Here is a 144,179-nt window from a genome sequence, read left to right on the forward strand (position 1 = left end):
GGTTGTCTTCTCTTTCGCATCGAGTTGTCTTGTCTTTTCTTGGGTTTTCAGGACTTAAGTTATATGATGTTTTTTACTGTCGTCTCGTGTTGTGCGGCGCTGGCGGAGCCGCTCCGGCTTGCGTTCGGGGTGGATGTCACATCTGCCCCGTTCTGTACGCTTTCTCGTGTTTTGTTTCACCTCCGGCCTGCTCATGCGTCGCCTGAGCTGTCCTGGTCCTTGATCAGGGACCTTGATCAGGCTCTTATCTTCTCCTCAATTTGTGGTAGCCCCTTTGGTTCAGGTTTCTGCTCTTTGGTACTGGTGGTAGGTTTGTACGTTTGCAGTCTTTCTCTGTCCTACTGGCGACGGTCAAGATGGTTGCTTTCCAGAGGGGTCCTTGGGTTATTGATGCTTGATTGATTCGGCCGGGGGTACGTCCTGTGTTGTCCGGTTGCGCTTTTTTGCCGTTACCTGCGTACCGTGTCTGGGGATGCGCTTTGGGTTGATCCAGTTCCCCTCATTCCCTGTTTCAGAGCTCGGGTCTTCCATGTCGTCCGCAGAGTTTTTGAGTCTTCCAGCCTGCGGTCTAGCCTTGCGCCCGTGCTGTTCGGACGTTTGCAGCTTTCGCTGCATTGTTGGTGACGTCTAGGGCTCATTTCGGGCGCAAGGATTTGAGGGTCACACAGGTTCTTGGCCGCTCGTTCTGTATGCGCGTGTCTACTCCTGTGCGTTTTTGTTGCCTTGGGTTGCAGGTTGCAGCCTGTTGTCTCGGCTTCGCGTTGCGGAGTTTGTGGCGGCTGCCTCCCGGGTCAGCCCTTTCTTTTCCTTCTCTTTGGGTATGAAGCTCCAGAGAGCCGGAGGGGCTCCCCACAGAAAACCAGCGTTGAATGTAATGAAACGCCATTTTCTGGGTGAGCCCTGGAGGCTCCCTGGCAAGCCTCCCTCCCACTGGTTGGCGTTTTTTTCGAGTTGGTTGAAGCTTAGCTTTCGAACTGATGCTAGGCAATGGCGCAGTGAGGTCCGGGGCTCCCCCCTCCCCCTCTGAGGGCGGGGAGGGTTATGTGGACGATCGGCGCGGCAGTAAAGTGTGATGTTTGCTTGTTTCCTTGGAATTGTAGGGAGTTTCTACCTCTCTGTTCGGTTTTTTGTTTTAGTTTTTTACCATGTGGGAGTTGTTTTGTTATGCCTACCTTTCTGGGTGCCTAACCCCGGTCGATGGCAGATAAGGAAAACCCCAACCACAAGGGGGTTTTCCAGGGCCATTGTTCCCTGAAACCTCTCTGAAGGGGCCAGGTTCTGGCGCTGGTCCCTGGTAGGTCTGAACTCCTTAGCTAATGTCCCGATCTAATATAACATACATTAGCCCGATTAGCTCCAGGGAGCCTCCGGGGCTCACCCAGAAAATGGTGTTTCATTACATTCAACACTGGTTTTATTCCTTTTATATTCCCTGCAGCTACACAAATAACTGTCATCAGGGTATATTTAAATAGTTTTCTCTTTTTTTTTTGCTTTTTCATTGATTTAATAACATAATGAATCTTTTACCACTAATTTCAGGATTTACAAAGCAGTATTCATGCAAAAGTATTTGAAGACTTGGTGAAATTTGTTAGAAATTCTGGCGAGGAGAGTTGCACCATAAATGCTTCGACTAGAGGTGGTAAATCAGTGGAAGGCCAGAGAGATATACCTACAGCATGCTTAGTAACGGGTGTAAACATGCCAGACCACGATGCAGTGTTTAGCAGTTTAGTTGGCCTTCTGGTTGAAGGGGTTACACCACACATTGCACAGCTTCGAAGTAGAGAATGCACCACTCTTAGGCGAGGATGGTCCATTTCTGTTCGTGTAGGTCTTTCAGTTTGTGAGACACTAAAAGAGTAATTAAGTTATGAGTTGTTATAAATCGCTATCGCTTAAGCTTAATTTATTTAACTCTGGAAAGTGAAGACATGTTTTGGCTATTACAGAGGTGCCATTCATAAGATGATCACACAGCTGATGGGTCAGAATGACTTGGTAGATCTTGATTTTGAAGATGAAATGATGAAAGTACCATCCATTAAGAGGACTCAGGTTAATATGGTTGTATTAACTTCATGGTATCAGCTAAGATAATAGTTATTACTACTCATCTTGTTAAGGTAATTTTCTTTTTGCACAATTCCCAATACTGTATTCGTATATACTGTATTGGGCATCTTCGTAGTTTTTTTTAGAATAAAATGTATATTATTTCTTTGAGAGCGCCTTTGTGGCTCTCTAATGCTATAGTCACTGAGATAGTGAACGTCCCCTACACAGTTACTTCAGTCTTAGGAGTTCTGTTGGCCTACCAGGAACCCCGAGCCCGAACCTATCGGGCTCCGCCCCATGGGTATTATGGTTGGTTCCCAGGGTTGGGGGGAGCCTGAGGAGGGGCCATGGGTACCCTTCTACCCTTCCATTATAACATCAAGCAGTGATGACTTCTCTGGGGAACACTCTCTGGCACGTTTTTTCTGCATACCACTAGGACCTGCTTGTGGCTCACTGCTTGTTTTTCTCACTAAAAACCTGTCTAGTGACACTTGTTTTTCCCCACTTTGTAACACTTGTCTGAAGTGAGACATCACATTGTCATTAAAAAGGTTAACACAACGGCCTACTACAGCTTGCTCTGGGTGAATTAATAACTTTTCAACATTCTCAAGTGTTTGTGCTCTTTGTTTCATGATTGTTGATATGCCTTTTGCCACTTTAGCACTCATAATGTCCTTTTTCTTAGCAATTACGGTGCATATCGTTGACATAGATTTATTGTACTGCCTAGCTAGTTCAACAACCCATGTACCATTTACATGTTTACGAATGGTCTCTCTTGTTTTTCCTCTATGGTCATTCTCACATGTGTTTTCTTGGCTTGAACCTTACCACAGGCTTTCTTGGGACCCATGGCAAGATATATAATAATAACTTTTATGTTTAAATACCCCAAAATCCGAAAAACTTTGAAATGTATGCTGTTACGGCCCTCTCGGGACGCAACGGGGTCCTTACTCTGATGTTGTTAGAGGAAGTTATATCCGACCCCAAGCCAGCAGTGGCTTTCAAGGGATGTGATCCGTGACGCAAGTAACTTAAAGGGGAAGGGAAATAAAGGCAAAAACTTAATATAATATAATGTCCGTCACCAATAAATAATATATAAAAAGGTTACACAGGGGGAGGGGTATTAACACTATACAAGGGGATTAATCCACGATCGTTGTCTTCTGCTGGAGACGCTGGTGCCAAAACTCTCTGTGCTGAGTCCTTGGTGCTTCTTCGTGGCCTCACAACGAATCCTTCTGAGAATGCTGAGCCTACCCTGGCCACAGGTCAGCCAAAACACAGGTCCACTGGGGGCACCGCCGTGGAGGCCGTCAACCACACGTCCAGCTGGTCTGCTGGCAGGTTCTGAGCCAACAAGGCTGGTCCGGCCACTCCACGAACGATATAAGGGGTACGCCCTAGACAGGAGCCTCGTGTGACACCACAAATCACTCCCCTGTCTTCAGTACCCCAGTGGATGATCGTCTCCAACAGTCGGTCCCGGGTAAATCCTTTTACTGCCACTCCACTGGCAGGCTAACACACCACAGTGTTCTTCCGGGGGGACGACTTCACAACAGCTGCAGCAAGGTTCAAGGTATGGAGACTGGCTGCCTCGGGTAGACTGACTCCACGTCCATCACAGCAGTCCCAGGTCGGCTCTGTAAGCAGACACGTCATCAATAACTGGGACACTAAAACACCTCACTTACAGGCTCAGACACAAACGCCCGACACATCCACTTCATAGATGGCGTTATAGTCTGGGCACCACCTCACCAGAGGTCAGCAGCGGCGGTGTGGAGCGCTGAACAGGACTGGAAACTGGCCCTTGTGGCCGGTATTCGCCGTCCTCACCTGGTGTCGTCGTCCGTTTGGCGGGGGTTTCGAGAGCTGACCCACAGATGGCGTGGTCGTTACTGCTCCGGGCTCGGACGCTGAATCCGGGTTCGTAACATATGCATGTCATTTATAGACAAAAATATAACATTTACATGCAAAAATATGTCAGTTGGACATGAAAATGTAGCATTTACACAATATTGCATGGACACTCAGAGTATGACATTTACACAAAGTATGGTATTTTGCACAAATATATCAAAATGCTTATGCATTTAGACAATCAAAAATGCGCTTTCACTAAAATTACATAATTTCACAAACATAATTTTCACAAAATACCCACACATTGTCTCATAAACCAAAACACACTTACACCATGAAGATCTATTTTATCAGATTACAGAGCTTACACAAAATACACAATTTTCACACACAAATACAGTTGCACCAGTTCCACTTCAACAAATTAAAAACACAACTTGCATAAATGCACTATTATCACAAAAATTATTATAAAACATGGACAATTATTACACAGTTTGTGTAATTATTTTACATCTTTGCACAATTATTACAAGAAAACTTGCTATATAATTACTCAACTTGCACAATGACAATCAATACACAAAGGTATAAATGAACAATTCGTCCATATGCAATTACACAACATGCGCAATTAATACACAACTTATACAAATATTACACATCTTTCATAATTATTACACAACTTGTACAAATGCATATCTAGCACAAATACTTACAATACATAACTACCCCAAATATGAAAATACACAACTAGCATAAATACACGATTTACACAAATACAATTGCGACATTTACACAACTTGCTGAAAAAAATAATCAATACACAACTTACCAAAATATGAACAATACATAACTAGCACATATTCATTAAATACACAACTAAGCAATTTCCGCAAATACACATACAAAAACATATACAATTAATACATACAACTTGCACAAAACAATACACAATTTATAGAAATATAATCAATACATGATTGCAATAATCATACAACTTATGCAAAATACATAATCTGCACAATTAATACACAAGTATATTAATTGTGCTATATATGTACAAACCACAACCAACTAGGTCAAACAATACACAATTTGCATGATATTTTACTGGGTATATTTAGGACATTAATTATAATATGCTGAGTTTAACCAACTCCCCAAAAGTCAGAATTTCACATATAAAAATGGTGCATATGACTTCCGATGAGCTCAATATATAACACATTCTTTTTCCATTAAGATATCAACATTATTAGTGCTAAACTATTCATCTAACATATGCCCACTGTTTTTATGTCTTATTAATACCTTCCTTGTTACATTCTCTCCAATCAGACCACCATATTTATGTATTTATTCAAACCATCTAACAGACTTATTTGTTCTAGCCTTAGATATGTTAGGGCAGGTGGGGTTAGGTGAAGTCAGTATTTTCTATGATAATTTTAGACAAATTTGCTATATCTTATCAAAATGCATCCTGTTAAAACTTAAATTCATCTAAATCTATCAAAAATATACTTATACTACGCAAATTTGACTAAATTCAACCTAGCTAAACTAACTAAATATGAGCATCCCATATCCTCACATACAAGCCTATGTCGCCTCTGTCCATACATTATATGAGTCTGCCATATAGCTCGAACCCCAAATAGGAAAATTTACACTATTTCATAAACATACTAGTTCATTACCCTAAGATATTATATATGACCTTCCATACACAACCTCACCTATCCTGACTTGGCATAATCAAACCTAGATTTAGTTCAAGTTGGTGAAATTTAAGCTATGCCACTTTAATTCGACATAATTTATGACAATTTCCACCAAATATACCCAAATGTTGCGTAGCATAGCACTGCCAAAGCCCATTTTCGCCTATTCCATACTACCCTACACGACCTCATCTAACCTGACCTAGCATATCCAAACCTAGATTTAGTTAAAGTTGATGAAATTTAAGCTATTCCCACCTACATTTGACCTAATTTAAGGCAAATTTCCACCAAATATCCCCAAATGTTGTGTATCATAGCATCGCCAAAGCCCATTTTTACCTACATTTTCTCCTATTCCATCCTACCCTACACAACCTCACCTAACCTATCCTACCATATCCAAACCTGGATTTCGTTAAAGTCTGCGAAATTTAAGCTATCCCACCTAAATTCGACCTAATTTAAGGCAATTCCAACCAATATATCCAAATGTTGTGTATCACAGCACTGCCTAAGCCCATTTTTACCTACATTTTCTCCTATTCCATCCTACCCTACGCAACCTTACCTAACCTATCCTAGCATATCCAAACCTAGATTTGGCTAAAGTCGGCGAAATTTAAGTTATCCCATATAAATTTGACCTAATTTAAGACAATTTCCACCAAATATACCCAAAAATGTTTTGGAACATAGCACGGCCAAAGCTCATTTTAGCTGAGTTTTCACCTATTCCAACCTGCCCTAGACAACCCTACCAGCCTCTCCTGGCATATCCAAAGTCAGATTTGGTTATAGCTGGCAAAATTTATGCCTTTCCAACCTAAATTTTACCTAATTTAAGCCAATTTCCACCGAATATACCCAAATGTTTTGTATCTTAGCATGGCCAAAGTTCATTTTAGCTGAGTTTTCACCTATTCCAACCTGCCCTAGACAACCCTACCAGCCTCTCCTGGCATATCCAAAGTCAGATTTGATTATAGTTGGCAAAATTTATGCCTTTCCCACCTAAATTTTACCTAATTTATGCCAATTTCCACCGAATATACCCAAATGTTTTGTATCTTAGCATGGTCAAAGTTCATTTCACCCAAGTTTTTCACCTATTCCATCTTACCTTACACAGCCATACCTAACCTGACCTAGCATATCCCAAGCTAGATTTGATTAGAGTTCGTGAAATTTATGCTTACTCACCTAAATTCAACCTAATTTAAGACAATTTCTACCCAATATACCCAAAATGTTTTGTTACATAGCTCAGCCAAAGACCATTTTAGCCGAGTTATCACATATTCCAACCTACCCTACATAGCCTTACCTATCCCTGACCTCGCAGATTTGATTAAAGTTGGGGAAATTTAAGCTATCGCCATCAAATTTGAGACAATTTCCACCAAATATGCCTAAATGTTGTGTATCATAGCACAGCCAAAACCTATTTTATCCACATTTTCACCCATTCCAACTAAACCTGGACCCAACCTCTGATGCGACATATACTCAGAGAAGTGATGTTTTTTGGATATGAACCTAAATGCCCGTGCCTAACCTGCAAGAGTCTTGGAGCTTTGTTGAATATTTTATCTATTTTTCTTCGAAAACTGAAGTTTTGGATATGAACCTATCCGCACTATGCCTAACCTGCTAGGTTTTTGTTGAACATCGTAACCATATTCATAGAAAAGTGATGTTTTTGATATGGACCTAACAGCCCCTCTCCTTTAAAACTTGGAACTGTGTTCAATATTGTAGATATAGTGTTGGGTAGGTGTTTTGTTTTTACACATCAACCCAACTGTCCTGGACCTAACCTCCCTGCATCTAACTTCAAATTTATCGTAAATATGGAAGGAACGTGTTGTTTGTGCATCAACCCAACCGTCCTTGACCTAACCTCTGATACACGAATCTTGGTTCAATATTGCATCATACTTGTAGCATATTTTTTCCACATAATTCAACCATCCTCAACCTAACCTCTATTACCTGGGGGGAGGGAGGTTAATGGAAAATATGATAATAATGGGAATTTTCTCTACATCAGTTCAACTTAACCATCCTTAACCTAACCTTAGTTAGAAAGGGATATAACTCACCAAAACTATTTAATTACCATTTACCCAATTTTCCTTATCCTAACCTATAACTAGAGGGTTTAGACCCCCCTTTACCTCGAAATTATAGTATAGGGTAAAATTAGGGAATGTTAGGTTTATATGTGAAAATATATTCCTACCTTAAATATGTAGTATAATTTCGAGGTAAAGGGGGGTCTAAACCCTATAGTTATAGGTTAGGATAAGGAAAATTGGGTAAATGGTAATTAAATAGTTTTGGTGAGTTATATCCCTTTCTAACTAAGGTTAGGTTAAGGATGGTTAAGTTGAACTGATGTAGAGAAAATTCCCATTATTATCATATTTTCCATTAACCTCCCTCCGCCAGGTAATATAAGAGGTTAGGTTGAGGATGGTTGAATTATGTGGAAAAAATATGCTACGAGTATGATGCAATGTTGAACCAAGATCCGTGTATCAGAGGTTAGGTCCAGGGAGGTTGGGTTGATGCATAAACAACACCTTCTTCCCATAAATACAATAAATTTGAAGTTAGATAAAGGGAGGTTAGGCCCAGGACGGCTGGGTTGATGCACAAATAACACGGTCCTTCCATATTTATGATAAATTTGAAGTTTGATAAATGGAGGTTAGGTCAAGGACGGTTGGGTTGATGCACAAACAACACGTTCCTTCCATATTTACAATAAATTTGAAGTTAGATGCAGGGAGGTTAGGTCCAGGACAGTTGGGTTGATGTGTAAAAACAAAACACATACCCAACACTATATCTACAATATTGAACACAGTTCCAAGTTTTAAAGGAGAGGGGCTGTTAGGTCCATATCCAAAACATCACTTTTCTATGAATATGGTTACGATGTTCAACAAAAAACCTAGCAGGTTAGGCACAGTGCGGATAGGTTCATATCCAAAACTTCAGTTTTCGAAGAAAAATAGATAAAATATTCAACAAAGCTCCAAGACTCTTGCAGGTTAGGCATGGGCATTTAGGTTCATATCCAAAAAACATCACTTCTCTGAGTATATGTCGCATCAGAGGTTGGGTCCAGGTTTAGTTGGAATGGGTGAAAATGTGGATAAAATAGGTTTTGGCTGTGCTATGATACACAACATTTAGGCATATTTGGTGGAAATTGTCTCAAATTTGATGGCGATAGCTTAAATTTCCCCAACTTTAATCAAATCTGCGAGGTCAGGGATAGGTAAGGCTATGTAGGGTAGGTTGGAATATGTGATAACTCGGCTAAAATGGTCTTTGGCTGAGCTATGTAACAAAACATTTTGGGTATATTGGGTAGAAATTGTCTTAAATTAGGTTGAATTTAGGTGAGTAAGCATAAATTTCACGAACTCTAATCAAATCTAGCTTGGGATATGCTAGGTCAGGTTAGGTAAGGCTGTGTAAGGTAAGATGGAATAGGTGAAAAACTTGGGTGAAATGAACTTTGACCATGCTAAGATACAAAACATTTGGGTATATTCGGTGGAAATTGGCATAAATTAAGTAAAATTTAGGTGGGAAAGGCATGAATTTTGCCAACTTTAATCAAATCTGACTTTGGATATGCCAGGAGAGGCTGGGTAGGGTTGTCTAGGGCAGGTTGGAATAGGTGAAAACTCAGCTAAAATGAACTTTGGCCATGCTAAGATACAAAACATTTGGGTATATTCGGTGGAAATTGTCCACCACCACAACACCAACACTGTGGTCTGCTGTGGTGGTGTTGAGGTGTTGTGGTGGTGTTGTGGTGTTGTGATAGTGTCGTGGTGGTGTTGTGGTGGTGGTGGTGTTGTGTTGGTGTTGTGGTAGTGTTGTGTTGGTGTTGTGGTAGTGTTTTTGGTGGTGTTGTGGTGGTGTTGAGGTGGTAGTGTTGCGATGCTGGAATTGTGGTGGTGTTGTGGTGGTGTTGTGTTGGTGGTGTTGTAGTGATGTTGTGGTAGTGGTGTTGTGGTGGTGTTGTGGTGTTGTAGTGGTGTTGTCGTGTTGCAGTGGTGCTGTGGTGGTGGTGTTGTGGTGTTTTGGTGGTGTTGTGGTGATGTTGTGGTGGTGTTGTTGTGGTGGTGTTGTGATGTTGTGGTGGTGTTGTGGTGGTGTTGTGGTGGTATTGTGGTAGTGTTCTGGTGGTGTTCTGGTGGTGTTGTGGTGGTGGTGTTGTGGTGGTGTTGTGGTAGTGTTGTGGTGGTGTTGTGGTGGTGGTGTTGTGGCGGTGTTGTGTTGGTGTTGTGGTGGTGGTGTTGTGGTGGTGTTGTGGTGGTGGTGTTGTGTTGGTGGTGTGTTGGTGTTGTGGTGGTGTTGTGATGGTGTTGTTGTGGTGGTGGTGTTGTGGTGGTGTTGTGGTGGTGTTGTGGTGGTGTTGTGGTGGTGTTGTGGTGGTGTTGTGGTGGTGGTGTTGTGGCGGTGTTGTGTTGGTGTTGTGGTGGTGTTGTTGTGGTGGTGTTGTTGTGGTGGTGTTGTGATGGTGTTGTGGTGGTGGTGGTGTTGTGTTGGTGTTGTGGTGGTGTTGTGTTGGTGTTGTGGTAGTGTTTTGGTGGTGTTGTGGTGGTGGTGTTGTGGCGGTGTTGTGTTGGTGTTGTGGTGGTGTTGTTGTGGTGGTGTTGTGATGGTGTTGTGGTGGTGGTGGTGTTGTGTTGGTGTTGTGGTGGTGTTGTGGTGGTGGTGGTGTTGTGTTGGTGTTGTGGTAGTGTTTTGGTGGTGTTGTTGTGGTGGTGTTGTGATGGTGTTGTGGTAGTGTTTTGGTGGTGTTGTTGTGGTGGTGTTGTGATGGTGTTGTGGTGGTGGTGGTGTTGTGTTGGTGTTGTGGTAGTGTTTTGGTGGTGTTGTGGTGGTGTTGTGATGGTGTTGTGGTGGTGGTGGTGTTGTGTTGGTGTTGTGGTAGTGTTTTGGTGGTGTTGTTGTGGTGGTGTTGTGATGGTGTTGTGGTGGTGTTTTGGTGGTGTTGTGGTGGTGGTGTTGTGGCGGTGTTGTGTTGGTGTTGTGGTGGTGGTGTTGTGGCGGTGTTGTGTTGGTGTTGTGGTGGTGGTGTTGTGGCGGTGTTGTGTTGGTGTTGTGGTGGTGGTGTTGTGGTGGTGTTGTGTTGGTGTTGTGGTAGTGTTTTGGTGGTGTTGTGGTGGTGGTGTTGTGGCGGTGTTGTGTTGGTGTTGTGGTGGTGTTGTTGTGGTGGTGTTGTGGCGGTGTTGTGTTGGTGTTGTGGTAGTGTTTTGGTGGTGTTGTGGTGGTGGTGTTGTGGCGGTGTTGTGTTGGTGTTGTGGTGGTGGTGTTGTGGCGGTGTTGTGTTGGTGTTGTGGTGGTGGTGTTGTGGTAGTGTTTTGGTGGTGTTGTGGTGGTGGTGTTGTGGCGGTGTTGTGTTGGTGTTGTGGTGGTGTTGTTGTGGTGGTGTTGTGGTGGTGTTGTGGTGGTGTTGTGGTGATGTTGTGGTGGTGTTGTGGTAGTGGTGTTGTGGTGATGTTGTGGTGGTGTTGTGGTGGTGGTGTTGTGGTGGTGTTGTGGTGGTGTTGTAGTGGTGTTGTCGTGTTGCAGTGGTGCTGTGGTGGTGTTGTGGTGTTTTGGTGGTGTTATGGTGTTGTGGTGGTGTTGTGGTTGTGTTGTGGTGTTGTGGTGTTCTGGTGGTATTGCTGTGGTGTTGTGGTGGTGGTGTTGTGGTGTTGTGGTGGTGGTGTGGTGGTGTTGTGGTGGTGTTGTAGTGGTGTTGTGGTAATGTTGTGGTGTTGTGGTAGTGCTGTGGTGGTGTTGAGGTGTTGTGGTGATGTTGTGGTGGTGTTGTGGTGGGGTTGTGGTAATGTTGTGGTGGTGTTGTGGTGATGTTGTGGTGGTGTTGTGGTTGTGTTGTTGTGGTGTTGTGGTGGTGTTGTGGTGATGTTGTGGTGGTGTTGTGGTGGTGGTGTTGTGGTGGTGTTGTGGTGGTGTTGTGGTGGTGTTGTGGTGGTGTTGTGGTGGTGTTGTGGTGGTGTCGTGGTGGTGTCGTGGTAGTGTTGGGGGTGTGTTGTGGAGGTGTTGTGGTGGTGTTGTGGTAGTGTTGGGGGTGTGTTGTGGTGGTGTTGTGGTGGTGTTGTGGTGGTGTTGTGGTGGTGTTGTGGTGGTGTTGTGGTAGTGTTGGGGGTGTGTTGTGGTGGTGTTGTGGTGGTGTCGTGGTGGTGTCGTGGTAGTGTTGGGGGTGTGTTGTGGTGGTGTTGTGGTGGTGTTGTGGTAGTGTTGGGGGTGTGTTGTGGTGGTGTTGTGGTGGTGTTGTGGTGGTGTTGTGGTGGTGTTGTGGTGGTGTTGTGGTGGTGTCGTGGTGGTGTCGTGGTAGTGTTGGGGGTGTGTTGTGGTGGTGTTGTGGTGGTGTTGTGGTAGTGTTGGGGGTGTGTTGTGGTGGTGTCGTGGTGGTGTCGTGGTAGTGTTGGGGGTGTGTTGTGGTGGTGTTGTGGTGGTGTTGTGGTAGTGTTGGGGGTGTGTTGTGGTGGTGTCGTGTTGGTGTCGTGGTAGTGCTGGGGTGTGTTGTGGTGGTGTTGTGGTAGTGTTGGGGGTGTGTTGTGGTGGTGTTGTGGTGGTGTCGTGGTAGTGTCGTGGTAGTGTTGTGGTGGTGTTGTGGTGGTGATGTTTTTACATTCATGTAAAGCGACTATAAGAATCACAGTGTTGCGGGCCTTATCATGTCAAATTTTAAGTTTAAGTAAGGAGTTTACTTCTCCCCGCTGGTTTAGATCATTCTAGTTGCCCACTGTTATGTTAAGAGGAAACCTTACTGCATAATGACTAACCTGTTTCTCTACTTCCATGCCGTCTTGTTCTGTTAGAATTCATTGTGAACATTTTTCTTTTTTTTCTAGTCATTCCCAGTAAGTGTTATGTCTGTATCATGTCACCGTGAGTGTGACCGTCCTCAGGATGCAGCCTGGAACAGCTGTGATTCCCAGCTACCTATTTCACGCTTAGTAAACATGGGCAAGGATTAGTTTCAGCAGATGCCTGATTGATTCCATCCGGCGCCGCGGGCTGAACGCGGGTCCGCCCTCTGGGTGGTGACCCAACTCCCTCGTGCGCGCTCTCTATGGACAAAATATTATGTTCCCTCCGTGCCACTATTAGTAAATATTCATGCAATATGTTTACAAAATGCACCAACAGCTCATTTCTGCGTCATTTTGCCCTCCACACAATGGGGGAGACTTCATAACAGGTGGGTTATTTCACGTTGTGTTTACGTAAACGAGAACACTGTTGATTCCTCGAGAAACATTTAGGAAAACTGAATATCAGAACTGAGGCTTTTGTTAACGGTATCGGTCATAACACAACCTTGGGTGACTTCAGAGCAGAGCAGGATTACTTTCAGGCCCCGAGGCAGCAGCAGCTGGAGGCAACAGACTCCCTCAGAACGTGGTCAAGGTAAGGACAGTCTTCCAGTGTGTACAAGCTTTATTCACCCGTTTTGTCTTAATATTGATATTAAATATATCTCGGATGCAATCGTTTTAAACAAATCTCTATTAAAACGGTAGCTCATTTGTGAATTTTTGTTTGCTTGGGCACTAAATTTTGGTGGGAATAATAATTATAAAATTCGTGTAGTCTTCGCATTGCCATATTTTTGGTGAAATAGTTGAGACGCTCAGTTGAATGACGCTAATGTCTGGCATCCGGGTTGTCATCGGCCGGTGTAGTGTTCAAAATCATTCTACAAGAGGTCAAGAGGTCACATCGACAGCTCTGCTATTTAATTTTTCTAAAGGTTCTTAGTTTGTTTTTTTATGCACGTCATTTGGAATAAAAACCAATAGTCAAACTCCATGACTAGCTGAATGTTACACAGCAGGTAGGAGCAGCAGTCAAGAAAGGTAGCCGCAAACCCTTGGAATAATCAAGGCCACCTTTGACTTGACTAGAGAAAGTCTAACACCGGGCAACAAATCATTCCAGAGCCAAGTCAACTCGTCTATCAGGAACGGTTGAGGGCCACAGAGCTAACACTGCAAACCAGGCGTGACAAGCGGACCTCATTGAAATTTTTAAATTACTGAACAATTTTGAGGATGTTGAGATGGAAAATTTCTTCAGAAGGTCAGATGTAACAAACAAGGAACAACGGGTTTAAGCTCAACAAGCCACAATGTAGAACTGAGAACAGGAGATGCTTTTTCAAACACAAGGTTATTATGCCCAAGGAACCGCCTACCCGCCGAAGCCGTAAATGCCAAGACTTGAATTTCAAAATAAAACTGGAATAGATTATAAAGGCAAATGGGGGTGGGGGACCTTCGACAAGCCGCCGGCTTCCTGTCCTCGTCGAGGGAACTAGTGTTAGTGGCCCTCGGGTAAATTCAGGTACAGGAAAGTTCATCGATAATTGATCAGGTCAACATAATAGCTTGATCCTCTCATTTAGGACGAATGACTGAACATTTTCCCCGCCACCCCCCCCCCCCCCCCCCAAAAAAAATAAAGTGTGAGGTGAGAGACTGCGGGCAAGCAAGGCATCAACAAGTACCACGAGAAGGAAGCCTAAACCAAAGCGGTTCAAACACATTTGCTTCCAAACATGGACTTAAAATCTCATATTTTCCATCGAAGACTGACAGTCTGTTCACAAATATTGATAAAATGTGCAAACATCGACATTCAATACACATTAAAACGTTCACATTTTAACAATCGTTTCTTGGTGAAAATATTCTGGTGCCTCATTAAGGCCGATATAGTATATCGTAGTTCCGATAAATAGCGAGATCTTACTCAGAGTATATGTCGGTAACTCTTTGGTGAAGCTCCTTCTTGAACTTAAAACATTGCTGCAGTAACTTTGTGTATCAGCCTAACCTTGAGGCGTCTCGTGGAGGGAGAGCAAGGCTGGAAAGTGGCCAAGGTTATTCTCTACAAGTCGACTCCTCGCAGTTAACAAATGGCCATATATTACGTGCTATATAGTCGTCATTAATTACTAATATATCGCACTTGGAAGGGATCAGGTTAAGGATTAGGGATAGGACAGGGGAAGGAATGGTTCCCAACCACTTGGATGGTCGGGGGGATTGATGTCCCCCCTTCCCCTGGAGTGTCACCTTGTGATGACGGGAGGGGAGGGGGGGGGGCACACGTGCGACTCCCTGAGGGCTTGGGAGAGTTGCCTGGGCACCCCTCCGGGCGCTGAACATGCGAACTGGCACTAACGTGTCTATTCGAGTCAAAACTAACTCCCCACAGGAAGGGTCGCCCGTGATGGGCTGGTTGTGTGTCGAGGCTTAGGCAAGAGGCTAGGCAAGAAGTCTTCCTATTAATGTGGGAGAATTACGATGCAGTTGGAATTATCCTACTGCATTATCCTAGTGAGAATTATGTTTCATCCTCTGGTTGAAACTTGGAGAAGGAACGACAGACATTACTTATGAGGTGAAATTCAGGCACTCACGAGGGAAACAGTGTGAAGACGGGTGGGCTGCCCACCGGTACCTGGCCCCAGGCACCACTCGTGCATAAAATAGTCCCTGTGCCCTCCCTACCCAAGGTCGCGGTTTGTGTGTGCGACTGTTGTGTTTACACGACCACTGTATAGTGCCCTTACACTACGTGTGAAAACTGTATAACCATAGTGCCCTGAAGGTGTCTATATGTGCATGTGTGTGTAAGGTAGAGTGCGGGTAGAAGACATAACACCCAAGAACACATGAGATGAGCCGCAGCCAATAAATGGTGGTAACCAGACGTCAGAAGAGACAACCACAAGTGAGCACGGCAAGTGTGCCCGAGCACCATAACACCCCCCCCCCCCACCAAGCATGGGTTCGGTTCCCCACATGTGACCCTCCAACAGTAATGATATAGGTGACCCTACACCTAGGATGACGAGGGCTACAAACAAGTCAAAGTCAGGGGAAGTATGAGACGGAACAGCGGGAAGAGACGGGATGAACAACATCAGCAGCGGCATCATCATCATCATCATCATCATCATCATCATCATCATCATCAACAACAACAAGTCAAAGATGGTGGGTGGCACACCCTAATCTTTCCTGCAACGGAACTGACAGCAGCAGAGAAGTACAAATGGATTATTGAGGCCGCCCGCGCCCACAGAGCGGTGTATTGCACAGTGAGCAGATGTGTCGGTGGCAGTGTCAGTGCACGGGTGCACGGGGACAGTGCCCAAGCTGCAGTTCTTCACAGAGACCAGACTTGAGTATCACGGTAAGAATATTAAATTGTTGGAAGCTTCCCTACAGACAAGACAAACTAAAATTATAATCTAGAACTAAAGTATTCATGCAAAAGTGGACTTTCTTGATGACCTTGAAGAGACTGTTTGGGTCGAGCGCAACACTGGACCCGGCGGACTGCCCAAAAATCAAGCAATCGCTCTGTGGAAGGGAGAACTGCCCCCAGTCATTAAAATACCAGGCATGAGGGCGTGCAAGGTGGAAAGGTATATTGGCAGCCCGTCCTTATGTGGCAACTGTCAACGGTGGGATCACAGAACGTGGCAATGTGATCGTCCAATTAAGTGTGGGTGTTGCAGTGGCTCACAACACCAAACAGTGTCTGCTTAAGCTTAAACAGGGTGGGGGGGGGTGGCACTGTAATACCTAAATGTGTCTGTTATAAAAAATGGTGGGCTTGCTATGGGGAATCAAGACAGTTATCAAATATGGGAGAGCTAAAAGGCCCGGCCCCCAAATAAAACTATAAGCAGTGCTGAAAACTTGGATACACAACAAGGTCAGTCTAGGGAATGATTAAGATCTCCTACACAGGAAGAACGATACTCTTATAATTCATGTACTTATTTATTAACCCCTTAACAGCCCCCCATATACATTCACACCAATAACAATAATAATAATAACTTTACCACACTACCTTACGTTAAAAGCCTTGGTCCACATAAGCAGGATACAAGGTTTTACACTTAACACAAGCTAGGGTAAAGCTCAACTATTGAATTACTTGAAGTTAGAGTCAGCTTAGGGTAGGGGGACCACGTGGTTCCAATGGAACCCCCTTTAGAATAACTAGTAATATAACCTCTAAAAACACCTACTACACACAAAATATACTACTCTACACATAGAACATGAGTATGCCAGAGATTGAATAATGTACTCAGTATATACTTATCTTGAACAAGACACAGAAATAAGGAAACGAAGAGGAAGGGGAGGAGGTTCCTTTCACCACAGCCAGCAACCAGAGAAGGCCGCTTCAGCCCAGATCAGCCTCCCGCATTCGTGTGGTGCCGGGAAGAGCCTAATTGATCGTGCAGCTAAGCACATTAAAAATCTTCCCCTATGCAACGTATTGTTACTTTACAAATGATTAAAGTATTAGTAAACATAGTTGGAGCCTATGTTATTATTTAATAATCAACCCCCAGCTCAGTCTTTAAATGCTCTTTGAGAAACAAGAATAGTCTTACGTCTGGCAGGGAAGATACAAACAAAGACACATCGAGTTGCATTTTGCTACTCTAACGTAGCTTATTTAGTTCAATTTTGACCTCTGGTTTCCACTGAAGAACCCAGGGTCGTAACAGTGTCAATTGCAAGCAGCCCCACCATGCCTGGAACACATATTGCAGCGTGAGGCCTGATTGGCAGCGTTCGAGAAGACCACTGAGTCAAACCCCAGATGGACCAGTGAACAGGGGCGGGAATGGCTCCGTAAACAGTACTACCGCAAGCCAGGGTCCAGCCCTGAGCCCAGCCCAGGGTCCAACCTAGAGCCCAGCCCAGGGTCCAACCTACAATAGACCGACAACATCCTGAGGTAGATGTTGGGTGACCCACCACCCCCCCACTAAGGCCCAACCAGTGCCCCTCCCTCTCACAAACCCAACCACCTCTATCTTACTCAGTAATCCCCAACTTTACCTCACTACCTCTCTAATCCCTCCTAGTCACCCAGGTCTCCTGCCTCCCAGCCGACCCTCCCTCCTACCTAACCAACCACTTCCCCTCCTCACCCACCAACCAACAATTTACTGGATCCAGACAACACAATCCCGCCCGATATGGAAGCAATGATTACCCGCATGATAAGAAATCCCCCACTCATTCAAGAATTAATGAACAAGCACAATATACTTGAGCGTGCCCTGTGTACAATTCAGAAGAAGCGGGAGACTATACTCCAAATTCTGCAGGACCAGAGACCGTCTTGGGAGAGTCTAGCAAGTTGCAACTTGGTGCATAGTGATGCAACACGTGGAGCCAAGACACATAACAGCAGACACAGTGATACCATTACCTCAGTAAACATATCAACCTTAATAAACACATCAACACCAGTGAACACAATACCACTGACCACTGGCACCAATACACACAGTAACACCAGCACATATAACACCACCAGTGCACACACACTCACCAGCAACACCACATACAACACCACCAGTGCACACACTCTCACCAGCAACACCACATACAACACCACCAGTGCACACACACTCACCAGCAACACCACCAGTGCACACATACTCACCAGCAACATCACCTACAACACCACCAGTGCACACACTCTCACCTGCAACACCACATACAACACCACCAGTGCACACACTCTCACCAGCAACATCACCTACAACACCACCAGTGCACACACTCTCACCTGCAACACCACATACAACACCACCAGTGCACACACTCTCACCAGCAACACCACATACAACACCACCAGTGCACACACTCTCACCAGCAACATCACCTACAACACCACCAGTGCACACACTCTCACCAGCAACACCACCTACAACACCACCAGTGCACACACTCTCACCAGCAACACCACCTACAACACCACCAGTGCACACACTCTCACCTGCAACACCACCTACAACACCACCAGTGCACACACTCTCACCAGCAACACCACCTACAACACCACCAGTGCACACACTCTCACCTGCAACACCACCTACAACACCACCAGTGCACACACTCTCACCTGCAACACCACCTACAACACCACCAGTGCACACACTCTCACCAGCAACACCACCTACAACACCACCAGTGCACACACTCTCACCTGCAACACCACCTACAACACCACCAGTGCACACACTCTCACCAGCAACACCACCTACAACACCACCAGTGCACACACTCTCACCAGCAACACCACCTACAACACCACCAGTGCACACACTCTCACCAGCAACACCACCTACAACACCACCAGTGCACACACACTCACCAGCAACACCACCTACAACACCACCAGTACACACACTCTCACCAGCAACACCACATACAACACCACCAGTGCACACACTCTCACCAGCAACACCACCTACAACACCACCAGTACACACACTCTCACCAGCAACACCACCTACGACACCACCAGTGCACACACTCTCACCTGCAACACCACCAGTGCACACACTCTCACCAGCAACACCACCTACAACACCACCACTGCACACACTCTCACCAGCAACACCACCTACAACACCACCAGTGCACACACTCTCACCAGCAACGCCACATACAACACCACCAGTACACACACTCTCACCAGCAACACCACCTACAACACCACCAGTGCACACACTCTCACCAGCAACACCACCTACAACACCACCAGTGCACACACTCTCACCTGCAACACCACCTACAACACCACCAGTGCACACACTCTCACCAGCAACACCACATACAACACCACCAGTGCACACACTCTCACCAGCAACACCACATACAACACCACCAGTGCACACACTCTCACCAGCAACAACACCGCACACAGCACATCTGATGACCAACACCTCCACGATGGATAACCACGGTGAAGAACGTCTCACTATCCTACAATGGAACTGCAGTGGAATTCGCGATAGACTTAATGACATCATACAATACGTTCGTGAACACCAAACTGATGTCATAGTGCTACAAGAGACATTGGTGGGTGATGACTTCAACCCAAGGTTTAGCGGTTATCACAAGTTCTCCCTGCTCTCTGGGGAAAGAAAACGGGGTCTCATCACTTTTGTAAATAACAACATTCCCGCACAGATTATTGATGACCTGCACATGGGGGATGAGTTTGAATCACTGGGAGTAACCCTTTACTTAAACAATAATGCCCTACATATAATCAACCTATATGTGCCACAGAGTAAACTTGACCTTGACACACTGCCTGAGTTTGTTAATGAAGAACCTACCCTGCTGGTTGGTGACCTGAATGCCAGACACCCACACTTTGGTGCCAACTGTCATCAGCCCAATGTTAATGGACGGAAACTGTCACTCTTTGTCAGGGGAAGTGAAAACCTTAGAGTCCTGGGTGATGAACAGCCAACTCACCTCAGAGGAGGAAGATTAGACTATACTCTCCTGTTGAATGCACAGGACACAGACTATGCACAATATATGTACTAGCATCTATGTAGTGACCACTGGGCACTGACTGTCACTGTTGACATGAGCAAGAGACAAATAAAAGAAAAAGGTTATCACTCGGAGCAGATAACACTTCATGAACAGGATGAGTGACTAGTTCACGGAATACCAAATCCCAGAAGACATTGATACATTTGTTGATGACCTTAATAACGAAATTGAACACTGCCTTAGAGTTCCGCGCCGTACGACTGGGCGCAGTAACCCTCAGAAAAAAAAATGGTATGAGAACGATTACATAAAGATGCTCAATGCAAATGTAAGGAGCATGAGTAGAGAGTAGCAGAGACATCCCACTGACAGCAACGAAACGCTGTTTAAAACTGTGTGTCAAGTAGCCAGGGAAGAGAAGATTAAAGAGTGGGAAAGACAATGGCTTCACCTCACTAGCTCCACTGGAAGAGAAACATCTGCGAGACAAGTGTGGGCAAAAATTCAGATAGCTAAGGGGGGCAGAACCCGGCCTGCGGCTCACAAAGATCCCCAGGGTAAGGCTGAGGAACTAATCCACAAGTGAAATGATGCGGCATCCTCCTCCTCCCTCCCTGCAGCAGTAAGCAGGACACAGCTCCTGCAACATAATGACAGAAGAATTAGGATAATAAGAGCCCAGTCTAGTGATGACGAGTATTGCCAACCAATCACAGCCCAGGAAGTAAGGAGGGGGGGGGGTGCTATCAAAAAGGGTAAAAGTACAGCACCTGGTGAAGATGGGGTCACCTACGACATACTCAATCCAATGTGTGAGGTGTCTTTGAATCCACTACTTCATCTGTTTAACAAATTATTCCTAAGTGGGGTGAGTGGGGTGTTGTCCACATAATGGAAACATGCAATAATTGATCCCATACCGAAGCCCAATGACCCTGGCAATTACATATCTGTCAGTCTCGTGTTATGCACTTGCAAGATGCTTGAAAGGATCATCCTAAACCGACTGTTGCACACAATAGACAGACTAGGGGAGGGGTCAATGGATTTGTGAGAGGATGGAGCACAGCAAATTATATAGTAATTACTTGGCTAGTGACACAGCTAGGTACTCTGTATTTGTTGACATCAAAAGAGCCTTCGACAAAGCACAAGGGATTGCGATCCTGGACGAGCTTGCATGCATGGGTGTCAAGGGGAGACTCTTGAAATGGGTTGAAGACTACCTCACAGGGAGGAAAGCCAAGGTTTGCTTCAATGGAGCAGTCTCCAGAACAATAATATGGAACTCGGGACCCCCAAGGAGGGGTCTTAAGCCTCACACTATTTAATATTCTTATGAACGCCATTGCAAATATTGAATTTCCGGAAGGAACACAACAAGTGAGATATGCAGATGATGTCCTAATACAAGCTCCCACCTTGGGGGAAATTAAACAGTCCATTTAGTTCCTTGGAAGGAAATGTATTGAGCTCAGTTTCACTCTCTCCACAAACAAGACGAAGGCATACTCTCATCACAAGCGGGAAGAAAATGAAGAACTACAAATTAATAATGAAACACTTGAATGGGTTGACCACTATTGGTACCTTGGTGTCACTGTCAGCTCTAACAAGGGGAGGTAAGAGGAGCTCAATCAACTCATAGGAACATGCAAAAGTCGACTCAGGGCACTGAAGGCTATGACCTGGAATGGGCATGGAGCCTCTATTGCCGCGCTTAAAATTATGTACACAGCCTATGTGTGCTCCGTCATAAACTATGCCGCACCAGTTCTGTGCACCTACTCCCAAAGCGATATGAAAAGGCTTGAAAGCATACAAAATGAAGTCATGACAATCATTCTTGGAATCCAAAGAACTAACAAAACATTTTAGCTACGAGAGGAGTTGTCCCTCCCCAGTGTTAAAAGCAGAATTAAGGAACTGAATGCTAAGTCTGCAATTAAGATGAAGCAAAAAATGGCATCACAGATCAGTCTGCTACCTGGAAGAACTTCACCTGCTTGAGGAAGCCCGTGAGCTGCTGCCTGTAGAGAGGTTACCTCCCTGGGAGGATGACTCATGCAGGATTATCATCAATGAGATGACAACGAAAAAGTCCAACATGATACCACAAGAAATGAGACACAAGTATCTTGAGGATATTTATAATGAAGCCGGAAATGATTTAGATCAAATCTACACTGAAAGGTCATTTAACCCTGTCAGTGGCAGGGCTGGTGCAGCAGTCACCATCATTACGAATAATGCCTTTCAATACGAAAATGAAGGAATATTACGTATTGAGAACTATGCTTCTTCAACGCAAGCGGAGTTAACTGTCAATTTTATGGCGTTTAGAGTCCTTGGACGAAACACAAATGGTGCAGTGATCTGCACTGATTCAAAAGCAGTGCTACAAAGTCTTTGTAAAAATCAGGCAGAAAATCCTTCGATAGTCGCTGAAATCAAGAGAACTGTGAGAGTACTAACCAACCAGGGAAGAGTCGTAAAATTTCTGTTGATCCCCGCCAGTGTTGGAATCTGTGGAAATGAACGAGCAGATGTGCTGGCTGCTGAAGGCCCTGAAGGAGACCATATTGAATATATCATACCCAAGACTCTCCTACAAATTAGAGGTATCATCAGGCAACATCACCGTGACAAGGTAACTGAGGAAAGGAGGATAGAAGCACAAATTAGTGAATCTGTACGCTGGTACAACATGGCAATCCCATTTACTATGGACGTAGAAGAGGTGGCCGCAGGAGAGAATCAGTAATAGTGAGGAATCCGTCTTGGATACAGATATCCATGGAGATTCGGAATGGAAACAACAGTTGAGTAGCGGAGTTGCAGAATCTGTGGTGAGCGTGATGGACACCGCCTTGACCACTGCATGAGAGAATGTGAATATCTTAGAAATATGTGTAGAATAATAAACCCCACATTGTCTGTCTTAGGAAAACACTATTTGTCAAATATAGATGTCGGAAAACCCAACACCATTTACTAATATTAAATACAATATGCAGATAATATTGCTGCTGTTGTATACACAAGTTAACACATAGAAAATGTAGCTTGTAGTGGAATTTTCAGTCAATAGAAAACAGGATATTATTGCCACATAGTGCTATAAATTCACCAGCTATTCTGTTGGGTACTATTGTTACTACAGTAGTCTCTGGACTTATAACATCATAAAAACATCTCATTTGAATTAACATAATTATCAGTATAAAAAAGAGTAAATGTGACCCTTCTACCACATATTGACATATGGACAAAGAGAGGCAGGGGTGTCAGTGATGAGGGAGGTCAGCCATTGTTTAAGACCATAGTCGCTGGAGCAAATTCAGCTCCTATAAAATTCTCCTTTGGACGAAGTGTTATGGAGATCAAATTAGTGCTTCTTCCATCATCAACACGCAGTCAACATCTAAACAAGGGAAGTGTCTTACCGAAACCCATTTATCTAATCATTTCTGGCCAGTTAATGTTAGGTAGTTATAGGGCGAACCGGTTAGCACAAGAAACAGCGTCTAAATACAGATAATTAATCCTTGGTCCTTATCTTATATAATATACAGTATTTCATCTGATATAGCTGTCATATATTAGGATTCCGGTTTTATAGCTAGTGCCCTTTTGACAGGAACATAGAAGAGGAAACAAGAATCTTGGTGCATCAGTTACTGGGTGTTGGAAGCTAGCCTCGCACGAGGATTATTTAGTATCTACATCCTAGTTATACCTGGTAGACTAGGCCTACCATACAATAAGATAAGGCACCTCTAAAATTTACTTACTAATATATGTAGTTTAATACTGTAGTTTGATTGACTGCATATATATAAAGTTAATATAAACTCCCCCTAATGTGCAAAAATCGAGTTGTGCGAATATTGCAGAAATACAGTCCGCTAATCATCATACAAATTGCTATCGAAATATATAAATTAACGTATATATAAATTCATATAAATCAAATATATATAAATCTTACGAGTCGGTTCCTACATTATATGGTCCTTTGAACCAAGATATAACAGAACCGGTTCGAATCTCCCAAATTATAAGGTCATTCGAACCTAGATGATCTAGAGAGCTAGTTATCATCAAACTGAATAAACTAGTGTAATAAATTAGTGAACAATATAGTGCCAGTCGAGAACGGCGGCGGTGACCCGTCATCTGCTCACGACCCCCAGCCCGACCCCCAGTCCGACCCCCAGCCCTACCCCCAGCCCGACCCCCAGCCCTACCCCCAGCCCGACCCCCAGCACGACCCCCAGCCCGACCCCCAGCCCTACCCCCAGCCCGACCCCCAGCCCTACCCCCAGCCCGACCCCCAGCCCTAGCCCCAGCCCGACCCCCAGCCCGACCCCCAGCCCGACCCCCAGCCCGACCCCAGCCCTACCCCCAGCCCGACCCCCAGCCCGACCCCCAGCCCGACCCCCAGCCCGACCCCCAGCCCGATCCCCAGCCCAGCCTCATCGCCGGTTTCATGGTCATTCACTAATTTAGTGGAGTGTTATTCCATGAAGTGACAGCGCTTATTTTAAAGCCAGCCAAATTAGTGACTGGGCCCTCGCATGATTATCCACGAATTTTGTGGTGTTAATTTTGCGAGGTTACTAATAAGATTTAATACTTTTAGATAATATTAGAAGTTTCATAAAGGCTATTAAGAGACTATCATTAATAATTGTGTACATAATTAATCTTAAATAGAGAATTATTTCATATATATATATATATATATATATATATATATATATATATATATATATATATATATATATATATATATATATATATATATATATATATGTATATATATATATATATATATATATATATATATACATATATATATATATATATATATATATATATATATATATATATATATATATATATATATATATATATATATGTATATATATATATATATATATATATACATATATATATATATATATATATATATATATATATATATATATATATATATATATATATATATATATATATATATATATATATTATTAAATATGACCGAAAAAGTAAGATTAATAATTCTAACACGAATTTTCTCAATCTTTCGTACATTTCTTTTCACTGTTGGAGGTAATTCAAAAATCAATTCTCCAAAATTCATTTTTATTTCTAGTCTGACGCGACACTTGAGCGCGTTTTGTAAAACTTATTACATTTTCAAAGACTTTAGTTAACACATACACAACTGAATAGAACTTACACATCTCCGATTTTGTTTATATCTACATTTGAGTGAGGTGGATGGGGTGAGGTGGTATTTAATAAGGTATTAATTTCATCAACACAAGCCAGAACATGAAACAATGGGTATTGAATAGAAGTGATTGTAGAAAGCCTATTGGTCCATATTTCTTGATGCTTCTATATTGGAGCGGAGTCTTGAGGTGGGTAGAATATAGTTGTGCATTAATTGGCTGTTGATTGCTGGTGTTGACTTCTTGATGTGTAATGCCTCGCAAACGTCAAGCCGCCTGACGTTTGCGAGGCATTACACATCAAGAAGTCAACACCAGCAATCAACAGCCAATTAATGCACAACTATATTCTACCCACCTCAAGACTCCGCTCCAATATAGAAGCATCAAGAAATATGGACCAATAGGCTTTCTACAATCACTTCTATTCAGTACCCATTGTTTCATGTTCTGGCTTGTGTTGATGAAATTAATACCTTATTAAATACCACCTCACCCCATCCACCTCACTCAAATGTAGATATAAACAAAATCGGAGATGTGTAAGTTCTATTCAGTTGTGTATGTGTTAACTAAAGTCTTTGAAAATGTAATAAGTTTTACGAAACGCGCTCAAGTGTCGCGTCAGACTAGAAATAAAAATGAATTTTGGAGAATTGATTTTTGAATTACCTCCAACAGTGAAAAGAAATGTACGAAAGATTGAGAAAATTCGTGTTAGAATTATTAATCTTACTTTTTCGGTCATATTTAATAATATATGTCTACAGGAAAGACTGCTACCAAAATATACTAATATATATATATATGTATATATATATATATATATATATATATATATATATATATATATATATATATATATATATATATATATATATATATATATATATATGACTGAAAACTCACACCCCAGAAGTGACTTGAACCCATACTCCCAGGAGCTACGCAACTGGTAACTACAAGACGCCTTAATCCGCTTGACCATCACGACCGGACATAAGGAAGTGATAGCCAAAGCTATTTGAACCACTTCCCCGCCGGCACTCGGATGGGGTGGTTCCGGCGGGGAAGTGGTTCAAATAGCTTTGGCTATCACTTACTTATGTCCGGACGTGATGGTCAAGCGGATTAAGGCGTCCTGTAGTTACCAGTTGCGTTGCTCCCTGGGAGTATGGGTTCGAGTCACTTCTGGGGTGTGAGTTTTCAGTCGCATATAGTCCTGGGGATCATTCAGGCTTGTTCACATATACATATATATATATATATATATATATATATATATATATATATATATATATATATATATATATATATATATATATATATATATATATATATATATATATATATATATATATATATATATATTGCACAAGTGTTCTCAATACAATATTTGCTAATTGCCAACTCACAACAGGGTAGGATATACATTGACTAGTGTTTATTGATAACCTAGTCCCCTATTACCATTGACTAGTTGAACTATTTATTGTTCATCCTAGTTCCATTTATTACCATAGTCTAGTTGTACTATATTGAACAGCCTAGCGCTATTAATGAATGGTGCAGACTCTATTTTGGGTGTAATTGTTACCAGCTCGAGTTGAGTTGTGTATATATAATAATTTACTTTTGATCATTACACCTTTGAGTGATTAATTAGTGTCTATACCATCCTAGGGTGATAATTGAGGAGCTAACCTAAAGGTACTTCCAGTGACACTGGTTTATTACTCAAATCATTAGTGTGTATGTATATATATGTATATAATATGTATTAATTTTAAGTGCTAACCTCTAGAAGAGGTAGGATTATCGCCTAGTGAGGGCAGAATTTTACCCTAGGCTACCATCAGTACTTGTTCAGTATTATGAGCAGCCCAAGTACAAGTCCCACAAGGCTTCACCAACTAGCCAGTATGGATAATGCAGGGAGAATGAAAAGAACCCTTGCAGGTCTTAAAGGTCACTTAACAAGACAGATCAAGAAATGTGAAGATTTGTCACAACAATCACCAGTAGATTATGCTGACCTGGAAATCTATTATCAAGCAGCTGCAGGTAAATTTGAACAAATCAAATGCCAAATAGCAACATATGTGGCTGAACTTGCCAACACTAATTTATCAGAAACAGAAATAGACGACATTATGGTTGATCTAGCGAGTTATGAAGATCACACTCAGGCCACATTACAGCCTTATGTCAAATTGATTGCCCAGAACAAGGCAGCAACAACAACAACAGTTGCATCTAATACGAGTCAAGCAGAAGCTCGACTCCCTCCAATTAATTTACCCACTTTCTCAGGAAAAGACGAGGAAGATTGGGACGAAAATTTGGAACAAATTCGTAGACCTTGTAGACTCAAAACAATCTTTACCTAAGAGTAGTAAATTCTCTTATATTCAAGGCCAATTATCAGGTGAGGCTAAAACAGTAGTATCCCATCTGAGATTAACTAATGACGGCTATGATCTGGCAGTACAACTCCTCAAGAATAATTATGCTGATCCAGAAGTAAGAACATCACATTTAGTTCATGAGCTGTTGCATTTACCCCCACCGGAGGCTTCAGCAGATTCACTCCAAGTCTTCAAGCTGGAGGTAGAATCAATGATCAATGCCCTCAGTCTGACAGCCGATACTAACGGGGCTGAGTGGGTCTTGAAAATAATTGTCCAGGAGAAAATACCTAGGGACATATTGAGACAAATGAGTGCTCATTACAATAAAAGTATCTTATCCATGAAAGAAATATCTGAGGGTTTACGTTCAGTAGTTCATCAATTACGAACACATGACAAATTAAAACCACCAAGTAAACCCTCAGAAACCAATAATAGTAAACCACAGAGTACCAAAGGTACTCCAAATCAATCTAGACAATATAATTCAACACCAAAGTGGAACAGTGGCAGTGTGGGCGTATATGCAGTGGGATCCTCCAAGCCTATAGTTACCGTGTCACCCAAGAACGTGACACCAAATGGTACTGGAAGCTATGGAACATGTTTGTTCTGCCAAGAGAAACATTCAATGTACCACTGCCCTAGTTTTCCTGATAGTGACGCCTGTGATGAGCGACTCAAAGATTTGCAACATTGCACGAGGTGCTTCAGGAAACATAACATCATCGACTGAGACCCAATTATACACCTGTAATAGGTGTAACAAAGGTCAGCACCATGCAGCATTGTGCAGAGACACCAAAACAATGTCTCCAAACCCCCAAGGTGGAAGATAGCATTCCCACCTCAGTACAGTACTGCAAGGTGCAACAAACAATTAGTGTCTAATCGGCAAAGTCTACAGGTAATACGACTTTGCCTACTGCCCAAATTACCATCCAGAATAAGAGGGCCAAGGTCCATACCCGTGGGTTGTTTGACCAAGGGTCCCAGAGAACATATGTCACTAAAAAGTTGGCAGATGAACTACAATTAAAGCCTGTAGCCCAGACGACAATCAACATCTCAGGGTTTATAACAGATGCAGGACCTCAAGTCTACCAGGTGGTACAACCATCAGTACGTTTAGGCAGGTACGTCTGTCAAGTACAAGCCATTGGGGTGGACAAAATTCCAGCAGACCTACAAGTTCAAGGTCTGAGAGCAACAGCCAAATTCCTGAGAAATAGAGGAATTAAATTGGCAGATAATATTAAGTCTGATCACCTCACCGACTTCGGTATCCTTGTAGGTACAGACTATTACCATCGATTCATTGGTAGCCCTACTAAATATCAGGGCATAACCATGTTAAATTCTGCAGGAGGCAAATTACTCTCAGGCCCAATATTAAGCCTGAGGAGACCTATGCCTGCAGATAAACAATACCAGTTGAAATCTAAATTTGTCAGCTGATAATATTTCTCCAGTAGCATTATTTTAAGGAGATTACAGCTGACTATAGCAACAGAGGTTGATGTTAATATCATCATTTAAAGCTAAAGATGAGTTCATGAGGCTTCAGTGGCAAATCAATGAACAGTAGCCTAAACAATTACAAGTCACTGCGACCAATGTCACTGAACCCACTGCAGTCTCAGAACCATACTTGACTTTAATGATGGACTATTCAATCCTCTGAATCAACTAACTAAATTTAACCACAATTTGTGAGCCAAATAAACTCCAGCAAATCAGCACAAGGGCGCTTGACTGACTATATAAATCCAACAACTGATTTTGATACATTTATTATTTAATCAAGATGAATTCCATGGGCCTCAGTGTTTATATATCAGTGACCAGTTACCTGAACAAGCTTCAAGTTATATCTGATGTCACTGATCTCACTGCAGTCCCTGAATCATACTTGACTGTAGTACTTGATCACATTCAGTCTTCTGGGTTAAATAATATGTATTTAGGCTATAATTTTAGCCTCCCAAAGAGTTAACAAGGAAATGAAATTACATTAGACTTCTAACCCCCGCAACTCTCGTACGGGACATCCGTCCTGTACGAACAGACGTACAAATGTGTGATTAATAACTACTAACATCAAATTAATATAAAAATTCGAATGGCAAGTATCGGTGTTCGTTTGTTCTAAATAGGACTTCGACCCATGATCAGCCATGGGGAATTATGTTCGAAAACCTGACACCATTTACTAATATTAAATACAATATGCAGATAATATTTCTGCTGTTGTATACACAAGTTAACCCATAGAAAATGTAGCTTGTAGTGGAATTTTCTGTCAACAGAAAATGGGATATCATTGCCACATAGTGCTATAAATTCACCAGCTATTCTGTTGGGAATTATTGTTAATACAATAGTCTTTGGACTTATAACATCATAAAAAAAACATCTCATTTGAATTAACTTAATTATCAATATCAAAATAGAGTAAATGTGACCCTTCTACCACATATTGACATCTGGACAAAGAGAGCCAGGGGTGTCAGTGGCGAGGGAGGTCAGCCATTGTTTAAGACCATAGTCGCTGGAGCAAATTGAGCTCCTATACCAACAAAGAAGATGAAACAAGAATTAATCTTGGTACATCAGTTACTTGCGTGTTGGAAGCTAGCCTCGCACGAGGATTATTTAGTGTCTTCATTATAGTTATACCTGGTGGACTAGGCCTACCATACAATAAGATAAGGCACCTCCAAACTTTATTTTCTAATATATGTAGTTTAATACTGTAGTTTGATTGACTGCATATATATAAATTTAATATAAACTCCCCTAATGTGCAAGAATTGAGTTGTGCGAATATTGCAGAAATACAGTCCGCTAATCATCATGCTATCGAAATATGTAAATTAACGTGAATATAAATTCTATATAAATTCATATAAATCAAATAAATATAAATCTCACGAGTCAGTTCCCACAAAAAGATACTGTTCTTAAAAGATTCCCATATTTTGAACCCACAAGATAACATAAGATTTTAAGGGTTGACGAATGTTAATCTTCTTGTTTGAAGAGCTGTTCACTTGAGACAATTAATTTAAGCAAGTCCCAGCTGTGTCTGGTTACAAGTGACAGGATGAACAACCCAGCGGGTTTTCTTCCTATTGGGGAGTGTTGTACATGCTGCTATGGCAGTGTGTCCACTCAGAGGATGAGTGGCGCTGCCCAATAAACTCGCCCCACGAGGCAAAATTTAAAAATTTAACCGCACTGAGGACGACGCACCTCTCCTACACTGGCCAGCGCTCAGCCGCCTGAGCTGACCTGGTAGGTACTATCTCTTGGCTCAGATCCAAACTTTTGAAATTGATGGTATATGTAAACCGAACTGACTTCTCTACCACAGGCTCGTGGAGCGGGCGACCAGACCCACCTGATCTTACGACTATATACCACTTAAGATTAGGGTAGATATTAAGGTTCTGTAGCCTACCATAGCCCACACACACACACATCAAGTTTGGCGTGCTTGATATCACGCCAAACCTGCCTCCTAAAGAATAAGATCGGCGGCGTATGCGAGGCTGGCTAACATCAGAACTGCCTTCAAAAACCTGGGTAAGGAATACTTCAGAACTTTGTATACCACATATGTGAGGCCAATCCTGGAGCATACCCCAGGCATGGCATTCTCCATGCCCCAGCATGGAGCCCGCACCTTGTCAAGCAGAAGACAAAGCTGGAAAATGTTCAGAGGTATGCCACTAGGCTTGTCCCAGAACTAAGAGGCATGAGTTACGAGGAAAGGCTGCAGGAACTGCACCTCACGTCGCTGGAAAACAGAAGAGTAAGGGGAGACATGATCGCCATGTACAAAATTCTCAGGGGACTTGATAGAGTAGACAAGGATGGAATTTTTAACACGGCGGTACATACACATGGGGACACAGATGGACACTGAGTACCCAAATGAGCCACAGAGACATTAGAAAGAGCTTTTTCAGTGTCAGAGTAGTTAGTAAATGGAATGCACTAGGAAGTGATGTGGTGGAGGCTGACTCCATACACAGTTTCAAATGTATATATGATAGAGCTCGAGAAGCTCAGGAATCTGTACACGAGTTGATTGACGGTTGAGAGGCGGGACCAAAGAGCCAGAGCTCAGCCCTTGCAAGCACAACTAGGTGAGTACACCCACACATAGGCTCTGCCCTGCAAACACAAACCGAAACTGTCTCTATTTTCAGCTTGTTACAACTTGTAATAAAGTTGTCACATCTTGGCTTAACGTGTTTATGACGTATTAGAACGTTGTTACAACTTGCTATATTGGTTGTTATAACTGGTTAGGAGGTGTTAAAACTTGTTCGAACGTTGTACCAACGTCGTAGTTTCGGTGTGTGTTTGGCGGGTGTAGCCCCTGCTACATTGGCCTAGACCAGGGCTCACCTTTTACTATCCTGGTTGACCCTGTCCATTCCCTTCGCACTTCCGTGGCAGGATGGATCCCCAAGCCCCTAGTGGAGACCACCTCGCCACCTGCAGTGACTCAGTCTTTAGTCGACACTGCACCTTTTACCCCCCCTCCCCCCTCCCCTCTCCTTACTGGGGAAAAATGGCGCTATCAGCGCACTCAAATGCACATGACCCCTTCCAACTTTATGTTCCAGGATTTGTTTGGTCTTGGTATATGGCCTATGTATTTTGATCTTTGTCACGATGAACATGTGTGTCCTGAATTACACATCCATAAGTACTTATATAGTTGACTCTGAATGTTGCTTTTAACCCTACCCGAACTGGCACATGTGTAGTTGAAGCTCCTTCTTAAGAGGCGGCCGCCTGGCTACGTTCTCGTGCTTTGGCGAGACCCTATAGTTTGGGTCTCTAAAATTGCCTGGTTAAATGCCAGCATTGGCACAGTTATTCTCCCGCACCATGTTGCGACTGGTGATAGGGTCCTCAAAGACTGTCACGAGGATATTATATATAAGAACATAAGAGAACAATCAAAATAACGTGGCTGAAAAATGTTGACCAAACCACACACTAGAAATTGAAGAGGTCGTTGTGGTGGTCGTCAAAATCAGAATCAGGTCGTCAGAATTGTCATAATCACTCTTGATGGTAGGACCCTTCCATCCTCTGCAATTCTTGTTGGTGTCTGATGCTCTGTTCAAGAATACATCCTCTCTCCTCGCCTCTGCAATAGGTGTTGGAAATTTGGACATGGTCCCTTAAAGTGTGTTCGTGAGATGTCCCTGTGCCCTTTCTGTGGAGACCTTGACCACTCTGACAGTGCTCCTCTTCTCAAGCTTGCTGCGTCAACTGTACTGAGACAATGCCTTCTCCCATACATCAATGTACTATAGATGTGAAGAAGTCATTCTCGACTTAAAACATTGTGATTGTATACCATTTCTCGAGGCAAGACTTCAGGTTTGCAGTCTTGCGTCTTGGTCCCGACATGACTTGTGTTGGTGATTGACAGCAGTGTTTTGCATCGTACTTCTCTTCCCTGCTGTTATTCCCTTTCTCAGTTCTGCAACCGTTTCCAGGCCTTAGACCTCGACACCTCCACCAGTTTCCTAGTCTTCTGCTTCTCCACCTTCTGAAGCCGAGTGTCTTCCTCATGGTGCACCACCTGGTGCTTCCTCCCTTCCTTCAGTCTTCTCCTGCCCATCGCCCAAGTGTCACTTCTTCACCTCTTCCCTCTTAGCTATTCACTGTGTCCTTTACTTTTCGACCCCATGTTTCCTCTGCTCCCTCCCTCAGTATTCTGGCCTTCCACGAGAACTGCACTCACCTAGTTGTACTAACCTAGTTGTGCTTGCGGGGGCTGAGCTTTGGCTCTTTGGTCCAGCCTCTCTCCTCTCAGTCAACCGCACAGGGACTGTTCGTCTTGGCTGAAGTTCATCCGCCTTGGTAATACCTAAAGCTCTGCTCTTCTTACCCAATAAACTGAACAGGGCGGGATTTATAAGCGAGTAAAGGGGTAATTGCCAAAGGGATCCACCCCCATACTTCCTTTAAAAAAATTTAAAACTTTTGGAATTAGTTTAATTTTTTATTTTTTTGTAAAGTGTGCGGGGTGGTGTCAGAAAATAGAAAGACAATGCTCGCGCCAAAATGGCATCAGAGTTTTGGTGTTTTGCCCGTGGGTATGGGAGTATTTCATGGAAGAAATTTGTTACTTGTTCGATTTTATGCCGTTCTCTGGAGTTCAATTTAACTTCTTAAACTCGTGGGGTGGGCAACCAGGCCCCCGAGTCTGACTGTGATGGAAGGTCGGGCTCTGTAGCCCCCGCTACATTGGGCCCAGACCAAGTTGCTTCTCTGACTCTCAAGACTGAATCTCTCTCTGCTCCCGTACTATATCTGTGGCAGGGTTGACCCCCAGGTCCCCAATGGTGACCATCACAACTCCTGGAGTGGCTCCATCTCTCTTAATAATAATTGTGCCTTTTACCCCCCCCCCCCTCTCTTACTGGGGGTGCTCGGTGCCGTCACTTCCATACGCGCATGATTTCTTCCCGATCTAATGCATTCCAAGATTTGTTTGGTCCTTATACGTGGACTATGTATTCTGATCTGTCATGTTGATTCTACATGTCCTGATGATTTATTCATGATTTTGATGATTTGGTGAATACCTTTGTCACTTTTAACCCCACATGTACTGGTACACGTGTTGTTGCAGACCCTTCTCAGGAAGCGGCTGATCGCTTGGCTTCGTTGTCCTGCATTGGGGAGACCCCTGTTCGGTTCTCCAAAAATACCCTGGCTAAATGCCTGCATTGGCAAAGTTATTCTCTCGTACCATGTTGCGACTGGTGACAGGGAACTGAAAGACTGCCACGAGGATATTAAATATATCCTTGAGGCCCGAGGCCATTCTGTCCTGCAGATAGAAACGTTCAGTCGACCCCCTCGTGGTCGTCGTCGTCGTCAGCCTCTTCACGTTGGGAAGATCACTTTTGATAGTAAGTCCCTTTCATCTTTCGTCATTCTTGCTGGTGCCAAATACTCCGTTCAGGAGTACATCCCCTCTCCTCGACTCTGCTGGAGATTTGGGCATGGTCCCTTCAGGTGCAAAACTGAGGTCTCTCTGCCCCTTGTGTGGAGACTCGGGTGTAAGTTTTTATTATTATTATTATTATTATTATTATTATTATTATTATTATTATTATTATTATTTTCTACCACAGACGTGGCCACACATTTGCAGTGCTAATCAGCATATATACATTTTCTTCTGTCCTCCATGGACAGGGTGAGAGATTTGTTAAACATATAGTTCAGGGATTTATTGAACAATCAACCACAGACGGTGATTGTAGTGCTTTTAAAATGCAAGGCTAAGCTACATACGTAAATACATAGATACACAGATTTATGTATGCTACATAAAGTGTTCGATGTGTCTTTTACATAGTGTCAATAATGTGCATTTATAAAGGTGAAAAGTAATTCTGATCAGCTTCCACATATACTTTATACACATACATTCACACACACATATACATATATATACATAGATACATACATATATGTATATACATGCACATACATTTGTCTCTTTTACTCTGACAGGGTGAGATAGCTGATAGAGAAACTAGTGTGCAATTAAGAACTTAACCACTGAAGGTGATTAAGATGCTTTTACAAGCTCAGGTTATACAGTTACATCACATACATACATTGTATAATTGATACATTACATGGTCAATCTTGGGTACAAGTCCAATATATCATCAAGTGTTCCAATACTCATGTAGTAGTTACAGAGTTCAGCATACCTCAGCCCAGGAGGGCGAAAGTCAGTCAGTATGGGACATTCTACAATATAATGTTCAAGAGAGTGCATGTTTTCTCTTTAACAAAGTTCACACATTGTGTACTCGACATTTGGGGTTTGAGAAAGCTGCCAGAGAAGTCTATATCCCAGAGCGAAGTGCTCTTCTTCCCAGGCTCTCTGCATCAATTGCGGTGATGTCCACCCTGCCTTCTCCCGCGCATGTGTGCTCTAAAAATTTGAGAAAGCCATCCTCAATTTGAAACATCGCGATAGTTTATCTTTTCCTGAGGCGAGACGCCAAGTACGCCGTCTTCCCTCTTTCTCTGGCATTTCTAGTGTGATGCGTTCCACTTCTCCTCGCTCTCTCTCCCGATTTCTCAGTTTCACAACCGTTTCCCCCGGACACCTCCACCACTATCTCACCTGCTCCTTTGCGTTCTGGGCCCGGTCTCTGTCTGGTGTTTCCTTCCTTCCTAGTCTTCCTTGTCTCCTGTGTGCCCTCTTTCCCTTCTCGGCCCTCCCCTCTGTCTTTTGGCTCCCCACACAACCTGTCCGTCCAGGCCGTTGTCTATCCTCCTCCTCCCAGCGTTCATCATGTTGACTGTTCTCCCCTTTTTCTCCTGTTGAGACTGTAGCCTAGTGCATTGCTGATGGTACGCCTTTATCTCTACGGCAGAAACTTAAGGCTGGCTCCTTTCCTTTCTCCCCGGCGGGTAAGAAGGCTTCAGTACATTCCTCATCTTCCGACTTCGATACTATCCCTGTATCCCCTCCCATTTCAGCGGAGTCGCTTGTGGAGTCGACCAAGGGAACTATGGAAGTTCCCTTGGTCCTTGATTTCTGGGAAGCTGCTCCAGTACACAATCCTATTTTTGTTTCTTTCTCTTCCTGATCTTAAACAGCTGTTGAACTCCTTACCAGCGCCCGTTCTCCTTTTTGGTGATTTTGACTGTCGGTATACCCTCTGGGACGATGCTCTGACAAACACCCGAGGCCGCCATCTCGAACCATTTGTCCTCTCTTCTTCTCTATCCCTTCTGAATTCTGGTAAACCCACTCATGTGGACTCCTGCACTCGCACCCTTTCCTGTCTAGATCTTTCTCTCAGCTCGTCTTCTCTTTATTTAGACTTCATCTGGTGGGTTCTTGATGACCTCCATAACAGTGACCATTTCCCCATCCTTTTCACCTTCTTCTCTTCACCTTCCCCTCTCCTTCCTGAGGCAGTTTTCCAAGGCTAACTGGAACCTCTTTATCGTACGTGCTAATCTTTTTGACCTCTCTGATCTGCCATTCCTCGAGCCATCCTCATTTTTCATGACACCGTTTTTTACGCTGCCCTCTGCTCTATTCCTCGTTCTACCTCCCGGAGCACGCGAAAGTGTGTTGGTGGAAGACTGAGCTCGGGCTGTCCGCTGTAAGCGTGCAGCCTGGAAGAAACACCTTTGCCGACGGACACCAGATTTTTATATTTCGGAAGGCGAGTGTGGTGAGAGTTGGAAATGTTATGTCTCCGCCATTACGACCGACACTCCTCTGTCCCAGATCTGGAAGATATTCCGTAAGGTTGCGGGTAAGACTGTTCCAGATGTCTCGCCAGTCATTCACCTCCATGTTTCTCTTGTGGCGGATCCAGTATCGGTCTTGATCGAACTGGGTTCCCACGTTTCGACTGTTAACTTCGGTTCTCAACTTCCTCCATCTTTCCTTACTCATAAGCCTATTCTTGAATCTTGTTGCTTAGATTTTTGCACACGTCTCCAGCTTTCCTATAATGATCCCTTCTCTCAGAACTCCAGTCTGCCATAGCCCTCTACGGTTCTACGACGGCGGGCTCAGAAGACATTTATTATGAGATGCTTCGCCATCTCCCTCCATGTACGTTTCAGTATTTACTGAATATGTATAACCGTATCTCAGAGTCGTCGTCAGTCCCTGGGGACTGGCTTCAGACGATTGTTCTTCCTATTCGGAAACCAGGTTCTCTATGGTCATCCCCTAAAGACTTCTGGCCAGTTGCTCTAACGTCTTGCGTCTGCAAACTTTTGAACGTTTTGTCAATGTCCGTCTGATGTGGTTCTTGGAACATCATCACCACCACCTCTCCCCTTCTCAATTTGGCCTTCATAAGTGTCTCAGCAAGACTGATGAGCTCGTGAACTTGGAGGTCTATATTCGTGCAGCCTTTGCTGCGAAGACCTCCGTTGTTGCTGTCCTTTTTGACCTGGAAAAGGCTTAAGACACCACCTGGCAATACCATATTCTGTTCCAACTCCGTTCTTTTGGCCTTCGTGGTAATCTCTCTCTCTTCCTAAAAAGCTTCCTCTCTAGTTGTTCCTTTAGAGTGAGGCTTGGTATCACTACTCTGCCTCTTTTCAGCAATACGAAGATGTACCCCAAGGTAGTGTTCTAAGCATTACTCTTTTTCCTGGTTGATCTGAATGGTCTTCTTTCCTCCCTTCCTTCTTGCATTTTCGTAGCTCTCTATGTAGACGATTTTACCCTCTGCTGTCGTGGTGATTACCCGCCTTTCCTCCAACAGCGGCTTCAACTTGCGAGTGATGCCGTGTCGTCCTGGGCCACCAATTATGGCTTCAAATTCTCTACAACTCAGACTTGTGCTATGACTTTACACGGAAGCAGGTCGTTCTTCGTCCCCTTTTGTCGCTTTATGGTAATCCTCTTTGTCTGCTAAACTTCTGGAGTTATTCTTTGACACTCGTTTGTCTTGGTCGCCCCATACTTCTTACCTCCGAGGTGAATGCTCTAAGGTCCTTAACTTACTAAAGATCTTGTTCAATACTTCCTGCGGAAATGATAGGCCGGCGCACACTCCTCTTTACATTGCTCTCGTGCTGTCTAAACTCGATTACATTTGTCCTGCTTACTCGTCTGCTTCTCCTTCTACTCTTTGCCGTCTTGATGCTCTGAACCATAATGATGCTCTGAACCGCCTCAGCTCTGGTGCCTTTCGTTCAACTCCTACCCTCGGCCTGTATGTTGAAACTGGCGTCCTGTCTCTCCAGAACCGCCGTGATCGCTATACTGTCTTCGCTTCCTTGGGCGGTCGTTACAACAGCCTCACTCTCGTTTATGTCGTGCCTTGAACTTTTTACCTCTCCTGTGGACCTTATTCCCTTTCACCACCTCCCTCTTTCTGTATGGTTGTCTATATTATGAAAACGACATAGCAAGGAAGGCTAAGACTCAACCCAAATTGCTACACAGCCACATCAGGAGAAAGACAACAGTGAAGGAACAGGTAATGAAACTGAGGATAGGGGCAGACAGATTCACAACAAAAAACAAAGAAGTGTACGAGGAACTCAATTGGAAATTCCAGGAAATCTTTACATTGGAGCAAGGAGAAGTTCCAGAGATAAGGGAAGGAATAGCTAACCAGCAAAGGCTATAGGCCCGGATGGAATATCGCCATGGATACTAAAGGAAGGAGCAGAAGCACTATGCCTGCCACTCTCCATGGTGAATAACAAATCACTGGTAACAGGTGAACTGCCAAAAATTTAATTTGGAAGACGGCGAACGTAGTCCCAATATACAAGAAGGGGGATAGACAGGAGGCACTGAACTACAGGCCAGTGTCCCTAACTTGCATACCATGCAAGTTAATGGAGAAAATTGTGCGAAAAACGCTAGTGGAACATCTGGAGAACTTTGTTCTCCAGATGTTCTCTCTTTGTTGTGTCACAAAAGGAACTTTGTGACAGAACACCAACATGGTTTCAGGGATGGCAAGTCATGCCTCATAGGATTAACTGAATTCTACGACCAGGCAACAAGAATCAGGGAAAAAAGAGAGGGGTGGGCAGACTGCATATTTTTGGATTGACAGAAAGTCTTTAATATAGTTCCACACCAGAGACTAGTGCGAAAGCTAGAGACGCAGGCAGGAGTGAAAGGGAAGGTACTCCATTGGATAACGGAGTACCTAAGTAGCAGAAGACAGCGAGTCACTGTGAGGGGTGAGGTCTCAGATTGGCGAGACGTCACCAGTGGAGTCCCGCAGGGTTCAGTCCTTGGACCCATAGTGTTTCTTATATATGCAAATGATCTTCCAAATGGTATAGAATGATTCCTCTCATTGTTTGCTGATGATGCAAAAATTGTGAGGAGAATTAAGACGAAGGAAGATAGTATGAGGCTACAAGATGACCTAGACAGACTGAATGAATGGTCCAACATATGGCTATTAAGGTTCAACATGAGTAAATGTAAGGTAATGAAACAAGGCATTGGAAACAGGAGGCCAGACACAGGATACTGAATGGGGAAGGAAGTCCTTCATGAAACGGACAGAGAGAAAGATCTGGGAGTTGATATCACACCAAACCTGTCTCCGGAAGCCCATATCAAAAGAATATCATCTGCGGCGTATGCGAGGCTGGCTAACATCAGAACTGCCTTCAGGAACCTGTGTAAGGAATCATTCAAAACCTTGTATACCACATATGTAAGACCAATCCTGGAGTATGCGGCCCTAGCATGGAGCCCGCACCTTGTACAAGGTACGGGCTTCGCCCGTACAAGGCGAAGCTAGAAAAAGTTCAGAGGTATGCCACTAAGCTAGTCCCAGAACTAAGAGGCATGAGTTACCAGGAAAGGCTGCGGGAACTCCACCTCACTGCAGTTCACTGGAAGACAAAAGAGTAATGGGAGACATGAACACTATCTACAAAATTTTCAGAGGAATTGACAGGTTAGATAAAGATAAACTGTTTAACACGGGTGGTACGCGAACTAGGGGACACAGGTGGAAACTGAGTTCCCAAATGAGCCACAGGGACGTTAGAAAGAACTTTTTCAGAGTCAGAGTAGTTAACAGATGGAATGCATTAGGCAGTGATGTGGTGGAGGCTGACTCCATACACAGTTTCAAATGTAGATATGATAGAGCCCAGTAGGCTCAGGAATCTGTATACCAGTTGATTGACAGTTGAGAGGCGGGACCAAAGAGCCAGAGATCGTCCCCCGCAAACACAATTAGGTGAGTACACACACACACACACACATCTGGGAGAGGAAATTCTTCAGGAGTCAGAGAAGGAAAAAGACTTGGGGGTTGATATCACGCCAGACCTGTCTCCTGCAGCACATATCAAGCGGATAACATCAGCGGCATATGCCAGGCTGGCCAACATACGAACGGCATTCAGAAACTTGTGTAAAGAATCATTCAGAACTTTGTATACCACATATGTCAGGCCAATCCTGGAGTATGCAGCCCCAGCATGGAGTCCATATCTAGTCAAGGATAAGACTAAACTGGAAAAGGTTCAAAGGTTTGCCACCAGACTAGTACCCGAGCTGAGAGGTATGAGCTACGAGGAGAGACTACGGGAATTAAACCTCACTTCGCTGGAAGACAGAAGAGTTAGGGGGGACATGATCACCACATTCAAGATTCTGAAGGGAATTGATAGGGTAGATAAAGACAGTCTATTTAACACAAGGGGAACATGCACAAGGGGACACAGGTGGAAACTGAGTGCCCAAATGAGCCACAGAGATATTAGAAAGAACTTTTTTAGTGTCAGAGTGGTTGACAAATGGAATGCATTAGGGGGTGATGTGGTGGAGGCTGACTCCATACACAGTTTCAAGTGTAGATATGACAGAGCCCGATAGGCTCAGGAATCTGTACACCTGTTGATTGACGGTTGAGAGGCGGGACCAAAGAGCCAGAGCTCAACCCCAGCAAACACAACTAGGTGAGTACAACTAGGTGAGTACACACACACACACACACACACACACACACACACACACACACACACACACACAAACACAAACACACACACACACACACACACACACACACACACACACACACACACACACACACACACACACACACACATACACACACACACACACACACACACACACACACACACACACACACACACACACACACACACACACACACACACACACACACACACACGAGGTGAGGTGAAGCTGGAGGAGGCAGAAGTCACACTGCAGCAAGCTCCTGGAAATATCGCATTACCTAAGTATTGGGAACAGGTTGAGGGCTACAGTGGTGTCCCAGGTTACATAAAGGTTCAGGGAAGAGTAAAAGCAAATAAAATACAATAAACAAGTAAAACTGAGTGAAAATAGCCGAGTGGAAAAGTTTGTTTTGGTCTAGAACAAAATCAAAGATGGCCGCCGCCACCACCCCCACTGAGAAGGTAGACACACCAACAGATGATGGTTTCAAAGGATTCTCAACACAAGATATAAGGAAAGGAGGTGTTCTTGGCAGGTTAGAGATAATTGAGGACATGCAAAAGAAGTATGAAGAAAAAGTGCTTAAATTAGAAGAGGACAATGGAGCTCTTTGGAGTGAGCTTTGCACTCTAAAAGGGAGTATGCTTCAACAAGGTAAGATTATTACTGCATTAACAGATAAGGTAACAAATCAGGAGGAGCAAATCAAGGAACTAGTGAAAGAAAATGAGGCATGGAAAGTGAAGTGTGGTGACTTTGAAGAAATAAACAAGAAGATAGACTCATATGGTGAACAACTCCAAGCAAGCCTAAGGGCTAACATAGAGTTAGGTAAGGATCTCCAACTGGAAACTTTACTGACAACTCACATAGAGGAGGTGAATAAAGAACTAGAAAAGTATAAAGAAGAAATAAAAGCGACATATGCTGAAGTTGTAAAAGAGAAAGAGACTATCAAAGAAGTGTGTTCGGAAGTCAAAACCAGAAATGACCAACAAGAAGCAGAAATTAGGCAAGCAATTAGGAAAGAACTGGTTACCAACAGTAAACTGGTACAAAACACTGCAGATAGAACTAAGTCCATAATCATTTTTGGATGTTTAGAGAAGGAAATTTCATCTAGGGTGGACCGAGCGGCAGAAGAGATGAAAATCATAGAGAAAATAGTAGGTTTAGGAGAAGGCTCAAAGGAAAATGTCAGTGATTTTAGAAGAATAGGAAAATATGAGAAAGAAAAGAACCGCCCCTTAAGGGTGACCTTTAATGGAGTGAAAAACATGATGGAAGTGCTAAGAAATGCCAGGAAACTGCAGAGTGATGAGGTTGGCAAATCTTGGTCAATAAGACAAGACCTCTCCAAGGAAGACAGAGAAAAGCTGAAAATGAACTTAATTGAGGCAAAACGGCTAAATGGGGATAGAAATGAAGAAGACAGAAATTCTTTTTTTTACAAAGTGACAGGGACTGGAAAGCTTGTGAAATGGTACATAAAAACAAAGCAACAAGATCAGTAGTGGAAGGGGGAGTAAAGAGCAAAGGAAAAGGGAACATGTTCCTGAAAATTGTATATACCAACATAGATGGAGTGAGGTCAAAAACTTTGGAGTTGCAAGATATAATCCAGCTTAGGGTCCCAGATATTGTTGCATTATCAGAAACGAAACTTGAAGGAAATATAATAAATGAAATCATATTCCCAAGAGGCTACTCAGTTTGGAGACGTGACAGGAAAACTAGGAAGGGAGGAGGAGTGGCTGTACTGGTGAAAAAACACCTGAAGGTAAAAGAGTTAATATTTGAAAACCCTCGAGATATTGACATAATGGCATTGCAGGTCTGGAATCAGGATGATAACCTGATAATTGTAAATGCCTACAGCCCACCAGCAAGCAACACGTGGACAAAGGAAGAACTGGATGACAAACGAGAGGGCCTCATAATGGTCATGAGAGATATTATTGTACAAGCAGATAAAGATAAATCACGACTGTTGATACTGGGGGACTTCAACTTTAGAGCAATAGACTGGGAGGCCTATGAAGCAAGAACGGAGGACTTTTGGACATGCAGATTTGTGAACCTCATTCTGGAGACATTCTTGTATCAACACATAAAGCAAGCCACAAGAATGAGGGAAGGAGATATACCGTCAGTACTGGATCTAGTATTCACCAGGAAAGAAGAAGAGATTTTTGACATCCAGTACCTTCCTCCCTTGGGAAAGAGTGATCACGTCCTGTTAGACATTAAATATGCTTTAAGATATCATCTAGAAGAAAATGGGGACATTGAAACAGTTGATAAACTCGATTTAAAGAGAGGCAACTATGGGGAACTTCGAAATTTTTTTAATGAGTGTAATTGGACAGAATTGTTGCTAGGCAGGGAAGTAAATGAAATGTATGCCAAATTTTTAAAACTATACGAGGAAGGCACACAAACATTCATACCAAAACAGAGATGCAGGACCAGAAAACAGGATTGGTTCGACAGAAATTGTGAGAGGGCAAGAGACCAAAAGACACAAAAATGGAATCAGTATAGGAAGAGGCCAAACCCCCAAACATACCAGCGATACAAAGATGCGAGAAACAATTATACAGCAGTAAGGAGAGAGGCAGAAAGAAATTTTGAAAAAGGGATAGCAGATAAATGTAAAACAGAACCGGGCCTATTCTACAAATTCATAAACAACAAATTGCAGGTAAAGGATAATATCCAGAGGTTGAAAATGGGAAACAGATTCACGGAAAATGAAAAGGAAATGTGTGAAACATTAAATGAAAAGTTCCAAAGTGTGTTTGTACAAAATGAAATCTTCAGAGAACCAGACACAATAATTCCAGAGAACAACATAGAGCGGATAGAGGTGTCTAGAGATGAAGTGGAAAATATGTTAAAGGAGCTCGGGAGGAACAAAGCAGCTGGCCCAGATGGCGTTTCACCATGGGTTCTGAGAGAATGTGCATCTGAGCTCAGCATTCCACTTCACCTGATCTTTCAGGCATCCCTGTGTACAGGAATCGTAGCAGACGTGTGGAAACAGGCTAACATAGTTCCAATCTACAAAAGTGGCAGCAGGGAAGACCCCCTCAATTATAGACCTGTATCATTGACAAGTGTAATAGTGAAAGTATTGGAAAAGCTAATCAAAACTAAATGGGTAGAACACCTGGAGAGAAATGATATAATATCAGACAGACAGTATGGTTTTCGATCAGGAAGATCCTGTGTATCGAATTTACTCAGTTTCTATGATCGGGCCACAGAGATATTACAGGAAAGAGATGGCTGGGTTGACTGCATCTATCTGGACCTAAAAAAGGCTTTCGACAGAGTTCCACATAAGAGGTTGTTCTGGAAACTGGAAAATATTGGAGGGGTGACAGGTAAGCTTCTATCATGGATGAAAAATTTTCTGACTGATAGAAAAATGAGGGCAGTAATCAGAGGCAATGTATCGGAATGGAGAAATGTCACAAGTGGAGTACCACAGGGTACAGTTCTTGCACCAGTGATGTTTATTGTGTACATAAATGATCTACCAGTTGGTATACAGAATTATATGAACATGTTTGCTGATGATGCTAAGATAATAGGAAGGATAAGAAATTTAGATGATTGTCATGCCCTTCAAGAAGACCTGGACAAAATAAGTATATGGAGCACCACTTGGCAAATGGAATTTAATGTTAATAAATGTCATGTTATGGAATGTGGAATAGGAGAACATAGACCCCACACAACCTATATATTATGTGAGAAATCTTTAAAGAATTCTGATAAAGAAAGAGATCTAGGAGTGGTTCTAGATAGAAAACTATCACCTGAGGACCACATAAAGAATATTGTGCAAGGAGCCTATGCAATGCTTTCTAACTTCAGAATTGCATTTAAATACATGGATGGCGATATACTAAAGAAATTGTTCATGACTTTTGTTAGGCCAAAGCTAGAATATGCAGCTGTTGTGTGGTGCCCATATCTTAAGAAGCACATCAACAAACTGGAAAAGGTGCAAAGACATGCTACTAAGTGGCTCCCAGAACTGAAGGGCAAGAGCTACGAGGAGAGGTTAGAAGCATTAAATATGCCAAAACTAGAAGACAGAAGAAAAAGAGGTGATATGATCACTACGTACAAAATAGTAACAGGAATTGATAAAATCGACAGGGAAGACTTCCTGAGACCTGGAACTTCAAGAACAAGAGGTCATAGATTTAAACTAGCTAAACACAGATGCCGAAGAAATATAAGAAAATTCACCTTCGCAAATAGAGTGGTAGACGGTTGGAACAAGTTAAGTGAGAAGGTGGTGGAGGCCAAGACCGTCAGTAGTTTCAAAGCGTTATATGACAAAGAGTGCTGGGAAGACGGGACACCACGAGCGTAGCTCTCATCCTGTAACTACACTTAGGTAATTACACACACACACACACACACACACACACACACACACACACACACACACACACACCCCTCACCCCGTATCCTCCATGTCCCCCCTACCTCCTTAACCCACACCCTACCTGTCCCCCCTTCCATGAAACCCCCACCCCTCACCCCAAACTCCCCTGAAACCCTGCAAACCACCTCACAGATCATCTCACCCACTGTAAAGCTTCCCACACCAGCAGAATGCTTGCCAAGAAAGGAAAGAGAAAATGAACTGAAGAAAGTGAGCTTCAAGGCAATGTCCACTAACATAGATGGAATTACAAATAAAACAAGTGAACTCGGAGAATGGGCACTAGAAGAAAACCCAGACATAATAGCACTCACAGAAACAAAGCTCACAAACACCATAACAAACGCAGTGTTTCCACAGGGCTACTATGTAGTGAGGAAAGAGAGAGAAGGAAGAGGAGGAGGTGGTGTAGCTTTGCTACTAAGAGAAGGTTGGAGTTTCGAAGAGATGGTAATTCAGAACTGTGAAGGTTTCAGTGACTACATATCAGGCACCATAGCAACTGGAGGACAGAAAATTATAGTAGTAGTCATATATAACCCCCCACCGAATGTCAGAAGACCCAGATAGGAATATGATAGAAACAACTTGGCCACCATCAATATAATAGAGAGAGCAGCTTCTGTGGCTAGCAGGAACGGATCCAGACTTCTAATCATGGGAGACTTCAACCATGGGAAGATAGATTGGGGGAACAGAGACCCATATGGAGGCCCAGACACATGGAGAGCTAAGCTGCTGGATGTGGCAACAAGAAACTTTCTAAGTCAACACGTCAAGGGACCGACAAGAGCGAGAGGAGGGGATGAACCAGCCTTGCTTGATCTGATATTTACCCTAAATGAGTCGGATATAAGGGAAGTTAAGTTGGAAGCCCCCTTGGGATTGAGTGATCATAGTGTATTGAGCTTTGAGTACCTGGTTGAGCTAGGAATTATCACCCCCAAAAAAGAACTGGGAAACAAAGGGCTGGCGTACCGAAAGGGAAACTATGAGGAGATGAATAAATTCCTATGGGCTATACATTGGGACACAGAACTCGGAACCAAGTCCGTACAAGACATGATGGACTATGTCACCCAAAAATGTTAGGAGGCTGTAAGCAGGTTTGTCCCAGCCCAACAGGAAAAAACAGAGAAGCAAAGGAAGAATCCGTGGTTTAATAGGGAATGTATGAAAGCAAAGGAGCTGAACAAAAGGGCATGGAGGAACTTCCGTAATAACAGAACACCAGAAAGTAGAGAGAGATACCAGAGAACCAGGAACGAGTATGTTAGTGTGAGAAGAGCAGCTGAGAAAAGGTATGAAAATGATATAGCTAATAAAGCCAAGACCGAACCAAAGCTACTACACAGTCACATCAGGAGGAAGACAACAGTGAAGGAACAGGTGATGAAACTTAGGGTGGGCGAGGACAGGTACACAGAGAATGACAAAGAGGTGTGTGAAGAACTCAACAAAAGGTTCCAGGAGGTCTTTACAATAGAACAGGGAGAAGTCACGGCGATAGGAGAGGTGGTAGCAAACCAGGTGACCGTGGTAAGGTTCGAAATTACAAGAGATGAGGTCAAGAAGCACCTATTGGAGCTGGATGTGAGAAAAGCTGTTGGGCCGGATGGAATCTCACCATGGGTATTGAAAGAGTGTGCAGGAGCACTTTGCTTGCCACTCTCCATAGTGTATAGTAGGTCACTGGAAACGGGGGACCAACCAGAAATATGGAAGACTGCTAATGTAGTACCAATATACAAAAAGGGTGACAGACAAGAGGCACTGAACTACAGGCCAGTGTCCTTAACTTGTATACCATGCAAGGTGATGGAGAAGATTGTGAGAAAAAACCTAGTAACACATCTGGAGAGAAGAGACTTCGTGACAACCCATCAACATGGGTTCAGGGAGGGTAAATCTTGCCTTACAGGCTTGATAGAATTCTATGATCAGGTGACAAAGATTAAGCAAGAAAGAGAAGGATGGGCGGACTGCATTTTTTTGGACTGTCGGAAAGCCTTTGACACAGTACCCCATAAAAGGTTGATGCATAAGCTGGAGAAACAGGCGGGAGTAACTGGTAGGGCGCTCCAGTGGATAAGGGAGTACCTAAGCAATAGGAAGCAGAGAGTTATAGTGAGGGGTGAGACCTCAGAATGGCGTGAAGTCACCAGTGGAGTCCCACAGGGCTCTGTGCTTGGGCCTATCCTGTTTCTGATATACGTTAATGATCTCCCGGAGGGTATAGACTCATTCCTCTCAATGTTTGATGACGACGCCAAAATTATGAGAAGGATTAAGACAGAGGAGGACAGCTTGAGGCTTCAAGAAGACCTGGACAAGCTGCAGGAATGGTCGAACAAATGGATGTTAGAGTTTAACCCAAGCAAATGTAATGTAATGAAGATAGGGGTAGGAAGCAGGAGACCAGATACAAGGTATCACTTGGGAGATGAAATACTTCAAGAGTCAGAGAGAGAGAAAGACCTGGGGGTTGATATCACGCCAGACCTGTCCCCTGAAGCTCATATCAAGAGGATAACATCAGCACCATATGCCAGGTTGGCTAACATAAGAACGGCCTTTAGAAACTTTAAGGAATCTTTCAGAACATTATATACCACATATGTCAGACCAATCCTGGAGTATGCGGCTCCAGCATGGAGTCCATATCTAGTCTAGTCCATATCTAGTCAAAGATATATATATATATATATATATATATATATATATATATATATATATATATATATATATATATATATATATATATATATGTCGTACCTAGTAGCCTCGGCCTACTATGCAAGGTCCGATTTGCCTAATAAGCCAAGTTTTCCTGAATTAATATATTTTCTCTAATTTTTTTCTTATGAAATGATAAAGCTACCCATTTCATTATGTATGAGGTCAATTTTTTTTATTGTAGTTAAAATTAACGTAGATATATGACCGAACCTAACCAACCCTACCTAACCTAACCTAACCTATCTTTATAGGTTAGGTTAGGTTAGGTAGCCGAAGAAGTTAGGTTAGGTAGTCGAAAAACAATTAATTCATGAAAACTTGGCTTATTAGGCAAATCTGGCCTTGCATAGTAGGCTGAGAAGTGCGTTCTGGCTACTAGGTACGACATATATATATATATATATATATATATATATATATATATATATATATATATATATATATATATATATATATATATATATATATACAGTATATATATATATAACTGACAAGATGTGTAATTATACTGAGTTAATCAGCATCCTGATTTAGGGGACTCGGTTAGGTTAGGGGCCTCGTAGCCTGGTGGATAGCGCGCAGGACTCGTAATTCTGTGGCGCGGGTTCGATTCCCGCACGAGGCAGAAACAAATGGGCAAAGTTTCTTTCACCCTGTATGCCCCTGTTACCTAGCAGTAAATAGGTACCTGGGTGTTAGTCAGCTGTCACGGGCTGCTTCCTGGGGGTGGGGGCCTGGTCGAAGACCGGGCCGCGGGGACACTAAAGCCCCGAAATCATCTCAAGATAACCTCAAGATAATTGGTGAAAAATATAAAACTTATCATAGGTTATTGAATAAATAGACTATGCTTGGGACTTAAACATAAAAAGAGATGAATGAAAATTCTTAGTTTGATAAATGTATTAAGAAAGTATATAAAGACTAAATGTCATAAAATAGACTTCTTATAAATTATTTGAAGAGTATGAGAAAATATATATTGAGCAAAGATTAGGTAGGAGTGTGATAAGTTAAGATGTACATAAAATTCTGGGTGGATAGTGTACAAGTAAAATATATATGAGATTAAGGATAGGCTAAGTTGGGGTTAGTCAGGTTAAGGTTGGATGCTCAAACAATACTTGCAAGGAATAATAGACTGGAAGCAGAACAGAGGGAAATAGTAATAGGAATGGGCTAAGATAAGATAAGATAGTTGGATATGCCTTTATTATGTAATGTTCTGAAATTAGTAATGTGTAAGAGTTTCTCAAAGTGTCTAAGTGTTTGGGAGTTTGCGAGAGTATGTATGTACAGGATTGTGGGATATTTGGGGCTTGAACATGATTATTTAAATATTAATGTAGTAAATTAAATTACGAAGGACCACCCGCTTTTATAGTAAAGAGGGAAACTGAGAATTTCTGATCATAGATAATTCCTAGGTGAAACCAGTAACTATGGATAAAACTAGAAAATATGATCATGGAAATAATTAATGGGCTGTATTATTAAATGAAACAAACCTCAAACGCCTACATTGGAGGGTTATTACTGGAGGTAAGTACGTCCAGGAATTAGTGTGGTTCGTTCACTAATTCAATTAATAATAATCTAATCCTATAAAATAATATTGAAACTGACATCATTACCATAAAGGGGAACATAGATTATGAGCATAGTAATGAATTACAGTAAACCACATATCAATCCCAAAGAATTCTCCACACAAGAAATTGCAATAGAATCATAAAAGGAAATAAATCTTAGCTTAATGAAGATTCCTTTAGAAAGCCATGGAAGTTCCTCTTATTCTCTGGACTCGGTAGACTGACGAGTAGAACGGGTTAACATGGGATTAGGCAGCATGGAGAATTCTTCTCTCGTGCTGCAAGACAAATATTTTACAGTAGCAACTGATTTACCTACTGTATCTATATATTCAAGAAAATTAAGAGTTATAGGTGATAAATTTTAATCACCTGTTATTAGATGTTATCGTGCTCATAACGGACAATCACCCAGTTACCAATAAACTCTTTACCCTATGCATCACATAAAGGAATATACTTAGCTGTGGGCACTGTATAAGTATTAAGATTGCCGTGCTTCGCGTCCCAGGCTCTGGTTAACCCTATCCTGGATAGTGACGCGCTTCGCTGGCCGGTCACGTGTCGTCAAGAACCAAGTCAAAGGGCTCCTTATTCGACACCAGCACCAGCTGAAGATACTATCTGCAAGGTTATTCACGCCTCACAGTGGCGACTTTCATCTGAGGATGGATAACGCCTGTCCTAGTTGCTGGACAATGGCGTCTTCTTATGAGTACGGTAAGCGCAGGTCTGCCTCTGAACGGCGCTCCACGTGTACTGAGCTGGCCTTCCTCTACCCACGCCGAGTCCGCGTTCATAAAACAAATTATTGTCTCGAACATTAATATTTCTCGCATTTACGCTTGAAACGTTGAAGACTGGACGGGTTTATTATTTAGAGGAAGAAAATATTGTTATTTACCAATTTAAGAATAGTAAATATATAAGGGAGAGGAATTAATGTCTCCCCATGGCATTCACTGGTGACGTTAACTTTATCACGAGATAGACGCAATGATTCCAACGCTCTATTCGGCTTTTAGTTAGAGATCAATTCGTCTGCAATTAGTTATCATACAGAATGCTTTAATTATGGAGAATCGTATTTAATTCTCACATACATTGGATATAATGTGTTTACTGTAAGGAAATCTGACGCAATACTGGCGTCAGGTGACGTGAGAATTCTAGCCTACTGCACAGATGAAATTATTACTACATGAGAATTCTACGTGTTGTTAATTTTACTTACTACAATAATTAGTATGGTTAGTAATAAGTAATGAAAATACAACAATGTTGTATTCGGTGTTGGAAATATCCAACAAGGATCACTTGTGAAATTTTGAGAAAGTGAATAAGTTAATGAACAGAGTGAATGTGTTTGTGTGAGTAAACTGGCTATTTGTTTAAGTTTTGTAAAAGTGTGCAAGTTTTTTATAAGTTTGCTGTGTAATTGTGAAAGTTTCTACTTGATTCGTATGTAAGGAAGAGTTTGTATGTGTAGTCAAAGTTCGTGTAAAAGGGCATGTGGTTTTGTCAGAGTTGTATGAATTTTGGGGGAAATAAATGAAAAGGTGATGTTTCAGGGAGAATAAGATGATTCTTAGGTTAAGTTACATTATGTAGGAGAAGGAAAGTAATTTATGAACAGTTAAGTTAGGGAAGGGAAGTTATGTTGAGTAAGTTATGATATGGTAATTTACATTAGGATAGGCTACTACAGGTAAATAAGGATAATACACTTATAATAGATATGCTAAGTTATGTAAGTTAGGTCAGGACAGGATGGGTAAGTTTGATCAGATAGGAAGGAAATAGGTAAGTTACATTAAGATAGTTAGGATAGGTTAGATTAGTGGTGTTGGGTTAGGTTAAGGTTTGTTAGGCTATGTAAGGAAAGTTACATTTGTGTAAGTTATGTTTTAATAAGTTACATTAGGATAATCAGGTTAGGTTAGGATAGGCTAATACAGGTAAGTCAAGTTAGGTAGGGTTATGCAGTGTTGTTCAGAGAACAGTTTTAAAATAAAGTGACTAAGAAAATATATTTTAACAGAATAATTAATAATAACAGAAATACAAATTTGTTACAAAAACATGAACTAGTTACTCGAAGAGCTGTGTTATGTGAAAGCGTTATTATGAACAGAGATATGAAAACATAGTAAAGGGAAGATAACCTGCTGGCCTTAGTACCTTCTAAGTACTAAGGGTGTGTAAGTACCTTCCTTAAGTAGTAAGTAGGGTGTGTAAGGTACCTAAGTACCTTCGTATTAAGTTGATAGAAAGTTTTACTCATTTTTACATTATGTGTAACTTTATTAGTACAAAAAGTCATTAATTGTTACAAAACGTTATACATGTTTAATATGATATAATACTTAAAGTTGATTGTGAGTACATAATGACATGTATTAGTAAGTTTAGTACAATCTTTAGTTTACAAATTTCTTGCAAAACAATGCTAGTGACTACTTATTTATTGAATGAAGAACAATGTTTGTTACAAAGAGAGTATTTTAAATGCATAAAGAGTGATCTTGGTGTTTAAGAGTTTATCTTTGATGCCAGTGAGGTTAACACTGGTGGATCTGAGATTAACTTTAATGAGAAATTAGTATATCTACTTGGCTCGCCCACTGCAACCATCAACACCTGAAATTTTGAAATTCTACATTGTAATCTTATCCATAAGACTTACCCATTCCTACTTAATTAATGAAAATTTTAATGAAAATAATGATATTTTATTAGTCTTGCTAGATGTATCGACTTGGCTCGCCTAGTGCAGCCACCAACTTCTGCAATTATCCACATTTCATCTTATCCATAAGACTTACCCACTCTGACACACCATCACCTCTGGTCATCCCAACCACTGATGACCTCATTATAACACCACACATCCCTACAACCACTTCCTGCGTCCTAACGCACCGACCTTCCTACGCCGATACTCACCTTACCGACCACTACCTGGCGCCCCTGCGCCACCATATACTCCACAACACCACACTCCATACCAGGCGTCCAAACGCCACTACACTACACCACCCAGTTGCGTCCCCAACGCCCTCAACACAACACACGGCGTCCCCAACGCCCTCAACACAACACACGGCGTCCCCAACGCCCTCAACACAACACACGGCGTCCCCAACGCCCTCAACACAACACACGGCGTCCCCAACGCCCTCAACACAACACACACGGCGTCCCCAACGCCCTCAACACAACACACACGGCGTCCCCAACGCCCTCAACACAACACACACGGCGTCCCCAACGCCCTCAACACAACACACACGGCGTCCCCAACGCCCTCAACACAACACACGGCGTCCCCAACGCCCTCAACACAACACACAGCGTCTTCATCGCCATCAACACAACACACACGGCGTCCCCCAACACCATTACCACCACAGGCATATGCCTTGCGCCAGAGCGCATCAAAACACCACGAGACGTCACCACCAATAAGTAACCAGACGCCACACACACTCCCTTTTCTCTCGTAATCCGTTAATTACCTGACCAACACTCGTCAGGCATAATTTCTTGTGTAGTGGCCACCCGCCACACTCCACCACCTGCGTTAACATACTTCAACGCTAATGTCTACAATACACCCGGTGTTACAACAACCAGTTATGCTACACCTTGGCGCTACAATGCCAACAATGTCATGCACTATACTACATCCATAATATCAACAGTCAAAACATGCACATTACACTACAGTAAACTAGTCATTACGCTGGCGTCTAATACGCCACTACACATGCATTACACTACTCACCCTCGTCCTTCCGCCAATATACAATCATGCACTACACCTGGCGTCCAAACGCCAGTACACACTGCGTCGCCACCTCTGGACGCCACACACCCCCACCGACGGGACACGCTCCCCGTGTCCCAGGTAACACTCTCCATAATGCTACCTGCACCCACAAAAAAATCTCCATGGACCTCTCCAGGGTACACGAGACATCGAACCCCAGACGTCAAATTACGCGTCGCTCGCTATGCCTAGGAGTTCACAATTCACTTCGCCTATTTTCTGTATCGATGTAACGCCTGCAATCGCTCGAGTCTTTACGTAATATTTAATTTACGTCATATTACGTAGTTTTCACGCTTGAATTGTCCTTAGCAACGTTTTATCACTATTACCGCCTTACCAACGATATAAAACAAGCTCCAAGGTGCGGCTCGCTTGGCCCACCCATCGCTTGGCCCGCACATGGGCGCATATGGCCCATGCTGGCCAACATTCACCCGCGCTACTTTACCTCGCCACACTGTATAATCCGCACTACGAACACTGTATAATCCGCACTACGAACACTGCACTTGTTTTGGATCCCGATGCTTCAGTGGTCCAGACTTGCCTCTTAGCCGTCTCTCGTTGCGGGAATCTGGAAAGAAAGAAATAAACCCCAAATGTGCCCCACAATGGCCTAGTCCCTTTAATGAACTAACTCCTCTGACCTGGTCTCACCTGACCCTTCTTTCCTCCGTCTAGTAACCACCATTCTCACCACAACCCGACGTCTACCATTTCCCGAACATTACCTCACCAACCAAACCAGGAACACTATGAGGGGACAGATGGAAGGTATTTAAAGGCCGTCGGGTTTTGTCATTTAATTACAAAGAATAGACTCTGGCAAATAAATACATATTAACATACTCTATTAGGTCAATACACTTCCAATACCCATATACCACTTGACCTCCGCGATCACCACCCACACTCGTAACTTCCGCCTAAGTCCCTAATACGGAATGATTACTACAACACTCCACACCCGGTTAGTCTTTCATTCAATACTCACATACTGCAGACTTAACTTGGTCACTAAGATCACATCAGGTTCTCGCATAGCTGTCTGCTACACTTCGCTGCTGCCACAGACGGAGATCCAAAGGACTTCTCAGTTCAACTCCCACAATCAGACTGACTTTAGTCAACCATGGCCTCAAACATTTCACCACGCCTCTCAAGGAAGGTATAATCCGATTAACCTTATCCCTAGAGCGGTAACCTTGATCCTAGAAGCCTGACGAAGAAAAATTCCTCTTTCCAGGAATTATTAATTTGGCTAAACAGCTTCGGTCTTAATCCATTGACCTTTCTTAGATATGTGATCCATAGTCTGTCTACTTAACATGTACTTCCAATCACCATTCGTTAAGTAATGACCCTCTAGCTAATAATTCCTACTAACTTGTGGATTACAACAGTATGGAACATGTAAAGGATTGAGGGTTCTTGTACGAAAGGATGACAACACGAGCAGAGAACATGTGGGGACCTGTAAAGGAAGCAAGGAAGGAGGAGTTGTGTTTTTACATCTTAGATAAGATTCATGATAACAGCTGTTTGTCTTATGGAGCATGCAAAGAAACAGAGAACACGTAAGAGAAATGCGAAGAACGTGAACATGTGGGGAATATGAATTGATCTTGCAGAGAACAAGATGGGAATATGAATAATGTGTTACAAGTTGTAAAGAGAATATGCTGTGAATATGTGCAGAACATGGAGAGCATGGAGAAACAGGTAAAAATATGTAATGGATATTTGGGAGGATATTTTAAGAACATGGTGAGACTACACAAATACGGTATGATTATTGGATAACAGCTGTATTTTTAAATTCTGGTGAGGGAGGGAGGTTTGGGCGAAGTCGAGGAAGGGGGAGTTGTGGAATGGGGAAGTAGGTGTGAGGGAGGGGAAGATAAAGGTGTGGCAAGTTGGGGAGGTAAGGGAGGGAGAAGATAAGGACGAGGGAGATAGGAGAAGGGATGGGGAGGTAGGGAGAAATGGAGGTATGGAAGAAGTAAGGTGTGGAGGGGAGAGAGATAGCGGGGTGAGGGAGCTGTGGATAAGAGGGAGATAAGTGATCAGATGGGCATGGAGGGGGGAGGAGGGAGGGAGGGAGAAGGTAAGGAGAGAGGGAGAAGGGAGGGAGAGGGAAGATAGGGTATGTTATGATCGTGTGATTATTTGCACCGTTAAGTAAACAAGAGTATTGAAGGAGCGGATATGTTTACTTTTGATACTTTTGATAAGGTGATAAGGCTGGAGCCGGTCTTGATCTGAAATACTGAGTTTGAAGAAATAAGGCGGGGGACCGGAGTTGGAGCTTGGTAATTGCTTTTGATTTATTTTACTATGTACAAAATATAGCAGTCTAAAATCTTGAGGAAATTGATTGGATACTAATGAAGTTACATAAGCAAAGTAAGGCGAGGGACATGAGCCGAGGCTCGGTAAATAAATTGTTGTATTTAACTAAGTCTGAAATACAGCAGGTATAAATTTTAGAGGGATTGGACTGATAGTAAAGAAGTTGTACAAATGAAATAAGACGGAGGACAAGAGCTGAAACTTGGCAAATGTCTTGATTTATTTTACTGAATCTGAAATACAGCAGGATTAAATTTCAGGGGAATTGATATATTATTAAATTAATGAAGTTGTAACAGTAAACTAAGGCGGGGGACGAGAGCTGGAGCTCGGTAACACTATTTTCTTTTCTTACTACTTTTGAAGTATGACTGTTTTAAATTGGGCTATTAGTAGTGAAACTAGACTTATAAACATATAGAGCTGGGTCTAAGAGCTAATAACTGATGAACTTTTAAAAATATCTGCTCAAGTTCATAGAGATTAACACCACAGCGCAGATTAAAATTCTGAAAAATTTCGGCCTTAAACTGGACTCTGAAGAAATTTGGTCCTAAATGGTCTCTGTCACATTTTGGTCACAAACTGGTCTTTGAATAATTACGGTCTTAACTGGTCTCTGAAAGTATTTAGATCTTGAACTGGACTCTGAAGAAATTTGGTCTTAAACGGGTGAAACAGCCATAAATGGCTATAAAGCAAAAAGACAAAAACTAAAGTATAAAACATCTTCTGCTAAGATGGCTTTTTTCCTTAACAAAATTTCTATGAACATATTCTCGGAAAATAGTCTTTGAAAAATTTTGATCTTAAATGGGTGTGACAGAGCAAGGAATATAAAACTCACAGATTTTCCCCTGGAACCCCTGACACCTTAGTGACCACTGGACTTGAAAACCAAAAATGGTTGCTAAGCTGTCACCCCTACTACTCATGTCTCCTGAGCTCTTCTGTCTTTCTCATATGGCTCATATGAGGATCATAGACCTCCTGAGCTACGAACAATTGTGTATGTGAAGGTTGTGCAGAACCAGAGATTTCTGTTGCAAGGTATAGAAAGAGAATGATACATAGCGATAAGAATGTTGAAGGTTAATCAGAGAATGAGTGAGGAAAGTTGTGAAATACAAAGCCTAAGAATTAAAGAAAATTTACGAATTTGCGAATGAACTGTGGTGGAAAAGATTACTTAGGTGAGTGTAATGTTAGACATAGCTGCATAGAGAATCAGTGAAAAGATATTTACTAATGAAATACTTAGTTATGTTGGGGAAAATGATAGTGTGTGGGTGAAATGAAAAGCAAATTAGTGTGTGAGCACTGTGTGAGTAATTGATTGATTGATAATTACACAACAATTCGATATTTGAGTTAACTCTCTCTCTCTCTTCCCTTCTTGCACTAGTAAAACATTAATCCTGTCGAGGGTGTAGGGGTAGTGACCAGTCTGCCAACCGGAGAGAAGATATTTAAGAAAATGACAGCTGATCGACCAGCTAGACTCGACCAGCTGACAGGTCATACTACGATGACCTGGGGCAGAAGTTAGGGAAGGGTAAGGGGCACTGGGGTGTGATCTCATGAGGGCAGTGCCTATAGGAGCTAGTTCTATAGGCGTTGGTGAGGGAGAACAAAGACTCTAATTGCTGTGGTTCGACAGACTGGTGCTGCCTAAACCTGGGCAGCACTAGTCCAACAGGGCAGTCCTTGTGACTATGACCTCATGTGAGGTCATAGTCACAAGGACCTTTGTGTTAAGTGTTTTGGAAACAGAGGAAAAAAGTAATATTGTCCACGACTTCCCTCTGAAGGGGATCAAACAACACGACTACTGCACACGTGAGTTTACTATGTATGCATGCATGTAGTCACCTAGTTGTGCTTCCGGGGGTTGAGCTCTGCTCTTTCAGCCCGCCTCTCAACTCTCAGTTAACTTTCACAACTTTTTTCCCCCCAATCCCACCCCCCCCCTCCAGGAAGCAGCCCGTAACGGTTATCTAACTCCCAGGTACCTATATATATATATATATATATAATACAATGAAGGTGAAAAACATGGGGGGATACATAAGGGATAAACATAGGGGCTGCAGAAGGCGTATTGGCCCATACGAGGCATCTCCTATCTAAACACAAAGATTAATCCAGTGTAATTGGCCTGTTATGTTGGACATTGTCTTCTGTGTTGGCATCGATATGTTCTTGTCTTGTCCTTACTCTCATGGTGGGTAGAGTAAATAGTTCCGTGATTTGGGTGTTCTCTATTCTTATGTGAATTGCCTCAAGAAGGCAATTCACATAAGAATAGAGCGACCTACCATGAACACCCAAATCACGGAACTATTTACTCTACCCACCATGAGAGTAAGGACAAGACAAGAACATATCGATGCCAACACAGAAGACAATGTCCAACATAACAGGCCAATTACACTGGATTAATCTTTGTGTTTAGATAGGAGATGCCTCGTATGGGCCAATACGCCTTCTGCAGCCCCTATGTTTATCCCTTATGTATCCCCCATGTTTTTCACCTTCATTGTATTATCACCTGACCTAATGCGGGTATAAAATCAACTTATATATATATATATATATATATATATATATATATATATATATATATATATATATATATATATATATATATATCCCTCGCCTATATATATATATATATATATATATATATATATATATATATATATATATATATATATATATATATATATATATATATATATATATATATATATTGTGATGGAAAAAAGAAGTGTAGGTGATCGGCAGTCCTCCCAATGGCTGGTGTCAATGCCTATCACATTTAAGAAAAAAAGATGACTGCGTAGCTGTTGTGTCCTGTGGCAAAGTAAGGCCAAACAAGCAAAACAAATAGTATGAACAATGAAACTTTAATTAAATTTAAAACAAATTAAGAATAAGACAATTCCTTGGCTATGTACAGTGCAAACTCACAAGATTCAAAAAATAACATAAAATAATATAGTGGTGACGTTACTCTAAAATGGATAAAGACAAAATGAAATTAACAGGTGCTGAGAATAAAGCGCTGGCTGAGAACATCCACTAATAGACAGAGCGTATATCAGTTGGTTGTTTCAGCTTGAGAGCACAGGATATTCTAACTCCAATGGCTGGTGCAGGCCCAGACATCGGCTAGGAAGATGGCGCTGAGGTGCAGAAGGGCAGTGGTGCAGACGTCGATTCACCAATCAGAAGTGGGCAGGCTGGAAATGCTAGTTTGGTGATCAGCGACGAGGGAGGGGGGAGGTGGAGAGCGAGTGTGATACGTTTGTGCCTGGCAAAACGTATTTGACCAAATATGTACTACACTTGCTTGTAGTATCTAGATGTTGTAGATGTACTGAAGTAACATGACGATAGGAAAGAGCAGGCCAAATCTCTCTTGAAGGAGATTATCGTAACAATATATATATATATATATATATATATATATATATATATATATATATATATATATATATATATATATATATATATATATATATATATATATATATATATATATATATATATATATATATATATATATATATATATATATATATATATATAGACATATGTCGTACCTAGTAGCCAGAACGCACTTCTCAGCCTACTATGCAAGGCCCGATTTGCCTAATAAGCCAAGTTTTCACGAATTAATTGTTTTTCGACTACCTAACCTACCTAACCTAACCTAACCTAACTTTTTCTGCTACCTAACCTAACCTAACCTATAGAGATAGGTTAGGTTATATATATATATATATATATATGTTACGTTCTGGCTACTAGGTACAACATATATTGTACCTAGTAGCCAGAATGTCGTACTCGGCCTAATATGCAAGGCCCAATTTGCCTAATAAGCCAAGTTTTCCTGAATTAATATATTCTCTCAATTTTTTTCTTATAAAATGATAAAGCTACCCATTTCATTATGTATGAGGTCAATTTTTTTTTATTGGAGTTAAAATTAACGTAGATATATGACCGAACCTAACCAACCCTACCTAACCTAACCTAACCTATCTTTATAGGTTAGGTTTGGTTAGGTAGCCGAAAAAGTTAGGTTAGGTTAGGTAGGTTAGGTAGTCGAAAAACAATTAATTCATGAAAACTTGGCTTATTAGGCAAATCGGGCCTTGCATAGTAGGCTGAGAAGTGCGTTCTGGCTACTAGGTACGACATATATATATATATATATATATATATATATATATATATATATATATATATATATATATATATATATATATATATATATATATACCCAGGGGCTCCGACGTGAGGACGACATTGTACAAGTGGGGGCTACCGGAGCAGAACCTCTCTGGGTGGCTGAATCTGTAGTCCATAAAGCAGCCATGTCCTTCCCTACAGGATCAGCAGGTGGGTTCACAGGACTAAAACCCAACCACCTCAAGCAAATGCTCAACCCTGCACTGGGTGACATTGCAAAGAACCTCTTGGTGGAACTAACCAGATTCACCAACACATGCCCCCAAGATGAGGACACCCACCCAGGGCTCCGCGTGAGGACGACATTGTACAAGTGGGGGCTACCGGAGCAGAACCTCTCTGGGTGGCTGAATCTGTGGTCCATAAAGCAGCCATGTCCTTCCCTACAGGATCAGCAGGTGGGTTCACAGGACTAAAACCCAACCACCTCAAGCAAATGCTCAACCCTGCACTGGGTGACATTGCAAAGAACCTCTTGGTGGAACTAACCAGATTCACCAACACATGTCTAGCTGGCAACATACCAGCGTCCATAAGACCTATCTTTTTTGGAGCATCTCTCTGTGCTCTAAAGAAAAAGGATGGAGGGATCAGGCCAATAGCTGTGGGCAATTCTCTCCGGCGTCTCGTCGCAAAGGCAGCTGCAAGAACAGTTAGTGATGCAGCGGCCAACATGCTGAAGCCAAAACAGCTCGGGTTTGGCATTCCACAAGGGTGTGAGGCGGCAGCCCATGCAGCTCGAGCCTTCATCGCCAACATCACAGACGAAAAGGCCCTTATCAAGCTAGATTTCAAAAATGCCTTCAATTTGGTGCGGAGGGATGCTGTACTCCGTGCGGTTCATAGTCATTTCCCTTCCCTCTACCCTTTTGTACATTCATGCTACAGTATGGATCTTAAGCTACTTTTTGGCGAACATGAAATTGACTCGCGAGAAGGCGTCCAACAGGGTGACCCCCTCGCTCCTCTCCTTTTCTGCTTAGTCATCAAACAAGTCACAGAGGTCCTGTCCAGCGAGCTTAACATCTGGTTCTTGGATGATGGTACCCTAGCTGGTTCCCAAGACTCCCTCCTGGAGGATATCAGAAAAATCCAGGAGCAAGGTGCAGTTTTAGGCCTTACCCTGAACCCTTCTAAATGTGAAATAATATGTTCCAACCAGAGCATCGTAGAGAGAATCGAGGGTCTTCTGCCAAATATCCATAAAACTAAACCTGAAGACAGCACACTCCTGGGAGCTCCCCTGGGGTTGAAAGCCATCTATGAGGTCCTTGATAAGACAATCGCCGACCTTAAGAGGATGGATGGGAGGATTGAGGATATTGATGCTCATGATGCACTCTACCTCATCACCAGATGTCTGTCCCTCCCCAGGTTAACCTACTTTCTGAGGTGTTCACCATCTTACAGTAGCCAAAAACTAAGTGAGTATGACCGGTTACTGAAATCAATGCTAGAAAAAGCCCTTAACCTCTCTCTCGATGACCTACAGTGGAAACAAGCCTCTCTTCCCGTACGACTTGGGGGCCACGGAGTTCGAACAGCAACGCAAATCGCTGTTCCAGCCTTCCTGTCCTCCTTATCAGCATCCGACGACCTTGTGAAGGAAATTCTACCTGCCCACTTACATCAGCTGGCAGGTGTACATGATCCCAATTTTACACGCTGTGCCACAGAGTGGGCCTCTCGTGCAGGCCAATCACCTCAACCACCATCCCCAAAAGCCCACAAGCAATCCAGCTGGGATGATCCCATTGTAGACCAAGTTGCTGCAGAGTGCCTGGGTGCTGCAACAACGCAACACGACATTGCTCGCCTCACAGCAGTAGCAGCACCACATGCAGGGGATTTCCTGTTAGCAACCCCAATGTCGGCAACTGGCACGCGTCTCACACCACACGCCCTCCGAATTGCTGTGGCCCTCCGCCTTGCTGCCCCAATCCACACCAGATATAGGTGTATTTGCGGCGAGGTGGTGGCTGACAGGTACGGCCACCATGGCCTACTCTGCCAAAGCACAGGGGGATGGCACTCGAGGCACAGTGAAGTTAACGACATCATCAAGAGGAGCCTCACCACAGCTGGATGCCCAGCTGAAAGAGAGCCCCATTACCTAACGCCCCGTAACTCTGATGCTCTTATTGGTCGCCCGGATGGTATCACAGTGAACCCCTGGAAGAATGGCAAGCAGTTGGTATGGGACTACACGTGCGTATCAACCCTGGCTAACACCTACATTAACCTCAGTGTTGCACAACCAGGTGGCGCTGCCACCCACAGGGAAGCGGCCAAATCCCGTAAGTATAGAGAACTGGATCACCACTACAATTTTGTCCCCATTGCTTCTGAGACACTCGGCGCCTGGGGTAAAAGTGCTACCAGTTTTTTGAAGGAACTGGGTTCTAGGCTCATTGAAACAACAAGGGACCCAAGAGCTGCAAGCTTTCTTTTCCAGCGCCTCAGTGTGGCGATACAGAGGGGAAATGCGCACTGCATCCAGGGTTCCTGCCCGCCATCTGAGGAGCTGGAGGAACTCGACAACCTATGATAACCATCTTTGTAACCCATATGTAACTCCTTTTCTGTAACAAAGTTCAAATAAAGTAAATATATATGTGTACATACAAAAGAATGGGGGTGGTAGGAGAAGATAATATTAGTGTTCAGTGAGAAACCACAAGGTCTCCTCTGAATATTTTTTATTTTCTTCTCCGAGGCTATGGGTCCCCACATTGGCACCAGAGGTGGTACCCTCACAAACTTTTATATATATATATATATATATATATATATATATATATATATATATATATATATATATATATATATATATATATATATATATATATATATATATATATATATATATATATATATATATATATATATATATATATATATATATATATATATATATATATATATATATATATATATATATATATATATATATATATATATATAAATTTATATATATATATATATATATGACACTGGAGGTCACCACTGGTAATCCTTGGCTCGCTGAATAAACTGGAGTACGAAAAATGTCTCCAAGACTTCCGTTGATCTCCCACGTTGATCACTGGTCCTCTCCTCCCGTATAATGTGCCATGATAGTTGCTCCCGCCAGGGCAGCCCCGCAGCCAAGTCACGCTGACCAGGACTGCCCCCAATTGCGTTCCAACAGTATCACACACTGGAGCGACCCGCGGACCGCCTCTCTAGATAGGCGTTCATCGATGTCATGGAGCCTCTTGTTACCACCTATTCCGGTCCAGAACTCCCAAACTTCCTCCAGAAGTTGACCGGTTATTCCTCTACAATGTCTTGAGACTGCTAGAGTCGACGTCCCTCTTTGCGGCTCAAACTTCGCCTTCTGGGTCCAATACGTGACGCGACCCGCCACCTTAACAACTAGCGAGGCAGTGATGGCATGCAGCTTTCCCGCCTCACACTGTTACTGATGTTACACCAGGGGGCTCTCCGACTGGTCACGCCCCCACGTTCAACCAATCATATTCTCCAAAACCTGGGAGACGCAGTGTCTTGACATCAGGACAATTTGGGCGGGATTTTCGTCGCCGCCCACCCGGCTCGAGCCATCATGTTTTCTGCAGAGCTCACTCTTACCTCTTCCCCACCAATCTTGAAACTTAAAAAAATTACATTTTCGGCATCTCGCCTCCCTCAAGTATAATCAAACGAAACATACGTAACTTCTGGCCAATGTACAAGGGAAAGTATGACTCTTAAAGAGGTGTGAGAGTGGATTTAGACGGTCCACGTAACAGTACCCATCCTTGTACATATGTAAAAGAATGTCAGTTTAAATGAACAAATCCACAAGGACCTTGAAAATGCGAACCTACGCATTTTATTTTATATATCACGTTATTGTAATTTATGTGTGCAATGTTAGTTTGTTCTCGAAGACAGGGCAGGTAACTGTCGATAGCCTCGTCAAACATTGCCAGGTGACTGCTCACTGTCCCTCGGAGCTGTCGAGTTTTACACCCGTGTTCACCCCCCCCCCCCCCCACCCCACCCCCCCCCCCCCCCCGACTCCCACCACCTCCATTTTGCATGAATTTGAAATAATACCATATCCAGATATCGCTATAAACCAGACACCATCCTTCCTGAGATTCATCCAGCATTAATATTTTACATGATAGTTATGTTGGAAGCCTCCATTATAAAGAGCAGCCTTGCTGCATTCTAATGGCTTTACCCACATCAGGTCTGGAGCAGTTTTGGTTTGGTCTTAGCTTTATTTGCGATGCCATTTTCATACTGTTTCTCTGCTTCTCTCTTCTCTCTGAGGTACTCATTCCTGGTCCTCTGGTATCTCTCCCTGCTCTCTGGTGTTCTGTTATTTCTGTAGTTTCTCCATCTTCTTGTACTCAATTACTTCGCTACCTTACATTCCTGATTGAACTATGGATTCTTCTGTTGCTTTTCATTGTTCTCCTTTTGAACCGGGATAAAGCTGTCTGCAGCTTCCTGGCACTTCTGGATGACGTAGTCCATCATATCTTGTACAGTCTTTTCTGTTTCCCATGGTATTCCTGCAACCCGTTCTCGCAAATAAGTCAATATTGACTTATTAGTTGCGTGCATAGGTGACATACTAAACATAATAGTTTCCCTTGAAAAACTTCATAGAAAACACCGACCTTACCTAACCTACTTAGTATGTTAAAATAAGCATCTTATAGCTTCGTAATTACAATTGTTACTTAACCTATTATAGGTATAGGTTAGGTAATAATTGTAATTACGAAGCAATAAGATGCTTATCTTAACATACTAAGTAGGTTAGGTAAGGTCGGTGTTTTCTATGAAGCTTTTCAAGAGAAACTATTATGTTAAGTATGTCACCTATGCACATATTTAATAAGTCAATATTGACTTATTAAATTTGCGAGAACGGGTTGCAACCCTATTAGAAAGTTCCTCATCCCGTCATATTTTCCTGCTCGGTAAGTCAGCCTTTTCCTTTCCGATCCCTTCCTTGGATAGGCTAACCCTACCTCCACCAGATACTCAAATGTCAATCCGTTGAGGTCACTCATTCCCATGGAGGCTTCAAATTTGATTTCCCTATGTCTGACTCGTTCAAGGTGAATATCAGGTAGTCTAGCTGGTTCGTCGTTGCCTCTCATTTTTGTGAGCCCCTTGACATGTTGGCTCAAAGTTTCTTACTGCCACGTCCAAGAGCTTATGGCTCTTCATGTACCTGCACCTCTATGTGCTTCTCCATTCTTCCAGTCTATCTTTCCGTGGTTGAAGTCACCCATAATTAAGATTCTGGATCCATTTCTGCAGGCAACTGAAGTTGCTCTCTCTACTATATTAATGGTTGCTATGTTGTTTCTATCGAACTCCAGTCTGGATCTTCTGTCATTTATTGGAGAGTTGTAAATGACTGTTACAATCTTAGGTCCACCCATTGTCATAGTTCCTATTATGTAGTCTCTGAATCCTTCACAGCCCGGGATATCCATCTCTTCAAAACTCCAGTCCTTACTTATCAGCATGGCCACTCCTGCTCCTCCTTTCCCTTCTCTCTCTTTCCTTACTATATAGTAGTCTTGCAGAAACACTGCATTTGTGTAGAGAGGATAAAGTGATGAGCATAATGTGTAGTGAAGATGGTTATGTTGATGAGTGTCGCATGTATTGGTTACACTGTAGTGGAGATGGTTACACTGTAGTGGAGATGGTTACACTGTAGTGGAGATGGTTACACTGTAGTGGAGATGGTTACACTGTAGTGGAGATGGTTACACTGTAGTGGAGATGTGGCCTCCGTCACGTGAATAACTTTGAAAACATATTCTAATTAATATAAATTACAAATTTAGTAGTAGTAGTAGTAGTAGTAGTAGTAGTAGTAGTAGTAGTAGTAGTAGTAGTAGTAGTAGTAGTAGTAGTAGTAGTAGTAGTAGTAGTAGTAGTAGTAGTAGTAGTAGTAGTAGTAGTAGTAGTAGTAGTAGTAGTAGTAGTAGTAGTAGTAGTAGTAGTAGTAGTAGTAGTAGTAGTAGTAGTAGTAGTAGTAGTAGTAGTAGTAGTAGTAGTAGTAGTAGTAGTAGTAGTAGTAGTAGTAGTAGTAGTAGTAGTAGTAGTAGTAGTAGTAGTAGTAGTAGTAGTAGTAGTAGTAGTAGTAGTAGTAGTAGTAGTAGTAGTAGTAGTAGTAGTAGTAGTAGTAGTAGTAGTAGTAGTAGTAGTAGTAGTAGTAGTAGTAGTAGTAGTAGTAGTAGTAGTAGTAGTAGTAGTAGTAGTAGTAGTAGTAGTAGTAGTAGTAGTAGTAGTAGTAGTAGTAGTAGTAGTAGTAGTAGTAGTAGTAGTAGTAGTAGTAGTAGTAGTAGTAGTAGTAGTAGTAGTAGTAGTAGTAGTAGTAGTAGTAGTAGTAGTAGTAGTAGTAGTAGTAGTAGTAGTAGTAGTAGTAGTAGTAGTAGTAGTAGTAGTAGTAGTAGTAGTAGTAGTAGTAGTAGTAGTAGTAGTAGTAGTAGTAGTAGTAGTAGTAGTAGTAGTAGTAGTAGTAGTAGTAGTAGTAGTAGTAGTAGTAGTAGTAGTAGTAGTAGTAGTAGTAGTAGTAGTAGTAGTAGTAGTAGTAGTAGTAGTAGTAGTAGTAGTAGTAGTAGTAGTAGTAGTAGTAGTAGTAGTAGTAGTAGTAGTAGTAGTAGTAGTAGTAGTAGTAGTAGTAGTAGTAGTAGTAGTAGTAGTAGTAGTAGTAGTAGTAGTAGTAGTAGTAGTAGTAGTAGTAGTAGTAGTAGTAGTAGTAGTAGTAGTAGTAGTAGTAGTAGTAGTAGTAGTAGTAGTAGTAGTAGTAGTAGTAGTAGTAGTAGTAGTAGTAGTAGTAGTAGTAGTAGTAGTAGTAGTAGTAGTAGTAGTAGTAGTAGTAGTAGTAGTAGTAGTAGTAGTAGTAGTAGTAGTAGTAGTAGTAGTAGTAGTAGTAGTAGTAGTAGTAGTAGTAGTAGTAGTAGTAGTAGTAGTAGTAGTAGTAGTAGTAGTAGTAGTAGTAGTAGTAGTAGTAGTAGTAGTAGTAGTAGTAGTAGTAGTAGTAGTAGTAGTAGTAGTAGTAGTAGTAGTAGTAGTAGTAGTAGTAGTAGTAGTAGTAGTAGTAGTAGTAGTAGTAGTAGTAGTAGTAGTAGTAGTAGTAGTAGTAGTAGTAGTAGTAGTAGTAGTAGTAGTAGTAGTAGTAGTAGTAGTAGTAGTAGTAGTAGTAGTAGTAGTAGTAGTAGTAGTAGTAGTAGTAGTAGTAGTAGTAGTAGTAGTAGTAGTAGTAGTAGTAGTAGTAGTAGTAGTAGTAGTAGTAGTAGTAGTAGTAGTAGTAGTAGTAGTAGTAGTAGTAGTAGTAGTAGTAGTAGTAGTAGTAGTAGTAGTAGTAGTAGTAGTAGTAGTAGTAGTAGTAGTAGTAGTAGTAGTAGTAGTAGTAGTAGTAGTAGTAGTAGTAGTAGTAGTAGTAGTAGTAGTAGTAGTAGTAGTAGTAGTAGTAGTAGTAGTAGTAGTAGTAGTAGTAGTAGTAGTAGTAGTAGTAGTAGTAGTAGTAGTAGTAGTAGTAGTAGTAGTAGTAGTAGTAGTAGTAGTAGTAGTAGTAGTAGTAGTAGTAGTAGTAGTAGTAGTAGTAGTAGTAGTAGTAGTAGTAGTAGTAGTAGTAGTAGTAGTAGTAGTAGTAGTAGTAGTAGTAGTAGTAGTAGTAGTAGTAGTAGTAGTAGTAGTAGTAGTAGTAGTAGTAGTAGTAGTAGTAGTAGTAGTAGTAGTAGTAGTAGTAGTAGTAGTAGTAGTAGTAGTAGTAGTAGTAGTAGTAGTAGTAGTAGTAGTAGTAGTAGTAGTAGTAGTAGTAGTAGTAGTAGTAGTAGTAGTAGTAGTAGTAGTAGTAGTAGTAGTAGTAGTAGTAGTAGTAGTAGTAGTAGTAGTAGTAGTAGTAGTAGTAGTAGTAGTAGTAGTAGTAGTAGTAGTAGTAGTAGTAGTAGTAGTAGTAGTAGTAGTAGTAGTAGTAGTAGTAGTAGTAGTAGTAGTAGTAGTAGTAGTAGTAGTAGTAGTAGTAGTAGTAGTAGTAGTAGTAGTAGTAGTAGTAGTAGTAGTAGTAGTAGTAGTAGTAGTAGTAGTAGTAGTAGTAGTAGTAGTAGTAGTAGTAGTAGTAGTAGTAGTAGTAGTAGTAGTAGTAGTAGTAGTAGTAGTAGTAGTAGTAGTAGTAGTAGTAGTAGTAGTAGTAGTAGTAGTAGTAGTAGTAGTAGTAGTAGTAGTAGTAGTAGTAGTAGTAGTAGTAGTAGTAGTAGTAGTAGTAGTAGTAGTAGTAGTAGTAGTAGTAGTAGTAGTAGTAGTAGTAGTAGTAGTAGTAGTAGTAGTAGTAGTAGTAGTAGTAGTAGTAGTAGTAGTAGTAGTAGTAGTAGTAGTAGTAGTAGTAGTAGTAGTAGTAGTAGTAGTAGTAGTAGTAGTAGTAGTAGTAGTAGTAGTAGTAGTAGTAGTAGTAGTAGTAGTAGTAGTAGTAGTAGTAGTAGTAGTAGTAGTAGTAGTAGTAGTAGTAGTAGTAGTAGTAGTAGTAGTAGTAGTAGTAGTAGTAGTAGTAGTAGTAGTAGTAGTAGTAGTAGTAGTAGTAGTAGTAGTAGTAGTAGTAGTAGTAGTAGTAGTAGTAGTAGTAGTAGTAGTAGTAGTAGTAGTAGTAGTAGTAGTAGTAGTAGTAGTAGTAGTAGTAGTAGTAGTAGTAGTAGTAGTAGTAGTAGTAGTAGTAGTAGTAGTAGTAGTAGTAGTAGTAGTAGTAGTAGTAGTAGTAGTAGTAGTAGTAGTAGTAGTAGTAGTAGTAGTAGTAGTAGTAGTAGTAGTAGTAGTAGTAGTAGTAGTAGTAGTAGTAGTAGTAGTAGTAGTAGTAGTAGTAGTAGTAGTAGTAGTAGTAGTAGTAGTAGTAGTAGTAGTAGTAGTAGTAGTAGTAGTAGTAGTAGTAGTAGTAGTAGTAGTAGTAGTAGTAGTAGTAGTAGTAGTAGTAGTAGTAGTAGTAGTAGTAGTAGTAGTAGTAGTAGTAGTAGTAGTAGTAGTAGTAGTAGTAGTAGTAGTAGTAGTAGTAGTAGTAGTAGTAGTAGTAGTAGTAGTAGTAGTAGTAGTAGTAGTAGTAGTAGTAGTAGTAGTAGTAGTAGTAGTAGTAGTAGTAGTAGTAGTAGTAGTAGTAGTAGTAGTAGTAGTAGTAGTAGTAGTAGTAGTAGTAGTAGTAGTAGTAGTAGTAGTAGTAGTAGTAGTAGTAGTAGTAGTAGTAGTAGTAGTAGTAGTAGTAGTAGTAGTAGTAGTAGTAGTAGTAGTAGTAGTAGTAGTAGTAGTAGTAGTAGTAGTAGTAGTAGTAGTAGTAGTAGTAGTAGTAGTAGTAGTAGTAGTAGTAGTAGTAGTAGTAGTAGTAGTAGTAGTAGTAGTAGTAGTAGTAGTAGTAGTAGTAGTAGTAGTAGTAGTAGTAGTAGTAGTAGTAGTAGTAGTAGTAGTAGTAGTAGTAGTAGTAGTAGTAGTAGTAGTAGTAGTAGTAGTAGTAGTAGTAGTAGTAGTAGTAGTAGTAGTAGTAGTAGTAGTAGTAGTAGTAGTAGTAGTAGTAGTAGTAGTAGTAGTAGTAGTAGTAGTAGTAGTAGTAGTAGTAGTAGTAGTAGTAGTAGTAGTAGTAGTAGTAGTAGTAGTAGTAGTAGTAGTAGTAGTAGTAGTAGTAGTAGTAGTAGTAGTAGTAGTAGTAGTAGTAGTAGTAGTAGTAGTAGTAGTAGTAGTAGGAATCCATCAGTCTCAGGAGACTATGGAGTTGCGCTCTGGTTGTTGGTTTAGAGTGGCCTCTCCAGGGCGCAAAGCCAGGGTAGTGGCTATTTTACTATTGTTTACTATTATTTACTATTGTTTACTATTTTACTATTATTTACTATTTAATTTACTATTGTTAATAGTAAAAATCTCCAATCATTATCCCTCACGTAACATGGCACCTCTGATAGGCTAGGATAAGAGCACTTTAGCACGACAGTTTCCTGACGTTGGAGAAACCTTAGGAGAATGGGCTGTGTGACATGTATCACTCACTCCCACACAGCTGATGGCAACAACCTCCTCTCCTCTCCCACACAGTTTATGGCAACAACCTCCTCTCCTCTCCCACACAGTTTATGGCAACAACCTCCTCTCCTCTCCCACACAGTTTATGGCAACAACCTCCTCTCCTCTCCCACACAGTTTATGGCAACAACCTCCTCTCCTCTCCCACACAGTTTATGGCAACAACCTCCTCTCCTCTCCCACACAGTTTATGGCAACAACCTCCTCTCCTCTCCCACACAGTTTATGGCAACAACCTCCTCTCCTCTCCCACAGAGAACCTGGTGTTGTGTGACGGAAGGTGCCAGGTAGTCGCCACGAGGGGCCAGCAGGTAGCCATGGTTGCCACACTCTACTCTCGCCTTGTGTGCTTTGTGGTGGTGTGCGCGCTGGACTGGAGCACCAAGGGCGCCGCTGCGCAGACAGTCGCCACAGGCACTCCCCTTCCAACCGGCACTAACACAAGCGACGATGCAAACGAGACTACCGGAGACGAGGCCACGATTGTCCTCAAAGAAGTTCTGAAATTTTTGACAAAGCAAACCTGTCAAGGAAGTAATTATTTTGTTATTGTGACACCACTAATGCACTCATAATAAGAAGAGAAAAACCCACGTTTATATGAATGTCCATTTAATTATTTTTTTGTGACGGGGGTTTTGGGGAAGGACTTGTCTACAATGTACAAAGTCCTTAAATAATTTACTAAAGACAATGCTTGCTACCGTGTCACGAACAACGTTCTGGAGCTGAAGTTATCCTTGTGGACAATGTTCCTCGGCATGATGAACGATGACCATATTATTATGCATCGTCTCTATGCCCTGTTTATTATGTCGGCACTTTCCGAAATGATTTTCTTTCTATGGTTGGAAACATGTGGTCATAGTTGTAACTTAAAGATGCACAGGTTTCTGAAACGTGAGTCCTCTACTGCTACTTCAGAAGGCATTAGTTAGTTTTTTAAACTTCGTTCAATGTCAACCAATATTTTTTGACTAGTTGTATATGAAAGGGGCTGCAGTTGTTTCACGTTTCAGTACTGCAACCTAAATAGAAAGGGAGTTTTTTTTTTTTTTTAACGAATATTATACATTTTCTTCATTTGTGTGTATATACAACCACACGTTTCAGATATAATCATTCTATGACACTTTTCTGACACATTAGCATATAATAAAGGATCTGAGGCCGGGGATTTTCCAAAACATGTTTAGTGTTACAAATACAAATAGTCAAAGTTCCCCCTCAAAAAATATGCAAATGTAATATGTTTATTGCCATAATAAAATCAATAAATGAACTTAGGAAAAAACGCTGGTCCCAGAATTTAGAGACATAAACTTTACATATAAGGTGTAAGTTTCATGTAAATTGAATAAAAAATGAAAGAGTTATATGAACGTTTATGTTACTTGAAATAAATCAGTAAAGAATAAAGTCTAAGGTGTTGCCATCTGTAACTGAGGTTGACATCAACCAATTTCCTCCAAAATTGGCACCCTTACAGATAGGCTTATGTGCAGTCAGGTGTATAAGTTTCATGCAAATCGTCCGATAAACAAATACGAAAAATAAAATTAAAAACAAAAAAAAAATTAACTTAATTTTTTGTAATAAAACTAATTATATTTTTTTTAATATATACTATTATGATAGCTGAGAGTCATAGACATGATTTCAGTTGACACTTGTGTTTGATAATCATTTTTGATCATTTTGGAAAAATTTTGACACATAAATCAATATTTTTTTCTCCCTTCTTATTTATGCTACGATGCTGAAACTTGGACCAGATGAAACACTTAATATACAACTAGTCAAAAAAATTTGATTGAAATAGAACAATTAAAAAAAAACTACCCATTGGCCCCTTTCATCATGGCCAAATTCCAACACAAATGATAAGTTAAAAATGAGGAAGTATGATCTCTAATGTTAAGCATGTGGGTTTATCTGGGGTGAGGTCTGGGGTCAGCTGTTCTCTCTGTCTGGAATGTCTTTAACACCGATGCCAGAAAATCTTTTTCTTTAAACTACAACAACTATTGCTAACCAGACACGTGTGTACATTCAAAGGAAACATTGGAAGAATAATTTATTCCTTTTCTCACTGGCCCGTGGTCACATATCCTGTGCCAGGTAAGTACGACGGGGTCACCATAGCCTGTACTGCTTGGAACTTTTTGTTCAGAGTTCTTGAATCTAAAACAACAACTGGCTGCCGTAAGAGCTTTCATGTTCGGCGATTTTATGCTATCAACACTCGTCGTTTAGGGAGCTTAGTGGGCGGCTGCCGGAGTGTGATGCTCCATAGGACAGTCCTCTGTCCTTTTAAAGCCTTACAATCCTGCTGCGGTCTTCACAAATTGTGCTGGATGCCTTTTCCTCTTCCTTATGTTTCATTTTTCCTCCCCTTCTTATATTTTCTGTTTGTCATTTCGTGCCAAGTTTTTGCCATTCTTCATTATTCTTTCAGATGTCTTCTTTTGTTTCGTGGCCGGGTGTTTGTGGGAAGCACACTCTCTCACCCGTAAAACTGTGGTACCCAACGTTGATGAGTGAGGGGGATGCTTTTATTGTCAACCTTTGCCTTCGTTGCTGAGCCCGATCTTGATGGAATGACGGTTCTTAAGGCAGTGATTGCAGGGCGTATACCCATGATGCAACCCTGGTGGGGAGGGGCCTGTCTTGTCGGGTATCCTGTCCTCTGATTGTGGCTCCATGGTGGGTATGGGGACTTATTCATGCATGAAATGTTTACCTGTTCGTTTATATACATATATATCTCACCCTCTTTTAACTTCTCAGACTCGTTGGGTGGGCGACCAGGCCCTCGAGTTGGACTGTGATGGAAGGCCGGGCTCTGTAGCCCCCGCTACATTGGGCCCAGAACAAGCTGCTCCTCTGACTCTCCCGACTGCCCCTCTCTGCTCCCCCTCCCTCCTCTGTGGCAACGTTGAACCTCAAGTCCCATTGGTGACCACCTCAACACCTGGAAAGGCTCCATCTCTGTGTAACAACTGCGCCTTTAACCCCCTGTCCTACTGGCGGGTGCTCTTCGCCGTCACTTCCACACTCGCATGAGCACGATTCTCGTGTGTTGCGTTCCACTTCTCCCCTTTCGCAAGTTTCGCAACTGTCTCCGGGCCTTGGACCCCGACACCTCCACCACCACTTCACCTGCTCCTTTAATTTCTGAGCCAGAGGGTATTCCTTCTATTTCTCTGTCAGGTGTTTCCTTCCTTCCTTCCCCCATCTTCCCTATCTCCTGTGCCCTCTTTTCCTTCTTCCCCCAGTCCTTCTTCTCAGCCCTCCCCTCTGTCTTTTGGCCCTCCACACCGCCTGTCCGTTCAGGACGTTGTCCATCCTCCTCCTGACAATCTTCATGTTGACCGTTCCCGTTCTCCTTCTCCTGTTGAGACTGTAGAGGCTGCCGCCCTGTACATTGAGGCTGGTACACCTGTCTCTCTACGTCAGAAATGTATCCCCTGGCTCCTCTCCTTCCTTTCCGGCTTTTAAGAAGGCATCCCCCTCTTCCTCACCTTCCAACTCGGACTCTATCCCTGTATCCCCTCCTATTTCAGTGGCTGAGTCCCCTATCCCAGCTATGGACGTTCCCTTGGTCCTCGATTCTCTTTTGGATGCTGCCCTTGTTGAGGTGTGCTCCCCTGTTTCCGTCCCCCCTCCCTCTGATTCCCTTGACCGCCCCTCTCTGCTGCCTCATCCCACTCCGGACTGTCAGTCCGCCTTTGGTCCATCCTGCTGCTCCCTTGACTCCATCGTCTTGTGGGTATAAATTGGATAAGTTTAGATTTAGGAAAGACTTGGGTAAATACTGGTTCAGTAACAGGGTTGTTGATTTGTGGAACCAATTACCGCGTAACGTGCTGGAGGTGGGGTCCCTCGATTGTTTTAAGCGCGGGTTGGACAAGTATATGAGTGGGATTGGGTGGTTATAAATAGGAGCTGCCTCGTATGGGCCAATAGGCCTTCTGCAGTTACCTTTGTTCTTATGTTGTTATGTCTTTGCTAGATTTACCTATGCCCCATAACCCCGATTTCACTAATCCTAATCCTTCTTAGTATTCTGTTTTCTTTGCACTTTTTTCTCCCTTGTTCTCTTTTTCTGTTTTCTCTATACTTGAAAATGTTTATTCTTCAATGGAATATTCGTGAATTTTATGCCAACTTCCACGAACTCCAACTTCTGATAACGTTTTCACCGCTTTGTGTCTGTCTCCAGGAGCCGATGCTTGGTGTTCGTCCTGGTCATGTCTCCAGGAGCCGATGCTTGGTGTTCGTCCTGGTCATGTCTCCAGGAGCCGATGCTTGGTGTTCGTCCTGGTCATGTCTCCAGGAGCCGATGCTTGGTGTTCGTCCTGGTCATGTCTCCAGGAGCCGATGCTTGGTGTTCGTCCTGGTTATAGGGAACTGAAAGACTTCCATGAAGATATTAAACATATCTTTGAAGCCTAAAGAGTTCATTCCTTTCTCTACTCCCCTTCAGCTTTTGCTGGTGATCCATTACTCTACTTTTGATTCGTACTGATATTTCGTTCTTCCCCCTATTTTTTCAGTAGCATATTCAGTATTCTGCATTCGTATCTTTGTGAGTAAATAGTATAAAGTCTGTTCTATTTATCTCCCACCCAAATGTCCCTCTTTCTCTTCCTGATCTTAATCACCTGTTATTTAATCACCTGATCTTAATCCTTACCAGAGCCTGTGCACCTTTTGGGTAATTTTGATTGTCGGTATACACTCTGGGGCGAAGTTCAGACAAACACCCGGGGCCGCCTTCTCAAACCATTTGTCCTCTCTTCTTCTCTGCCCCTTCTGGATTCTGGTGAACCCACTCGTCGACTCACGCACTCGCACCCTTTCCTGTCTTGATCTTTCTCTCTGATTATTTTCTCTTTATTTAGATTTCACGTAGCAGGTTCTTGACGACCTCCATAATAGTGACCATTCCCCATCCTTACCACCTTTTTCTCCTTGCATCCTCCCTGCTACTTTCCTAAGTGGTAGTGTGCCAAGGCTGACCAGAACCTATTCATCCTACATACTACTCTTTCCGACGTCTTCGATCAGCCTCTCCCTCAAGCCCTTTTCATGACACCATGTTAGACGCTGCCCTCGACTCTGTTCTTTTCTCTACCTACCGGGACACGCAGAAGTGCGTTTCCTGGTGAAATACAGATTGTGTTCGGACTGTCCGCTGTAAGTGAGCAGTCTGGAAGAAACGCCTGCAAACGGCTGCTGCTTTTCTTTTGTTTCAGAAGGGGAGTGCGGTGGCATGTAGGGCTATCCGTACGGCTAAACATGAGAGTTGGAAATCTTTTGTCTCCACCATTACGACCGACACTCCTCTGCTCTGCTCTGGAAGAAAATCCGCAAGATAGCGGGTATTTTTGTTCCAGATGTCTCGCCAGTCCTTTCCCTCCGTGATTCTATTGTGGCGGATCCATTGTCAGTCGCGTCTGAACTGGGTTCCCACTTTTCGACTGTTAGCTCCGGTTCTCATCTTCCTCCATCTTTCCTTACTCGTAAGCTCCTTCTTGAATCTTCTCCCCTAGATTTTCACACTCATCTCTAGCTTCCCTATAACGATCCCTTCTCTCTCTCCGACGTCTAGTCTGCACTGACCCTCTGCGGTTCCACGGCAGCAGGCACTGACCCTCTGCGGTTCCACGGCAGCAGGCACTGACCCTCTGCGGTTCCACGGCAGCAGGCACTGACCCTCTGCGGTTCCACGGCAGCAGGCACTGACCCTCTGCGGTTCCACGGCAGCAGGCTCAGATAGCATTCATTATGATATGCTTCGCCATCTCCCTCCATGCACTTTTTAGTACTTACTGAATCTGTATAACTGTATCTGGGAATTGTCGTCAGTCCCTGAGGACTGGCTTGAGGCTGTTGTTCTTCCTATCCGAAAACCAGAGTCACTTTGGACATTCCTTAAGGACTTCCACCCCATTGCCATCACGAGTTGCGTCTGCAAACTCTTTGAACGTATGGTCAATGTCCGTCTGTTGTGGTTCTTGGAACACCATCCCACCTCTATCATTCTCAATTTGGCTTTCGCAAGTGTCACAGCACGATTGATGTCTTGGTGAACTTGGAGGTCTATATTTGTACAGCCTTTGCTGCAAAGACCCCCATTGTTGCTGTTCTTTTTTACCTGGAAAAGACGTAAGACACACCTGGAGATACCAATTCTGCCCGAACTCCGTTCTTTTGGCCGTCGTGGTAATCTTTTCTCTTCCTGCAAAGCTTCCTCTCTAGTCGTTCCTCCAGTGAGCCTTGGTGACACTGTCTCTGCCACTTTTCGGCAATACGAGGGTGTACCCCAGGGTAGTGTTCTGAGAACTACTCTTTTTCTGGTTGCCCTCAATGGTCTTCTTTCTTCCCTTCCCTCTGATAATTACTCAGCTCTATACGTTGACGATCTTATCCTTTGCTGTCACGGTAATGACTGACCTTCCCTCCAACGACTGCTTCAACTTGCGATTGATGCCATGTCGTCCTGGGCCACCAATCATGGCTTCAAGTTCTCTACAATTAAAACATGTGCCATGACCTTTACTCGGAAGCAGGTCGTTCTTTATCACCCTTTATCGCTTTATAGTAATCCCCTTTTGTACAAAGATTCTGTTAAGATTTTGGGGTTAATCTTTGACAGTCGTTTGTCTTGGTCACCCCCATATCTCTTATCTCCGAGTTGAATGCTCTAATATTACATAAATGTTCATGTTACATAAATTAATAACTGATCACAACGTGGTTTTACAAATGGCCGTTCATGTTTAACAAATTTGCTATAATTTGATTCCAGCATAGCTGAGGCAGTTCATAGTGGTAAGGTTTGTGATATTGTGTACCTTGACTTTAGCAAAGCTTTTGATACAATGCCACATGAAAGACTAATTAAAAAGATAGAAGCTTATATTGGGGGTTCTAAAAAGATAGAGGCATTGGGGGTGCTATATTAAGTTGGATTAGGGCATGGCTATACCAAAGGAAACAGAGTTAGTATAAATGGGGTTAAGTCAGAGTGGGAAATGTTGTATGTGGAGTGCCTCAAGGCTCTGTCCTGGGACCTCTGTTATTCATATTATATATAAATGATTTAGATTCAGGTTTGAGCAGCAACATTTGCAAATTTGTCAATGATACAAAAATCGGGAGGGAAATAAACACGGAAAAAAGACTCACTGTCACTTCATGACGATCTAAATAGGGTTTTGAAATGGTCAAAAGGTTGGCAGATGCAGTTTAATGCTGACAAATGAAAGGTTTTATGGCTAGGTAATGATGATATAGTTACAAGATACGAACTAGATGGTGTTGAGATTGTGAAGTCGGATTGCAAAGGGATCTGAGAGTTATGATTAGTAAGAATGTAAGACAAAAAAATCAATGCATAAATGTTCGTAATAAGGCAAATATTATACTGGGATTTATTAATCGAAGCGTTAGAAACAAGACTCCTGGTGTTGTTCTTGAGCTATATCTTGCTTTGGTTAGGCCCCATTTAGATTATGCAGTTCAGTTTTGGTCGCCATATTATAGAAAGGATATACATTCACTAGATCGCGTCGAGCGTGGGATGACAAAGTTAATCCCCAAATTAGAAACTTGTTATATGAAGAAAGATTGGTTGAACAAAACAGGGAATAGTGAAGCAGAAGATTTTCTAGAATTAATTGACGATTGCTTTCTTACGCAACACATTAAGGAACCAACACGGGAAAATAATATTTTAGATTTAGTGTTAACTAACAGGGAAACGCAAATTAATGACATCGAAATAGGGAGTGAGCTAGGGAGCAGTGATCACAAAGAAATCAGATTTAGCATAGAATGGAATAGACCAGTAGGAGAAAATTCTGTTAAAGTGCCAGATTTTCGAAAAGCTGATTTTAATAGCCTAAGAAATTTTTTGGGTCAAATTGATTGGAAAGTCTTGGGTATGGGGTGTGGGCCGGTCTTGGAGCGAGACATGAACCCAGCGATAGGTGACTTAAATGGGGATTTCGATGTGGATTCAATATATAACTTATTTAAGAATATTCTAAACAAAGCACAGGAACGTAGTATACCATACAAATTGAATAGATCGAATACTAATGACCCAAAGTGGATAACAAAGAATTTGAAGAACCTTATAGGTAAAAAGAGAGCTTGGTACAAAAGGATTAAAAATGGGGAGGTCACTTTAGAACAGGAATTCGTACAACTGGTTAGAAATGTTAAAAAAGAGATAAGGAAAGCAAAAAGAAACTATGAAGTTCGCATAGCAGGGCAAGCAAAGACAAATCCTAAAGGGTTTTTTCAGTTATATCGTACTAAGACTAGGGAAAGGATAGGTCCATTAAAAACTGATACAGGTCAAATAACAGATAGGGATGGAGAGATGAGTAGTATTTTTAATAAATATTTTGTATCTGTATTTACTAAAGAGGAACTTAACAATATGCCTTCAGCTGAACAAGTCTATGTGGGTGGGGACGAGGACAGGTTGACGAGTTTAGCAGTTACCAGAGAGGATGTTCTTAAACAAATAGTAAAACTCAAACCAAACAAATCCCCAGGGCCGGATGAAGTGTTTGCCAGGGTGCTTAAAGAATGCAAAGAGGAGCTTTGTGACCCACTGTCAACCATATTTAATAAATCAATAGAGTCAGGCAGAGTGCCAGAGTTTTGGAAAGTTGCTAATGTGATACCAGTTTTTAAGAAAGGAGATAGATCACTTGCGTCTAACTATCGACCAATTAGCCTAACGTCTATTGTGGGAAAGTTACTCGAATCTATAATAGCAAATAAAATTCGTCTTCATCTTGAAAAACATAAATTAATAATTGAGTCTCAACATGGTTTTATAAATGGCCGTTCATGTTTAACAAATTTGTTATCTTTTTATTCTAGCATTGTTGAGGCAGTTGATAGTGGTAAGGATTGCGATGTTGTATACCTTGACTTTAGCAAAGCTTTTGATACAGTGCCACATGAAAGACTGATTAAAAAGATAGAGTCTCATGGTATTGGGGGTGCTATATTAAGCTGGATTAGGGCATGGCTATACCAAAGGAAACAGAGAGTTAGTATAAATGGAATCAAGTCAGAGTGGGAAAATGTTGTAAGTGGAGTGCCTCAAGGCTCTGTCCTGGGACCTCTGTTGTTTATAATATATATAAATGATTTAGATTCAGGTTTGAGTAGCAACATTTGCAAATTTGCCGATGATACGAAAATCGGTAGGGAAATTAATTCGGAGGAGGACTCACTATCACTTCAAGTTGATCTAGATAGGGTTTTGAAATGGTCAAAGGATTGGCAGATGCAGTTTAATGCTGATAAATGTAAAGTTCTGAGGTTAGGTAATGATGATACAAGATACGAGATACGAGCTAGATGGTGTTGTGATTGCGTAGTCGGATTGCGAAAGGGATCTGGGAGTTATGATTAGTAAGAATTTAAAACAAAAGGATCAATGCATAAATGTTCGTAATAAGGCAAATCGGACACTTGGATTTATTAATCGCAGCGTTAGTAACAAGACACCTGGTGTGGTTCTCAAGCTATATCTTGCTCTAGTTAGGCCCCATTTAGATTATGCAGTTCAGTTTTGGTCGCCATATTATAGAATGGATATAAATTCACTTGAACGTGTCCAGCGTAGGATGACTAAGTTAATTCCCCAAATTAGAAATCTTTCATATGAAGAAAGATTAACAAAGCTTAAGTTGCATTCACTGGAAAGGCGAAGAGTTAGGGGCGACATGATAGAGGTTTACAAGTGGGTGAATGGACATAACAAGGGGGATATTAATAGGGTATTAAAAGTATCAACACAGGACAGAACACGAAACAATGGGTATAAATTGGATAAGTTTAGATTTAGGAAAGACTTGGGTAAATACTGGTTCAGTAACAGGGTTGTTGATTTGTGGAACCAATTGCCGCGTAACGTGGTGGAGGTGGGGTCCCTCGATTGTTTCAAGCGCGGATTGGACAAGTATATGAGTGGGATTGGGTGGTTATAGAATAGGAGCTGCCTCGAATGGGCCAATAGGCCTTCTGCAGTTACCTTTGTTCTTATGTTCTTATGTTCTTATTGACAAAGCTTAAATTACATTCTCAAGAGAATGTAATTTAATAATTAGGGGTGACATTTAAGGAGGAGAATTAGGGGTGACATGATAGAGGTGTATTCACCTAGTTGTCCTTTCAGGGGTTGAGCTCTGCTCTTTCGGCCCCACCTCTCAACTGCCAAACAATCAACTGTTACAAACTACTAACTACTATTCCTCCCCCCTCCCACACACACACCAAGGAAGCAGCCCGTAACAGCTGTCTAACTTCCTGGTACCTATTTTTACTGGTAGGTAACAGGGGCATCAGGGTGAAAAAACTCTGCCCATATGTTTCCGCCGGCGCTGGGAATAGAACCCGGGACCACAGAACTATGTATCCAGCGTGCTGTCCGCTCAGCTACCAGCGCCCTGGTAACTGAGGTGTACAAGTGGATGAATGGCTATAACAAAGGGAATATTAATAGGGTATTAAAAGTATGTACACTAGACAGAACAGGAAACGATGGATATGTTTAGATTTAGGAAAGACCTGGGTAAATACTGGTTTGGTAACAGGGTTGTTAATTTGTGATATCAATTACCACGTAACGTGATGGATGTGGGGTCCCTTGAATGTTTCAAGCGCGGGTTGGACATGTATATGAGTGGGATTGGGTGGTTATAAATAGGAGCTGCCTCGTATGGGCCAATAGGCCTTCTGCAGTTACCTTTTTTCTTTACTCTTGTGGAATCTGGCCACATTCCCGTCCTCTTCAAAACGGCCAAGATGAAATTCATTCCCAAGCCCCAAGAAAGACCCTCATCCGCCTGGTAATAACCCTCCAATTTCCTTCCTGGACACAATAGGTAACTGTTTCGAAAAAAAAACATATCCAACTGACTCAACACTACATGGAGTACAACAATCTTTTTACAGAAAAACAGTTCGCCTTTAGATCACAGCGGTCAACCCAGGACGCAATAAACGCCATATCTGATGCAGTCAGCACAATCCGCCAGCTAAAACAGATAGCACTGATAGTGACGAGAGCCGCACACAAGGCCTTCGACAGGCTATGGCACGACGGACTGGTGTACAAACTAACAGACTTACCGGCACAAAACTGAACCCTTCTCAGACCGGTCAGAAACTTCCTGAAGAACAGACAAGTCACTCATTCAAGGCGAAAACCGCAGCAGTCTTGACCCCAATAGCTGGAGTCCCTCAAGGGTCGTGTCTGAGCCCGGTCCTCTTCAACATATTCGTAACTGATCTGCCCTAACTTGGATACAAGGACACCATCATCGTCCAATTCGCAAACGACGTAACCCCATGTAATAACTTCTAACCCAAGTATCCAAGCAGCCAAACGTGCGACGGTCACACGAAAGGCAAACATAGAACTCGCCCGAACAAAGAACTGGAAAGGAAATGGAGGATCAGCACAAATGCATACAAGATCCAGATAAGCACGGTCGGCTGTATGGGCTACACAATCGAAAATGAGGGTGGGGTACGGATCAGGGAAGAACCAATAGCCATCTCAAATTCCAACACAGTGCTCGAGTACAACTTCAAGAGACAACTCAACTCCACCCAGTACGTCTGTGAGAAGACAGCGATGGTCAAAGGATCCCTGGCGAGGCTATTCTGCTTCAGACAAGCCCCATCCCACGGCAAACTCCACTTGTACAGGATGATCATAAGATTCAAAGTGTGCATTTTTTGGACAGTTACAGCCCCGCTCCTGTGCCAGATAAGTCCACTACGGGCTCACCATAGCCCGTGCTACTTTTTGCTCCAAGTAGCTGAATCTTAAACAGCAACAACAACATTTTTTGGACACCCAGTATAAGAAAAAAGATAAGGTCGAGGGCGCTGGTGTCTACATGATTCTTTGCAAAGATTCCAATATGATTTATTATACTGAAACGTGCAGAGATGTTAACACCTGTATTAAACAACTCAAGAGGTACGTCAGATATGGCCAAAACTCAGCACTATACAAACGCATAAGGTTGAAAGATCATAAACATTTTTATTCTTGTATAATTTATCCTCAGCATTATGGCTTTAAAAGAAAAATAATTGAATCTAATTTTATAAATGATAATCCAAATTTTACTATCTTCTCAGGACCAGATTTGGTGTGAATATATAATAAGATTACTATGTAATGCTTAAAACGCCAGGACACGTCACTCAATACCATATATGCGGCCACAACTGTCATTCTGCAGGTCCACTACGGGCTCACCATAACCCGTGCTACTTGGTACTTTTTCTTCCGAGTAGCTGAATCTAAAACAAACATTCTTGCTCACTGTTGAACATCTATACTATAAGAGTGTGTCCTGTCTGTTGAAAGATGGCCACACACTTGGTGATAGCCTCGCCCAACTTGGCAGAGTGAATGGTCTGGGGTACGGGATGAACATATAGACTGGTGGTTGAGGTTGGCACAATTGAAAAGGGAACAGCATGCCAGTGTCACATTCAGACCTCCACGGCGACTTTTTACACTGCCAGCTGGCTACACAGCTAAATATTAAAAAAAAACTAAAATAATAATTCTTGAAGTAATATACACCATTATTCACTGATCTCCGAAAAATTAACAGAAATTTTCTGTTATCAATAATTTTTTCGTACTCGCATAAAACTGAAGAATCTTCCATAGCTTCAAGAGTGTTTCAAGTCACGGTGCTTTATCATAGTAAGGGGTAACTATTCTTGTTTTAGTATTTCACACTGAGCTCCTCTCACTGGCCACCAACCACACATTACATCATTATAATTTTTATGAGACACACAAAGACAGTTAGAGATAGTCAGAGACAGAGGGACAAAGACTCATTAGATACATGAATGGATATGGATAGAGGCATACAGACGAGTAGATTAATGGACAGATGGGTGGATGAATACAAGGAAAGATATGGGGATAGATGGATGGAGTTATGTATATTTTTTATTTTATTTATTTATATATACAAGAGTTCTTACATTCTTGTACAGGTCCTTAATGCTATGTTCCCTGGAATACGATCCGCCAAATCGTACAACAACCAGGTACTCATTTTACTGTTAGGTAAACAGAGGCTACAGTTAAGGATTGACGCCCTACAAATCCTCTCCGGCCAGGATACGAACCCAGGACAAAGCGCTCGTGAAACGTCAGGCTAATGTCTTACCATTACACCACCGTGACTGCAAATATAGGTGGATTGGTAAAGAGATAGATTGATGGATAAGTGAATGGAGAGATGGCTGGATAGACAGATCCAATAGCGCATGGGTGACAGACTTGTGCAATGGTGGGTACGCTCCACATATGTGTGTGTGTGTGTGTGTGTGTGTGTGTGTGTGTGCGTGTGTGTGTGTGTGTGCGTGTGCGTGTGCGTGTGCGTGTGTGTGTGTGTGTGTGTGTGTGTGTGTGTGTGTGTGTGTGTGTGTGTGTGTGTGTGTGTGTGTGTGTGTGTGTGTGTGTGTGTGTGTGTGTGTGTGTGTGTGTGTCGTATATGACCCCAATGACCGTGCGTTTTGCTTTTTTCCGATGCACGGTCACTTTTACTGCATCTACGCCCATGCTCTTAAGCTTTTCCCCAACGCGCGGGTTCAGGCCCCTTCTATATATCCTTTACTCTATCCAGGATTGTTGATTTGTTTAATTAATTACCACATAGCATAATAGAAGGAGGCTTCCTTGATTGTTTCAAGCCTAGGTTATCTTGAGATGATTTCGGGGCTTTTCAGTGTCTCCACCCCCAGGAAGCAGCCCGTGACAGCTGACTAACACCCAGGTACCTATTTTACTGCTAGGTAACAGAGGCATAGGGTGAAAGGTTAGACATGAATATATATTTAGTTCTTAAATGGCCGTTCATGTTTAACAAATTTGCTAACTTTTTATTCCAGCATAGTTGAGGATAGTGGTAAGGATTGTGATGTTGTGTACCTTGACTTTAGCAAAGCTTTTGATACAGTGCCACATGAAAGACTAATTAAAAAAAATGGAAGCTCATGGTATTGGGGGTGCTATATTAACTTGGATTAGGGCGTGGCTGTTCCAGGGGAAATGGAGATGGGGTTGGGTCAGAGTGGGATGGTGTTGTTAGTGGAGTACCTCAGGGCTCTGTCCTGGGACCTCTGTTGTTTGTAATATATATGAGTGATTTGGATTCGGGTTTGAGTGGCAGCATTTGCAAATTTGCCACTTATGAATGAGATTGGGTGGTTATAAATTTGAGCTGCCTTGTATGGGCCAATAGCCCTTCTGCAGTTACCTTCATTCTTATGTTCTTATATAAATGATTTAGACTCAGGTTTAAACGGCAATATTTGCAAATTTGCCAATGATACAAAAATCGGGTTGCAAATAAACACCGCAAAAGACTCACTATCACTTCAAGACGATCTAAATACTGTCTTAAGAACATAAGAACAAAGGTAACTGCAGAAGGCTTATTGGCCCATACGAGGCAGCTCCTATCTATAACCACCCAATCCCACTCACATACTTGTCCGACCCGCGCTTGAAACAATTGAGGGAACCCACCTCCACCACGTTACGCGGCAATTGGTTCCACAAATCAACAACCCTGTTACTGAACCAGTATTTACCCAAGTCTTTCCTAAATCTAAACTTATCCAATTTATACCCATTGTTTCGTGTTCTGTCTTGTGTTGATATTTTTAATACCCTATTAATATCCCCCCTGTTATGTCCATTCACCCACTTGTAAACCTCTATCATGTCACCCCTAACTCTTCGCCTTTCCAGTGAATGCAACTTAAGCTTTGTTAATCTTTCTTCATATGAAAGATTTCTAATTTGGGGAATTAACTTAGTCATCCTACGTTGGACACGTTCAAGTGAATTTATATCCATTCTATAATACGGCGACCAAAACTGAACTGCATAATCTAAATGGGGCCTAACCGGAGCAAGATATAGCTTAAGAACCACACCAGGAGTCTTGTTACTAACGCTTCGATTAATAAATCCCAGTGTCCTATTCGCCTTATTACGAACATTCATGCATTGATCCTTTTGTTTTAAATTCTTACTAATCATAACTCCCAGATCCCTTTCGCAATCCGACTTCGCAATCTCAACACCATCTAGCTCGTATCTTGTAACTCTATCATCATTACCTAGCCTCAGAACTTTACATTTATCAGCATTAAACTGCATCTGCCAATCCTTTGACCATTTCAAAACCCTATCTAGATCAACTTGAAGTGATAGTGAGTCCTCCTCCGAATTAATTTCCCTACCGATTTTCGTATCATCGGCAAATTCGCAAATGTTGCTACTACTACAAGGGGGAGCCGGTCGGCTGAGCGGACAGCACCCTGTATTTGTGATCCTGTGGTCCTGAGTTCGATCCCAGGCGCCGAGTTTCTTTCACCCTATGCCCCTGTTACCTAGCAGTAAAATAGGTACCTGGGTGTTAGTCAGCTGTCACGAGCTGCTTCCTGGGGGAGGAGGCCTGGTCGAGGACCGGGGGGCGGGGACACTAAAGCCCCGAAATCATCTCAAGATAACCTCAAGATAACTCAAACCTGAATCTAAATCATTTATATATATTATAAACAACAGAGGTCCCAGGACAGAGCCCTGAGGTACTCCACTAACAACATTATCCCACTCTGACTTAACCCCATTTATACTAACTCTGTTTCCTTTGGAATAGCCATGCCCTAATCCAAGTTAATATATCACCCCCAATACCATGAGCTTCTATTTTTCTAATTAGTCTTTCATGTGGCACTGTATCAAAAGCTTTGCTAAAGTCAAGGTACATAACATCACAATCCTTACCACTATCAACTGCCTCAACTATGCTGGAATAAAAAGTTAGCAAATTTGTTAAACATGAACGGCCATTTGTAAAACCATGTTGCGACTCATTTATTAATTTATGTTTTTCAAGATGGAGACGAATTGTATTTGCAATTATTGATTCAAGTAACTTTCCCACAATAGACGTTAGGCTAATAAGAACATAAGAACAAAGGTAACTGCAGAAGGCATATTGGCCCATACGAGGCAGCTCCTATTCTATAACCACCCAATCCCACTCATATACTTGTCCAACCCGTGCTTGAAACAATCGAGGGACCCCACCTCCACAATGTTACGCGGCAATTGGTTCCACAAATCAACAACCCTGTTACTGAACCAGTATTTACCCAAGTCTTTCCTAAATCTAAACTTATCCAATTTATACCCATTGTTTCGTGTTCTGTCCTGTGTTGATACTTTTAATACCCTATTAATATCCCCCCGGTTATGTCCATTCATCCACTTGTAAACCTCTATCATGTCACCCCTAACTCTTCGCCTTTCCAGTGAATGCAACTTAAGCTTTGTTAATCTTTCTTCATATGAAAGATTTCTAATTTGGGGAATTAACTTAGTCATCCTACGCTGGACACGTTCAAGTGAATTTATATCCATTCTATAATATGGCGACCAAAACTGAACTGCATAATCTAAATGGGGCCTAACTAGAGCAAGATATAGCTTGAGAACCACACCAGGTGTCTTGTTACTAACGCTGCGATTAATAAATCCAAGTGTCCGATTTGCCTTATTACGAACATTTATGCATTGATCCTTTTGTTTTAAATTCTTACTAATCATAACTCCCAGATCCCTTTCGCAATCTGACTTCGCAATCACAACACCATCTAGCTCGTATCTTGTAACTCTATCATCATTACCTAACCTCAGAACTTTACATTTATCAGCATTAAACTGCATCTGCCAATCCTTTGACCATTTCAAAACCCAATCTAGATCAACTTGAAGTGATAGTGAGTCCTCCTCCGAATTAATTTCCCTACCGATTTTCGTATCATCGGCAAATTTGCAAATGTTGCTACTCAAACCTGAATCTAAATCATTTATATATATTATAAACAACAGAGGTCCCAGGACAGAGCCTTGAGGCACTCCACTTACAACATTTTCCCACTCTGACTTGATTCCATTTATACTAACTCTCTGTTTCCTTTGGTATAGCCATGCCCTAATCCAGCTTAATATAGCACCCCCAATACCATGAGACTCTATCTTTTTAATCAGTCTTTCATGTGGCACTGTATCAAAAGCTTTGCTAAAGTCAAGGTATACAACATCGCAATCCTTACCACTATCAACTGCCTCAACAATGCTAGAATAAAAAGATAACAAATTTGTTAAACATGAACGGCCATTTATAAAACCATGTTGCGACTCAATTATTAATTTATGTTTTTCAAGATGAAGACGAATTTTATTTGCTATTATAGATTCGAGTAACTTTCCCACAATAGACGTTAGGCTAATTGGTCGATAGTTAGACGCAAGTGATCTATCTCCTTTCTTAAAAACTGGTATCACATTAGCAACTTTCCAAAACTCTGGCACTCTGCCTGACTCTATTGATTTATTAAATATGGTTGACAGTGGGTCACAAAGCTCCTCTTTGCATTCTTTAAGCACCCTGGCAAACACTTCATCCGGCCCTGGGGATTTGTTTGGTTTGAGTTTTACTATTTGTTTAAGAACATCCTCCCTGGTAACTGTTAAACTCGTCAACCTGTCCTCGTCCCCACCCACATAGACTTGTTCGGCTGAAGGCATATTGTTAAGTTCCTCTTTAGTAAATACAGATACAAAATATTTATTAAAAATACTACTCATCTCTTCATCACTATCTGTTATTTGACCTGTCTCAGTTTTTAATGGACCTATCCTTTCCCTAGTCCAATTTCCCTATCGGCCTAATTGGCCGATAGTTTGACGCAAGTGATCTATCTCCTTTCTTAAAAACTGGTATCACATTAGCTACCTTCCATGACTCTGGCACTCTGCCTGACTCTATTGATTTATTAAATATGGTAGACAGTGGCTCGGAAAGCTCCTCTTTGCATTCTTTAAGCACCCTGGCAAACACTTCATCCGGCCCTGGGGATTTGTTTGGTTTTAGTTTTTCTAATTGTTTAATTACATCCTCCCTGGTAACTGCTAAACTAGTCAACCTTTCCTCATCCCCACCCACATAGACTTGTTTGGCTGAAGGCATATTGTTAAGTTCTTCTTTAGTAAATACAGATATAAAATATTTGTTAAAAATACTACTCATCTCCTTGTCATTATCCGTTATTTGGCCTGTCTCAGATTTTAATGGACCTATCCTTTCCCTAGTCTTAGTTCGATATAACTGAAAAAACCCTTTAGGATTTGACTTTGCTTGCTCTGCTATGCGAACTTCATAGTTTCTTTTTGCTTTCCTTATCTCTTCTTTAACATTTCTAACCAGTTGTATGAATTCCTGTTCTAAACTGACTTCCCCATTCTTAATCCTTTTGTACCACGCTCTCTTTTTACCTATAAGGTTCTTTAAATTATTTGTTATCCACTTTGGGTCATTAGTATTCGATCTATTCAATTTGTATGGTATACTACGTTCCTGTGCTTTGTTTAGAATATTCTTAAATAAGTTATATATTAAATCCACATCGAAATCCCCTTTTACGTCACCTATCGCTGGGTTCATGTCTCGCTCTAAGACCGGCCCACACCCCATACCCAAGACTTTCCAATCTATTTGACCCAAAAAATTTCTTAGGCTATTAAAATCAGCTTTTCGAAAATCTGGCACTTTAACAGAATTTTCTCCTACAGGTCTATTCCATTCTATGCTAAATCTGATTACTTTGTGATCACTGCTCCCTAGCTCACTCCCTATTTCGATGTCATTAATTTGTGTTTCCCTGTTAGTTAACACTAGATCTAAAATATTATTTTCCCGCGTTGGTTCCTTAATGTGTTGCGTAAGTAAGCAATCGTCAATTAATTCTAGAAAATCTTCTGCTTCACTATTCCCTGTTTGTTCACCCAGTTTATTCCACTAAAATTAAAGTCACCCATGACATAAATACTGTTAGATCTAGATGCTCTAGATATTTCATCCCATAGATGCTTTGCTTCCATTCTGTCTAAATTTGGTGGCCTATATATTACTCCTATTATAATATTATTAGCTTTTTCGTTTAATTCTATCCAAATAGTTTCTGTGTGTGGCTCAGTTTTGATTCCCTCTTTGAGACTACATTTCAAGTTGTCCCTAACATATATGGCTACTCCACCTCCTCGTCTAATATATCTATCTGTGTGAAATAGTTTAAATCCATTTATCTGATATTCAGCTAATAGTTCTCTATTTTCTACTTTCATCCCCGTTTCGGTAATGCAATAATATATATTGTTTATGTGCAGACAAGAGCATTTAAATCGTTTATTTAGTTTCTAAGACTTCTACTGTTAGTGTAATATACCCAAAGTGTACTGTTATTTTGAGGCCCTTCTCTTTCCCTGTTCATTTGGGCATTTTCCCCCCACCAACACATACTTTTATTGCCTCCTTTCTCCATATCAATTCCCATACCACTATCTATTAACAGTTTAAACCCAAACAACCCCCGCCAACCACTGGTTCCAACCAGTTGGCCACAACAACCCCAGCCTCGATAAATGTACCCCATACCGAGCATACATGTCATTCCTTCCATAAAAGTGTTCCCAGTTATCAATGAATGATATTTCATTTAATTTACAATATTTGTCCAGTCGGCAATTGACACCAAGTGCCCTCGACAACCATTCATTTCCAACTCCTTTTCTTGGAAGAATGTCACATATGATTGGGATTCCTCCCTTGCTCCTAACTAATTCTATGGTTGTCTTAAACCGTTGTATCAGTGCCTCACTCCTAACTCGTTTTACATCATTTCCACAAGCACTGATACAAATAATAAGTTTGCTCCCATTTCCAGCCATAATATCATTCATGTTGTTTACTATATCACCAATGCTCCCGGATAGCAAACCCTTAACCTGTTCCCCACTATTTCTGGCACAAAAAGCTCTATCCAAATACCTCACTTGAGAATCTCCCACAACCAGAATTCGCTTAGGTACTTCCTTTATTTTGTGAGTACCTTGACGGACCTGCGCTCCCTTCGTTGCCTTGACTTTCGAACGAACTGCAGTCTCTGTACAGCACTCGTCTTCCAGCACGGCGAATAGGTTGGAAGTCTTCATGACATCTGTAGACGGCTTTGTCAGAGTCTTCTTAAGACCCCTGTCTACGACATTCCAAGACAAAGACTTTCTACTGCTGATCTCTCCCTTTGCTTCGTCTTGACGTTGTTTCATGTCTTAGCTCCTGCATCTGTCGTAGCTCCTCCCGCAGGGAATTCACCTCAGTCCTCAGAGCTCCACATAGCTTCCTCACTACCACCAGTTCACTCACTACACCTTCCATCCATTTTCAGTATTGAGACAATTGGATCTCAGCTAACACACAATTTCACTGTGACTGACTTTCCAATTAATGTAATTTAAGCTTTGTCAATCTTTCTTCATATGAAGGGTTTCTAATTTGCAGGATTAACTTCGTCATCCTACGCTGGACGCGTTCTACTTAATTTATATCCATTGTATAATACTTTTTTGGCGACCAAAACTCAGCATAATGTAAATGGGGCCTAACCAGAGCAAGATACAGCTGAAGAACACCGGGTGTCTAATTACTAATGCTTCTATAAATAAATTCCAGTGTCCTATTTGCCTTATTACGAACATTTAGGCATTGATTTTTGGTTTTAAATTCTTACTAGTCATAATTCCCAGATCCCTTTTGCAGTCCGACTTTGCAATCTCAACACCATCTAGCTCGTATCTTGTAACTCTTGTAAACCTCTATTACATAGTGGTTAATGGAAATGTGGAATTGTTGAGCATTTTCTCTACATCAGTTTAACTTATCCAACTTTAACCTAACCTCATATACATGCTCTGATCTCATTTTACAACATATTCTGAGGAATGTGATAAAGATTCACGATATTTATACCATTAACTTAACCCGATTTTCCTTAACCTAACCCATAACTAGGTGTTTTATATACCCCTAACCTCGAAATTAAACTATATTTTTAAGGTAAGAATATATTATCACATTTTTCTAATTTAACCCTAATTGTTGCCATATTATCTAAATTTATACCTAATCTACCCTAATTTATGTTATATTATCTTAGTTTATTCCTATTAACTATATTCCATCCTTAAAAATATAGTATTTTTTCAAGGTTAGGGGAGCTGTTGGGGGGAATGTTTTGAGCGCTAGTGAGGTGTGTATGGGATTAGCAGCAAGGGAAGATATAATGAGAAGCCTGAGCGATGATACAGGTTGCTTCGAGTATTGTTAGTTTTATAATATATATACGTTGTGGGGTTGTTGTTTAGAGACTTCAACAGGGCGTTGGGTCATGATGTTTGCGTTTTGGACTGGGAAGATATTTATACTACATGAGTGAGATACTTGTCAGTTCAGACTCTGTGTTGTCTTCTGTGTTTCATATAAATGGCTGTTTCATTCATTATTTTACTCGATAAAGCCATCCTTGGCTGTGTGCTAAATATTAGTTATAAATAAACAATCTTTCAGCTGAGGGCACTATCAATAATTTTCTTGCAATTAAATTAGTCTCTACTATAAGTATTTGAACAAATAAGCCATTCTATAGTTAGGTGAAGAATAACATAGGCTATTTCCTTGCTTTTTATATATAGACCTGCCCTGCTTACTCTTCTGTTTCTCCTTCTACTCTTCGCCGTCTTGATCCTTTGCACCATACTGGGTTGTGCCTCAGCTCTGATGCTTTTTGTTCGATTCCCGTCCTCAGTTCCCGTCCTCAGTTTGTACGTTGACACTGTCTTCCTGTCTCTCCAGGACCGCCGAGATCGCTACTGTCTTTGCTGTCTTGCGCGGTCCTTACAACACCCTCACTCTCGCCTATGTCGTGCTTTGACTTTTTCCTCTCCTATAGTTCGTGTTCCCCTTCACCACCTCCCTCTTTCTTTCCGGTTGTCTCTCCTGCAACATTCTCTTTCGGTTAGTATTACTAATATTTCTCCTCGTGTTCTTCCGTTCTTGCTCCAGTGGAGGTCCCCCTTTCTTCAATATTGCTAATCCCTGACCCACATCACTAAAGCTTTTACCCCTCCTATAGTTCTGAAACGCCTTTTCCTTGAACACTTTTCATCACATTCCCGCTCCGTTTCCATCTTCACCGATGGGTCTAAGTCTGCAGACGGTGTAGGCTACTCTGTTGTTTTTCCTGACCACACCTAGATGTGTCGCCTGCTTCCGGAGACTACCATCTTCACGGTGGAACTTTGTGCTATTTTCTATGCTCTTCGGCTCCTGCTTTCTCGCTGTCAGTCCTCCTTTGTGGTTGTAGTTGACTAGCAGTGCGCTCATGGCTCTGGAGCCCTTTAATCCAGTCCATCCGATGGTCGTCGAGATTCAACATTGGCTGTTTCTTATCTCCAGTAAAATTAAGACAGTTGAGTTTTGCTGGGTTCCCAGCCATATTGGAGTCTCATTAAGCGAGCGTGCAGACGCTGCCGCTATGGAAACTATCCGCACTTGTCCCATCTCCCGTAAAGATATTCCTTATTCTGACTTTTACCAAGTTATTCATTCCTCCATCCTTGCCCGTTGGCAGGGTTGTTGGTCTTCTGTTACTGGTAACAAACTGTGTACTCTTAAGGGTAGTGGGTCCCTGTGGCCTTCCTCCTACCACCGTAACTGGCGGTGGGAAACAGTTCTGGCAAGGCTGCGTATTGATCACATGCGCTTAACTCACGGACACTTAATGGAGCGCCGCCCTGCTCCTTATTGTCCTAACTGTGTTGTCCCTCTTACAGTCGTGCATATCCTGGTTGAAAGTCCTGACTTCCAGGACGAGCGTGTGTCTTGCTGTCCGACCGTCCCTCGCGGTCACTTATTCCCTCGATTGAATTCTTGGTGAATCATATACTGTTGATATCATTCGCCTTATGGGTTTCAGTTCTCGTATTGGCATCCTCAGTAATATTTAGCGCCCTCTGATTATTCCGCACATTTGATGGTGCTACATAGCCTTCTCGGCTTGGTGCCTTCTTTTGATAATTACTTACTTATGTATAGACCCTCTGCAGTTTATTTGATTTCAGAGCAATCGTTAATGATTGGTTCAACATGGGTGGAAATATATGTATGGCTTCCCAAAAAAAGGCCTGCAATTTCATTTTTATGTTTAATACATAATCTTTTATCTAGATATAATCTTTGAAAATGGGATTTAATATTTCATCACAGAAAACAAACTTATTGAGTGAAGTTGAAGACTGGTTGGCCGACGATGTCACTTAACACTTTGGGATTAGCTGTATCTGTGCGTGTTACTCAGGTGACTACATTTAGGGATGAAGGAAGGGAGCTCTTTAATCTCCATGGAAAATTCAGGGGCCTACGAGATACCGAGGTCCAGTAAAAATTAATCAACTATGACAACAAGTGACGGAAAATTTCAGGGGCTCATGACGAAGCATAGAGCGAAAATTAGAAGGGCCAATGATGAAGCGTCTCTGAGGATGACAGAGAAAAAATGGTCCTACGACCATGCGTCACAGAAATCAAAATGCTTCGTCATAGGCCTGGTCTTTACTACTTGTGTATGTGTGTGTGTGTGTGTGTGTGTGTGTGTGTGTGTGTGTGTGTGTGTGTGTGTGTGTTGGAAGGGGGGGGGAATTGACAGTCGCTTTTGGTAGAAAAATAAATGAAAAGTAATTGAATTATTTTCTAATTCTTTTCCATATCGTGATTTTTTTTTTCAAATATTTATCTTCCGAATAAAGGCTATTCATTGGTTGATTAAGTCTAAAAGAATATCACAGGCAGAATTTATATATAATTGTAGATTTTTTCTACCAAAAAACGTTTATTTGCCAATTATTATATTTGGGTCAAAATTAACTTTTAAAATAATTCTTTAAAATATTTCATTCGCGAGAGCTATATTAAATTTTTAATGAAATTCTGTATTTTGAAACGAGTCTTGGTGCAGGTGTGTGTTGCCCCTTCCCCTACCACAACGTGTTGGACGAGTGCTTCTACCTGAGTACACAAGAGACCAAGTGGTGGAGTGCCAGGGAGCACTGCCTCGACATCAAGGGCGACCTGGCCAAGCCCAAACACCAGTACGCCCTCAAGGATTTCATCTTCAAAAAAGCAGGTTTGTATTATTCCTAACACTTGTGTGGTGGTAATATTTCATCCAGGTGGCGTGCTGGGGGAAGTGGAGCACTTTGCCACTGTACCAGAGTGCACATAGTGGGGTAAATGGAGAGTAGGTGTTTGACACCCCTACCCTCCTCTGACCTTACTAGCCATGTGCTGCCGTGGCTAGTAAGATCTAGAAGTTCCACTTCTAGATCTTCCCAGCCACTAGATGCATCTTGCAGTATTTTCTCTGATACAAACCGTTTAAGCTAGTCAACAATGATATTGATAGTGTAGTCCATTGTAACACTGCTTTAAGACACTCCCTAGTGACCAGAACATAGGGCTGTTGGGGTATATGTAACTCAAATTAGGATGCATAATTTTGCATAAGAAATGTTCAATTAGATAATCTGTTATGTGAAAGATGTTGGATCAAGCAAGATAAGGTTCTGGCACTACTCTGACGTCATTAAATACGACGAGGCTTGAGACGTTACGGAAACTGAAATGACAAATGGGAACAATCGATGATATCATACTTCGTCTCCCCTTGCTGGCGATTGGCTCAAAATAGTGTTAAGGTAGTTGAGGTATTGCGGTTATACCCAGCAGATGGCTTGCTGAACATAGCGTAAAAAACAAAAAATAGCATTAAACTATAATGTGAATATGGGGGAACAGGAATAAAGTTAATAGCCATAGTTAAAAACAATAGTTAAATTTATCAAACAAAATAAAAGTTACTTTAACACCTGTAATACAGCTCTCTTTTTATACGCAATTTATAAGCCATAATAACATAAAAGTATGAACACAAACTTCAACTCAATGACATCAACCAAGTATAGTGGTACAGTGCTACAAGATACCATACCTAACACCACAACTCCTAATGAGTTGCCTTAGCAGTGTCACCAGGAGCTAAATGTTAACCCAGGAGAGCGCCTGAGCCGAGCTCAAGACCGTCTGGTTACTGCCAGACGTCGACCAGCTTGTCCCCTGGAGGGCAGGTGGCCTGAAGCCATCGTGTCCCTGGTGGTTTAACAATGTGTCAGCGCCCAGCCCGTCCTCCAAACAAAGATCCAAAAGTGATTCCATGCACCCGCCAAACCCCCTGTTTATGAATGAAAAACGGTTTACACACGACTCACAACTGCTGACGTTCGAACATATCCGGAACAAGTGCTTCACTGACGAATTTTGTTCGAATCACAACGCTATAAATGCTTCACCCACGTACTACAAATACAAATAATCGCCAACAGAACCTAAACACCTAACCTAACCTAACCTATGCCTATATATGCACAATATGCTAATATTTTATAATATTAATTTATACTTGAGAAAATTCCCGTTTTGAATGAACAGCATATTAAAATTTATGAATGCGTCTGTGGGGTCGACCGCTGGATGGAATGGACTTGAGTTATTGATGACTGCTCGGGAGAAGACAGTACCCGAATTTTGAGGATAATTTTGTGACGATAGTCTTTTGTTGTTGAGACGAGACTGACGAAAGAGACTCACTTTCTGGCGTAGTTTCTCTTGAGGATTCATTTAACTGGAAGTTTCGAACGTCGGCACTGTCAAGTTAGTGAGTAGCAGTGACCTCGTCGGCACTGTCAAGTTAGTGAGTACCAGTGACCTCGTCGGCACGGCCAAGTTAGTGAGTAGCAGTGATCTCGTCGGCACGGTCAAGTTAGTCAGTAGCAGTGATCTCGTCGGCACGGCCAAGTTAGTGAGTAGCAGTGATCTCGTCGGCACTGTCAAGTTAGTGAGTAGCAGTGATCTCGTCGGCACTGTCAAGTTAGTGAGTAGCAGTGATCTCGTCGGCACTGTCAAGTTAGTGAGTAGCAGTGATCTCGTCGGCACGGTCAAGTTAGTGAGTAGCAGTGATCTCGTCGGCACGGTCAAGTTAGTGAGTAGCAGTGATCTCGTCGGCACGGTCAAGTTAGTGAGTAGCAGTGATCTCGTCGGCACGGTCAAGTTAGTGAGTAGCAGTGATCTCGTCGGCACGGCCAAGTTAGTGAGTAGCAGTGATCTCGTCGGCACTGTCAAGTTAGTGAGTAGCAGTGATCTCGTCGGCACGGCCAAGTTAGTGAGTAGCAGTGATCTCGTCGGCACGGTCAAGTTAGTCAGTAGCAGTGATCTCGTCGGCACTGTCAAGTTAGTGAGTAGCAGTGATCTCGTCGGCACGGCCAAGTTAGTGAGTAGCAGTGATCTCGTCGGCACGGCCAAGTTAGTCAGTAGCAGTGATCTCGTCGGCACGGCCAAGTTAGTGAGTAGCAGTGATCTCGTCAGAAGCCAGGCAGCTGAATCTGGCTTCTGACGAGAGAATCGACGTAAACAAGCGTCTGACGAAACAAGCTTAGTCGAATCTTGAAGATGTTCTTGTGGACGAGAGGACAATATCGGTGTTCCGCCATGCAACTGGTGTTTACTGCTGGCGGGGCAGTTGGTGTGGCTGACCCTGGCTGTCACCTGTCTTGGACGTTTATGAAATAAACTCTGTTGAAAGGGTATGGACAAGCTCGTGGATTTGGTAGCGATGAATTGCATCATCCGTGGCAGGATCCCCTGGTGTGAGTACAATAGTGGAAGTTGTACTCGGAGTGCAGGACATGTTCTACAGTGTGTGGGACATGTTCTACAGTGTGTGGGACGTGTTCTACAGTGTGTGGGACGTGTTCTACAGTGTGTGGGACGTGTTCTACAGTGTGTGGGACATGTTCTACAGTGTGTGGGACATGTTCTACAGTGTGCAGGACGTGTTCTACAGTGTGTGGGACGTGTTCTACAGTGTGTGGGACGTGTTCTACAGTGTGTGGGACATGTTCTACAGTGTGTGGGACATGTTCTACAGTGTGCAGGACGTGTTCTACAGTGTGTGGGACATGTTCTACAGTGTGCAGGACGTGTTCTACAGTGTGTGGGACATGTTCTACAGTGTGCAGGACGTGTTCTACAGTGTGTGGGACATGTTCTACAGTGTGCAGGACATGTTCTACAGTGTGCAGGACGTGATCTACAGTGTGTAGGACGTGTTCTACAGTGTATGGGACATGTTCTACAGTGTGTGGGACATGTTCTACAGTGTGCAGGACGTGTTCTACAGTGTGTGGGACGTGTTCTACAGTGTGCAGGACGTGTTCTACAGTGTGTGGGACATGTTCTACAGTGTGTGGGACATGTTCTACAGTGTGTGGGACATGTTCTACAGTGTGCAGGACATGTTCTACAGTGTGTGGGACATGTTCTACAGTGTGTGGGACACGCTCTACAGTGTGCAGGACATGTTCTACAGTGTGTGGGACATGTTCTAAAGTGTGTGGGACATGTTCTACAGTGTGCAGGACATGTTCTACAGTGTGTGGGACATGTTCTACAGTGTGTAAGACATGTTCTACAGTGTGCAGGACATGTTCTACAGTGTGCAGGACATGTTCTACAGTGTGCAGGACATGTTCTACAGTGTGTGGGACGTGTTCCACAGTGTGCAGGACATGTTCTACAGTGTGCAGGACATGTTCTACAGAGTGCAGGACATGTTCTACAGTGTGCAGGACATGTTCTACAGTGTGTGGGACATGTTCTACAGTGTGCAGGACATGTTCTACAGTGTGTGGAACATGTTCTACAGTGTGTAAGACATGTTCAACAGTGTGTGGGACATGTTCTACAGTGTGTGGGACATGTTCTACAGTGTGTAGGACATGTTCTACAGTGCGCAGGACATGTTCTACAGTGCGCAGGACATGTTCTACAGTGTGTGGGACATGTTCCACAGTGTGCAGGACATGTTCTACAGTGTGTGGGACATGTTCTACAGTGTGTAGGACATGTTCTACAGTGTGTAGGACATGTTCTACAGTGTGCAGGACATGTTCTACAGTGTGTGGGACACGCTCTACAGTGTGCAGAACATGTTCTACAGTGTGCAGGACATGTTCTACAGTGGGTGGGACATGTTCTACAGTGTGCAGGACATGTTCTACAGTGTGCAGGACATGTTCTACAGTGTGCAGGACATGTTCTACAGTGTGTAGGACATGTTCTACAGTGTGTAGGACATGTTCTACAGTGTGTAGGACATGTTCTACAGTGTGCAGGACATGTTCTATAGTGTGCAGGACATGTTCTACAGTGTGCAGGACGTGTTCTACAGTGTGCGGGACATGTTCTACAGTGTGCAGGACATGTTCTACAGTGTGTGGGACATGTTATACAGTGTGTAGGACATGTTCTACAGTGTGTAGGACATGTTCTACAGTGTGCAGGACATGTTCTATAGTGTGCAGGACATGTTCTACAGTGTGCAGGACGTGTTCTACAGTGTGCGGGACATGTTCTACAGTGTGCAGGACATGTTCTACAGTGTGTGGGACATGTTATACAGTGTGTAGGACATGTTCTACAGTGTGCAGGACATGTTCTTCAGTGTGCAGGACATGTTCTACAGTGTGTGGGACATGTTCTACAGTGTGTAAGACATGTTCTACAGTGTGCAGGACATGTTCTACAGTGTGCAGGACATGTTCTACAGTGTGTGGGACATGTTCTACAGTGTGTGGGACATGTTCTACAGTGTGTGGGACATGTTCTACAGTGTGTGGGACATGTTCTACAGTGTGTGGGACATGTTCTACAGTGTGCAGGACATGTTGTACAGTGTGCAGGACGTGTTCTACAGTGTGTGGGACATGTTCTACAATGTGCAGGACATGTTCTACAGTGTGCAAGACATGTTCTACAGTGTGCCGGACATGTTCTACTGTGTGTGGGACGTGTTCCACAGTGTGCAGGACATGTTCTACAGTGTGTAAGACATGTTCTACAGTGTGCAGGACATGTTCTACAGTGTGCAGGACGTGTTATACAGTGTGTGGGACATGTTCTACAGTGTGTGGGACATGTTCTACAGTGTGTGGGACATGTTCTACAGTGTGTGGGACATGTTCTACAGTGTGTAGGACATGTTCTACAGTGCGCAGGACATGTTCTACAGTGCGCAGGACATGTTCTACAGTGTGTGGGACATGTTCTACAGTGTGCAGGACCTGTTCTACAGTGTGTGTGACATGTTCTACAGTGTGCAGGAAATGTTCTACAGTGTGCAGGACATGTTCTACAGTGTGTGGGACATGTTCTACAGTGTGTGGGACATGTTCTACAGTGTGCAGGACATGTTCTACAGTGTGTGGGACATGTTCTACAGTGTGCAGGACATGTTCTACAGTGTGTGGGACATGTTCTACAGTGTGCAGGACATGTTCTACAGTGTGTGGGACATGTTCTACAGTGTGCGGGACATGTTCTACAGTGTGTGGGACATGTTCTACAGTGTGTGGGACATGTTCTACAGTGTGCAGGACATGTTCTACAGTGTGCAGGACATGTTCTACAGTGTGCAGGACATATTTTACAGTGTGGAGGACATGTTCTACAGTGTGCAGGACATGTTCTACAGTGTGTGGGACATGTTCTACAGTGTGCAGGACATGTTCTACAGTGTGTGGGACGTGTTCCACAGTGTGCAGGACATGTTCTATAGTGTGTGGGACATGTTCTACAGTGTGTAGGACATGTTCTACAGTGTGTAGGACATGTTCCACAGTGTGTAGGACATGTTCTACAGTGTGTAGGACATGTTCTACAGTGTGCAGGACATGTTCTACAGTGTGCAGGACATGTTCTACAGTGTGTGGGACACGCTCTACAGTGTGCAGAACATGTTCTACAGTGTGCAGGACATGTTCTACAGTGGGTGGGACATGTTCTACAGTGTGCAGGACATGTTCTACAGTGTGCAGGACATGTTCTACAGTGTGTGGGACACGCTCTACAGTGTGCAGAACATGTTCTACAGTGTGCAGGACATGTTCTACAGTGTGCAGGACATGTTCTACAGTGTGTAGGACATGTTCTACAGTGTGTAGGACATGTTCTACAGTGTGTAGGACATGTTCTACAGTGTGCAGGACATGTTCTATAGTGTGCAGGACATGTTCTACAGTGTGCAGGACGTGTTCTACAGTGTGCAGGACATGTTCTACTGTGTGCAGGACATGTTCTACAGTGTGTGGGACATGTTCTACAGTGTGTAGGACATGTTCTACAGTGTGTAGGACATGTTCTACAGTGTGCAGGACATGTTCTTCAGTGTGCAGGACATGTTCTACAGTGTGTGGGACATGTTCTACAGTGTGTAAGACATGTTCTACAGTGTGCAGGACATGTTCTACAGTGTGCAGGACATGTTCTACAGTGTGCAGGACATGTTCTACAGTGTGTGGGACATGTTCTACAGTGTGTGGGACATGTTCTACAGTGTGTAGGACATGTTCTACAGTGTGTAGGACATGTTCTACAGTGTGCAGGACATGTTCTTCAGTGTGCAGGACATGTTCTACAGTGTGTGGGACATGTTCTACAGTGTGCAGGACATGTTCTACAGTGTGTGGGACATGTTCTACAGTGTGCAGGACATATTCTACAGTGTGTGGGACATGTTCTACAGTGTGTGGGACATGTTCTACAGTGTGTGGGACATGTTCTACAGTGTGTGGGACATGTTCTACAGTGTGTGGGACATGTTCTACAGTGTGTGGGACATGTTCTACAGTGTGCGGGACATGTTCTACAGTGTGTGGGACATGTTCTACAGTGTGTGGGACATGTTCTACAGTGTGTGGGACATGTTCTACAGTGTGTGGGACATGTTCTACAGTGTGTGGGACATGTTCTACAGTGTGTGGGACATGTTCAACAGTGTGTGGGACATGTTCAACAGTGTGTGGGACATGTTCAACAGTGTGTGGGACATGTTCTACAGTGTGTGGGACATGTTCTACGGTGTGTGGGACATGTTCTACAGTGTGTAGGACATGTTCTACAGTGTGCGGGACATGTTCTACAGTGTGTGGGACATGTTCTACAGTGTGCGGGACATGTTCTACAGTGTGTGGGACATGTTCTACAGTGTGCAGGACATGTTCTACAGTGTGCAGGACATGTTCTACAGTGTGCAGGACATGTTCTACAGTGTGCAGGACATGTTCTACAGTGTGTGGGACATGTTCTACAGTGTGTGGGACATGTTCTACAGTGTGCAGGACATGTTCTACAGTGTGCAGGACATGTTCTACAGTGTGCAGGACATGTTCTACGGTGTGCAGGACATGTTCTACAGTGTGCAGGACATGTTCTACAGTGTGTGGGACATGTTTTATAGTGTGCAGGACATGTTCTACAGTGTGTGGGACATGTTCTACAGTGTGCAGGACATGTTCTACAGTGTGTGGGACATGTTCTACAGTGTGCAGGACATGTTCTACAGTGTGCAGGACATGTTCTACAGTGTGTGGGACATGTTCTACAGTGTGCAGGACATGTTCTACAGTGCGCAGGACATGTTCTACAGTGGATATGCTCTTCTGTTATGACGCCGGGTATTCAGGGAGGTGCTCACACTCACCTGTAGAACTGTGGTACCGGACGCTGTCGAGTGAGGGGGAGGCTTTCATTGTCAAAATTTGCCTTCGTTGCTGAGCCCGGTCTCGACGGACTGACGGTTCTTAAGTTGGCGATTATAGGGTGTATACCCACGATGCATCAGTGGCGGGCCCCATCTTGTCGGGTGTCCTGTCCTCTAATTGTGGCTCCATCGTGGATATGAGAGCTTATTCGTGGACGAACCTTTTACCAGTTCGTGTTTAAGCCTTTCTCTGACCCCTCATTTAACTTTTTAGACTCGTGGGGTGGGCGACCAGGCCCATGAGTCGGACTGTGATGGGAGGCCGGGCTCTGTAGCCCCCGCTTCATTGGGCCCAGACAAAACTGCTTCTCTGATTATCAAGACTACCTCTCTTTGCTCCCCTCCCACCTGTGTGGCAGAGTTAAGCCCCAAGCCCCAAGTGCTGACCTCATTACCTGGAGTGGCTCCATCTCTCATTGTAACAACTGTGCCTTTTACGCCCTCTCTTATTGGGGGTGCTCGGTGCCATCACCTTCGCACTCGAATCCGCAAGATTCCTTCTGGTTCTAATACATTCCAAACTTAGTTTGGTCCTGCTACGTGGACTAAGTATTTTGATCTCGATCATGTTAATCCAACTCGTCCCGATGATTTATTCATCCATAAACACTTCGTTGATTTGGTGGATACCTTTGTCACTTTTAACCCCATCCGTACTGGTACACGTGTTGTTATAGACCCTTCTCGGGAAACAGCTACCCGCTTGGCTTCGTTGTCCGGCATTGGGGAGACCCGTGTTCGGCTCTCCAAATATGCCCGATTAAATGTCAATATGGGCACTGTTATCTTCCGTACCATGTTGCGACTGGTGACAGGGAACTGAAAGACTGTCACGAGGATATTAAATATATCCTTGAGGCCCGAGGCCATTCTATCCTCCAGATAGATACGTTCAGTCGACCCCCCTCGAGGTCGTCGTCGTCAGCCTCTTCGTCTTGTGAAGGTCACGTTTGATAGTAAGTCCCTTCCATCTTCCGTCATTCTTGCTGGTACCAGATGCTCCGTTCAGGAGTACATCCCCTCTCCTCGCTTCTGCAGCTGGTGGTGGAGATTTGGGCATGGTCCCTTCAGGTGCACAAGTCAGGTGTCTCTATGCCCCTTGTGTGGAATCTCGGGTCATTCTAAGACGGAGTGCTCTCCTTCCAAAGCTCTCTGCATCAATTGCGGTGACGTCCACCCTGCCTTCTCCCGCGCAAGTGTGCTCTACAAATTTGAGAAAGCCATCCTCAATTTGAAACACTGCGATCATTTATCTTTTCCCGAGGCGAGACACAAAGTTTGCCATCTTCCCTCTTCCTCTGGCATGTGTTATGCTAGTGTGTTGCGTTCTATTTCTCCTCACCCTCTCCCGCTTTCTCAGTTTCACAACCATTTCCAGGCTTTGGATCCGTACACCTCCACCACCACCTCATTCCCTCCTTTACGTTCTGTGGAAGAGGGTCTTCCTCCTGGTTCTCTGCCTCGTGTTTCCTTCCATCCTTCCCAGTCTTTCTTGTCTCCTGTGCCCTCTTTCCTTTCTCGGCCCAATCCTTCTTCTCAGCCCTTCCCCTGTCTTTTGGCCCTCCTCACCGCCTGTCTGTCTTGGCTATTTTCCATCCTCCTCCTCCTTTCGGGGTTCTTAATGTTGCCTGTTCCCGCTCTTTCTCCTGTTGAGACTGTAGCCCAGTACATTGCTGATGGTACGCCTCTGTCTCTTCGGCAGAAACGTAAGCCTGGCTCCTCTCCTTCCTTCCCGGCGGGTAAGAAGGCTTCGATATATTCCTCATCTTCCAACTCCGACACTATCCCTGTATCCCCTTCCATTTCAGAGTCGCCTATCCCTGCTATGGAGGTTTCCTTGGTCCTTGATTCTCTCTCGGATGCTGCCCCTTGTTGAAGTGCACTCCCCTGTTCCTGTCCCTCCTGTCCCTGGTTCCTTTGACCGCCCATCTCCAATACTTCATCCCGCTCTGGACTATTAGTCCGCCTCTGGTCCGTCCTCCTGCTCTCTTGATTCCATTGTCTTTGCTAGCTTTGCCTATTGTCACCCCGATTTCACTGATACATATCTATATTAGTCTACTGTGTTCTTCTTTGCCTTTGTTTCTCCTTTGTTCTCTGTTTCTGTGCTCTCTTTGGTCTGACTGTTCATCAATGGAATTTTCGTGATTTTTATGCCAAGTTCCACGAACTCCAACTTCTAATCGAGCAGTTTTCACCGCTTTGTGCTTGTCTGTAGGAGCCGATGCTTGGTGCTAGTCCTGGTCGCTTCCGTGGTTATTCATTTCTCTTCCACCCTCCAGTTTTTTCTGGGGCCCATAACTCTATTGCTCTCTTCATTCATACTGATATTCCCTTTCCCCCCCTTCCTACTTTTTCAGTCTCACATTCAGTTTCTGCGGCCTGCATCTTTGTGAGTAAATGATAAACTGTCATGATAAACAAAATGATAAACATTTATCTCCCCCCAAATGTCTGCCTCTCTTCTGAATTCTTGTGAACCCTCTTATATGGACTCCCGTACTCGCACCCTTTCCTGTCTTGATACTTCTCTGCTCGTCTTCTCTTTATTTAGACTTCATCTGGTGGGTTCTTGATGACCTCCATAACAGTGACCATTTCCCCATCCTTGTCACTTTATCTTTTTCACCTTCCCCTCTCCTTACCTAGGTGGCAGTTTGCCAAGGCTGACTCCAACCTCTTCACCTTATGCGCTACTTTTTTTTACCTCTCTGGTCTACCTATCCCTCGAGCCTTCCTCCTTTTTCATGACACTGTTTTCGACACTGCCCTCTGCTCTGTTCCTCACTCTACCCTCCCTGGGCACGCAGAAATGCGTTCCCTGGTCGATCGCACTGTGTTCGGGCTTTCCACCGTAAGCGTGCAGCCTGGAAGAAACACCGTCGCCGACGGACGCCTGATTCTTTTATTTTGTTTCGGAATGCAAGTGCGATGACCCGTAGTGCCATCCATACAGCTAAGCGTGATGGGTGGAGATCTTTCGTTTCCACCATTACAACTGACACTTCTCTGCTCCAGATAAGGATATAACAAGTAAGTTTGTTTCAGATGTCTCGCCAGTCCTTCTCCTCTGTGGTTCTCTTGTGGCGGATCCGATGTCGATCGCAACCGAACTGGGTTCGCACCTTTTGACTGCTAATTCCGGTTCTCATCTTCCAGTCTTTTTATTACTCATAAGCCACTTCTTGAATATTCTCCCTTAGAATTTCATACACATCTCCATCTTCCCTATAACGATCTCTTCTCTCTCTCAAAACTCCAGTCTGCCCTGACTCTGCGGTTCTACGACAGCAGGCTCAGATGATATTCATTGAGATGCTTCGCCATCTCCCTCCATGCGCGTTTCAGTATTTACTGAATATTTATAACCGTGTCTGGGAGTCGTCGTCAGTTCTTGAGGACTGGCTTGAGGCGATTGTTCTTCCTATTCGGAAACTAGGTTCTCTATGGTCATCCTCTAAAGACTTCTGCCCCATTGCTCTAACGAGTTGCGTCTGCAAACTCTTTGAACGTATGGCCAATGTCCGTCTGATATGGTTCTTGGAACATCATCACCACCTCTCCCTATTCAATTTGGCTTTCGCAAGTGTCACAGCACAACTTGATGTCTTGGTGAACTTGGAGGTCTATATTCGTACTGTCTTTGATGTGAAGACCTCCGTTATTCCTGTACTTTTATACCTGGAAAAGTCATATGACACCACCTGGAGATACTCTATCGTGTCCCAACTCCGTTCTTTTGGCCTTCGTGGTAATCTCTCTCTCTTCCTACAAAACTTCCTCTCTAGTCGTTCCTGAGGCTTGGTACCCACTCTCTCTCTCTCTCTCTGCCTCTTTTCACCAACACGAAGGTGTACCCAACAAAGGTAGTGTTCTGAGCACTACTCTTTTCCTGGTTGCCCTCAATGTTTTTTTTTTTCCTCCCTTCCTTCAGGCATTTTCTTAGCATTCTATGTTGATGACTTTACCTTTTGCTGTCGGGGTGATGACTCTTCTTTCCTTCAACGGCGGCTTCAACTTGCGATTGATGCCATGTCTTCTTGAGCCACCGATCATGGCTTCAAGTTCTCTTCAACTAAGACTTGTGCTATGACTTTTACTCGGAAGCAGGTCGTTCTTCGTCCCCCCTTTATGGTAATCCTCTTTTGTATAAAGAGTCTGCTAAACTTCTGGGGATATTCTTTGACAATCGTTTGTCTTGGTTGCCCCATGCTTCTTACCTCCGAGTTGAATGCTCTAAGGCCCTTAACTTAGTTATTAAGGTCTTGTTCCATACTTCCTTGGGAGCTGATAGGTGCACGCTCCACTCTTTACAGTCCTCTCCTGTGCTGTCTAAACTCGATTATGTCTGTCCTGTAAACTCGTCTGTCTCTTCCTCAACTCTTCGTCGTCTTGATGCTCTGCACCATACTAGGTTATGTCTCAACTCTGATGCCTTTCGTTCGACTCCTACCCTCAGCCTGTATGATGAAACCGGCGTCCTGTCTCTCCAGGACTGCCGTGATCGCTACTGTCTTCGCTACCTTGCGCGGTCCATACAACATCCTCACTTTCGCTTATGTCGTACTTTGACCATTACCCCTCCTGTGGGCCCCTGTTCCCTTTCACCACCTACCTCTTTCTGTACGGTTGGCTTCCTAGGTTCTCTTTCGGTTCCTGTTACCAATATTTCTCCTCGTGTCGTTCCATCCTTGCCCCCGTGGAGGGTCCCTTTCCTAATTTTTGTAAAACCTTGACCCACGGGACTAAAGCTTTTACCCCTCCTACAGTTTTGAAACGCCTTTCTTTTCATGGAACACTTTTCTTCACATTCCCACTCCATTGCCGTATTCACCGATGGGTCCAAGTCTGCAGACGGTGTAGGCTACTCTGTTGTTTTCCTGACCACTCCTATATGTGTCGCCTGCCCCTGGAGACTAGCATCTTCACAGCAGAAATTTATACAATTTTGTATGCTCTTCGTCAACTGCTTTCTCGCTGTCAATCTTCCTTTGTTGTAGTTGACTCATACAGTGCCCTCATAGCTCTGGAGCCCTTTGATCCTGTTCATCCTGTAGTAGTCGAACTTCAACGTACTCTCCCGGACGCAGGTTCGAATCCTCGTCACGGCCCTTGTGGATTTGTTCAACATTGGCTGTTTCGTATCTCCAGCAGATTAAGGAGAAAATGCAGAATAGAACCAGTGAGGAGTAAAGGTGTCATAGGCACAATCAGAGAGCACTGTTTGAACATCTGTGGACTCCAACTGTTAAAAACAGTCGAGTTTTGTTGGGTTCCCAGTTGTTGTTGTTTTATATTCAGCTATTCAGAACAAAAAGTTCCAAGACACACGGACTATGGTGAGCCCGTAAGTGGAGGCTCTTTGGAGCCATTATCTGTATCAATAGCTGATACTGGAGATCTGGGGATGGGGTCCGTGGACGCGCCAATCCAATCCAAGAGCATGACTGCAGATGATGACTGATTATCGCCCACTAGTGGGTGGCTATCAATCCAGAAGATTAAGCCACCCTGAAGGTCGCACGGGGATGAATAGGACGTAAGTGAAAGCTTTTTCGAGCCATTACCAGAACCAATAGCTGATACTAGAGATCTTTGGATGACGAGGTTCCCAGCCATATGGGTTCCCCGAGGCTGGGAACCTCGCCATTAATGGCCGGCTCACTGATGTCGAGCCGCCTGCTATCGCTATACCTATCGATGATTTCTGTGTTGTTTGTTAAGATATCTCTGATGATGGTTTAGTTGTGAGAAGAGATTATATGTTCCTTGATGGCGCCCTGTTGCTTATGCATTGTTCGTCGCCTGGAAAGAGGCGTTGTTGTCTTGCCTATATACTGAGTTCTTTGGGGCTTACAGTCCCGAAGTGGGCATTTAAAGGCATAGCGTTTTAATGATGTTTTGCAAAACATCAAGCGTTTTATCATGTAAAGCGTTTTGCTTGATGTCTGGGGAGTTTATCATGAGTAGATTGGCCGTTTTTTTGTTTTATAATAAATTATCAATTGTATTTGCAGATTTTTGTCTGTAGGGATGACGTTCCTATCAACAATATCTTTCAGGACCCTTTCCTCCGTTTTATGAGCCGTCGAAAAGAAGTTCCTGCTAAATAGTCTAATAGGGGGTACAAGTGTTGTGTTGGATGACCCTTCAGAGGTTACATGGCATTTCACCTTTCTTTTTATGTTGTCTTCTACGAAACCAATAGAGAAGCCGTTGTTGACTAGGACCTGCCTTACCCTACAGAGTTCTTCATCAACTTCTTTCCAGCCTGAGCTGTGGCTGAGAGCACGGTCGACATAAGCGTTGACAACACTCCTCTTGTACCTGTCTGGGCAGTCACTATTGGCTTTGAGGCACATTCCTACGTTTGTTTCCTTGGTGTAGACTGCAGTAAGGAAGCCTCGCTCCTTTCCGTGACTGTTACATCCAGAAAGGGCAGCTTCCTATTATTCTCCATCTCGTACGTGAAACTCGGCACAGAATTCCGCTCAAATGCCTCCTTCAGCTGCTGCAGACATCTGACATTAGGTACCTGTGTAAAAATGTCGTCATCATACCTGCAGTATATGGTGGGTCTCAAGTCCATGTCAACTAAGACCCTCTGCTCGATGGTGCCCATGTAGAAGTTCGCAAAAAGGTTACCTAGGGGACAACCCATGGCGACCCCATCTACTTGTTTATACATGTGCTCATCTGGGCTCAAGAAGGGTGCCTCTTTAGTGCAGGCTTGGAATAGTTTCCTCAGTATGCTTTCTGGCATGTCAAGAGGAGTGCAAGCCGGGTCACGATACACTCTGTCTACTATTATCCCGATTGTTTCGTCCACAGGTACGTTGGTAAATAGTGACTCCACTATTTCAACGAGCCTCTTATCCCTCGTGGCCCGTGCTCCCCGCAGTATGTCAACAAATTCCTTTAGAGACTTCAAGCTGAAAGCACAGGGTACGTAAGGAGTCAGCAACCCGTTGAGTCGCTTAGCCAGTCTGTATGTCGGTGTGGGTATCAGGCTGATGATTGGCCGAAGTGGGTTTCCAGGCTTGTGGGTCTTGACATTGCCATAGGCATATCCAGGTTTATATTCCCCAACAACTTTTGGCAGGCGGAGTCTGGATTTCTTGGCGTTCACAGTTTTGATCAATCTGTTTACCTTCGTTTTCTATTCGGCTGTAGCGTCCTTCGTTACCCTTTGGAATTTAGTTTGGTCAGAGAGTATGAGGTTCATTTTTGCCAGATATTCGTCTTTTTAAAGAATGACGTATATTGGCGACTTGTCACCTCTCCTGATGACTATCTCCTTGTTCTCACGAAGGCTCTTAGCTGCCGCTTTGAGTTCTGGGAACATTATGGTGCTTCAGTAGTTACCTCGAATCTTTCCTCCTTCTGTAATAAATTTTGCTTGCAAGGTGTCTTTAGTGGTAACTTTCTTTTGCTCCTCGAGGTCGAATATGTCGTCCAATAGGATCTCCAACTCCACTTTCCGGGCCATCTCACTCGGTCTGGACATAACGTGACAGTTTATACCCAGATTTAAGAGAGTAATTTGGTCCTCAGTGAGGTTGATTCCAGCAAGGTTTAAGAAGCCATCTCTGGGTCGTGAAATCGCCTTAGATCCTCCAAATACTGTTGTCGACAACATTATTTGGAGGACCTAATCAATCCAATCAAATCCAAACCAATCCCCCACTCCCCCGTCCCCTCGTCCTCCTAATCATTCCCCACTCCACCGTCCCCTCATCCTCCCCACCATCTCCCACTCCCCGTCCCTTGTCCTCCCTACCACATCCCCCTTTTCCGTCCCTCGTCCTCCCCCTAATCCCCCACTCTCCTGATCCCCTTCGCCTCCCCACCATTCTCCATTCCCCTGTACCCTCGTCCCCACCATCCCCAACTTCCCCGTCTCCTCGTCCTCCCCACTGTTCCCCACTCCCTCATCCTATGCATTCTTAAATGATCTGATGTTCCCATCAGAAAATTGGGAACATCAAATTATCTGATGTTCCCATCACTGAAATATACGAAAAACTGTTAAAAAAAGAAATAAAAAACAATTTAAAAATAAAAAATAAACTGTACTCAGGAAATGAACGGTATGGTAAACAACACAGCTCAATTCCCATGCAATGTCACACAAAATAATTATATCAAAATTAAAATGAATCGAAATCTATGAAAATTCAATTTGTCAATGTAATCGGAAACATTAAAATGAAACCGCAACATATTTTGTATAGCGTTTGTTGCTCTTATGTGCAACAAATGGCGTTGTTTCTTAAAAAAGAATGTTTTTACTTGGCACAGATATGGTATCTATACTTATACTTACGAAATGAATGGTATAGTAAACAACACAGCTCCATAGAAATGGACTGTCACACAAAATAATTAAATCAAAATGAAAATAAATCGAAATATATGAAAATTCAATTTATAAATGCAATTGGAAACAATGAAATGGAATCATAACATATTTAGTATAGTATGTGTTGCTATTATGTGCAACAGATGGCGCTGTTTTTCAAAAAAGCATGTATTTACCTGTCACAGGTGTGGCGTCTATATAGTAGATATACAAAAACACACGCATATTGTCATGTTCATAGCAAACAGCACCATCCACTTGTATGCGCTGCTTTTCATATGCCAGCAATAGATAAACAACAGCGAGCGTACAGGACGCCCGCCAAGCTTGGAAGCTGCTAGTCATGTATCATCTTAAGTATTAAAGTCAGTAACCAAGCAATGGCTTTATATCAACCCTACAACCAAGACTTCCTCAGCAACACACGAACACCACACAAATTTGAATAGAACGTTGTGTCAAAATTTCAAAGCAATCTGTGAAGAACTTTCGGAGATTAACGATTTTGAACAAACGAACATTTACATTTTTATTTATATAGACTAGCTGTACCCGGCCACACGTTGCTGTGTTCCCTGTCTCCCAGTCCTCCCCACCATTCCCCATCCCCCGTTTCCTCGTCCTCCCCACCATTTCTCATTGCCATGTCCCCCTCATCCTCCAAACCATTCCCCCCCTCTCCCCCATCTCCTCGTCCTCCCAACTATTCCTCCCCTCCATCGTCCCTTTATCCTCCCCATCATCCCCCACTCCAGCGTCCCCTCGTCCTCCTAACCATTCCCCTCTCCACCGTCCCCTCATCCACCCCACCATCTCCCACTCCCCCGTCCCCTCATCCTCCCTACCATTTCCCTCTTCCCCATCCCCTCGTTCTCCCCTCCATCCCCCACTCCCCTGTGCCCTTGTCCTCCCCACCATTCTCCTTTCCCTTGTCCCCTCGTCCCCACCATCGTTAACTCCCCCATCCCCTCGACCTCCCCACCATTACCCCCTCCCCTGCCCCCTAAACCTCCCCACCATCCCCCACTCCCATCCCCTCGTCCACCCCACCATTCCCCACTCCCTCATCCGATGCATTCCCAAATGATCTGATGTTCCAATCAATGAAATATAAGAAAAACAGTTAAAAAATGAAATGAAAACAATGAAAAAATAAAATAATGAACTATACTCATGAAATAAACGGTATGGTAAACTACACAGCTCAATTCCAAAACAATGTCACACAAAATAATTAAATCAAATGAAAATAAATTGAAATCTATGAAAATTCAATTATCAATGCAATCGGAAACATTCAAATGGAATCGTAACATATTTAGTAGAGCGTGTGTTCCTATTACGTTCAACAGATGGCGCTGTTTTTCCAAAAAGTATGTTTTTAACCTGTCAAAGGTATGGCATCTATATAGTAGGTATATAAAAACACGCGCCTTTTCGAATGGAACGTTGTGTCAAAATTTCAAAGCAATCGGTGAAGGACTTATTTATTTATTTATTTTTTTATTTATATACAAGAAGGTACATTGGGTTTGTGAGAATACATAGCATAGTATTTACACTCTTGTAAAGCCACTAGTACGCGCAGCGTTTCGGGCAGGTCCTTAATCTAACATATAATTTTTAGTAGGTAAATTCTATCAGAATTAATAAAATGATAACAAATACATTGCAAGAAAAAAAATGAGATGAGAGAGATTAGTAAGTATAATAAAGCACATTGGTATATTAAAGCTCTGATTGATTACATTGACAGCTTGATTGGTAATTTAAACAAGATTAATAGACACCATACAGCAGATTGACAGTACATATAAGAAGACAGCAATGATCACAATGATAAAGATGTTCAGATTGGGTACATAAAGATTGGGAGATTGGGTAGCAATAGATAGAGTGCAATTTTAAAGCAAAAGGTAAAAAACTATGAAAATGAAATTAGGTACTTTTTAGTATTGTTTTTGAATGACGCAAAAGTTGGACAGCTTTTCAATTCAATAGGGAGTGAGTTCCATAGACTGGGTACCTTTATTTGCATAGAGTGTTTACACAGATTAAGTTTGACTCTGGGGATATCAAAGAGATATTTATTTCTGGTGTGAAATAAATTTCTGGTATCTACTGGTAAATAAAAGTTTCTGGTAAATCTAGATTTCTGGAATCTACTTTCGGAGATTACAGCATGTGTTGCTCTTACATCCAACTGATTGCGCTGTTAAAAAAAAAACATATTTTTCCTGTCACAGGTGAGGTATGTATATAATAGGTATATAAAAACACGCGCCTATTCGAATGCAACGTTTTGTCAAAATTTCAAAGCAATCGGTAAAGAGGTTTCGAAGATTTCCATCTCATGAAAAACAGTTTTTTAAACAAAGCAAGTTTTTTTCCCGTCACAGACGTGGCATCTATATAGTACGTATATAAAATCCTGCTCGGATACGAATGGAATGTTGGGTGAAAATTTTAAAAGAATCGGTGAAGAACTTTCGGAGATTAGCGATTTTGAACTAACGAACATTTTCATTTTTATTTATAAAGATAATAGGGATACCACCTCTGGTGCAATTGTAGGAACCCACAGTCTCGAAGAACAAAATAAAGAGTATTCAGAGAAGACCTTGTGGATTCTCACTGAACACTTTAATCTTGTCTTCTCCTATCACCCCTATTTTTTTGTTATATATTTTGTTTTATTATATTTTATTTTATTGCAATGCTACAGTTTACAGAGAACACACACACATAACAATATAACAATCAGTGATCGAAGACCTCATCCACCTTCTCGGCGGTTGGGTGCGTACCCAGGATACAGCACACATTTCCCCTCTGAACTGCGACACTGTGGCGCTGGAACAAGAAACTGGCCGTTCACGAGTCTTTGTTTTCCCAATGAGTTCCTCGCACACCTCCTTTAAGAACTTAAGTGCACATTTACCACAGGCGCCCAGAATCTCAGAGCCTATCGGCACGAACCTGTAACAACGTTCTAGGTCTCTGTACTTGTGGATTTTCTGGGTCTCCCTGAAGGTGGCCGCCCCGCCTCCCTCGGCTGAGCTGCAACGTAAATAGGTATCAGCCAATGTAGATGCACACGTGTAATCCCATACGACCTGTTTACCTTTCCTTCATGACTGCAGGGTGATTCCATCTGGGCGTTTTTGGCTGTTGTCAGGCCTGCGCAACTGAGGTTCCCTTTGTGCTGGACACCCAGCTGTAGCCAAACTTCTCTTGATGATGTCATTGACTGCTTCATGTCTGGCAATCTTTCCCTGTGTCTTACGACAGATGAAACCATGGCTGCCGTATTGGTCTGCCCGTGCATGGCCGCAAATACACCGGTGCTCGGTGGAGATAGGGGGCGGCAAGGCGCAGAGCAACACCAATACTTAGGGCCCGATGGTCCAGACGGGTGCCCAAAAAAGTTTTTTTTTTTTAAATAATGGGTTATTTGAATTTAACTGATTAGTACACTATTGCACTTTCATTAATAATGCCATTTTCTTCCACTCATCGACGGAGCGCTGGCATTGCAGGTGATGTGAGAGTGTTCATAGGAGGCAAGGACGAATACAAGGACCGTAACTTCAAGTGGCTGGACGGCACCCCCGTCAACGACAGTGAGTGGGCTCCGGGGGAACCCAACAACGAGTGGAAGAAGGAGCACTGCCTCGGATTCATTTCTTCAAAAGAACCAATGCTCATGGACATAATATGCTCGCAAAAACTGCGGTTTGTTTGTCAGTATTACCCAGGTCCCTAATATTAGTACTTAAGACATATATCTTTACCAGTGTAATCAACTCTGTCAACTTACATTGTAGTTATTTGTTGATATAAAACCTTGCTATAATGTACTTTTTCATCTTACCTGATCTCTTAGATTAAGAACCTGCCCGAAATGCTATGTGTGTTAGTGGCTTATCATGTATGTAAAAATACCATTCTTGTGTAATCTCACTAACCCAATGTACAATCTTGCAAATAAATTATTATTATTATTATTATTATTATTATTATTATTATTATTATTATTATTATTATTATTATTATTATTATAAGAGTTACACGGACAGAGAGGACGGGCAGCCTGAGGACTAGTGGTCTCCAGGATATCATTCTGATATTCACTATAAACTATTACAATGGATGCGTCAACAAATGGAGGTGATTACACCAACTACCAAATGAATAAGATTTCGTCGAGATTTGGTAAAGAAACAAGTATATAACGTAAAATTTATTTATGAAGAATCAGAACACACTAACGAAAATTCAATGACTAATAAATATGTATATCATGTTAAATTTAGGACAAGATTTATTTTTAACCTATTTATTTATTTGGATCCCGGCTGCATGTCCACCTAGCAGTAAATAAGTCCCCAGGAGTTGGTCAGCTTGGTGTGGGGTTGCATCCTGGGGAGGCTTAGTGATTCGACCCTAGGGGTGGGGGGGGGAGGGGGAGGTGGGAATCGATATAAGCCTAACATGTACTGTATGTATATTCTGGCTGCCTGTATGTATATCCCAGATACAATAAATTACTGAACAAATCCACAAGGGCCGTGATGAGGGTTCGAACCTACGTCCGGGATGATCCTAGACGCACCTTACCTTAGTCGATTGCGTCACGACATGGTAAAAGAATTGCAACCAGGAGTGCTACTGCCCTCACACTCAACTACTGCCCTAGTTGATTTGTTCATTTGATGTATCACCCTATTGTGATTCCTGTGTATATAAATTACTTAATTATTTAAAATAAATAAAATAAATAAATATGTTTATTCAGGTAAGGTACATACATACAAGTGATGTTACATTAATGGATTGATATATAGATAGAGCTAGTACATACAATGCCTAAAGCCACTATTACGCAATGCGTTTCGGGCAAAAATATACTTTATATTTAGTTTCGGGCAAAAATATACTTATATTTAGATACTTGTCCTCAATATTGAGGCCGTTGTCAGCGTGAGGAGGCTTGGTGGGAGCTGTCGGAGTGTGATGTTCGTTGGAATATTGTTTCCTCTCCCTTTTCTTAGCCTTGTGCTCCTGCAGCCCACTTTGCCAATTTTGCTGGAGCCCTTTCTCTCTTCCTAGTGTTTATCTTCCTCTCTGCCTCTTCGCCTTTCTGATTGATTCTTCCTGCCGACTCATTTCTGTTTTGAATTTTCCTTTCGGTTTGCCTTCTTATGTTCCGATGGGAGTGAGAGTTGGGACGGCACTCTCTCGTCCGTAGAACTGGAGTACCTGACGTGTTCGAGCATGGGGAAAACATTTTTCTCAAATCCTGCATTCGTTGCTGAGGCCCATCTCGACGGACTAACGTATTTTTTTTTCGTTCTGTGCTTGCTTTCGACCCTCTTTCCCCTTCTCGGACTCCTGGGGTGGACGACTATCCCCCGTGAGTCAGACCGTCTGTGAAGGACGGAGCTCCGTAGCCCCGGCTTCATCTACAATTACTCCTACTGACTCTACCTGCTTCACTCCTGCTTCTGCGGCTGGGTTGAGCTCCAGAGTCTCCTGTGGTGGCGCTTTCACCCCCTGGTGTCTCCTCCTGACGCTGTCACAACTGCACCGTTCCGTCCCCGCCCTCCTAGGGGTCGTCGGCGCCTTCCCCGTGCTCGCACTAGTTTTCTTCCTGCTTCGCCTGCCACGTTCCAGAATTTGCTCGGCCCCGCTTCGGGGCGTAACTATTGTGATCCTTGTCCCGACGACCATCCCCGCTCTGACGTACATATCTGTAGATACTTGGTGACTGAGGATTTCCAGGTTACTTTTAACTCCACTCTGGCATGTGTTTAGTTGCGGTCCCCTTCTCAGGTGGCGGCCGCCCGCCGTGGTGGGACCCCAACTCTGGTGTCCCAAAACACCGTGATGAATGCCAGCACTGTTGTTCTCCCGCACAATGTTGCCGCTGGTGCCTGGCACCTTCCAGACTGTCGTGAGGATATTCGATATATCCTAGAGGCTCGAGGCTTTCCTATCTTCCAGATGGACCCCTTCACTCATCCTCTTCGTGGTCGTGGTCTTCGTTCTCGTCGTAATGTTAAGATCACTTTCAATTGCAGGACCCTACCGTCTTCTGCCATGCTTGCCAGTGCACAATGCTCCGTTCAGGAATACAGTCCCTCTCCACGCCTGTGTAACAGGTGTCGGTAATTTGGTCAAGGTACAGCTGTCAGGTGTCCCTTTGGCCCCTTGTGTGGTGAACCTTGACATATTACTACTAATTGGTCATCTTAACAAGCTCACTGCATCAACTACAGGGAGGTGGTGCATTTTCTCGGTCGTTCATCCATTTAAATGTTGAACAGACCGTCCTTGTCTTGAAGCATCGCGGCCGCACTTCTCAGAGAGGCTCGGCACCAGGCGCCCGTCCCCTGTGCTTCCTATCCCTCTCCAGACCCTGTTTGTTGGCCTCGCCTCCTTCCTCCCTCACTCTCGCCTCCTTCCTCCCTCACTCTCACCTCCTTCCTCCCTCACTCTTGCCTCCTTCCTCCCTCACTCTCGCCTCCTTCCTCCCTCACTCTCGCCTCCTTCCTCCCTCACTCTTGCCTCCTTCCTCCCTCACTCTGCCTCCTTCCTCCCTCACTCTCGCCTCCTTCCTCCCTCACTCTCGCCTCCTTCCTCCCTCACTCTTGCCTCCTTCCTCCCTCACTCTGCCTCCTTCCTCCCTCACTCTCGCCTCCTTCCTGCCTCACTCTCGCCTCCTTCCTGCCTCACTCTCGTCTCCTTCCTGCCTCACTCTCGCCTCCTTCCTCCCTCCCTCACTCTCGCCTCCTTCCTGCCTCACTCTCGCCTCCTTCCTGCCTCACTCTCGTCTCCTTCCTGCCTCACTCTCGCCTCCTTCCTCCCTCACTCTCCTCCTTCCTCCCTCACTCTCGCCTCCTTCCTGCCTCACTCTCGCCTCCTTCCTGCCTCACTCTCGTCTCCTTCCTGCCTCACTCTCGCCTCCTTCCTCCCTCACTCTCGCCTCCTTCCTGCCTCACTCTCGCCTCCTTCCTCCCTCACTCTCGCCTCCTTCCTCCCTCACTCTCGTCTCCTTCCTGCCTCACTCTCGCCTCCTTCCTGCCTCACTCTCGCCTCCTTCCTCCCTCACTCTCGCCTCCTTCCTGCCTCACTCTCGCCTCCTTCCTCCCTCACTCTCGCCTCCTTCCTCCCTCACTCTCGCCTCCTTCCTCCCTCACTCTCGCCTCTTTCCTCCCTCACTCTCGCCTCCTTCCTCCCTCACTCTCGCCTCCTTCCTCCCTCACTCTCGCCTCCTTCCTCCCTCACTCTCGCCTCCTTCCTGCCTCACTCTCGCCTCCTTCCTCCCTCAGTCTGCCCCCTTCCTCCCTCACTCTCGCCTCCTTCCTCCCTCACTCTCGCCTCCTTCCTCCCTCACTCTCGCCTCCTTCCTCCCTCACTCTCGCCTCCTTCCTCCCTCACTCTCGTCTCCTTCCTCCCTCACTCTCGCCTCCTTCCTCCCTCACTCTCGCCTCCTTCCTGCCTCACTCTCGCCTCCTTCCTCCCTCACTCTTGCCTCCTTCCTCCCTCACTCTCGCCTCCTTCCTCCCTCACTCTCGTCTCCTTCCTCCCTCACTCTCGTCTCCTTCCTGCCTCACTCTCGCCTCCTTCCTCCCTCACTCTCGCCTCCTTCCTGCCTCACTCTCGCCTCCTTCCTACCTCACTCTCGCCTCCTTCCTCCCTCACTCTCGCCTCCTTCCTCCCTCACTCTTGCCTCCTTCCTCCCTCACTCTCGCCTCCTTCCTCCCTCACTCTCGCCTCCTTCCTCCCTCACTCTCGCCTCCTTCCTCCCTCACTCTCGCCTCCTTCCTCCCTCACTCTTGCCTCCTTCCTCCCTCACTCTCGCCTCCTTCCTCTCTCACTCTCGCCTCCTTCCTCCCTCACTCTTGCCTCCTTCCTCTCTCACTCTCGCCTCCTTCCTCCCTCACTCTCGCCTCCTTCCTCCCTCACTCTTGCCTCCTTCCTCCCTCACTCTCGCCTCCTTCCTCTCTCACTCTCGCCTCCTTCCTCCCTCACTCTTGCCTCCTTCCTCCCTCACTCTCGCCTCCTTCCTCCCTCACTCTCGCCTCCTTCCTCCCTCACTCTCGCCTCCTTCCTCCCTCACTCTCGCCTCCTTCCTGCCTCACTCTTGCCTCCTTCCTCCCTCACTCTCGCCTCCTTCCTCCCTCACTCTCGCCTCCTTCCTCCCTCACTCTCGCCTCCTTCCTCCCTCACTCTCGTCTCCTTCCTCCCTCACTCTCGCCTCCTTCCTCCCTCACTCTCGCCACCTTCCTGCCTCACTCTTGCCTCCTTCCTCCCTCACTCTTGCCTGCTCTGTCTAGGCGTGGATCCATCTAGGTGGAGGCGCCTGATGGCACTTCCATCTAGGGCGCCTGACAGCTGGGTGGACTGAGAGTCCACCCAGCTGATTCGGATTCGTAGTCCAGAGGTTCCGGGTTCGATCTCCGTTGGAGGCAGAGACAAATGGGCAAAATGTTTCTTTCACCCTGATACCCTTGTTACCTAACAGTAAATAGGTACCTGGGAGTTAGATAGCTGCTACGGGCTACTTCCTGGGGGGGGGGGGGTGTAACAAAAAGGAGGCCTGGTCGAGGGCCGGGCCGCGGGGACGCTGCGCCCAGAAATCATCTCAAGATAACCACAAGATCTCTGCCGGATTTATCTCTGCTCTCCTCCTCCTGGACTTCTCTGCACCTGCGTCCCACTCTCCCTAGTGTCCTTTCCATTCGTGTTTCTTTCTGTTTCTCTCTCTTTGTTCTATGTCTATGCCTATTCTTCCATGGAATATTCGTGGATGGTTTGTGGAATTTTTTCTGAACTTCAGATTTCTTGATTTCAGCGCTCTGTGTCTGTCTCCAGGAGCCGGTGCTGGGTGCTCGTCCCCGTCACTTCTGTGGATATGCCTGTGTTTCCTCCCCTCCAGCTTTTGCAGAGACTCCTAACTCTACTGCTCTCTTGATCTGGGATGATCTTAGTAGTCTCTTGGGCTCCTTACTTTAGCCTGTGCTGCTCTTGGATGATTTTAACTGTCGGCATGTCCTCTGGGGCGATGGTCTGATGAATACCCGCGGCCGTCTGGTGGACCCTAAAGTCCTCTTCTTCATTGTCTCTTCTGAATTCTAGCAAGCTGACCCGTGTTGACTCGCGCACTCGAACCCTTTTCCATATTGATCTGCTTGTCTGCTTGTCATCCGTTTATTTAGACCGTACAGTCCTTGCACCGCTGCTTTTCCTTATTCTCATATCAGATATAGACAAAAATACAAGTCACAGCTTCGTATCATCCTTTGCAGATGACACAAAAATCAGTATGAAAATTATCTCGGCTGAAGACATTGAAAAACTTCAAGCTGATATTAATAAAGTTTTCGACTGGGCATCAGAAAATAACATGATGTTTAACAGTGATAAATTCCAGGTACTCAGGTACGGTAAAAATGAGGACCTTAAACATAATACAGAGTACAAAACACAATCAAATGTACCCATAGTAGGAAAACAGCATGTAAAGGATTTGGGAATAATAATGTCTGACGACCTAACGTTTAGGGAGCATAACCAAGCAAATATTACGACAGCCAGAAAAATGATAGGATGGATTACGAGAACTTTCAAATCCAGGGATCCCATCACAATGATTGTACTCTTCAAGTCACCTGTGTTGTCCCGTTTTGAGTACTGCTCAGTACTCACTTCCCTCTTCAGAGCAGGAGAGATTGCTGAAATAGAGGGAATACAGAGAACATATACGGCACGCATAGACGCAATAAAGCACCTAAATTATTGGGATCGTCTCAAAGCCCTCCAAATGTACTCACTAGAAAGGAGACGAGAGAGATACCAAATAATATACACCTGGAAGATACTGGAGGGCCAAGTACCAAACCTACACAGTAAAATAACAACGTACTGGAGTGAACGATATGGAAGAAAATGCAGAATAGAACCAATGAAGAGCAGAGGTGCCATAGGCACAATCAGAGAACACTGTATAAACATCAGAGGTCCGCGGTTGTTCAACGTCCTCCCAGCAAGCATAAGAAATATTGCCGGAACAACCGTGGACATCTTCAAGAGGAAACTAGATTTATTCCTCCAGGGAGTGCCTGACCAACCGGGCTGTGGTGGGTATGTGGGCCTGCGGGCCGCTCCAAGCAACAGCCTGGTGGACCAAACTCTCACAAGTGAAGCCTGGCCTCGGGCCGGGCTTGGGGAGTAGAAGAACTCCCAGAACCCCATCAACCAGGTATCAACCAGACCTGTCGTGGAGGGTTCTTGATGACCTTCATAACAGTGATCATCTCCCCATCCTTGTCTTCCTCTTTTCTTTCCGCACTCCTCTCTTGTTCCCTCGGTGGTGGATTGATAGGGCAGACTGGAGTCTTATCACCCTCTACGCTCCTCTTTCCACCTTATCAGATCTGCCTCTCCCACAAGCCCTCTTGCACACTGTCCTCTTCTCTATTCCACGCTATGCCTCCCGTGACACGTGGAGGTGCGTTTCCTGGTGATATCTGGAGTGTGTTCAGGTTGTACGCTGTAAGCATGCGGCCTGGAAATGGTACAGACGCCCACAGACTCCTGGATCTTTTATCTTGGTTTGGAAGGTCAGTGTGGTGTCCCGTAGGGCTATCCATACTACTAAATGGGAGAGTTGGCCTAGTTTATTGTTAACTAACATGCCAGACCTGCCGCTAATATTACACTATGTCTCCACCATTGTGGTTGACACCCATCTTTCTCTGGTCTGGAAGAAGATTCGTAAGTGCGGGTAAATTTGTTAGACATATCGCCTGTCTTTCATCTCTGTAGTTCTGTCGTAGCAGATCCGGTGGTGGTTGCGAATGAATTAGTTTGCACATCTGAGCCGTTAGTGCCGCTGCCCACCTTCTTCCTGCTTTCCTTTCTTGTAAGCCTCTCCTCGAGTCTCGTACTTGCTTCTTCGCACTCGTCTCCAACTTCCTTATAACGATCTTTTCTCTCTCTCAGAAATCCAGTGTGCCCTGTCCCTCTGTGGTGCTACTGCGGCGGCCTCACACGGCATTCATTTGGAGCTGCCTCTCCATCTCCCATAGTGCGCTTCTAAGTATTTATGCGCTGGGTATTTATAATTGTCTTTGGGAGACGTTGCCAGTCCCCGAGGACTGACTATAGGTAGTTGTTCCTTTTTGAAAACCAGGTACTCTTGGGGTACTTAAGGAACACCCTAAGGATGTTCGTTCAATTCCCATGAGGAGTTGCATCTGCAAGCTTTTCGATCATATGGATAATGTCAATCTTGTGTGCTTCTTAAAACACTATCACATCCTCTTTCCCTCTCAGTTTGGCTTTCGCAAGAGTCGCAGCGCAACTGAAGTCTTAGACCCCGAGGTCTACATTTGTTCTGCCTTTACTTCAAGGTAATCCGTCGGTGCTCTTCATTTTTGACTTAGAAAAGGCTTATAATACCATTTGGAGGTATAATGTTTTGTCCCAGCTTTATACTTTTAGCCTTCGTGGTAATCTCTTCCTCTCATCGTTCCTTTAAAGTGAGACTTGGTGGCACCTTCTCTGCCTCCTCCCAGTTCGATGATGTTCCTCTCAGTAGTGCTCTGAGCATTTCTCATTTCCTCGATGCCCTTAATGTTCTTACTTCTTCCTTCCTTTCCCTCTGGTGTTTTTTCAGCACTTTATGTTGATGATCTCACTCTCTGCTGTCGAGGGGGATGACTCGCCTTTCTTCCAACGGCGGCTCCAACTTGCAACTGATGCCGTGTCGTCCTGGACGACCAATCATGGCTTAAAGTTTTGTTCAACTAAGACTTGTGCTATGACTTTTACTCGGAAGCTGGTCGTTCTTCGTCCCCTTGTCGCTCTGTGGTGATCCTCTTCCTTATAAAGATTCTGCTAAACTTTTGTGGATGATCTTTGACACTTTGTCTTGTTGCCCAATGTCTCTTACTTCAGTCGATTGCTCTAAGACTCCTAACGTTGCTTAGTCGTGTACAGTACTTTCTGGGGAGCTGACAGACGCACCTCCTCCATTTGCACTTCTCTCTCTCTCTCTTGCTGTCTAAACTGGATTATGGCTGCCCTGCCTACTCTTCTGCCTCTCCTTCGACCCTTCGTCGACTTGATGCTCTGCACCATGCTGGGTTGCACCTCAACTCTGGTGCCTTTCTTTCATCATCTATCTAGAGTTTGTATGTTGCTACATACTTCTTGTCGTTCTGGGATCGTCGAGATCGTTACTGCCTTCACTACCTCGCGATGTCTCTGCAACATCCTCGTTCTCGCTTTTGCCGGGCTTTGCCTGTTGCCCCTCCTTTGGGCCCTGTTCCCTTTCAACATCTACCTTATTCTCTTAGAATGGATCTCTTAAAAGCTTCCTTTTCAATTTGTGTTAGTAATGTCTCTCAGTCTATCCTCGTGTCGTTCCCTTCTTACCTCCATGGCGGGTCCCACTTGTGAAGTGTTGTGTCGCGGACCCACGCGATATAAACTTCTACTCCCTACTATTGTTCTGAAACGACTTTTTCTTTAATATTATTCTTTGCATTTACGTTATGTTGCCCTCGTCACAGATGGGTCCAAGTCTACTGACGGCTTTGGATACTATGTTGTCATCAGGGACCTCACCTGTATGTGCCGCCCTCCTCCGGACCCTAGCATCTTCACGGCTGGATTGAATACTATCTTGTATGCCCTTCGTTGCTTGCTTTTCCGTCGTCAACGCTCCTTTGTCATTGTGGTTGACTCTCGTAGTGCTCTCGTGGTTTAGGAGTCGTTTAATCCTCTTCATCCTATGGTTGTCTAAATCCAATATTGACTGTTTCTAATCTCTAGAAGATTTAAGCAGGTTAAGTTTTGGTGGGTTCCCAGCCATATTGGTGTGTCCTTAAACGAGCGTGCGGACGCTGCCGCTAACGAAGCTATCCGCACTTGTCCCATCTCCCGTAAAGGTTTTCTTTATTCCTTCTTTTACCAAGTTATTCATTCCTCCATCTAAGCCTGTTGGGAGGGTTGTTGGTCTTCTGTTACTGGTAACAAACTGTGTGCTCTTAAGAGTAGTATGTCGCCCCATGGCCTTTCTCCTACCACCGTAACCAGCGGTGGGAAACGGCTCTGGCAAGGTTACGTATTAGTTATACAATTTTAGCTCACGGGCACTTAGTGGGACGCCGCCCTGCTCCTTATTGTCCAAACTGCATTGTCCCTCTTACAGTCATGCATATCCTTGTTGAAACTCCTGACTTCGAGTGTGTCTTGCTTCCCGACCGTCCCTTGCATTCACTTTTCCCTTGATAGAATTCTTGGTGGACCAGATACCTTTTATATCACTTATGTACTTTTGTTCTCATATTGGCATCCTTAGAGATATTTAGCTTCCTATGAATATCCCGCACATTTGATGGTGCTACATAGTCAGCATTAAATATGTAGCTGAAGGGACAGAGGACTTGGTGCCTTCTTTTGGTAACTACTTACATAGATACCGTTAAAAGAAGCATTCCTGATTGACCAGACCACACGATTGTATCGACTTGAGAATGGTCCAGGACGGATCGATACGTCGTCGTCCCTTCACCTTCTAGTGTGGGGTCTGGTCAACTTACTTTAGCCACGTTATTGTGACTCATCGCCTGCACATTCCTGATCTGATAAATGCTCTGACAAAAGACAGATTATATTTAAATAAATCTAAGAGATTTTGCACATCACATGAAACAGTTCACTCGTCTACCGCCTCCTGAAGCCTTGTTTGGGATTGGTATACTTTTCTTGTAAGGAAATAAAGAAGCGTTATTTAACGATAGAATTCTAGTTAAAAAAGACCTTTTTTCCTCAGTCTCTGTTCACATTCCCAGCAAAACATATTTCCACTGCAGTCTGCTGTTTTATTTATAATTTAAAATGACCTCTGCTATTTTAACTGCTCTTTATAATGTCGTTACTGTTTTATTTTATATATTCCATTAATGTATTCTCACAAGAATAATGTTGAAATATGCTCTGCATTCGTAAATAAAATTCTTTAAATTATAAACGTTGGTGTTATTCAAGATTATTCACCTGAGAAACATGAGAAATAATTTGCTTATAACACGAATTATGAATTATAACATTTCTTTCCTGCTAAGGTCTAAGACTTTGTTCAACACACAAATATTCGTGAATAACCATGAGGTGGGTGTCAAGACTGCTCACTTCCTGCTATCACCTAATTTCCATAATATGAAAAAAAATAGTTTTCTTGTTATAAAAATACTTCCGATGTTCTTCCCAAGAAACAATTTTAAGTTTCCACAACGTTCTTGGAAAGTGTTAGAAAGGAGTGGAAACGTTTGTTTTCAAGCCTTAGTTAGATGCGTTATTTTGTGTGGTTTTATATAGGTTTCCAAACTTTATAACCAAAACCTACGTACCTAACACTAATTAGAAACTTTGCGACACCTTTTGTACCCTATTATGAAACTTTGTGACACCTTTTGTACCCTATTATGAAACTTTGTGACACATTTTGTACCCTATTATGAAACTTTGTGACACATTTTGTACCCTATTATGAAACTTTGTGACACATTTTATAAAGTGTTTAAAGTTAAATTGTTAAAATATGAATAAAACAGGAAATGTAAAAATATAAACATTTATTTCTACATTTAGTAAAATAAAAAAGGATCATAATAAAGGTTGGTTCATCATTTTTATTCATTTTCATTTGTAGCAGCGTGTTGTAGCAGCCTGGTGTAGTAGTGTAGTGTAGTACCGTGTTGTAGCAGCCTAGTGTAGTAGTGTAGTGTAGTACCGTGTTGTAGTAGCCTAGTGTAGTAGCCTGGTGTAGTAGCCTGGTGTAGTAGCCTGGTGTAGTAGTGTAGTGTAGTACCGTGTTGTAGTAGCCTAGTGTAGCAGCCTGGTGTAGTAGTGTAGTGTAGTACCGTGTTGTAGTAGCCTGGTGTAGTAGTGTAGTGTAGTACCGTGTTGTAGTAGCCTGGTGTAGTAGTGTAGTGTAGTACCGTGTTGTAGCAGCCTGGTGTAGTAGCCTGGTGTAGTAGTGTAGTGTAGTACCGTGTTGTAGCAGCCTGGTGTAGTAGCCTGGTGTAGTAGTGTAGTGTAGTACCGTGTTGTAGTAGCCTAGTGTAGCAGCCTGGTGTAGTAGTGTAGTGTAGTACCGTGTTGTAGTAGCCTGGTGTAGTAGTGTAGTGTAGTACCGTGTTGTAGTAGCCTGGTGTAGTAGTGTAGTGTAGTACCGTGTTGTAGCAGCCTAGTGTAGTAGTGTAGTGTAGTACCGTGTTGTAGCAGCCTGGTGTAGTAGTGTAGTGTAGTACCGTGTTGTAGCAGCCTGGTGTAGTAGTGAAGTGTAGTACCGTGTTGTAGCAGCCTGGTGTAGTAGTGTAGTGTAGTAGCCTAGTGTAGTAGTGTAGTGTAGTACCGTGTTGTAGCAGCCTGGTGTAGTAGTGTAGTGTAGTACCGTGTTGTAGTAGCCTAGTGTAGTAGTGTAGTGTAGTACCGTGTTGTAGCAGCCTGGTGTAGTAGTGAAGTGTAGTACCGTGTTGTAGCAGCCTGGTGTAGTAGCCTGGTATAGTAGTGTAGTGTAGTACCGTGTTGTAGCAGCCTGGTGTAGTAGTGTAGTGTAGTACCGTGTTGTAGCAGCCTGGTGTAGTAGCCTGGTATAGTAGTGTAGTGTAGTACCGTGTTGTAGCAGCCTGGTGTAGTAGTGTAGTACCGTGTTGTAGCAGCCTGGTGTAGTAGCCTGGTGTAGTAGTGTAGTGTAGTACCGTGTTGTAGCAGCCTGGTGTAGTAGTGTAGTACCGTGTTGTAGCAGCCTGGTGTAGTAGCCTGGTGTAGTAGTGTAGTGTAGTACCGTGTTGTAGCAGCCTGGTGTAGTAGCCTGGTGTAGTAGTGTAGTGTAGTACCGTGTTGTAGCAGCCTGGTGTAGTAGCCTGGTGTAGTAGTGTAGTGTAGTACCGTGTTGTAGCAGCCTGGTGTAGTAGCCTGGTGTAGTAGTGTAGTGTAGTACCGTGTTGTAGCAGCCTGGTGTAGTAGTGTAGTGTAGTACCGTGTTGTAGTAGCCTGGTGTAGTAGCCTGGTGTAGTAGTGTAGTGTAGTACCGTGTTGTAGCAGCCTGGTGTAGTAGCCTGGTGTAGTAGTGTAGTGTAGTACCGTGTTGTAGCAGCCTGGTGTAGTAGTGTAGTGTAGTACCGTGTTGTAGCAGCCTGGTGTAGTAGCCTGGTGTAGTAGTGTAGTGTAGTACCGTGTTGTAGCAGCCTGGTGTAGTAGTGTAGTACCGTGTTGTAGCAGCCTGGTGTAGTAGCCTGGTGTAGTAGTGTAGTGTAGTACCGTGTTGTAGCAGCCTGGTGTAGTAGTGTAGTGTAGTACCGTGTTGTAGCAGCCTGGTGTAGTAGCCTAGTGTAGTAGTGTAGTGTAGTACCGTGTTGTAGCAGCCTGGTGTAGTAGTGTAGTGTAGTACCGTGTTGTAGCAGCCTGGTGTAGTAGTGTAGTGTAGTACCGTGTTGTAGCAGCCTGGTGTAGTAGCCTAGTGTAGTAGTGTAGTGTAGTACCGTGTTGTAGCAGCCTGGTGTAGTAGTGTAGTACCGTGTTGTAGCAGCCTGGTGTAGTAGCCTGGTGTAGTAGTGTAGTGTAGTACCGTGTTGTAGCAGCCTGGTGTAGTAGTGTAGTACCGTGTTGTAGCAGCCTGGTGTAGTAGCCTGGTGTAGTAGTGTAGTGTAGTACCGTGTTGTAGCAGCCTGGTGTAGTAGTGTAGTACCGTGTTGTAGCAGCCTGGTGTAGTAGCCTGGTGTAGTAGTGTAGTGTAGTACCGTGTTGTAGCAGCCTGGTGTAGTAGCCTGGTGTAGTAGTGTAGTGTAGTACCGTGTTGTAGCAGCCTGGTGTAGTAGCCTGGTGTAGTAGTGTAGTGTAGTACCGTGTTGTAGCAGCCTGGTGTAGTAGTGTAGTGTAGTACCGTGTTGTAGCAGCCTGGTGTAGTAGTGTAGTGTAGTACCGTGTTGTAGCAGCCTGGTGTAGTAGTGTAGTACCGTGTTGTAGCAGCCTGGTGTAGTAGCCTGGTGTAGTAGTGTAGTGTAGTACCGTGTTGTAGCAGCCTGGTGTAGTAGTGTAGTACCGTGTTGTAGCAGCCTGGTGTAGTAGCCTGGTGTAGTAGTGTAGTGTAGTACCGTGTTGTAGCAGCCTGGTGTAGTAGCCTGGTGTAGTAGTGTAGTGTAGTACCGTGTTGTAGCAGCCTGGTGTAGTAGCCTGGTGTAGTAGTGTAGTGTAGTACCGTGTTGTAGCAGCCTGGTGTAGTAGCCTGGTGTAGTAGTGTAGTGTAGTACCGTGTTGTAGCAGCCTGGTGTAGTAGTGTAGTACCGTGTTGTAGCAGCCTGGTGTAGTAGCCTGGTGTAGTAGTGTAGTGTAGTACCGTGTTGTAGCAGCCTGGTGTAGTAGCCTGGTGTAGTAGTGTAGTGTAGTACCGTGTTGTAGCAGCCTGGTGTAGTAGCCTGGTGTAGTAGTGTAGTGTAGTACCGTGTTGTAGCAGCCTGGTGTAGTAGCCTGGTGTAGTAGTGTAGTGTAGTACCGTGTTGTAGCAGCCTGGTGTAGTAGCCTGGTGTAGTAGTGTAGTGTAGTACCGTGTTGTAGCAGCCTGGTGTAGTAGTGTAGTGTAGTACCGTGTTGTAGCAGCCTAGCGTAGTAGTGTAGTGTAGTACCGTGTTGTAGTAGCCTAGCGTAGTAGTGTAGTGTAGTACCGTGTTGTAGCAGCCTGGTGTAGTAGCCTGGTGTAGTAGTGTAGTGTAGTACCGTGTTGTAGCAGCCTGGTGTAGTAGTGTAGTACCGTGTTGTAGCAGCCTGGTGTAGTAGCCTGGTGTAGTAGTGTAGTGTAGTACCGTGTTGTAGCAGCCTGGTGTAGTAGTGTAGTACCGTGTTGTAGCAGCCTGGTGTAGTAGCCTGGTGTAGTAGTGTAGTGTAGTACCGTGTTGTAGCAGCCTGGTGTAGTAGCCTGGTGTAGTAGTGTAGTGTAGTACCGTGTTGTAGCAGCCTGGTGTAGTAGCCTGGTGTAGTAGTGTAGTGTAGTACCGTGTTGTAGCAGCCTGGTGTAGTAGTGTAGTGTAGTACCGTGTTGTAGCAGCCTGGTGTAGTAGCCTGGTGTAGTAGTGTAGTGTAGTACCGTGTTGTAGCAGCCTGGTGTAGTAGTGTAGTACCGTGTTGTAGCAGCCTGGTGTAGTAGCCTGGTGTAGTAGTGTAGTGTAGTACCGTGTTGTAGCAGCCTGGTGTAGTAGTGTAGTACCGTGTTGTAGCAGCCTGGTGTAGTAGCCTGGTGTAGTAGTGTAGTGTAGTACCGTGTTGTAGCAGCCTGGTGTAGTAGCCTGGTGTAGTAGTGTAGTGTAGTACCGTGTTGTAGCAGCCTGGTGTAGTAGCCTGGTGTAGTAGTGTAGTGTAGTACCGTGTTGTAGCAGCCTGGTGTAGTAGCCTGGTGTAGTAGTGTAGTGTAGTACCGTGTTGTAGCAGCCTGGTGTAGTAGTGTAGTACCGTGTTGTAGCAGCCTGGTGTAGTAGCCTGGTGTAGTAGTGTAGTGTAGTACCGTGTTGTAGCAGCCTGGTGTAGTAGCCTGGTGTAGTAGTGTAGTGTAGTACCGTGTTGTAGCAGCCTGGTGTAGTAGCCTGGTGTAGTAGTGTAGTGTAGTACCGTGTTGTAGCAGCCTGGTGTAGTAGCCTGGTGTAGTAGTGTAGTGTAGTACCGTGTTGTAGCAGCCTGGTGTAGTAGCCTGGTGTAGTAGTGTAGTGTAGTACCGTGTTGTAGCAGCCTGGTGTAGTAGTGTAGTGTAGTACCGTGTTGTAGCAGCCTAGCGTAGTAGTGTAGTGTAGTACCGTGTTGTAGTAGCCTAGCGTAGTAGTGTAGTGTAGTACCGTGTTGTAGCAGCCTGGTGTAGTAGCCTGGTGTAGTAGTGTAGTGTAGTACCGTGTTGTAGCAGCCTGGTGTAGTAGTGTAGTACCGTGTTGTAGCAGCCTGGTGTAGTAGCCTGGTGTAGTAGTGTAGTGTAGTACCGTGTTGTAGCAGCCTGGTGTAGTAGTGTAGTACCGTGTTGTAGCAGCCTGGTGTAGTAGCCTGGTGTAGTAGTGTAGTGTAGTACCGTGTTGTAGCAGCCTGGTGTAGTAGCCTGGTGTAGTAGTGTAGTGTAGTACCGTGTTGTAGCAGCCTGGTGTAGTAGCCTGGTGTAGTAGTGTAGTGTAGTCCGTGTTGTAGCAGCCTGGTGTAGTAGTGTAGTGTAGTACCGTGTTGTAGCAGCCTGGTGTAGTAGCCTGGTGTAGTAGTGTAGTGTAGTACCGTGTTGTAGCAGCCTGGTGTAGTAGTGTAGTACCGTGTTGTAGCAGCCTGGTGTAGTAGCCTGGTGTAGTAGTGTAGTGTAGTACCGTGTTGTAGCAGCCTGGTGTAGTAGTGTAGTACCGTGTTGTAGCAGCCTGGTGTAGTAGCCTGGTGTAGTAGTGTAGTGTAGTACCGTGTTGTAGCAGCCTGGTGTAGTAGCCTGGTGTAGTAGTGTAGTGTAGTACCGTGTTGTAGCAGCTGGTGTAGTAGCCTGGTGTAGTAGTGTAGTGTAGTACCGTGTTGTAGCAGCCTGGTGTAGTAGCCTGGTGTAGTAGTGTAGTGTAGTACCGTGTTGTAGCAGCCTGGTGTAGTAGTGTAGTACCGTGTTGTAGCAGCCTGGTGTAGTAGCCTGGTGTAGTAGTGTAGTGTAGTACCGTGTTGTAGCAGCCTGGTGTAGTAGCCTGGTGTAGTAGTGTAGTGTAGTACCGTGTTGTAGCAGCCTGGTGTAGTAGCCTGGTGTAGTAGTGTAGTGTAGTACCGTGTTGTAGCAGCCTGGTGTAGTAGCCTGGTGTAGTAGTGTAGTGTAGTACCGTGTTGTAGCAGCCTGGTGTAGTAGCCTGGTGTAGTAGTGTAGTGTAGTACCGTGTTGTAGCAGCCTGGTGTAGTAGTGTAGTGTAGTACCGTGTTGTAGCAGCCTAGCGTAGTAGTGTAGTGTAGTACCGTGTTGTAGTAGCCTAGCGTAGTAGTGTAGTGTAGTACCGTGTTGTAGCAGCCTGGTGTAGTAGCCTGGTGTAGTAGTGTAGTGTAGTACCGTGTTGTAGCAGCCTGGTGTAGTAGTGTAGTGTAGTACCGTGTTGTAGCAGCCTGGTGTAGTAGCCTGGTGTAGTAGTGTAGTGTAGTACTGTGTTGTAGCAGCCTGGTGTAGTAGCCTTGTGTAGTAGCATGGTGTAGCAGCCTGGTGTAGTAGCGTGTTGTAGCAGCCTGCTGTAGTAGCATGGTGTAGTAGTGTAGTGTAGTACCGTGTTGTCGCAGCCTGGTGTAGTAGCCTGGTGTAGTAGTGTAGTGTAGTACCGTGTTGTAGTAGCCTGGTGTAGTAGCCTGGTGTAGTAGTGTAGTGTAGTACCGTGTTGTAGCAGCCTAGTATAGTAGTGTAGTGTAGTACCGTGTTGTAGCAGCCTGGTGTAGTAGTGTAGTGTAGTACCGTGTTGTAGCAGCCTGGTGTAGTAGCCTGGTGTAGTAGTGTAGTGTAGTACCGTGTTGTAGCAGCCTGGTGTAGTAGTGTAGTGTAGTACCGTGTTGTAGCAGCCTGGTGTAGTAGCCTGGTGTAGTAGTGTAGTGTACTACTGTGTTGTAGCAGCCTGGTGTAGTAGCCTGGTGTAGTAGTGTAGTGTAGTACCGTGTTGTAGCAGCCTGGTGTAGTAGTGTAGTGTAGTACCGTGTTGTAGCAGCCTGGTGTAGTAGCCTGGTGTAGTAGTGTAGTGTAGTACCGTGTTGTAGCAGCCTGGTGTAGTAGTGTAGTGTAGTACCGTGTTGTAGCAGCCTGGTGTAGTAGCCTGGTGTAGTAGTGTAGTGTAGTACTGTGTTGTAGCAGCCTGGTGTAGTAGCCTGGTGTAGTAGTGTAGTGTAGTACCGTGTTGTAGCAGCCTGGTGTAGTAGCCTGGTGTAGTAGTGTAGTGTAGTACCGTGTTGTAGCAGCCTGGTGTAGTAGCCTGGTGTAGTAGTGTAGTGTAGTACCGTGTTGTAGCAGCCTGGTGTAGTAGCCTGGTGTAGTAGTGTAGTGTAGTACCGTGTTGTAGCAGCCTGGTGTAGTAGCCTGGTGTAGTAGTGTAGTGTAGTACCGTGTTGTAGCAGCCTGGTGTAGTAGCCTGGTGTAGTAGTGTAGTGTAGTACCGTGTTGTAGCAGCCTGGTGTAGTAGCCTGGTGTAGTAGTGTAGTGTAGTACCGTGTTGTAGCAGCCTGGTGTAGTAGCCTGGTGTAGTAGTGTAGTGTAGTACCGTGTTGTAGCAGCCTGGTGTAGTAGCCTGGTGTAGTAGTGTAGTGTAGTACCGTGTTGTAGCAGCCTGGTGTAGTAGCCTGGTGTAGTAGTGTAGTGTAGTACCGTGTTGTAGCAGCCTAGTGTAGTAGTGTAGTGTAGTACCGTGTTGTAGCAGCCTGGTGTAGTAGCCTGGTGTAGTAGTGTAGTGTAGTACCGTGTTGTAGTAGCCTGGTGTAGTAGCCTGGTGTAGTAGTGTAGTGTAGTACCGTGTTGTAGCAGCCTGGTGTAGTAGCCTGGTGTAGTAGTGTAGTGTAGTACCGTGTTGTAGCAGCCTGGTGTAGTAGCCTGGTGTAGTAGTGTAGTGTAGTACCGTGTTGTAGTAGCCTGGTGTAGTAGCCTGGTGTAGTAGTGTAGTGTAGTACCGTGTTGTAGCAGCCTGGTGTAGTAGCCTGGTGTAGTAGTGTAGTGTAGTACCGTGTTGTAGTAGCCTGGTGTAGTAGCCTTGTGTAGTAGCCTTGTGTAGTAGCATGGTGTAGTAGCCTGGTGTAGCAGCCTGGTGTAGTAGCCTTGTGTAGTAGCATGGTGTAGTAGCCTGGTGTAGCAGCCTGGTGTAGTAGCCTTGTGTAGTAGCATGGTGTAGCAGCCTGGTGTAGTAGCCTTGTGTAGTAGCATGGTGTAGCAGCCTGGTGTAGTAGCGTGTTGTAGCAGCCTGCTGTAGTAGCATGGTGTAGTAGTGTAGTGTAGTACCGTGTTGTAGCAGCCTGGTGTAGTAGCCTGGTGTAGTAGTGTAGTGTAGTACCGTGTTGTAGTAGCCTGGTGTAGTATTGTAGTGTAGTACCGTGTTGTAGCAGCCTGGTGTAGTAGCCTGGTGTAGTAGTGTAGTGTAGTACCGTGTTGTAGCAGCCTGGTGTAGTAGCATGGTGTAGTAGTGTAGTGTAGTACCGTGTTGTAGCAGCCTGGTGTAGTAGCCTTGTGTAGTAGTGTAGTGTAGTACCGTGTTGTAGCAGCCTGGTGTAGTAGTGTAGTGTAGTACCGTGTTGTAGTAGCCTGGTGTAGTAGCCTTGTGTAGTAGTGTAGTGTAGTACCGTGTTGTAGCAGCCTGCTGTAGTAGCCTGGTGTAGTAGTGTAGTGTAGTACCGTGTTGTAGCAGCCTGGTGTAGTAGTGTAGTGTAGTACCGTGTTGTAGTAGCCTGGTGTAGTAGTGTAGTGTAGTACCGTGTTGTAGCAGCCTGGTGTAGTAGCCTTGTGTAGTAGCCTGGTGTAGTAGCCTTGTGTAGTAGTGTAGTGTAGTACCGTGTTGTAGCAGCCTGGTGTAGTAGCATGGTGTAGTAGTGTAGTGTAGTACCGTGTTGTAGCAGCCTGGTGTAGTAGCCTGGTGTAGTAGTGTAGTGCAGTACCGTGTTGTAGCAGCCTGGTGTAGTAGTGTAGTGTAGTACCGTGTTGTAGTAGCCTGGTGTAGTAGCCTTGTGTAGTAGTGTAGTGTAGTACCGTGTTGTAGCAGCCTGGTGTAGTAGCCTTGTGTAGTAGCCTGGTGTAGCAGCCTGGTGTAGTAGCCTTGTGTAGTAGCCTGGTGTAGCAGCCTGGTGTAGTAGCCTTGTGTAGTAGCCTGGTGTAGCAGCCTGGTGTAGTAGCCTTGTGTTGTAGCCTGGTGTAGCAGCCTGGTGTAGTAGCGTGTTGTAGCAGCCTGGTGTAGTAGCGTGTTGTAGCAGCCTGGTGTAGTAGCGTGGTGTAGCAGCCTGGTGTAGTATAAATAAAATAAATAAATATGTTTATTCAGGTAAGGTACATACATACAAGTGATGTTACATTAATGGATTGATATATAGATAGAGCTAGTACATACAATGCCTAAAGCCACTATTACGCAATGCGTTTCGGGCAAGAAAAACATTAATATCTAGAACTTAATACTAATTGAGCATAAAGAATAAAAAGTGTTGAAAACAAATACAAATAAAGATAAAAAAAAGGGGGAACATGACTGAAAAAGCAGCACAAATACAATAGGTTGACAAACAGTGTTGATTAAAAAAAAAAAAATAATAATAATAAAAGAAAATAACAGACATGGGTTGACAATAGAGGAGTGAGGTAGATTACAGGGAATTTATTAGGTAGTGTTTAGTTTTTATCTTAAACTGGTTGAGAGAGGTACAGTCTTTAACATGGTTGGGAAGGTCATTCCACATTCTGGGTCCCTTGATTTGTAGAGCATTTCTAGTTTGATTAAGTCGTACTCTAGGAATATCAAAACTGTATTTATTTCTGGTGTGGTGCTCATGGGTTCTGTTACAACCTTCTATGAAGCTTTTGAGGTCAGGATTGGCATTACAGTTCAGCGTTTTATATATGTATAATACACAAGAGAGAATGTGCAGTGACTTAATATCTAACATATTCAGAGATTTGAGTAAGGGTACCGAGTGATGTCTGGGGCCAGAGTTGGATATTGTCCTAATAGCAGCTTTGTGTTGGGTAATAAGAGGACGTAAATGATTTTGGGTAGTAGAGCCCCAAGCACAAATACCATAGTTGAGGTATGGATAGATGAGGGAGTAATAGAGAGTAACCAGGGCAGGGCGGGGTACATAATATCTGATCTTAGAAAGAATGCCAACAGTTTTTGAAACTTTTTTTGATATATTTAGAATGTGACCCTGGAAATTCAGCTTGTGGTCGATGAGAACGCCAAGGAATTTGCCATCTAATTTGTTACAAATTTGGGTATTGTTTATTTTGAGATTTATCTGATTAGAGGATTTATTGCCAAACAGAATATAAAACGTTTTGTCAATGTTAAGGGTGAGTTTGTTGGCAGTTAGCCAAAGATGGACTTTCTCTAGCTCAGTATTTACTGTGGCATTTAGAGCAAGGGGGTCAGGACTGGAGTAAATGAAGGTTGTGTCGTCAGCAAATAGAATTGGTTTGAGGTGTTGGGAGGCATTTGGAAGGTCATTAATGTAGATGAGAAAGAGGAGAGGGCCAAGTATGCTGCCCTGAGGAACACCAATGTTGATGGGTGGGTTGATGGGTAGTAGCCTTGTGTAGTAGCCTGGTGTAGCAGCCTGGTGTAGTAGCCTGGTGTAGTAGCCTGGTGTAGCAGCCTAGTGTAGTAGCGTGTTGTAGCAGCCTGGTGTAGTAGCGTGTTGTAGCAGCCTGGTGTAGTAGCGTGGTGTAGCAGCCTGGTGTAGTAGCCTGGTGTAGTAGCCTGGTGCAGTAGCCTGGTGTAGCAGCCTGGTGTAGTAGCCTTGTGTAGTAGCCTGGTGTAGCAGCCTGGTGTAGCAGCCTGGTGTAGTAGCGTGTTGTAGTAGCCTGGTGTAGTAGTGTAGTGTAGTACCGTGTTGTAGCAGCCTGGTGTAGCAGCCTTGTGTAGTAGCGTGTTGTAGTAGCCTGGTGTAGTAGCCTTGTTTAGTAGCATGGTGTAGCAGCCTGGTGTAGCAGCCTGGTGTAGTAGCATGGTGTAGCAGCCTGGTGTAGTAGCGTGTTGCAGTAGCCTTGTGTAGTAGCATGGTGTAGCAGCCTGGTGTAGTAGCGTGTTGTAGTAGCCTGGTGTAGTAGCATGGTGTAGCAGCCTGGTGTAGTAGCGTGTTGTAGTAGCCTGGTGTAGTAGCATGGTGTAGCAGCCTGGTGTAGTAGCGTGTTGTAGTAGCCTGGTGTAGTAGCATGGTGTAGCAGCCTGGTGTAGTAGCGTGTTGTAGTAGCCTGGTGTAGTAGCATGGTGTAGCAGCCTGGTGTAGTAGCGTGTTGTAGTAGCCTGGTGTAGTAGCCTGGTGTAGTAGCGTGTTGTAGCAGCCTAGTGTAACAGCCTGGTGTAGTAGCGTGTTGTAGCAGCCTGGTGTAGTAGCGTGTTGTAGCAGCCTGGTGTAGTAGCGTGTTGTAGCAGCCTGGTGTAGTAGCGTGTTGTAGCAGCCTGGTGTAACAGCCTGGTGTAGTAGCGTGTTGTAGCAGCCTGGTGTAGTAGCCTGGTGTAGTAGTGTAGTGTAGTACCGTGTTGTAGCAGCCTGGTGTAGTAGCCTGGTGTAGTAGTGTAGTGTAGTACCGTGTTGTAGCAGCCTGGTGTAGTAGCCTGGTGTAGTAGTGTAGTGTAGTACCGTGTTGTAGCAGCCTGGTGTAGTAGCATGGTGTAGTAGTGTAGTGTAGTGGCCTAGAGAAGTAGCCTGGTGTAATAGCCTGGTGTAGTAGTGTGGTGTAGTAGTGTGGTGTAGTAGCCTGGTGTAGTAGTGTGGTGTAGTAGTGTGGTGTAGTAGCCTGGTGTAGCAGCCTAGTGTAGTAGCCTGGTGTAGTAGCCTGGTGTAGCAGCCTGGTGTAGTAGCCTGGTGTAGTAGTGTGGTGTAGTAGTGTGGTGTAGTAGCCTGGTGTAGTAGCCTGGTGTAGTAGTGTGGTGTAGTAGCCTGGTGTAGTAGCCTGGTGTAATAGCCTGGTGTAGTAGTGTGGTGTAGTAGTGTGGTGTAGTAGCCTGGTGTAGTAGTGTGGTGTAGTAGTGTGGTGTAGTAGCCTGGTGTAGTAGTGTGGTGTAGTAGCCTGGTGTAGCAGCCTGGTGTAGTAGCCTGGTGTAGCAGCCTGGTGTAGCAGCCTGGTGTAGTAGCCTGGTGTAGCAGCCTGGTGTAGTAGCCTGGTGTAGCAGCCTGGTGTAGTAGCCTGGTGTAGTAGCCTGGTGTAGCAGCCTAGTGTAGTAGCCTGGTGTATTAGCCTGGTGTAGTAGCCTGGTGTAGTAGCCTGGTGTAGTAGCCTGGTGTAGTAGCCTGGTGTAGTAGCCTGGTGTAGTAGCCTGGTGTAGTGGCCTGGTGTAGTAGCCTGGTGTAGTGGCCTGGTGTAGTAGCCTGGTGTAGCAGCCTGGTGTAGTAGCAGCCTGGTGTAGTAGCCTGGTGTAGTAGCCTGGTGTAGCAGCCTGGTGTAGTAGCCTGGTGTAGTAGCCTGGTGTAGTAGCCTGGTGTAGTAGCCTGGTGTAGTAGCCTGGTGTAGCAGCCTGGTGTAGTGGCCTGGTGTAGTGGCCTGGTGTAGTAGCCTGGTGTAGTGGCCTGGTGTAGTAGCCTGGTGTAGTAGCCTGGTGTAGCAGCCTGGTGTAGTAGCCTGGTGCAGTAGCCTGGTGTAGTAGCCTGGTGTAGTAGTGTGGTGTAGTAGCCTGGTGTAGTAGTGTGGTGTAGTAGCCTGGTGTAGTAGCCTGGTGTAGCAGCCTAGTGTAGTAGCCTGGTGTAGTAGCCTGGTGTAGTAGTGTGGTGTAGTAGCCTGGTGTAGTAGTGTGGTGTAGTAGCCTGGTGTAGTAGCCTGGTGTAGCAGCCTAGTGTAGAAGCCTGGTGTAGTAGCCTGGTGTAGTAGCCTGGTGTAGTAGTGTGGTGTAGTAGTGTGGTGTAGTAGCCTGGTGTAGCAGCCTGGTGTAGTAGCCTGGTGTAGTAGTGTGGTGTAGTAGCCTGGTGTAGTAGTGTGGTGTAGTAGCCTGGTGTAGTAGCCTGGTGTAGCAGCCTAGTGTAGTAGCCTGGTGTAGTAGTGTGGTGTAGTAGCCTGGTGTAGCAGCCTGGTGTAGCAGCCTAGTGTAGTAGCCTGGTGTAGTAGTGTGGTGTAGTAGCCTGGTGTAGTAGCCTGGTGTAGTAGTGTGGTGTAGTAGCCTGGTGTAGTAGCCTGGTGTAGCAGCCTGGTGTAGCAGCCTGGTGTAATAGCCTGGTGTAGTAGCATGGTGTAGCAGCCTAGTGTAGTAGCCTGGTGTAGCAGCCTGGTGTAGTAGCATGGTGTAGCAGCCTGGTGTAGCAGCCTGGTGTAGTAGCCTGGTGTAGTAGCCTGGTGTAGTAGCCTGGTGTAGTAGCCTGTTGTAGCAGCCTAGTGTAGTAGCCTGGTGTAGTAGCCTGGTGTAGTAGCCTGGTGTAGTAGTCTGGTGTAGTAGTGTGGTGTAGTAGCCTGGTGTAGTAGCCTGGTGTAGTAGTGTGGTGTAGTAGCCTGGTGTAGTAGTGTGGTGTAGTAGCCTGGTGTAGCAGCCTGGTGTAGCAGCCTAGTGTAGTAGCCTGGTGTAGCAGCCTGGTGTAGTAGTGTGGTGTAGTAGCCTGGTGTAGTAGTGTGGTGTAGTAGCCTGGTGTAGTAGCCTGGTGTAGCAGCCTAGTGTAGTAGCCTGGTGTAGTAGCCTGGTGTAGTAGCCTGGTGTAGTAGCCTGGTGTAGTAGCATGGTGTAGTAGCCTGGTGTAGTAGCCTGGTGTAGTAGCCTGGTGTAGCAGCCTGGTGTAGTAGCCTGGTGTAGCAGCCTAGTGTAGTAGCCTGGTGTAGTAGCCTGGTGTAGTAGCCTGGTGTAGTGGTGTGGTGTAGTAGCCTGGTGTAGTAGCCTGGTGTAGTAGTGTGGTGTAGTAGCCTGGTGTAGTAGCCTGGTGTAGTAGCCTGGTGTAGCAGCCTGGTGTAGTAGCCTGGTGTAGCAGCCTGGTGCAGTAGCCTGGTGTAGCAGCATGGTGTAGTAGCCTGGTGTAGTAGCCTGGTGTAGTAGCCTGGTGTAGTAGCCTGGTGTAGCAGCCTGGTGTAGTAGCCTGGTGTAGTAGCCTGGTGTAGCAGCCTGGTGTAGTAGCCTGGTGTAGTAGCCTGGTGTAGTAGCCTGGTGTAGTAGCCTGGTGTACTGGTGTGGTGTGGTGTAGTGGCATGGTGTAGTAGTGTGGTGTAGTAGTGTGGTGTAGTAGCCTGGTGTAGTAGTGTGGTGTAGTAGCCTGGTGTAGTAGTGTGGTGTAGTAGCCTGGTGTAGTAGCCTGGTGTAGCAGCCTAGTGTAGTAGCCTGGTGTAGTAGCCTGGTGTAGTAGCCTGGTGTAGTAGCCTGGTGTAGCAGCCTGGTGTAGTAGCCTGGTGTAGTAGCCTGGTGTAGCAGCCTGGTGTAGTAGCCTGGTGTAGCAGCCTGGTGTAGTAGCCTGGTGTAGTAGCCTGGTGTAGCAGCCTGGTGTAGTAGCCTGGTGTAGTAGCCTGGTGTAGTAGCCTGGTGTAGTAGCCTGGTGTAACAGCCTGGTGTAGTAGCCTGGTGTAGTAGCCTGGTGTAGCAGCCTGGTGTAGTAGCCTGGTGTAGTAGCCTGATGTAGTAGCCTGGTGTAGCAGCCTGGTGTAGTAGCCTGGTGTAGTAGGCTGGTGTAGTAGCCTGGTGTAGTAGCCTGGTGTACTGGTGTGGTGTGGTGTAGTGTCATGGTGTAGTAGTGTGGTGTAGTAGCCTGGTGTAGTAGCCTGGTGTAGTAGTGTGGTGTAGTAGCCTGGTGTAGTAGCCTGGTGTAGCAGCCTGGTGTAGTAGCCTGGTGTAGCAGCATGGTGTAGCAGCCTGGTGTAGTAGCCTGGTGTAGCAGCCTGGTGTAGTAGCCTGGTGTAGTAGCCTGGTGTAGCAGCCTGGTGTAGTAGCCTGGTTTAGCAGCCTGGTGTAGTAGCCTGGTGTAGTAGCCTGGTGTAGCAGCCTGGTGTAGTAGCCTGGTGTAGTAGCCTGGTGTAGCAGCCTGGTGTAGTAGCCTGGTGTAGCAGCCTGGTGTAGTAGCCTGGTGTAGCAGCATGGTGTAGCAGCCTGGTGTAGTAGCCTGGTGTAGCAGCCTGGTGTAGTAGCCTGGTGTAGTAGCCTGGTGTAGTAGCCTGGTGTAGTAGCCTGGTGTAGCAGCCTGGTGTAGTAGTCTGGTGTAGTAGTGTGGTGTAGTAGCCTGGTGTAGTAGCCTGGTGTAGCAGCCTGGTGTAGTAGCCTGGTGTAGTAGCCTGGTGTAGTAGCCTGGTGTAGTAGTGTGGTGTAGTAGCCTGGTGTAGCAGCCTGGTGTAGTAGCCTGGTGTAGTAGTGTGGTGTAGTAGTGTGGTGTAGTAGCCTGGTGAACTGGTGTGGTGTGGTGTAGTGGCATGGTGTAGTAGTGTGGTGTAGTAGCCTGGTGTAGTAGCCTGGTGTAGTAGTGTGGTGTAGTAGCCTGGTGTAGCAGCCTGGTGTAGTAGCCTGGTGTAGTAGCCTGGTGTAGTAGCCTGGTGTATTGGCCTGGTGTAGTAGCCTGGTGTAGTAGCCTGGTGTAGTAGTGTGGTGTAGTAGCCTGGTGTAGTAGCCTGGTGTAGTAGCCTGGTGTAGTAGCCTGGTGTAGTGGCCTGGTGTAGTAGCCTGGTGTAGTAGCCTGGTGTAGTAGTGTGGTGTAGTAGCCTGGTGTAGTAGCCTGGTGTAGCAGCCTAGTGTAGTAGCCTGGTGTAGTAGCCTGGTGTAGTAGCCTGGTGTAGTAGCCTGGTGTAGCAGCCTGGTGTAGTAGCCTGGTGTAGTAGCCTGGTGTAGTAGCCTGGTGTAGCAGCCTGGTGTAGTAGCCTGGCGTAGTAGCCTGGTGTAGCAGCATGGTGTAGTAGCCTGGTGTACTGGTGTGGTGTGGTGTAATGGCATGGTGTAGTAGAGTGGTGTAGTGGCCTGGTGTACTGGTGTGGTGTGGTGTAGTGGCATGGTGTAGTAGTGTGGTGTAGTTGCCTGGTGTAGCAGCCTGGTGTAGCAGCCTGGTGTAGCAGCCTGGTGTAATAGTGTGGTGTACTGGTGTGGTGTGATGTAATGGCATGGTGTAGCAGCCTGGTATAGTAGCATGGTGTAGTGGCCTGGTGTAGTAGCCTGGTGTAGTAGCATGGTAGTAGTAGGGATGACAACGTACAGGTGATATTTTGTTTCAGGTCAAATATCACGTGTGTGAGTCAGGGTTTTGAGGTCCAATATCCCGCGTGTGAGTCAGGGTTTTCAGGCTCCAATATCCTCTGTGTGAGTCAAGGTTTTGAGGTCCAATATCCCGCGTGTGAGCCAGGGTATTCAGGTAAATTTTGTCAGTCACAGATTTTAGAAGTTGTTAAAAGTTCGTATGATGAAAATAATTTCATACGAGTTTGTTAAAGTTCTTATGGGAGAAATTCAAATTCATGTTTATGAGCCAGGGTTTTCAGGTAAATTTTGTCAATCACAGATTTTAGAAGTTGTTAAAGTTCTTATGATGAAAATAATTTCCGAGACTTTAGAAGTTTGTTAAAGTTCTTATGGGAGAAATTCAAATTCGTGTTTATGAGCCAGGGTTTTCAGGTAAATTTTGTCAGTCACAGATTTTAGAAGTTGTTAAAGTTCTTATAATGAAAATAATATCATACGAGTTTGTTAAAAGTTCTTATGATGAAAATAATGTCATACGATAATGTCCCTCCCCCCCTTACCTCACAATCTGTGGCCCACCTGTGTTTACTTTTAGACCGTCAGCCAGACGCCGCATGCAGGTTACCTCTTAATCTTATCTTATCTTCTCCATAATATCTGGACCGTCCCTCTCCTTCATATTGTACATTCATATTTCCTTTTCATTAAACTATTCAGTTTTACATATATAAACAAAGTCAGGGACTAGCTCACGTTCCCACCTTAGTTTTACTAATACATCTTCTTTAGTATCCAATCATTTTCTTCGAGATTTAAAACACAGCTATTTCAAAAGTATTAAAATACAATAATTTGGTATCGAGCTCCAGCTCCTATCCCCCGCCTTAGTCCCCTGTCGTATAATGAATACTAACAGTCCAATCCCTCTAAAATTTAAAAATAATCATATTTCAAACGTAGTTCAATACAATAATTTAGTTACCGAGCTCCGGCTCTTGTCCTCCACCTTAGTTCCCTCGCACATCTTCATCAACCTAATCAAATTCCCTGAAATTTTTACCCTCTGTATTTCAGACACAGTAAATAAGATCAAGTCAGTTACTGAGCTCCAGCTCTCATCCCCCGCCTTACTTCCCTCTCGTGTCGTCGGTATTATCCTATCAAATTCCCTGAAATTTCTACCCTCTGTATTTCAGACATAGTTTAGTAAATCCAAACAATTATCAAACTCTAGCTCTTGTCCCCCAGCTTAGTTCATTTGTACAAGATCGTTAGTAACAGATCAATTTTCCCCGAAATTTAAAAGCAGACATACTTCAAAGTTAGTAAATAAGATCAAGTCAGGTACTGAGCTCCAGCTCTCGTCCCCACCTTAATTCTCTCTCGTATATTCGTAAATAACCCATCAATTTCCCTGAAATTTTTACCCTCTGTATTTCAGACACCGTAAATAAGATCAAAACAGTTATCGAGCTCCAGCTCTCGTCCCCCACCTTAGTTCTCTCTCGTATATTCATAAATAACCCATCAATTCTCCTGAACTTTTTACCCTCCGTATTTCAGACACCGTAAATAAGATCAAGACAGTTATCGAGCTCCAGCTCTCGTCCCCACCTTAATTCTCTCTCGTATATTCGTAAATAACCCATCAATTTCCCTGAAATTTTTACCCTCTGTATTTCAGACACCGTAAATAAGATCAAGACAGTTATCGAGCTCCAGCTCTCGTCCCCACCTTAGTTCTCTCTCGTATATTTGTAAATAACCCATCAATTTCCCTGAAATTTTTACCCTCTGTATTTCAGACATAGTAAATATGATGTAAACAATTATAAAACTCTAGCTCTTGTCCTCTGTCCAAGTTCACTCCTGTAAATTCATTACTATCAGTCCAAATCCCCCTGAGATTTAAACACCCAACTACATTTTCAGACATAGTAAATAAAAGCCAGTTCAGTTATCAAGTTTCAACTCTTGTCCCCCAGCTTAGTTCATTTTGTACAAGTTCTTTATTTCCAACTAAATCACCTGAGATTTAAGATCACCTTATTTCTAATGTAATAAAATTAATCAGGGCATTAGCCAAGCTCCATTTCCTCTGTCTTAGATCATCGAACATAATTATATCCGATCAAGTCCCTCTCCAGCCTATCTCTTTATCAGAGTAATTACCTTACCCTTCTCATCCCCAACGTATCCAAACCTTCAATAATCCTACTGTATTTTCATATTTTCTCTATATTCAGCTGTGTTCTTTACATTTTGTCCGTGTTATCTGTGTTCGCTCCATGTTCTACAAATGTTCACAGCAAGCTCAGTTCAAATTTTTTTCACCTGTTTTTCTCATTTTTTCAGTTTTCTACCATTTTCCCCGTATGTTCACTATGTTCTTTGTCATGTTTTCATGTACATCATATGTTCTCTGTAAAACTTTTATACCCAATATTCATGTTCTCAATGTTCTTAGCTTGTTCTTCACATGTTCAGTGTTCATTCTTTGTATTCCCTATGTTCCTTATCATGTCTTCATATTCTCTATAAGTTCATATTCCCTGCATGTTCACTCTATTCATCAACTCTTTTCTTACATGTTTTCTGTGTTCACCGTATGTTCACTGTGTTCATTCCCCTACTTAACCTCAATTTTTTATGTTCTTTGTTTCTTTAAACCAATTTGTTTCTTCCATTCACTAACTAGTTCTTTGTCAAATAATATTATACTGCAAATACAGTTCCCTCAACAATTTTATTCACCCAGTTTTTATTTGCAAAACTATGTCAAAGTAATTCTCGTAGTCAACTTAATAGTTCTACCAACCCTGTTCTTAAACAAATCTACACTTTATTCAGTTCCAAATTTACAAAGACAAACCTTTCTTGTAACTTCATAACTAAAAATCTTTCGCCAATCAACTAAAACATAGTCACTTTCGTCATTTCTCAACTAAACTTATTAACCAATCAACCAAAAAATAGTCAAAGGAATCTTTCCAACACTGTTCATAACTAAACTTATTCCCTAGTCATCAGAAAAATAACCGTGTTCTTCATGTTTCATTGTCATTTCATAACTAATATTATCCATCAATCAACAGAAAAAGTCATATTCATCATCATTGTTCCTAACTAAAATTATGTTTTCGTCAAGTAAGAAAAAATAACCAAAGATATCTTTCATCGCTGTTCTTAACGGACATTATACTTTGGGGAGCACAAAAATAGTCTCCCTCATCATATTTGTCTTTTTCCTTAACTAAAAGTATTCATCAGTCAACTAAAAAATAGTTACTTCATCATGTTTCCCTGTCATTTCTTAACTGAAATATCACTTCTCTCATCTAAAATAGTCATGTGTAGCCTCTTTCCAACACTGTTCTTAACTAAAGTAACCTTTCACTTCGCTAAAATAGTCATATTCATCATTGTTCCTAACTAAAATTATATGTCGTTAAGTAAGAAATATAGTCAAAGACACTCTTCGAGACATCAAGGACTTACTCAAAGACATCAAAGTTGCACTCAAAGACATCCTTTGAGACATCAAAGACATCCTTTAAGACTTCAAGGGGACTCTTCGAGATATCAAAAGACACTCTCAAACACTCAAAAATTTACTTGCATCCTCAAAGTTATTCTCAGCGTCATAAAAAAAGTTAATCTCAGTCATCAAAATGTTATTCTCTAAGTA

At 43.6% G+C, this 144,179-nt stretch overlaps 1 protein-coding gene across 1 annotated transcript; it reads left to right on the top strand.

The window, feature by feature from the left end:
- Positions 1–12,974: 12,974 nt before the first annotated feature.
- LOC123754670 (C-type lectin lectoxin-Phi1) lies at positions 12,975–114,507 on the top strand. The gene is made up of 4 exons (XM_069326244.1): positions 12,975–13,127; positions 70,835–71,113; positions 94,595–94,762; positions 114,191–114,507. The coding sequence occupies exons 2-4, from the start codon at positions 70,897–70,899 to the stop codon at positions 114,415–114,417; spliced, it is 612 nt and encodes a 203-aa protein (XP_069182345.1). The 5' UTR covers positions 12,975–13,127; positions 70,835–70,896; the 3' UTR covers positions 114,418–114,507.
- The last annotated feature ends 29,672 nt before the right edge of the window (positions 114,508–144,179 follow it).

This window comes from Procambarus clarkii, chromosome 18 (assembly GCF_040958095.1).
Source record: "Procambarus clarkii isolate CNS0578487 chromosome 18, FALCON_Pclarkii_2.0, whole genome shotgun sequence".
Taxonomy (NCBI): domain Eukaryota; kingdom Metazoa; phylum Arthropoda; class Malacostraca; order Decapoda; family Cambaridae; genus Procambarus; species Procambarus clarkii.

What these genes read in the sequence shown, in the direction of transcription:
- LOC123754670 (XM_069326244.1), top strand. Translation starts at nt 70,897, where the DNA reads ATGGTTGCCACACTCTACTCTCGCCTTGTGTGCTTTGTGGTGGTGTGC. An exon ending in AAAGCAAACCTGTCAAGGAA is followed by an intron (nt 71,114 to 94,594) that starts GTAATTATTTTG and finishes GTCTTGGTGCAG; the next exon opens with GTGTGTGTTGCCCCTTCCCC. An exon ending in TTTCATCTTCAAAAAAGCAG is followed by an intron (nt 94,763 to 114,190) that starts GTTTGTATTATT and finishes CTGGCATTGCAG; the next exon opens with GTGATGTGAGAGTGTTCATA.